Here is a 115,390-nt window from a genome sequence, read left to right on the forward strand (position 1 = left end):
ACAATGGAAGTCACCCAGTATGGAGGAAGGTTTCTGGAGGCTGAGCAGGGGTCTGACATAGTAGAGGAAACCAAAATTCTGAAATACTAATAATAATAATAATAACAATATATTTTTAAAAGATTACCCAAAATAGAAAGACTTCAAGATCAGAGCTCAACAAAAAAGAGCCCATGGCTTATTCTGGTTACCACCACATATGAAGCGTTGGTCATGGCCCAGTGTGTGAGAAAAATCTGTGTGAACTGCAGAAATATCCATCATTTTGTAAGAGGTGGCAAAAAACATTTTGAAAAGAAACACAAGAGCTCTCCAGACTGTGCAAGGTGCTGGGGGTGGCTTGTTATTTTCCAAGATTACCGGAAGGGACCCTTGAACTGGTTACCCCTGATGCGGTTGAAAAGAAATGCCTAACTACTGAAACAACCCCTTCTTGCTGCCCACTTAAACAAGGATTACATTCTGACACTGTTGACATGGGAGAGAGTCCAAGAGAGCACAATAAAGAGGTTTGAGGCAGAAAGCTGTGGTTGGGACTAACAGTACTAAGGCACTGGGGGCCCAAAGAGGCCACCAGTGGAGAAGACGGAAGAGATGTCCAGGTCCTTTTGCATAGATCTTAAGGTCAACAAGACATAGGGCTTAGGGGAAGAGAAAAGGAGATCTTGGATGGCCCCAAATCAGCAAATATTACCTGCACTTGGAGCAGATCATGACTCCAGATCCCACTGGCCAGGATGTGTGGTGAGCTCTCCCTGCTTATCCCTGATGCTGCCGACATCCTATTCCTGGCAGAAGGCCCTGGATTGGTCTTGGGCACCGTGGCCATGTGCCGGGAGCAGGGGTTTTGCTGGCAATCACAATGACAATCTCCTGAGATTAGACAACAGCATTTAACTTTCCATTTAGTGCTGTCCGCTACTAACCCAGTGGGGACAAGCAAACACCAGGGGAAGGATGAGGTTTCCACGGAACTGGGAGAAGTTACCAAAGGCCAGTGACAACTCTAACAGGGGGTCCTTGAACTAGGCAGGCTTGACTTTGTCCCATTGTTTATGGAAACTTACGAGTTTGTATAAGTTATTCTGGGTGGAGCTGGTCCTGAAAAATCACCTTAGTGGACGTCCCCGATGCCCTACGGCGAGGTGCTGGCGAGTGGTGTTAGCCTCACAAATGGACAAATGTTTTCCATTCCCTGTTCCAGGTATTTCAGTAAAGAGGCAAAAGAGATCTCGGATTGTGAGAAAGGAGGTTTGCTTAGTGAGGCATGACTCCATAGAGACAATACAGGCATCTTGCAGCAGTCCGAACCAGAAGGCTTTAATCCTGCCTCATAGCACTCCCTACTCTTCCAGTTTGGGGTCTTTACACAGCTCTGCCAATGCGCTCAATCTTGACTGGTTATTATGGCCCTGGGGTATGAAACACATGCACTGCGCTGCTCCTGAGTCACAGGCCAACCTCCTGGGCCAGCCCTCAGGCCTGACACATACTCAGCTCTTGTGATGCCCCTCAGCTCTGACCTGAAGCTCCCCTGTGCTAGTCTAGAATTCAGTCTCTTCCAGAGAAAGTAGCTGATCAGCACCAACTGTATTCCCATGGCAGATTTCCTTGGAGCTGCAAGAATGGGTGACTGATTTTCAGGACAAAAAGCTGAACGTATAAATTTGTAGAGCCAAAAACCAAATCCTGCATAAGAAACCAGATTGCAACTGGAATCCAGAAAAAAATCTCAGAAGCTTCTGGATGATCCGTAATTGGTCCTTGACAAATCTATTAGAATATGTCAAGCCATGGAGGACATCCAGTCTGGAAGGAAGTTCATGGATTCTGAGCAGTGCTCCGACATGCTAGAGAAACCAAAATACTGCAAGAAAGAAAGAAAAAATATTGAGAGAGAAACACTTCAAGATCAGAATTCAGCAAAAAGAACCCCTGGCATCACCCAGACAGGGAGCTGAAGGGAAGGGGAACCAGGGATAAATCCTTCATTGTGCATTGAAAGTCCCAGGACACAGAAGTTCTTTGTTCCCGGCTGGTCCCAAAGTTGTTCCAGCCCTTACCAGAATGGCCTACTTCTAAAGGTGGGAGAAAAGGAGGAGAATTAGTTTGTATGTCCCATTTTATCTCTGTCTTGTCCATTGAAATAAAGAGGCTTATATATAGATTAATTTTTCTAGCAGGGCCCGAAACTAAATTCCAACCCCTCTTCTTTCATCCGACATGGGGCTACCAAGCATTCATCCCTTGACTTGGGCTTAGACTGGACCTAGAAGTCTAGACATGCAAGGCTCTGTGCACTAATCCCAAAGCTCTTCCGTCATCTGCATTCCCTAGTTGGTGCACAGATTGGACTGAGGCACCATGGGAAGCAAACAGCTCTATCCTGCGTTCCTAAACTTCCCCCACAGCTAGTCCCCTTTGCCGTGATGCTTCTTCAAAGGATCTTTTTTTCAAGGCAGAAACTCCACCATGTGGTTTGGTGCCAGGTTCCTGACTGTTAAGTCCTGGTTAGTGGATGGGGGAATGTGGCTCGTGTGTTCACTTTTCAGGAACCTGGTAGTACTAAATGGAAGGCAAACCAGACAGAGCAGATGCTCACAGTGCATTGGCCTTGTGCACAAGTCAAGTGGATATTCTCCAGTCTAGAAGAGAATGGCCGGGGCGTCAGCACTGAGAAGTGAGGTCTCCTCCCCAGCCAGGCCACCAGAGATGAAACCCATGCTTTTGCTCTGGGCCAGGAAATCGGTCTCCAGTGAGGGCCATCCAGGATTACCTTCTTTGCTCTCCCCCTCAGGTCAAATTCATGGTGACCTTAGGGTGTCCAAGGAGGGCTGAACATCTGCTTCTTGACCTTCACCAGGGGCCTGCGTAGGCAATAAACAGCAATTCAAGGGCGCCCATCACCTGTCCCTGACTTTCAGTAAATAGAGTTGGGCTGCGACAGAATCTTAACTTTAGTCATGGGTATGAATCTCAGCCCTGGGGCACGGGACTAACAGTCAGAGCAATGCTGGTGCCTGACCTACAGGAAATGCTCAGGTCGGCTGCTGCTCCTGTGGTGGGGGCTGACTCCTCCTGCCCAGCCACAGGGGTCTGAGCCAACACCAGTCCAGTCCCTCTTTCAGGCCTGCAAACATTGCTTTGCTGGCCCTGGGGCTCACAGCTGCTCCAGACCTCCCCTGGAAGAAGTCGTGGAATCTATCATTTCTATAACTGAAATGTAGCCTTCCAAATCATCTAGAGGTGTTTGGTTTCATATCCCGGCACATGGCTGCTGAGGGTGCAGATGGGACTGGACAGGATGACCTACTGAGGTCCCTTCTAGCCCTCCACTGCTGTGATTCTATGGCTGTCTTGAAAGTGAGGCTCAAGATGGGGCAGGCGCCAACTGCATTGCGTTAACCTCTCTCCCAGCATGTGGACAGACTGGAACCAAGGACTGAGAAGCGAGTGCCTCTTCATCTCCTTCTACTCCTGTGTGCCTCCTGCCTTGTTCTTTAAAACAAACCACAGGAGTTGCTTTTCAAAGTTTAGCCAGGAAACCTCTCCAACTTTCACCCCCGCCCCTCCGCTCCCACATAACACCCCTGTTTTCAGGTCACAGACAAATGAAGGTGGAAATCTATTAACTTGGAGTGTCTTTCATCATTTTGGTTAAGGACATTTTGGAAGATCTTATCGGACAGGTTTACATTTCTTATCAAGGTTATTAATGTGATATGAAAAGGTGAGAATTCTGCCTTTATAAGGTGCAGCGTCCAGGTATTTCTCTGCATTCAGCATTCATCACCGCTGGCTTGCGTGGCAGAAAATATCATGAAGTGGTTTCTGCTCTTGAGTTTGGTGGCGCTGTCTCAGTGCCGACTGACCAAGTGAGTATTGGGAAAACATGCCTCTTTGGGCTGATCTCTTCACAGCTGTGCGTGATTATCCAGGGGACCCTCTCTTGTTCTCTTCTCTACTTGCCATTCATGACTAGACAGCAGCAGGGAATTGCCTCTTAGCTTTGAGTTGTAGCGGAGGAATGAGGAAGGAAGGTCTTATGGTTAGGGCACAGGAGTGTCATTTGAGCGATCTGAGTTAATTGCTGGCACGACCACAGATTTCCTGTATGACCCTGGACAAGTCACAGTCTCTCTCTCTCTGGTGATCAGGTTTCTTTAAGTGGAAGGGAGGTGACAATATTAGTATTTATTATATGTGTTATCATAGCATCTAGGAACTGTAAGTCATGGTCCAGCACTCCATTGTGCTTGGCATTGGAAGATGGTCTCTTCTCCAAATAGATAACAACCTCAGTCTGAGATCTTCTTAGCTGTCCTGGCTAGCGCAAAAATTCCGTGGCAAGCCTGCTGATCTACTTACCTTTCTAATCCTGCCTCCCGAAAAGAAGGCCTCCGCCATATCCATTTACTCCCATCAAGTTAGGCCTAGATGGACGAGATTTTGGTTTGGACAGAAGGAGACATATCTGAAGAAGGGAGGCCGATCTGTGAGTTATCAGGAAAGAAGTAGAAATTGAACTTCTGTTTGTGGATACGATGACACAAACATAAGGGGGAGAAGAAGAATAGACCGCGACCCAGGGCAGAGCCCTGAAGAACCTCCACAGAAAGTAGGATGATGGATTGTCCGAAGACATCAAAGCAGTAATTACAAATGTGGGTGGAGAAGTGTGAGCGGAAAGAGTTGTGGCAGCAAAGAGAGAATAAAAATCCAAGTACAAAGGCACCATTTACAGAGTCAGGACAGCTGATAATATTTCCTTTTTCATCATGTCTACTGCAACAGTAACATCTACGGAGTGGGAACTGCCTCTTACTGTGCATTAAAACAGTTTCCGTAATGCAAGGTCAGTTTTCTGGTAGCAGAAATGGGCTGGGATTTTTCAAAAGTCCGAGGGCATTATGTACCCAAATCTCATTGACCAGACACCCAACTCTTTTCCATTGCTTTGATTATACGTGGTGTATTAAGAGATCTCAGTGAAGGTTAAAGATGGGCTGCCTGGTAAGCCCTGTCCTGAAAGCTTCTCTATTAGTTATTTGTTATTGATCAGTCTTTCTCCCAACTCTTGCGGATTAGGGTCTCCCTGAGGAAGGGCAAGTCCCTGAGACAGAACCTGAAGCAACATGGCTTGCTGGAGGGTTTCTTGAAGAAACACCCTTACAACCTGGCCAGCAAGTACTTCCCCGGCCTGGCCAACCAGCTTGCCACCGAGACCATGACAAACTACATGGACGTGAGTATGGCAGGAAAGCAGGTCTTGTAGCCTGCCTCTCCTCATCAAAGCTTCCCACTCCTCTGTCAATGGATGGTCTCTCCCTCTTCCCAAAAGGACCCCAACCCACTCCCCCACCAACGTACTTCCAACCAGGCTCCCATCTTAACGTAGGGAAGAGCCAGCTCAGCCCCAGTGCTAGGCCCCAGCCTCCACCTGTGACTGGATGATATTAAGAGCATTGGGAATAGCACTCCCATGGTCTGCTGGCTCCCCTCGTCGAGACGCCCTCTTCCGCACTCTGAGATGCAGGCATCCGTGGTTAGACAAGCATGTGCATCGGACAACCTGTGGCCATCGGATGCCACACTGGAGAACGTGATGGCACAAAAACACCAGCTCAGGTTAATCCTTACATAGGCACTGTAATCGACGCCCTCAGCTGGAGCATCTATGCCAGTTCTCTGCAGGCGACCATCTAACCCTGGGAAGGCAATGGGTCCCTCTTTTCCCACTCTTCTTTGTTCTGCTTTGACAGGTTGAGTACTATGGAACCATCTCCATTGGCACCCCAGCTCAGGATTTCACTGTCATTTTCGACACGGGTTCCTCCAATCTGTGGGTGCCCTCCGTGTACTGCTCCAGCGCAGCCTGCAGTAAGTCCGTTCCCTTGACGTTCCAACCGAGTCGCGTGATTGAACTCAGTCAAATTGAAATCAGCAACAAGGAGCTCTTGGTTGAAATCATTGATGTACTTTTGAAGTACACATGTACTTTTCAGTTCTTTTTTTGAAAGGAAGTTGATTCTCAATGGTTTCTAACCACTAAAACAGGTTGATTTGCAGTTATATAAAGCCACCATAGTTTAGGTTTTACATGAGGAAAAAATTGTTCCTAGTCTGGGTGGTGAAACACTGGAATAAATTGCATAGGGAGGTTGTGGAATGTCCCTCACTGGAGATATTTAAGAGCAGGTTAGAGGGACATCTCTCAGGAATGGTTTAGACAGTGTGTGGGCTGGGCATGAGGATAGGGGACTAGACTCGATGACCTCTCGAGGTCCCTTCCTGTTCTATGATACTCATGTGTTTGCAGGCAACCACAACAAATTCAACCCAGATGACTCCTCCACCTACCGGTCCGCCAACGAAAACCTCTCCATCCAGTATGGCACCGGCAGCATGACTGGAATCCTGGGCTATGACACCGTCCGGGTAAATCGCAAACAAGGAGCAAAAACCGGGAGCAGCTATGCTGAAAGATTAGGAGTCAGACGGACAGGGTGCATGTGGAAATCTGTAGAGGAAATTCACTGAGCATGAACTGCGAGTGGTGGTTATAAATAGGGAAGAGACATGGTGATGAGACCTCTCCCAGGGTGTAGGATGTGACTGATTGTCCCCATCCCTCTCTCAAGGTTGGAGGCATTGTGGACACCGACCAGATCTTTGGTCTGAGTGAGTCCGAGCCCGGCAGCACTTTTACCTATGCCCCCTTTGATGGCATCCTGGGTCTGGCCTTCCCCAGCATCTCCTCTTCCAGCGCCACCCCCGTCTTTGACAACATGATGAATGAGGGTTTGGTGTCCCAGGACCTCTTCTCCGTCTACCTGAGCTCGTAAGTCAGGGCTGAAAACGGCCCATCTGCTGCAGTGAAATTCACATGCCTGGAGCACTTATGAAGCCAACAGGTCCCTGTGATGTTAGCCCTAGAATTTCCTAAATGTAGCTACCTCTTGCCTGCAATGCAGCAGCTGTTCTATGCTGGTGAGACATGATTTGGGGAGAAGAAATGAGCATTAGTTTATCCAGCAGTTAACCTGAATCATCAGGGCTCTTTCAAGGTGTACAGTAACCTGTGATTATTAGACTGACTCCTCAGAGGAAAAGCACCTCTAACACCCAGGGCTCCTTCACTCACTAGCTTCTAAGCAGCCATCTGCTCAGTATATGTCATGGAGGGAAGAGCAGGACCAACTGACCTCCCACACCTCAAATTCCTGGGGCTTTCCAAAGGCATCACCCATCTAGCTTTTGGACAAGTCCAGCACTGCTTAGCTTTTGACATCTACCAAGGCACAGTTATCAGAGTAGAAGGGGAAGTTCCTCACTCAGTCAACTAGCCTGTCCCATCTCTCCTAGTACACAGGGATCTGTCCAGCTCTGGCCTGTCCCAGCACTGCCCAGCTGTAGTCCTTCTCTAGCAGATGGCGTATTTGCTATAGTCACGTTAGCCAACCATTGATGCATCTGCCTTCAATCTCTTCTTTCCCTTTCCCAGTGATGACCAGAGTGGGAGCTTTGTGATGTTCGGCGGCATCGACTCATCTTACTACTCTGGGGATCTCAACTGGATCCCTCTGTCTGCTGAGACTTACTGGGAAATCACCATGGACAGGTATGAACCCCCTTTTCTCCCCTGGCGCTTCCCATTCATAATGTGAGTTTGAGGACACAGGCAATGGGAGATGGTGGAAGTTCAACTTACCCAGTCTAGACCAGGGCTCCACAAACCCACAATGCGGGTGCCAAGAGTGGCAGGTGAGCTGATTTTCATTGGCACGTGAGGCAGGAGCACAGCCCTCTTCCCTGGGCAGCCGGGAGCTTGCTCAAAGCCAGGCTGCCTGTGTATTAAGAAAAAACCAGCTAATGCTGCCAAACAGCCCCTAAACGGCAAAGCACTGCACCTGTATTTATTTATTAATGAAGCTGTTGTAAGTGGGACTGTTAGTGACTTTTAAAAGGATCACCAGCACTCGGACTCTACATAGAGGTCAAAGGGTGAAATTTCGGCTCTCCGCCTCGGAAAGGTTGCTGACCCCCCGTCTAGACAAGGAGAGATGTTGGAGTCTGCTTCATGCCCTCCTTGGGTCCAGCAAGGAGATCAGATCAGTCACTCTTCAGCTCGCCCATACCAGGATCTCTCCCTCATCTCGGCAGGCCTGTAGAGCAGTAAAGGAAAGGGCAGGGTGATCCTCACCCCTTGACATCTCTTTGTGACCCCCTCAGGATAAATCAGTCACAGTTGCAAAAGGCTGTAGGACGTGGAGCCGTGGGCAAGAGACTAGGAAGGGGAGGTTTCGGCTGAAACATCCGGAGGCAGTTCTTGGCAGTCCTAGCGAAAGAGAGATGGGCAGCTTCGTCCTGCAGGCCCCTTGTTGGTGTCTCGTGGGCTGAGTGGGAATGGTATGGGGAGAGTTGCAAGGGCTGTTCCCCTGACTTTCTCTCTCTCCCAGTGTCACCATGAATGGAGAGAGCGTTGCTTGCTCCGGAGGCTGCCAGGCCATCATTGACACTGGCACGTCTCTACTGGCTGGGCCTTCAACTGGCATCTCCAACATCCTGTCCTACATCGGCGCCAGCAATGGCTCGGTAAGGGCAGGGAGCGGGGGCATGTCTGCTACACTCGGAGGTGATGCTCCATCTCTCTCACGGGAGAATCTGACGCCAAAAGCACCCCTGACCATGTGCTGCCTTCCTCCCTGCAGATCAGCTGCAGCGACATAAGCAGCCTCCCTGACATCATCTTCACCATCAATGGCATCGAGTTCCCTGTGCCTGCCAGCGCCTACATCCTCGACGTGAGTGTGCTGCTCAGAAAGCCCCTGGGGTGCCTCTTGAAAAGGGCATGTGCCTCCGGCTGTTGCACTGGGTGTGCCGGCGACTCAGCCCTGCCCAGCTTGCATGAGGCTATGAGAGAATTAGTGAGACACTGTTCAGAGTCTGTCCCCAGTGGGACAGCAGAGAGCTCCTCCTGCCAGGGGAGGCACGTTCCTGGCCCAGGCAGGCCTGCAGTGACAGTGACCCCCAGAAGTGCGGCAAGGTGGCCTGTAGAGCTGGCCATGGCAGGAGATCACCAGGACAGGGGTCTGGGCTCAAGAGACTTAAATGAGCAGCTGCCCCAACGAGGGGCTAAGATGACGCAGGGCACGGGCCTCTGGAGGGTGGCTTCTTTTTTCTGCATGATAACAGAGCGCTCCCCTCTGGGGAGGAACAGACCAGCAGCTTCAACACACACAGCAGTTGGTAGCTGGGGAGAGGCAGGAGGAAGCCCGAATTCCCTGTAACCGCAGCAGGTGGCCAAATGTAACCCCCTTTGGTATCCGGCCAGGAGCCCGGAGACTGCCCAAATTGCCACCCGCCCACCCCCGCTAGGGCTGTGTCATGGACAGATGTGGCCAGCACGCGGCTTTTCTCCCCCTTTGACAGACTGATTCCCTTAGCCTCAGGCTGGGACACGGGGCCTGTTCTGAGGCCCACCTCCACCAAAGGAGCTCCGTGGGGGTTGGAGAACTAAGGAGCACCTTGTCTAGGGGCCCAGCTCACAGCTTCTCCCCAAGGTCAATAGCAATGCTCCCACTGAAGCCCTGGCTCGGCATTAGCAAGGCAGCTCTGGGATCCCAGCCCAAGATTTTCAGGCTCACACATCTCCAGGTGGACCCGAACCTGGGAGCTGTGGAGCTGAGTGCAGCAGCCTGTACAGTTTGAGCTAAAAGCAACCTGCTGCTCAGCTAAAGCTGTAGAGGAGATTCACTCTTTCTCTCTGTAAGTGATCTAGGTGCCACTTACATGGGCTCTTCAGAAGATGACTCATTGAATCTGCAGCCTTATAATTACCATGTCCCTTTTCCCCCAATGCAGGAGTCAGGCTCCTGTACTGCTGGGCTGGAAGGCATAGACGTCTCCACCTCCTCTGGAGAGCTCTGGATTCTTGGTGACGTCTTCATCCGCCAGTATTATGTTGTCTTTGACCGGGCCAACAACAAGGTGGCCCTCGCCCCTGTGGCATGAGCATGGTGCCGTTCACAAGACCCCGCCAGAGAAAGGTGCCCCATTTCTCTGAAGCTCCAAGCCATGTATAGATGTAGTGACCTCCCCTCCACCACCCTACTCTCTCCTGTAATCTTACCAACAGTAGAATAAAGCAATGTCAGAACATTCAAGTGAATTGTTTCTCTTTGCTGCAGGAAACCATTCAGAGCCCACCACCGGGAGCAGGGGGACTCACCAGCCAATCAATGTCCCCCACGCTGACCCCGTTGATTTTTTTATTTCTACAGTAACTTGTGTCATGTTTTCTGGGGTGTGAGCCCTGCAGTCCCTCCCTGGGTCTTGCGGAGGGTGGGTTATTACTTGCTTATCACAGGAGGCCTCGCCCATCCCACATAATGACCTGAGCTCTATCTGCCCCCTCCCGTTTCTTGCTGAGCTCTCTGTGTTTGGGATGCCCAGCCTGGTGGTGCTCATTGGCAGTGTGAGTCACACCCCTGCTCCTAGTCACACTCATTGAGTGACAGAGTAATTACAATCCAAGCCAGTGCCTGGCAAGGACCCCACTGACACCAGCGGGTTCTGGATTAGGCCCGTAGTGCTCCTGGATGACACTTAGTGCTCTTCCGTACACAGGGGCAAGTCCCCGCCTGGCTCAGTCACACGGCTGGGATTGTGGTTAAGTCAGTGACGTCCTTTGTGCTCCTGCCCACCACAAACGAGGAGAGCCAGGGCCAGCAGGCGTGCTGGGTCTGGGGCGGAGGAAGGGTCTGGGTCTCCTATTCTCTGCCCAGATCCAGACTAACACGGCTAACCCTCCGATACGATTCTCTGCCTAGGTGCTGATAGGGCTCCGACACATTTCACTGCACTCTGAACATTATTACGCAGCTGACTCCTTCAGAGCCCGGGCCAGCTGAGTGTTCTGGCTCCAGCACAAGCTGCTTCACAAGAATCCTCAGAATGAAGGATTAGGGAACAGCTATCCAGAGCCTGAACAAGGGACAGTCAGAGCCCCCGTGCCCAGACACTAAGCAAGCGGCAGAGCGCAGTGAATAAGGCACCCAGTGAAAGGCAGCAACCCAGGGGATCTCTCAAGCCACAATGATAAAGGAAACTCACCCAGTCCAAGGGCCCTCCCCCAGCTCTGCACAGGGGAGTTTTCTAAGCACGTGACTTGACAGAGAAGCCAGATTTCGATGGTGCATCTGAAGTGGTTCCACTCACTTGCAGGAAGAGACCTTGGAAACAGCCCTTTGTGCATCTGGCTGAGCAAGTCTGGTTCGCCCTGTTGGCAAGATTCCTAGTCTGGGCTTTCCCAAGACGTACTTCCCTGCATTCAGACACAGCATAGGAGGCTGGAGGGAGAAACCCAGGCAGACGGCTGAGTCTTTAAGCTTTTGACCCAGAGAACGGGATGGGGTTGGTCCGCAGCTGTTCTAACAGGGTCAGGCTCAATTTGTGACACAGGGAATAGTCATGTTCGCCACAAGGGTTAATGCCCTGAATCTGTTAATGAGGCCTCCTCTGTCTAGAGGCAGAACACCAAACTGCAGGGAGGCAGGACAGTCTAACATCTCCCTCCGCTGTGGCCTGTGTGTCCAGATTTCAACTGGTGTTTGGGGCACGTTGGTTGAATTCCTGGTTGTGTCACAAATGCCTTGTGGGATCCTGGGCACGTCACTTTCTCTTGTTGTGCCACAGTGCCTGGGAATCACTCTTGGGAAACTGGCAAAACTGGACTGCTCCCAGTGAGGCTGCAAATCAGTTTGGAGTCAGGAAGTTCAATGCTGGGGGCTCCATTAATGCAAATGTGTTGGGCCACTAAGTACATCCTGCTTAGCAGCACTCTGAGTTGGAAATGAGTGTGAACTAGCACATGCCTTGGCAGGTATGGGAGCTCCTGACTGCAGAGGGTGATAGATGGCACACAGATTCCACTTGTAGCCCTGGACCGTCCCGTGATGGAGTACATCACCAGAAAGGGAGTACTGCTCTGTGGTCTTGCAGGCCCTTGTGGATCACTATGGACGTTTCACTGACATCAGCACAAGGTGGTCAGGGAAGATGCATGACACAGGCCTGCACAGAAAGCTCCAAGCAGGGCACTTCTTTCCAGACCAGAAGATTCCATTGTGTGTGATGTTGAAATACCCACAGTGAGTCTAGCAGAGCCAGTGTGCCCTTTACTCCCTCGGCTCACGAAGACTTACACAGAAAATCCGGAGAGCCACAAGGGGCACTTGAAGAATAGGTTGAGCTGGTGCAGAATGACCACTGGATGTGCCTTTGGCAGGCTAAAAGCATGCTGGTGCTGAGGTAAGCTCTAAATGAGGAAGGGAAGGGCTGCAGCTAGTCCACATGCAACTGTGAGGCCCTGAGGGAGAGCTTCACCCTTGGGGCAACACTAATCCCATCCCCTGGGCCGTCCCGTTGGGGGCATCACCAATATCCGTCCCTGCCATCCCCTTGCAGCCCAGCCCCCACCTGCCTTCCTGCAGACTCAATAAACAGACGGTTGTGTTCAAACGTACCTGAGTGGCTTATTTACAAGCAGGATGGTGGTGGGGGCTTGTGAACTGGGGTCTCTGGAGGCAATCGTGGGGCATAGGAGGATTAGTGGAGGGGGGAAGCGGTAATAGGGCGCCAGCGGGGGTGGGAGGATCGGGGCTCGGGCGGTACACAGTGTTGTTCTCCGTGGGTTATCTCACCGTGTGTGGGGACCTTGAGGTGGGAAGTGGAGCGGTCAGGAGGACTGGAGTGATGGCAGGTGAAGAGGCCAGCGTGCACCATATGAGGGCTTGGGTGGCCTCAGCCAGGGCCTGCCCCTGTGCCAGCTGCACCCAGGAGTGCTCCCAGAAGAGCCGTGGCTTCCCCTTCAACTCTGTGCACCATGAGGTGGCTCAGGGCTCGCAGCTCCACCAGGTGCTGGCACTGTTATTCAGTCATGCCCTGCTGGCACCTGGAGTGACACTGGGAGTGGGGGGTCCAGGTCTGGGGTTGTGCGTCACCATCCCCTGGCCGCAGGTCTGGCTGTAACGAAGAAAGACTGAGGATCAGTCATCCTAGGGGACACAGTGTCTTATGCCCATCCCCCACTCAAGAGCTGAGACCGTCAGTTCTCGGCTCTCCCACAACCATGATGCGGTGAGCCAGGCTCTGTCTGTATGGCTGCTGGTACCTGCTGCCCGAGGCGTGGGGCTGCCACAGGACTGTGGACATGCCCGTCTGTCACATGAGAGATTGCTGGGGGTGTATGTGTTGCACCGTTCCCTGCCCACTTCCCGTGGGGACCCAAGGATGGATTGTGTCTGAACCCAGATTTGGGAGCAAAGCAGGCCTCTCCAGCCACCCTGTACCGCATAGCCCAAGGGGATCCTGTGACAGCCTCCTGCAACCTCAAAATAAGTATTCCCTGTCCATACATCCCCTATTCCCAAAGATCTGTTTCGGAGTAGTTGCTATTCCTTGTGGGAAGAGGTTTACAAAATACAAAACACACTGTCCACTATTTCAAATTAATTTAAAAATAGCGCTTTTGCTGTGTAGATGCTAACAGTTATTTCGGAATGGTGGCCGTTATTCCTGAATAACTTCCTGTGTAGACACACCCAACGTGTCCTCCAGCAGTTGTCCCACAATGCCCCACACCACCTGCTCTTGTCAGTGTCGTGAGCTTCGTCGCCTAAAGTTCAAACAGAACAGAAGCCCTCCCCGCTCCCACAGGCACATTTAAAGCCCTGACCATTTGTCAAATTCCTTTTTCTGATTGTCCAACTTCATGGGTACATTTAGTGGTTCACTTTTGTTGATCGCAACTGCCCAGCTGACCATGCTGCTGCTGGAGGAGAGAGAAGACTCTCATGGGCTTAGAAGCTGTGCATGCACATTTCCAAGCCAGCTATAGAAGCACTGACATCTAGGAGTAAATTGAAGAACACTCCAAGTTTGTAGATTTTCACCTTCACTCAGCTGTGATGTGAAAATGGAGGCGTCCTTCACAAGCAAAAGGTGAGAGTTAGAGAATATTTCCTGAATAAGTTTCAGACAAAATTACTCTGTTTTTTTTTACAGAACCAGAGAGGAAGCACAGATGAATTGGGCCTTGGTCACTTATCATTTGGTCATTGCTTTCTATATGGCCCTGTGTTGTTAGAGCGGTTACCATTATTTGATGACACCTTCTGCACCACAGTTCCCAGGTGGAATACAGCCATGGAGTGGGGGACAGGTTTCGTAATGGGATACGAAGCTTCATACCTCTAGGTCACTGATTAGAGTCAAAGCTCCAGCGTGTTAGTTCACTGGAAATAGGATGCGGGGCATGACTCTGAGTGACTGACTGACTTGAGTAGTGGGCTCCAGAGCCAGTTACTTCTAGGCTACGTCTACACGTGCACGCTACATTGAAATAGCTAATTTCGAAGTAGAGACATCGAAATAGCCTATTTCGATGAATAACGTCTACACGTCCTCCAGGGCCGGCAACGTCGATGTTCAACTTCGACGTTGTTCAGCCCAACATCGAAATAGGCGCTGCGAGGGAACGTCTACACGCCAAAGTAGCACACATCGAAATAAGGGAGCCAGGCACAGCTGCAGACAGGGTCACAGGGCGGACTCAACAGCAAGTCGCTCCCTTAAAGGGCCCCTCCCAGACACACTTTCATTAAACAGTGCAAGATACACAGAGCCAACAACTAGTTGCAGACCCTGTATATGCAGCACGGACCCCCAGCTGCAGCAGCAGCAGCCAGAAGCCCTGGGATAAGGGCTGCTGCACACGGTGACCACAGAGCCCCGCAAGGGCTGGAGAGAGAGTATCTTTCAACCCCCCAGCTGATGGCCGCCATGGAGGACCCCGCTATTTCGATGTTGCGGGACGCGGATCGTCTACATGTCCCTACTTCGATGTTGAACGTCGAAGTAGGGCGCTATTCCCATCCCCTCATGGGGTTAGCGACTTCGACGTCTCGCCGCCTAACGTCGATTTCAACTTCGAAATAGCGCCCAACACGTGTAGTCGCGACGGGCGCTATTTCGAAGTTACTGCCGCTACTTCGAAGTAGCGTGCACGTGTAGACGCAGCTCTAGGGTGTTAGTTCCAGCTGAGCCAGTTCTGTAGTGAAAGACTTTGTCACCTGAGAGCTCTTGGCTGAAATAAGTCAGGGAAACATGCTTGTATTCTCCACTGTTTTCTTGTGTCCGTACCACAGTGGGGAAGGACTGGGTGTCAGCGCTTGTTTAGGGTGTAGGTGAATGTGATATCACTGCCCTCGATACATCTGAGGGTAAATGGAAAGTGCTGGTTGTGAATGACAGGGCTAAGGCATTCGGGAGGTATGGAGGCCACGAGGAGAGAAGGGATGACCTGCTCCCATTGTGTAGTGTGTAAGGTCACCAAGACATACAGTTTAGGGGGAGGGAGAAGGAGCTGTATCTGATGAGATTAAAAATTAGTATTTACCTTTCCATGGAGCACTGTTCCTTCCTAACCCCATGGGGATAAGCAAGCACCATGGGAAGGATAAGATTTCCAAGTGACTGGGAGTGAAGCTGCCTTTACAACTTCCCACGACACCTCTAAAAAGGGGCCAGGGCCTAGGCTGGTCTGACCTTGTCGCATTGTATATGAAAACGTATTGGTTTGTTTGAGTTTATCTGAGCAGAACTGGTCCTGAAAATCACCTTCTCTGAAGTCCCTGACAGCGCGCAGGGAGGTGCTGGCATGCGGTCTTAGCCTTGGAAATCGGCAGGAATTTTCTATTCTTCATCCAGGCCTTTCAGCAAAGAGGCAAAACAGATCTCAGATCCAGAAAAAGGAGGTTTACCTGTGGAGGCTGTTGGCACCATTGGCCACAGGACCTCCTGCTCTTCCAGCCCTCAGGCCTGACCCATACGCAGATCTTCTGATGTTCTTCAGCTCTGACCTGCAGCTCCCTGTGCTAGTCTGTACTTCAGCATCTTCTAGGGAAAGTGGCTGATCATAACCAAGTGTGTATTCCCATGGCAGAATTCCTTAGCGTAGAAAGAATTTGTGACGGATTTTCAGGATGAAGAGCCGAATGTGTAAATTTGTGGAGGCTAAGACCGAGTCCTTCATAAGAGAGCAGATCATGAGTGGGATCCAGAAAAAAAATCTTCTCGAATAACCATAATTGATGCTTAACAAATCTGTTAGAACATGTCACACAATGGAAGTCACCCAGTATGGAGGAAGGTTTCTGGAGGCTGAGCAAGGGTCTGACATAGTAGAGAAACCAAAATTCTGAAATAATAATAATAATAATAACAATATATTTTTTAAAAGATTACCCAAAATAGAAAGACTTCAAGATCAGAGCTCAACAAAAAAGAGCCCATGGCTTATTCTGGTTACCACCACATATGAAGCGTTGGTCATGGCCCAGTGTGTGAGAAAAACCTGTATGAACTGCAGAAATATCCATCATTTTGCAAGAGGTGGCAAAAAACATTTAGAAAAGAAACACAAGAGCTCTCCAGACTGTGCAAGGTGCTGGGGGTGGCTTGTTATTTTCCAAGGTTACTGGAAGGGACCCTTGAACTGGTTACCCCTGACGCTGTTGAAAAGAAATGCCTAAATACTGAACCAACCCCTTCTTGCTGCCCACTTAAATAAGGATTACATTCTGACACTGTTGACATGGGAGAGAGTCCAAAAGAGCACAATAAAGAGGTTTGAGGCAGAAAGCTGTGGTTGGGACTAACAATACTAAGGCACTGGGGGCCCAAGGAGGCCACCAATGGAGAAGAAGACGGAAGAGATGTCCAGGTCCTTTTGCATAGATCTTAAGGTCAACAAGACATAGGGCTTAGGGGAAGAGAAAAGGAGATCCTGGATGGCCCCAAATCAGCAAATATTACCTGCACTTGGAGCAGATCATGACTCCAGATCCCAATGACCATGATGTGTGGTGAGATCTCCCTGCTTATCCCTGATGCTGCCGACATCCTATTCCTGGCAGAAGGCCCTGGATTGGGCTTGGGCACCGTTGCCAAGTGCCGGGAGCAGGGGTTTTGCTGGCAATCACAATGACAATCTCCTGAGATTAGACAACAGCATTTAACTTTCCATTTAGCGCTGTCCGCTACTAACCCAGTGGGGACAAGCAAACACCAGGGGAAGGATGAGGTTTCCATGGAACTGGGAGAAGTTACCAAAGGCCAGTGACAACTCTAACAGGGGGTCCTTGAACTAGGCAGGCTTGACTTTGTCCCATTGTTTATGGAAACTTACGAGTTTGTATAAGTTATTCTGGGTGGAGCTGGTCCTGAAAAATCACCTTAGTGGACGTCCCTGATGCCCTACGGCGAGGTGCTGGCGTGTGGTGTTAGCCTCACAAATGGACAAAGGTTTTCCATTCCCTGTTCCAGGTATTTCAGTAAAGAGGCAAAAGAGATCTCGGATTGTGAGAAAGGAGGTTTGCTTAGTGCGGCGTGACTCCATAGAGACAATACAGGCATCTTGTAGCAGTCCGAACTAGAAGGCTTTAATCCTACCTTATAGCACTCCCTACTCTTCCAGTCTGGGGTCTCCATACAACTCTGCCAGTGCTCTCAATCTTGACTGGTTATTATGGCCCTGGGGTATGAAACACATGCACTGCGCTGCTCCTGAGCCACAGGCCACCGTCCTGTTCAGCCCTCAGGCCTGACACATACTCAGCTCTTATGATGCCCCTCAGCTCTGACCTCAAGCTCCCCTGTGCTAGTCTAGAATTCAGTCTCTTCCAGAGAAAGTAGCTGATCAGCACCAACTGTATTCCCATGGCAGATTTCCTTGGAGCTGCAAGAATGGGTGACTGATTTTCAGGACAAAAAGCTGAACGTATAAATTTGCAGAGCCAAAAACCAAATCCTGCATAAGAAACCAGACTGCAACTGGAATCCAGAAAAAAATCTCAGAAGCTTCTGGATGATCCGTAATTGGTCCTTGACAAATCTATTACAATATGTCAAGCAATGGAGGACATCCAGTCTGGAAGGAAGTTCATGGAGTCTGAGCAGTGCTCCGACATGCTAGAGAAACCAAAATACTGCAAGAAAGAAAGAAAAAAAATCGAGAGAGAAACACTTCAAGATCAGAATTCAGCAAAAAGAACCCCTATCTTGTTCTGGTTTCCACCACGTGTGAAGCTCCAGCCACTGGTAACTGTGTGAGAAAAAACTGTCTGAAATGCAATGGAATCCATCCTTTTGCCTGAGCTGGCGAGAAACATTGGAAAAAGATGCCCAAGAGCTCTCCTGTTCCATACAAATACGGAGTGTGATGGTGGGAGCCATAGTCCAGGAGGAGATCCTGTAGAAAGCAATGTGCAGAGTGGTCTGGACAGCATATCCCTAGTCCCGATTATGGAGTTCTGAGGGAGCTGTCAGTACAAGATGGGATTTTATTGAAAGACACCACGATGACCCTTCAGATGCTGTCACAGGGCAATATGGCATGAAGGAGAAAGGAAGGTCAATTGAAAAAGAGACGTATTAGAGATGTTTTACGCTGATTTCAGATGAACAGTAACTTTATGGAAACATTCAAGGCTTGTCGTAGAGGCCAGAAATACAGGTCCGCTGAAGAAAAGTGCCACTGTTGAAGGCACAGGAGTAAGTGCCCCCTGGAATAAAGGAGACGTAGCTTTGTTTTCATTGGCTGGAAAAATATGTTTTACTTCTCTATTCTTCTCACATTGCTGAGATGAACTTACTGGAAGGTACTCCAGCTAAACAGGTGCTTGGGCATATCTCTTATTCCCAACCATGTTATACCTGGCACTGTAAGCCCAGACAATGGGCAGTGGGTTAGTGCACATGTATTTAGGCCGTTTCCAGGGAAGTTTGGGTTTACACATACAAGTGCGAAATCCGCATTCTCTCCAAACCAGTGCATTGGTGGAAAGTGGTTTTACAAAAACCAAAGAGGCTACTGAAAAGGGCTGTGGAGTCACACTCAGACCCATGCCTTGCACAGTTCAGTTACAAATTGGCACTTCTGAAATGTGGTGTCACTTACAGCTATGTTTTTTTAACAGACTACTGAACACTAACATGACTGCAATGATAGAGGAAAGCAGACATGTGAAGAAGAATGAAGAGAGGCAGAAAAAACAGGAAGAGCCAGAGGATTTTGGAAGCTTGCAGGCTTCCACCATGTGGACAATATGATGCGGTGTGCATCTGTGATGGAAAGCAATGGTCACTAAGCATGGTGGTGGTAAGTGAGAATGCCCTGGAAGCTGTAGGAGGCAGTCACCCCAGATGGACACATGGGGAGGAGGGATAGCTTCTCCAACTTCCAGTAGAAAGGGATGGAGGTGGCTGTGTTGAATACTTGGGCCCAAAATGGTCTCATTTGGGTAAAAGGTCAAGACAACCGAGCCCCAAAACATATCGGCTCTGAAACAAAATGGACCCACTGCCTTCTGACAACAGTAGTGCTGGTCTGGCAGGGAAACCAGCACAGGGCACCCCAGAGATTAACTGGACATTATTAGCAAGGTGAATCAATAGGTTGGCGTGATGCAGTGGTGGGGGCGGGTGTGTGAGACTCAGACTGGACGTGTATGTAAGACAGGCAGAGCAGCTCCCAGAGGCAAAGGATGACCCCCGGGGCTGTAACCTAAGCTGGCAGGTAACCCCTCTGACCTGAACAAAGAGCAGGGAAGAGCCACACTGGGTTTGAATCAGAGGGGCAGTTAGAAGCTGGGGGAAGAGAGAGTTGGAAGGCAGCCAGCCTGGCTGAGGGAGAAGCTACATCCCAGATGGGGCACCCCTTGGGCTCCTCTCCCTGAGATGGACTGAAATGACTCTCTGCCTGCTGTACTGACATCTCTGTGCTGAGCCGTGCCTCTGTCAGCTAATAAACTTCCTGTTCTACCTGCTGAGTGACAGTCACTCCTGCCTGCAGATGGGGTGCAGTGCTTGGGGACCCCTGAACCCCATCACAGCTGGTTACATGCTCTTGGAGGAGCGAGTTATATAAATGCTGGTTGTTAAGTGCCATCGTTATTAGGTTTTGACTGGATTTTGAGAATTGTAACTTCGAGAGTCCTTAGCTTCCCACATTCAGGAAGTAATGGGGTGGGCATTGCAGAAGCCCAGGCCCTGGGAAGCAGAGGCGGGAGAAACTCAGTGACTAAGTATTTCCTGAACAATTCCCTAGGAGAAAGAGCAACCAGAGGCAGAGGCTCTGGAAGCTGCCAGAGCTAGCTGGGCCCAGAACCATCGACAACCAGGCTCATGGCAATTCTTGTGTTCCCAACACTTGTTCCTTGCTGGAGCTTTGACACATGTAAATTCTTGGGATTGAGATATTTTCTGCTGTTTCTGCAGCTAAGCTCATGAATGTTCTTCAAACATTTAGATCAGAGCATGGAGTCATTGGAATAGCATTTCCATGATTTCCAGACTTCCTGCCTTAACAAGACTGTCCGAAGGCATGGATATAGAGCACACGGCATCACCCAGACAGGGAGCTGAAGGAAAGGGGAACCAGGGATAAATCCTTCATTGTGCATTGAAAGTCCCAGGACACAGAAGTTCTTTGTTCCCAGCTGGTCCCAAAGTTGTTCCAGCCCTTACCAGAATGGCCTACTTCTAAAGGTGGGAGAAAAGGACGAGAATTAGTTTGTATGTCCCATTTTATCTCTGTCTTGTCCATTGAAATAAAGAGGCTTATATATAGATTAATTTTTCTAGCAGGGCCCGAAACAAAATTCCAACCCCTCTTCTTTCATCCGACATGGGGCTACCAAGCATTCATCCCTTGACTTGGGCTCAGACTGGACCTAGAAGTCTAGACATGCAAGGCTCTGTGCACTAATCCCAAAGCTCTTCCATCATCTGCATTCCCTAGTTGGTGCACAGATTGGACTGAGGCACCATGGGAAGCAAACAGCTCTATCCTACGTTCCTAAACTTCCCCCACAGCTAGTCCCCTTTGTCGTGATGCTTCTTCAAAGGATCTTTTTTTCAAGGCAGAAACTCCACCATGTGGTTTGGTGCCAGGTTCCTGACTGTTAAGTCCTGGTTAGTGGATGGGGGAATGTGGCTCGTGTGTTCACTTTTCAGGAACCTAGTGGTACTAAATGGAAGGCAAACCAGACGGAGCAGATGCTCACAGTGCATTGGCCTGGTGCACAAGTCAAGTGGATATTCTCCAGCCTAGAAGACAATGGCCGGGGCGTCAGGACTGAGAAGTGAGATCTCCTCCCCAGCCAGGCCACCAGAGATGAAACCCATGCTTTTGCTCTGGGCCAGGAAATAACACTCCCATGCTCCCCTGCTGGCTCCCCTCGTCGAGACGCCCTCTTCCTCACTCTGAGATGCAGGCATCCGTGGTTAGACAAGCATGTGCATCGGACAACCTGTGGCCATCGGATGCCACACTGGAGAACGTGATGGCACAAAAACACCAGCTCAGGTTAATCCTTACATAGGCACTGTAATCGACGCCCTCAGCTGGAGCATCTATGCCAGTTCTCTGCAGGCAACCATCTAACCCTGGGCAGGAAATGGGTCCCTCTTTTCCCACTCTTCTTTGTTCTACTTTGACAGGTTGAGTACTATGGAACCATCTCCATTGGCACCCCAGCTCAGGATTTCACTGTCATTTTCGACACGGGTTCCTCCAATCTGTGGGTGCCCTCCGTGTACTGCTCCAGCGCAGCCTGCAGTAAGTCTGTTCCCTTGATGTTCCAACTGAGTCGCGTGATTGAAATCAGTCAAATTGAAATCAGCAACAAGGAGCTCTTGGTTGAAATCATTGATGTACTTTTGAAGTACACATGTACTTTTCAGTTCTTTTTGTGAAAGGAAGTTGGTTCTCAGTGGTTTCCAACCACTAAAACAGGTTGATTTGCAGTTATATAAAGCCACCATAGTTTAGGTTCGACATGAGGAAAAAATTCTTCCCAGTCTGGGTGTTGAAACACTGGAATAAATTGCATAGGGAGGTTGTGGAATGTCCCTCACTGGAGATATTTAAGAGCAGGTGAGAGGGACATCTCTCAGGGATGGTTTCGTCAGTGTGTGGGCTGGGCATGAGGATAGGGGACTAGACTCGATGACCTCTCGAGGTCCCTTCCTTTTCTATGATTCTCATGTGTTTGCAGGCAACCACAACAAATTCAACCCAGATGACTCCTCCACCTACCGGTCCGCCAGTGAAAACATCTCCATCCAGTATGGCACCGGCAGCATGACTGGAATCCTGGGCTATGACACCGTCCGGGTAAATCGCAAACAATGAGCAAAAACCGGGAGCAGCTATGCTGAAAGATTACGAGTCAGACGGACAGGGTGCATCTGGAAATCTGTAGAGGAAATTCACTGAGCATGAACTGCGAGTGGTGGTTATAAATAGGGAAGAGACATGGTGATGAGTCCTCTCCCAGGGTGTAGGATGTGTCTGATTGTCCCCATCCCTCTCTCAAGGTTGGAGGCATTGTGGACACCGACCAGATCTTTGGTCTGAGTGAGTCCGAGCCCGGCAGCACTTTTACCTATGCCCCCTTTGATGGCATCCTGGGTCTGGCCTTCCCCAGCATCTCCGCTTCCAGCGCCACCCCCGTCTTTGATAACATGATGAATGAGGGTTTGGTGTCCCAGGACCTCTTCTCCGTCTACCTGAGCTCGTAAGTCAGGGCTGAAAACGGCCCATCTGCTGCAGTGAGATTCATGTGCCTGGAGAACTACTGAAGCCAACTGGTCCCTGTGATCTTAGCCCTAGAATTTCCTAAATGTAGCTACCTCTTGCCTGCAATGCAGCAGCTGTTCTATGCTGGTGAGACATGTTTTGGGGAGAAGAAATGAGCATTAGTTTATCCAGCAGTTAAACTGAAATCACCAGGGCTCTTTCAAGATGTACAGTAACCTGTGATTATTAGATTGACTCCTCAGGGGAAAAGCACCTCTAACACCCAGGGCTCCTTCACTCACTAGCTTCTAAGCAGCCATCTGCTCAGTACATGTCACGGAGGGAAGAGCAGGACCTACTGTCCTCCCACACCTCAAATTCTTGGGGCTTTCCAAAGGCATCACCCATCTAGCTTTTGGACAAGTCCAGCGATGCTTAGCTTTTGACATCTAGGCTGCGTCTACACGTGCACGCTACTTTGAAGTAGCGGCACCAACTTCGAAATAGCGCCCGTCACGTCTACACGCGTCGGGCGCTATTTCGAAGTTAACTTCGACGTTAGGCGGCGAGACGTCGAAGTCGCTAACCTCATGAGGAGATAGGAATAGCGCCCTACTTTGACGTTCAACGTCGAAGTAGGGACCGTGTAGACGATCCGCGTCCCGCAACGTCGAAATTGCTGGGTCCTCCATGGCGGCCATCAGCTGGGGGGTTGAGAGATGCTCTCTCTCCAGCCCCTGCGGGGCTCTATGGTCACCGTGGGCAGCAGCCCTTAGCCCAGGGCTTCTGGCTGCTTCTGCGGCAGGTGGGGATCTATGCTGCAGGCACAGGGTCTGCAACCAGTTGTCAGCTCTGTGTATCTTGTGTTGTTTAGTGCAACTGTGTCTGGGAGGGGCCCTTTAAGGGAGCGGCTTGCTATTGAGTCCGGCCTGTGACCCTGTCTGCAGCTGTGCCTGGCATCCCTATTTCGATGTGTGCTACTTTGACGTGTAGACGTTCCCTCGCTGCGCCTATTTCGATGTTGGGCTGAGCAACGTCGAAGTTGAACATTGACGTTGCCGGCCCTGGAGGACGTGTAGACGTTATTCATCGAAATAGACTATTTCGATGTCGCAACATCGAAATAAGCTATTTCGATGTTGGCTGCACGTGTAGACGTAGCCCTACTAAGGTACAGTTATCAAAGCAGAAGGGGAAGTTCCTCACTCAGTCAAGTAGCCTGTCACATCTCTCCTAGTACACAGGGATCTGTCCAGCTCTGGCCTGTCCCAGCACTGCCCAGCTGTAGTCCTTCTCTAGCAGATGGCGTATTTGCTATAGTCACGTTAACCAACCATTCATGCCTCTGCCTTCAATCTCTTCTTTCCCTTTCCCAGAGATGACCAGAGTGGGAGCTTTGTGATGTTCGGTGGCATCGACTCATCTTACTACTCTGGGGATCTCAACTGGATCCCTCTGTCTGCTGAGACTTACTGGGAAATCAGCATGGACAGGTATCAACCCCCTTTTTCTCCCCTGGCGCTTCCCATTCATAATGTGACTTTGAGGACACAGGCAATGGGAGATGGTGGAAGTTCAACTTACCCAGTCTAGACCAGGGCTCCACAAACCCACAATGCAGGTGCCAAGAGTGGCAGGTGAGCTGATTTTCATTGGCATGTGAGGCAGGAGCACAGCCCTCTTCCCTGGGCAGCCGGGAGCTTGCTCAAAGCCAGGCCACCTGTATATTAAGAAAAAACAAGCTAATGCTGCCAAACAGCCCCTAAACGGCAAAGCACTGCATCTGTATTTATTTATTAATGAAGCTGTTGTAAGTGGGACTGTTAGTGACTTTTAAAAGGATCACCAGCACTCGGACTCTACATAGAGGTCAAAGGGTGAAATTTCGGCTCTCCGCCTCGGAAAGGTTGCTGACCCCCCATCTAGACAATGAGAGATGTTGGAGTCTGCTTCATGCCCTCCTTGGGTCCAGCAAGGAGATCAGATCAGTCACTCTTCAGCTCGCCCATACCAGGGTCTCTCCCTCATCTCGGGAGGCCTGTATAGCAGTAAAGGAAAGGGCAGGGTGATCCTCACCCCTTGACATCTCTTTGTGACACCCTCAGGATAAATCAGTCACAGTTGCAAAAGGCTGTAGGACGTGGAGTCGTGGGCAAGAGACTAGGAAGGGGAGGTTTCGGCTGAAACATCCGGGGACAGTTCTTGGCAGTCCTAGCAAAAGAGAGATGGGAAACTTCGCCCTGCAGGCCCCTCGTCGGTGTCTCCTGGGCTGAGTGGGAATGATATGGGGAGAGTTGCAAGGGCTGTTCCCCTGACTTTCTCTCTCTCCCAGTGTCACCATAAATGGAGAGAGCGTTGTTGCTCCGGAGGCTGCCAGGCCATCATTGACACTGGCACGTCTCTACTGGCTGGGCCCCCAACTGGCATCTCCAACATCCTGTCCTACATCGGCGCCAGCAATGGCTCGGTAAGGGCAGGGAGCGGGGGTGTGTCTGCTACACTCGGAGGTGATGCTCCATCTCTCTCACGGGAGAATCTGACGCCAAAAGCACCCCTGACCATGTGCTGCCTTCCTCCCTGCAGATCAGCTGCAGCGACATGAGCAGCCTCCCTGACATCGTCTTCACCATCAATGGCATCGAGTTCCCTGTGCCTGCCAGCGCCTACATCCTCGACGTGAGTGTGCTGCTCAGAAAGCCCCTGGGGTGCCTCTGGAAAAGGGCATGTGCCTCCGGCTGTTGCACTGGGCGTGCCGGCGACTGAGCCCTGCCCAGCCTGCATGAGGCTACGAGAGCATTAGTGAGACACTGTTCAGAGTCTGTCCCTAGTGGGATAGCAGAGAGCTCCTCCTGCCAGCGGAGGCACGTTCGTGGCCAAGGCAGGCCCGCAGTGACAGTGACCCCCACAAGTGCGGCAAGGTGGCCTGTAGAGCTGGCCATGGCAGGAGATCACCAGGACAGGGGTCTGGGCTCAAGAGACTTAAATGAGCAGCTGCCCCAACGAGGAGCTAATATGACTCAGGGCACGGGCCTCTGGAGGGTGGCTTCTTTTTTCTGCATGATAACAGAGCGCTCCCCTCTGGGGAGGAACAGACCAGAAGCTTCAATACACACAGCAGCTGTTAGCTGGGGAGAGGCAGGAGGAAGCCCGATTTCCCTGTAACCCCAAAAGGTGGCCAAATGTAACCCCCTTTGGTATCTGGCCAGGAGCCCAGAGACTGCCCAAATTGCCCACCTCCCCCGCTAGGGCTGTGTCATGGACAGATGTGGCCAGCACGTGGCTTTTCTCCCCCTTTGACAGACTGAATCCCTTAGCCTCAGGCTGGGACACGGGGCCTGTTCTGAGGCCCACCTCCACCAAAGGAGCTCCGTGGGGGTTGGAGAACTAAAGAGCACCTGGTCTAGGGGCCCAGCTCACAGCTTCTCCCCAAGGTCCATAGCAATGCTCCCACTGAAGCCCTGGCTCAGCATTAGCAAGGCAGCTCTGGGATCCCAGCTCAAGATTTTCAGGCTCACACATCTCCAGGTGGACCCGAACCTGGGAGCTGTGGAGCTGAGTGCAGGAGCCTGTACAGTTTGAGCTCAAAGCCACCTGCTGCTCAGCTAAAGCTGTAGAGGAGATTCACTTACATGGGCTCTTCAGAAGATGACACATTGAAGCTGCAGCCTTATAATTACCATGTCCCTTTTCCCCCAATGCAGGAGTCAGGCTCCTGTACTGCTGGGCTGGAAGGCATAGACGTCTCCACCTCCTCTGGAGAGCTCTGGATTCTTGGCGACGTCTTCATCCGCCTGTATTATGTTGTCTTTGACAGGGCCAACAACGAGGTGGCCCTCGCCCCTGTGGTATGAGCATGGTGCCGTTCACAAGACCCCGCCAGAGAAAGGTGCCCCATTTCTCTGGAGCTCCAAGCCCTGTATAGATCTAGTGACATCCCCACCATCACCCCACTCTCTCCTGTAATCTTACCAACAGTAGAATAAAGCAATCTCAGAACATTCAAGTGAATTGTTTCTCTTTGCTGCAGTGAACCATTCAGAGCCCACCACCGGGAGCAGGGGGACTCACCAGCCAATCAATGTCCCCCACGCTGACCCCGTTGATTTTTTTATTTCTACAGTAACTTGTGTCATGTTTTCTGGGGTGTGAGCCCTGCAGTCCCTCCCTGGGTCTTGCGGAGGGTGGGCTTATTACTTGCTTATCACAGGAGGCCTCGCCCATCCCACATAATGACCTGAGCTCTATCTGCCCCCTCCCGTTTCTTGCTGAGCTCTCTGTGTTTGGGATGCCCAGCCTGATGGTGCTCATTGGCAGTGTGAGTCACACCCCTGCTCCTAGTCACACTCATTGAGTGACAGAGTAATTATGATCCAAGCCAGTGCCTGGCAAGGACCCCACTGACACCAGCGGGTTCTGGATTAGGCCCGTAGTGCTCCTGGCTGACACTTAGTGCTCTTCCGTACACAGGGGCAAGTCCCCGCCTGGCTCAGTCACACGGCTGGGATTGTGGTTAAGTCAGTGACGTCCTTTGTGCTCCTGCCCACCACAAACGAGGAGAGCCAGGGCCAGCAGGCGTGCTGGGTCTGGGACGGGGGAGGGTCTGGGTCTCCTATTCTCTGCCCAGATCCAGACTAACACGGCTACCCCTCCGATACGATTCTCGGCCCAGGTGCTGATAGGGCTCCGGCACATTTCACTGCACTCTGAACATTATTACGCAGCTGACTCCTTCAGAGCCCGGGCCAGCTGAGTGTTCTGGCTCCAGCACAAGCTGCTTCATAAGAATCCTCAGAATGAAGGATTAGGGAACAGCTATCCAGAGCCTGAACAAGGGACAGTCAGAGCCCCCGTGCCCAGACACTTAGCAAGCAGCAGAGTGCAGTGAATAAGGCACCCAGTGTAAGGCAGCAACCCAGGGGATCTCTCAAGCCACAATGATAAAGGAAACTCACCTGGTCCAAGGGCCCTCCCCCAGCTCTGCACAGGGGAGTTTTCTAAGCACATGACTTGACAGAGAAGCCAGTTTTCGATGGTGCATCTGAAGTGGTTCCACTCACTTGCAGGAAGAGACCTTGGAAACAGCCCTTTGTGCATCTGGCTGAGCAAGTCTGGTTAGCCCTGTTGGCAAGATTCCTAGTCTGGGCTTTCCCAAGACGAACTTCCCTGCATTCAGACACAGCATAGGAGGCTGGAGGGAGAAACCCAGGCAGACAGCTGAGTCTCTAAGCTTGTGACCCAGAGAATGGGATGGGGTTGGTCCGCAGCTGTTCTAACAGGGTCAGGCTCAATTTGTGACACAGGGAATAGTCATGTTTGCTACAAGGGTTAATGCCCTGAATCTGTTAATGAGGCCTTCTCTGTCTAGAGGCAGAACACCAAACTGCAGGGAGGCAGGACAGTCTAACATCTCCCTCCGCTGTGGCCTGTGTGTCCAGATTTCAACTGGTGTTTGGGGCACGTGGGTTGAATTCCTGGTTGTGTCACAAATGCCTTGTGGGATTCTGGGCAGGTCACTTTCTCTGGTTGTGCCACAGTGCCTGGGAATTACTCTTGGGAAGCTGGCAACACTGGACTGCTCCCAGTGAGGCTGCAAATCAGTTTGGAGTCAGGAAGTTCAATGCTGGGGGCTCCATTAATGCAAATGTGTTGGGCCACTAAGTGCATCCTGCTTAGCAGCACTGTGAGTTGGAAATGAGTGTGAACTAGCACATGCCTTGGCAGCAATGGGAGCTCCTGACTGCAGAGGGTGATAGATGGCACACAGATTCCACATGTAGCCCTGGACCGTCCCGTGATGGAGTACATCACCAGAAAGGGAGTACTGCTCTGTGGTCTTGCAGGCCCTTGTGGATCACTATGGACGTTTCACTGACATCAGCACAAGGTGGTCAGGGAAGATGCATGACACAGGCCTGCACAGAAAGCTCCAAGCAGGGCACTTCTTTCCAGACCAGAAGATTCCATTGTGTGTGATGTTGAAATACCCACAGTGAGCCTGGCAGAGCCAGTGTGCCCCTTACTCCCTCGGCTCACGAAGACTTACACAGAAAATCCGGAGCGCCCCAAGGGGCACTTGAAGAATAGGTTGAGCTGGTGCAGAATGACCACTGGATGTGCCTTTGGCAGGCTAAAAGCGTGCTGGTGCTGAGGTAAGCTCTAAATGAGGAAGGGAAGGGCTGCAGCTAGTCCACATTCAACTGTGAGGCCCTGAAGGAGAGCTTCACCCTTGGGGCAACACTAACCCCATCCCCTGGGCTGTCCCGTTGGGGGCATCACCAATATCCGTCCTTGCCATTCCTCCCAGCCCAGCCCCCACCTGCCTTCCTGCAGACTCAATAAACAGACGGTTGTGTTCAAACGTACCTGAGTGGCTTATTTACAAGCAGGATGGTGGTGGGGGCTTGTGAACTGGGGTCTCTGGAGGCAATCGTGGGGCATAGGAGGATTAGTGGAGGGGGGCAGCGGCAATAGGGCGCCAGCGGGGGTGGGAGGATCGGGGCTCGGGCGGTGCACAGTGTTGTTCTCCGTGGGTTATCTCACCGTGGGTGGGGACGTTGAGCTGGGAAGTGGAGAGGTCAGGAGGACTGGAGTGGTGGCAGGTGAAGAGGCCAGCATGCACCATATGAGGGCTTGGGTGGCTTCAGCCAGGGCCTGCCCCTGTGCCAGCTGCACCCAGGAGTGCTCCCAGAAGAGCTGTGGGTTTCCCTTCAATTCCGTGGACCATGAGGTGGCGCAGGGCTCGCAGCTCCACCAGGTGCTGGCACTGCTATTCAGTCATGCCCTGCTGGCACCTGGAGTGACCCTGGGAGTGGGGGGTCCAGGTCTGGGGTTGTGCATCACCATCCCCTGGCCAGAGTTCTGGCTGTAGCGAAGATAGACTGAGGATCAGTCATCCTAGGGGACACAGTGTCTGATGCCCATCCCCCACTCAAGAGCTGAGACCGTTGGTTCTCGGCTCTCCCACAACCATGGTGCTGTGAGCCAGGCTCTGTCTGTGTGGCTGCTGGTACCTGCTGCCCCAGGCTTGGGGCTACCACAGGACTGTGGACATGCCCGTCTGTCACATGAGAGACTGCTGGGGGTGCATGTGTTGCACCGTTCCCTGCCTCCTTCCCATGGGGACCCAAGGATGGATTGTGTCTGAACCCAGATTTGGGAGCAAAGCAGGCCTCTCCAGCCACCTTGTACCCCATAGCCCAAGGGGATCCTGTGACAGCCTCCTGCAACCTCAAAATAACTCTTCCCTGTCCATACATCCCCTATTCCAAAAGATCTATTTCAGAGTAGTTGCTATTCCTTGTAGAAAGAGGCTTACAAAATACAACACAGGCTGTCCACTATTTCAAATTTATTTAGAAATAGCGCTTTTGCTGTGTAGACGCTAACAGTTATTTCGGAATGGTGGTCGTTATTCCTGAATAACTTCCTGTGTAGACACACCCAACATGTCCTCCAGCAGTTGTCCCACAATGCCCCACACCACCTGCTCTTGACACTGTTGTGAGCTCCGTCGCCTAAAGTTCAAACAGAACAGAAGCCCTCCCCGCTCCCACAGGCACATTTAGCCCCGACCATTTGTCAAATTCCTTTTTCTGATTGTCCAACTTCATGGGTACATTTAGTGGTTCACTTTTGTTGACCGCAACTGCCCAGCTGACCATGCTGCTGCTGGAGGAGACAGAAGACTCTCATGGGCTTATGGGGCTTAGAAGCTGTGCATGCACATTTCCAAGCTAGCTATAGAAGCGCTGACATCTAGGAGTAAATTGAAGAACAGTCCAAGTTTGTAGATTTTTGCCTTCACTCATCTGTGACCTGAAAATGGAGGCGTCCTTCACAAGCAACAGGTGAGAGTTAGAGAATATTTCCTGAATAAGTTTCAGACAAAATTACTCCTTTTTTTTTTAATAGAACCAGAGAGGAAGCACAGATGAATTGGGTCTTGGTCACTTATCATTTGGTCGTTGCTTTCTATATGGCCCTGTGTTGTTAGACAGGTTACCATTATTTGATGACACCTTCCACACCACAGTTCCCAGGTGTAATACAGCCATGGAGTGGGGGACAGGTTTCTCAATGGGATATGAAGCTTCATACCTCTAGGTCACTGATAACAGTCGAAGCTCCAATGTGTTCATTCACTGGAAATAGGATGCGGGGTGTGAATCTGAGTGACTAACTGACTTGAGTAGTGGGCTCCAGAGCCAGTTACTTCTAGGGTGTTGGTTCCAGCTGAGCCAGTTCTGCAGTGAAAGGCTTTGTTACCTGAGAGCTCTTGGCTGAAATAAGTCAGGGAAACATGCTGGTATTCTCCACTGTTTTCTTGTGGTCTGTATCACAGTGGGGAAGGACTGGGTGTGAGCACTTGTTTAGGGTGTAGGTGAATGTGATATCACTGCCCTCAATACATCTGAGGGTAAATGGTAAGTGCTGGTTGTGAATGACAGGGCTAAGGCATTCGGGAGATATGGAGGCCCCCACAGAAGGAGAGGAGATGCCCAGCTCCCACTGTGTAGTGTGTAAGGTCATCAAGACATACAGTTTAGGGGAAGAGAAAAGAATATCCTGGATGGCTCCCAAACTGGCGAGTGACCCCTTGCACTGGGCGCAATTCTAGTCTCAATGGCTGGGAGATGGGGGCGTCTCGCTGTTTAGCCCTGACAATGCCAACATCCTCCTCCTGGCAGGAGGCCATGCATTGCATGTGGGCACTCTGGCCATGTGCTGGGAGCAGCTACTCTGTGTGTGCTCCACTTCTAACCCTGTGGGGACAAACAAACACCAGGAGAAGTATGAGGTTGCTACGGGACTGGCGATAAAGCTGCTTTTACAACTCGCTGTGACAATTCTAACAAGGAGACCAGGAACTGGGCTGGCCTGAGTTTGTCACATTGTTTAAGCAAGCTTATCGCTTTGTATAAGTTTATCTGAGCGGAACTGGTCCTGCATATCACCTTCTCTGACATCTGTGACACCCCACAGTGAGGTGCTGGCATGTGGTCTTAGCCTTGCAAATGGGCAGGAATTTTCTATTTCCTGCTCCAGGTCATTCAGCAAAGAGACAAAACAGACCTCAGATCCAGAAAAAGGAGGTTTACCTGTGGAGGCTGTTGGCACCACTTGCCACAGGCCCTCCTGCTCTTCCAGACCTCAGGCCTGACACATACTCAGCTCTTCTGATGTCCCTCAGCTCTGACCTGCAGCCCCCTGTGCCACTCTATACTTCAGCATCTTCTAGCGAAAGCGGCTGATCATAACCAACTGTGTATTCCCATAGCAGAGTTCCTTGGAGCAGAAAGAATTTGTGACTGATTTTTCAGGATGAAGAGCTGAATGTGTAAATTTGTGGAAGCTAGTCCGTCATAAGAGAGCAGATCGTGACTGGGATCCAGAAAAAATAAAATCTCAGAGGCTTCTGGAATAACCATAGTTAATGCTTGACAAATCTGTCAGAATATGTCAATTAATGGAAGTCACCCAGTCTGGAAGGGTGTTCATGGAGGCTGCTCTGGGCTCTAATATGGTAGAGAAACCAAAATACTGAAGAAGAAGAAGAAGACCCGAAGTAGAAAGACTTCAAGATCAGAGTTCAGCAAAAAGAGCCCATGGCTTATTTTGGTTGCTACCGTGTATGATGCTTCAGCCATTGCCCAGTGTGTGAGAAAAAGCTGTGTGAAATACAAACGAATCCATCACTTTCTAAGAGGTTTCAGAAAACATTTAAAAAGGAAATCCAAGAGCTGTCCTGACTCTGAAAGGTGCCAGGGGGTGGCTTCTTATTTTCCCAGGTTACTGGCAGGGACCCGTGAAATGGTTATCTGTCACACTATTAAAAAGAAATGCCTTGATATTGAACCAACCCCTTCTTGATGCCCACTGAAACAAGGGTTATCCTCTGACACTGTTGACATGGCAAGAATCCAAAATACCACAATAAAGAGACCTGAGGCAGAAGGTCTTCAAGCTCAGATTTCAGCACAAGAAGGCAATAGCTTATATTGGTGGACAGTAGTGTTTAAATAACAAAGCATTTATTGAAAAGGGTTTTGGAGGTGTTCTTTGTCCCATGTTTAGCATAGTTCATTTGGAAGATGGCACCTATGAAACCTAGTGTGTCACCTGCAGATATGTGATTTAACAGAACACGGCATTCTATCCCAGTGATAATAAATGCTGCTGTCCCAGGAACTGGTGATTTGTGGAAGGATAAAGAGAGACAGATAAAGCTAAATAAGAAAAGCCACATGATTTGGGATTGGGGTGGGGGGGTTTCCACCACGTGAAGAACATGATGCAGCTTGAGTCTGGGCTGGAAACCACTGTGCCAGCAATGCCCCTATGCAATATGCATTGCCCAGACCGGACAGTCTCTTTGTAAAGGAATAAATGGACACAGATCAGATATCAGGAATGTTAACATACAAGAACCAGTGGGAGAACACTTCCATCTTCCTGGAAACTCAGTCACAGATTTAAAAGTAGCCAACCTGCAACAAAAAAAACCTTCCAAAACAGACTCCAAAGGGAAACTGCAGAGCTGCAATTCGTTTGCAAATTTGACACCGTCAACCAAGGACTGAACAGAGACTGGGAGTGGCTGGCCAATTACAAAATCAGTTTATCCTCTCTTGATGTTTACATCTCCACATTAGTTGCTGATAATGGGCAGCATCCTCCGTGACTGAATTGACCATGTCAACTCTGGACCTTCTCTTGACTGGGACTCCCTCCTTTTCATAAGCCTATAAATTTAGACCCTCCTCTGGAACCCCCACTCATGCATCTGACAAAATGAGTCTTTGCCCATGAAAGCTGATGCTCCAAAATATCTGTTAGTCTATAAGGTGCCACAGGAATCTTGTTGTTTTTGAAGATACAGACTAACTCAGCTACCCCCCGATACTTAATAACAGTGGCAGTGTCATAGAATGGTACAAGTGTTGGACTGCAAGGGAGCCTGAGAGCTCATCTCATCCAGTACACTGCACTCCTGGTAGGACTAAGTAGTGTTTAGTCACATAAATGTGCTCTGCAGCTGTAGCAGGCTGTCGCCCCCGATGGCCTCATACAGATGAGGGATAGGTGACAGCTTCTCCACTGTCCAGAACCGAGGGATATGGGTGGCTGTGTTGGACATTTGAGCCCAAGATGGTCTCAGGTAACAGGTCAAAACAACAGCGCCCAAGGCATGTCACCTCTGGAACAAAATGGACTCGTTCCTGTCTGACAACAGTAGTGACGAACTGGCAGGGAGACCAGCACAGGGCATCTCAGAGATTAGCGGGACATTATTACCAAGGTTAGGTGGTAGGTTGGGTATAACTGGCTGGAAAAGTGAGTTATACAAACATTGCTTGTTAAGTGCCATATTTATTATGTTTTGCTTGGATGTTGGGAATTGTACTTTAAGACCCTTCAGCTTCCCAGACTCAGGAGGTTGAGGGGAGGGCACCACAAAAGCCCAGGCCTTGTGGCACAGAGACAGGTGGAACTCAGTGACTGAGTGAAGAGGGGCTTTTCCAAGTTCCTTGTGACACAATGTTCCCTGAAGCCCACACAGACTTCACCTACCCAGGAGAAAGCACAACCAGAGGCAGAGGCTTTGGAAGCTAACACAACTGCCTGGTAACTTTTAACAGACCCAGCCAGTGACACGGCAATTCTTATGTTCCTTGTTCCATGCTGGAGCTTTGCCAGTTTCAAATTCTTGTAACTGAGCTATTTCCTGCTGTTTCCGTAGATAAGTTCATGTACATTCATCAAACGTTTATTTAGGCCATGGAGGCATGGGAATAGAATCTCTGTCATATCTTGACCTTCAGCTTTAAAAGGATTGCCAGTAGAAGGTGATACAGAACACATGGCATCATCCAGACAGGGAGCTGAAGGAAAGGGGTGTCAGGGACCGATATCTCTCTGTATGGGGGAAAGGTCCAAGATACACCATACCGGTATCCCCAGGCCCCTCAATCTGCTCCAGCTCTTACCAGGAAGAGGTTCCTTTAAAGGTGGGAGAAATGAAGGAGGATTGGTTTTTATGACCCAATTAGTCTCTGGATCACCTACTGAGATGGAGGGGCCCAATTAGTGCCCCCTCCAATTAATATGTCTGGCAAGGTGTGTTCCTGTCCTCCAGGCTCTGAGACTGGGACCCATCCCCTCCCCGTTCATTTGACGTGGGGCCACTGAACATCTGTCACTTGACTTGGGCTCAGATTGGACCTTGAGGTCTGGACGTGGAAGGATTTGCATGCTAGGCCCAATGCTCCTGAGCCAGCCAGTTCCCCAGTTTGTAGTCAGATTGGAATGGGGCACAATAAGAAGCAAATGGCTCCGTCGTCTGTTTCAAAACTTGCCTGTAACATTGGTTTACATACTCCTTAAAAACAATTTTTATTTCAAGCCAGGAATTTTGCCATACAGTTTCAGGGCAGGTTTATAATTATGAAGCCCTGAGTAGCGTGTGGAGGTATGCAGCTCATAATGTGTTTGCTTGTCAGGAACCAGGTAGTGCTAACCAGAAAGTAAACATTGTCTGAGCAGATTGGATTTGTATTGTTATTTCAGGCAGAGTGCACGCGTGCGGGCACACACACACACACACACACACACAGAGTATGGCATAGCTCCAACTCCTTCCAGAAACAGGTTGGCTGCAGTGTCAGAGCTAAGAAATGAGACCTTCCCATTAATTTAGGACATTTGGACTTGAGCCTATTATCTGTTCCAAGGCCAGTGAATCTGACTGCAGGCTGAGGCCATCCATGATCTTCTCCTTTTCTCTCCCCGTGAGATCTAAATCAAGGGGGGCCTGACAATCTGTGACATCTGCTTCCCTCTGGCCCTTCCATGGAGGCCCCCATAATCCACCAATATTTTGCCCTTTCATTCCGGAGGACAACTAATGATTTGCCCTCACTGAAGGTAGTCATGTCACACTCATCACAGTTTCTCCATCCACTCGTTCCAAGACAAGTAATCACACCCCACCCTTCCAGCTCTCAACTGTCCCTCTCACAGGTGGATAGAGAACACCAACATATTTCACACATGGACTGTCAGGTGACAGAAACTTTTATTTTTGAACTATGAGAGCAACAATCAGCTCCCGAGAGGTGAAAAGCTCCATGTTGTGTTCCCAACTCAAGCAGTCATGTAGACTCCGGAGTGCCTTTTACATCTTATTTCCCAGTCCACTGGCTTCAGTTTTGTGTGCTGATCTGGGCTCAGATTCACACCAAAGTACCTAGCAATGTAAAATGCCATGTCCTAGTTTCCACAAAGAAACCTGTCACTACATGGCTGAAGCATGTTCCAAGACATGAAAGGCTTCAGTCACTTGGGAGGTACCATCTCTCCCAACATGTAGCCAGACTGGAATGAAGAACCTGACAGTGAATATCTCTGTATCCCATTCCAATTCCTTTGTGCCTCCCAGTCCATTCTTTAAAATAACTTACAGGCATTTCTTGTAAAAGCTTTCCAGTTCACAAACAAATGAAGGCGGAAATCTATGTGCTCCAAAAATTCACTTATGGACATTTTGAAAGATCTTACTGGAAGGTTTACGTTTCTTATCAGGGTTATTGAGGCGATAAGAAAAGCTGTGAAATATGTATTTATAAGGCTCAGTACCCAGTTGTTTCTCTACAGTCAAACATCACCACTGGCTTGCGTGTCAGAAAACATCATGAAGTGGCTTCTGCTCCTGAGTGTAGTGGCGCTGCCTCAGTGCCAGCTGACAAAGTGAGTACTGGGGGAACATGCCACTTTCGGCTGCTGAACTCAGCTTTCTACATACTGAGGGGAATGTTGCATTTCTCTTCTTTTTTTTTTCTCTTCTCTCCATTCATGACTAGGCAACAGCTGGGAATTGCCTCTTAAGTTCATGTTGTACCAGAGGAATGAGGGAGGATGCCCTTTTGGTTAAGGCCCTAGCGTGGCCTTTGAGAGAGATGGGTTCATTCCTGACTCTGCCACAGATTTCCTGTGTGATCCTAGACAAGTCACTCTCTCTCTGTCTGGGGATCAGATTTCTGTATGTTACATGGGGATGATAATAATTATATTTCTATTATCACAGGATCTAGGGACCATAAGACGTAGAACAGCACTCCATGGCGCTAGGCATTGGAAGATGGTCCCTTCCCCAAGAGGATAACAACCTCAGTGTGAGATAAGACACAACAGATGGTTATAGACAGGCCGACATGAGGGACAGTGGTTTCTCCACACCAGCAATCAAACTTTTATTAGGGTTGGGGGCAGGGTTTTAAAGGCATCATGAAAGCTGCGAAGGATTGGAAGGATGACAGTGAGGTAACCTGGCAGCTGTTTACAGGGAAGCCCTCCTGACCATAGGGAGCAGATCGGAGAAGGCACAAAGGGACTTGTTTAAAAATTTACCAAGTGGCCTATGGGAGAATGAGAGGCAAGCTTCAATAGCCTGATAGCAAATGAGGGATGAGGTAGGATGGATTTGAGCGTGAAGGGCCATGGAAGTTAACACAAGCAGCTTGTGTCTGAGGAGATACAGAAGGAGTCGGTGGATGGACACACAGAGAAGATAGTCACGGTATTAGAGGATGCTCTCCTCGCCGCTTGATAGTAACTCTTTCAGGCCTCTCCAGGGATTAGGTCTGTGGGGCCAGTATCCATTTCTATAGCTATAGCCCCTCTTTCTGTCGCTCCCTCTTGGTCTGCAGATCCTCTGTCATTCCAGCAATACTGCTGCTGCCTCCTCCATGCCTTGGCCCTCTGTCCCAGTTGCCATGTGACTACTGGCATATCTCAGTAACCTTCTTATGTCCCTTCCCAGGCTTGGGCAGCCCTCCCATTCCCTACACAGCTGGTACCACTTCCCCCATGGCTAGTAAGGAAGCCAGGCCCTCCCTCTAATCTATGTTCCAGTTTAGGGACCTTCTAATCAGCAGCCAAGGTCCTAGCTGCCATTTTCCCTAAGCCATTCTTTCCAGTCTGGCTTCCTCACCTCTCTGGATTTGCCAGACTCCCAGATTCCTCTCCCAGGGAGGCTACCTGCTTCTGTAGTCTCAAAACATGCCTCCTTTCTCCCAGGGAATGACCACAGCCTATTTCACTGCAGCCCTCTTCCGCTATCTGATTTCTGCTCCTGCACAGGTGAGCTGCTTCTAATTAGGGCATTAAAGCCTCCCAGCTTGTCATGGGATGAGTTGATTGGCCCCTCTGGCCTACCCTAATCCCTTTAGGGATGCACCGCATCACACAGGGTCAACGTGACACAGTAGGAAAATGATCTTCGAAGCAGCATTCTGAATGCACATGAATAGGACAAGGCCGTATCATTTGGACACAAGTGTGAGGAGCTAGAGAAAAATCTTATATTGAAAATGACAGTTTATGGCCTGCATACGAGGCAGAGCGGTGTTGCTGCTTACGAGGATCAAGGAAGGAAATGGTGGAGGAAGACTGGACAGGAGGAGAAAGACTAGGACTTCTGTTTTAGTGATGATTATGTGGAGCTGACAGCCAGACATCCTTTAAGAATTATCAGGAAGACAAGCCTATTGGATTTTCTTCTAAGACTCCTTCCCACTTGACTTCAGAAGCAGTCTTTTCGACTCTGCACTTCCCCAGTCAGGTGTCTTTTGTTGGCATACAGTTGGTTATGCTGGGCTGATCAGACTCAACTGCATGCAGTGGATGTAGGTGGACCACACATCCAAATTACACAATAATACTCTGCTCCTTTACATTGTATTTACTCTATGTTGTATCACTCGTTTTAGGATTGATTTTAGTACTGGCTGGGTTACTTTATAAGGACCAGTCCTTGTACAAAATGCTCTACCTACACCATATGCCACTTACTCATCTTTGTAGTTCAAGCTTATCTCGTTCACTGTTACCCTGTCCTTTGTAAATGATTTCCTTGATGTTCCCTGCCTTATTCAGCCATTCTATCTTTTGGCTTACTAACCCACTTAACTTCATAGTTAGCACAGACATTCAGTGCTCAATCAGCTAGTCTATGTACCTTCCTAATCCCATCTCCTAAAAAATGAGGTCTCCCCATGTCCAATTACTCTCATCAAGCCAGGCATACAAGGTCAAGATGTTAGTTTGGACATGAGGAGACAGGTCTAGTAGTGAGTGACAGATTTGTGAGTCATTGGTGTATAGTAGTGGAATTTATGGTTGGGGATAGGATTGTGCAATGACATGGTGTGGGAGGATGGGAGGAGTATAATGCAGACTAAGGGCAGAGCCCTGTCGAACACTCTCTGAAAATTGGATTGTGAAGCTTTTGAAGGCAACAAAGAGTGATTTCAGATATAAGAGGGAGCACCATGGGAATAGTGTCAGGGAATCCAAGGGTGATTAAGATTTCAAGAATGGTGTGGTCAACAAAGTCAAGATGGCCAATTATACTTCCTTTGTTCATCTTGTCTATTTCAACAGTAATCTCTATAGGTAATGGACTATCTCTTACTATGTATTAGTACAGCTGGTAGCATGCTGGGTCATCTCTCTGCTAGCACATGTGGACTTGGATTTTCCATAGGTCCTACTGGAATTATGGGCCCAACCTCCACTGACTTGCTGTGTACTGGGCACCCAACTCTTTTGCACGCTTTTGATAATACAAGGTGTATGGAGAGATTGCAATGCAATGTTAAAGCTGAATGGTTTGCCCACTGTTTGTTATTGATCATTCTCTCTTCCAACTCTTGTTGATTAGGGTCTCCCTGAAGAAAGGGAAATCCCTGAGGCAGAACCTTAAGAAACATGACTTGCTGGAGGATTTCCTAAAGAAAAACCCTTACAACCTGGCTTCCAAGTATTTCCCCGGCATGGCCAGCCAGAACGCTACTGAGCCCCTATCAAACTACATGGACGTGAGTATGGCAAGAGAGCAAGTCTTGTAATCTCCCTCTCCTCATCAAAGCTTCCAACTCCTCTGTCCACAGGTGATTGCTTCCTCTTTCCAAAAGGGCTCGTACCCACTACCCCACCCATGTGCTTCCATCCAACCTTCCATTTTGCCACTGCCTAAAAATATTCCCAATCCCTGTGCTGGGCCACCCAGGTTTGAGCTCTGATTGGATGACATTAAGAAGAGCATTGGGAACAGCACTCCAAGGGCCTGCTGGCTCCCCTCTGCTCAGTGTCTTCTATCACAAACTGAGATTGACAAGGATTGGGGCTAAATGACTGTGCACTAGATGCCAGCAGAAGGTAAGAGCCATGGCAGAAAACATAAGCTCAGGCTGAGCCTTTGGAAAGGACAACATAGCCCAGAGCCTCAGCTGCAGTAAATCAGTTGAGAGAGCTACTCCAGTTTGCTCTAGCAACAGATCTACCCCTTTGGATGGCAATGGGTCCTGCTTTTCACATCATTTTTTGTCCTACTTTGGCAGGTTGAGTACTACGGAACCATCTCTATTGGCACCCCACCCCAGGAGTTCTCTGTCCTCTTTGACACTGGTTCCTCCAACTTGTGGGTGCCCTCCATTTACTGCTCCAGCCCAGCCTGCAGTAAGTCACCTGCAACACTTCTTTCCTTGACATGTCAATTAAATGGGTTGATTTAAATCAGAGAGATATAAATTAGCAAAGAGGAGCCTTAATTGAAATTATTGATTTTAATTTGACTTTGCATTTGTACTTTTTAATTATTTTTCTAAAGAAAGTTGATTCTCACTTGTCTGTGACCACTATACACATGTTGATTTTCAACTATATATAGTCTTTACAACTATTTTCTTTTGCTAATCCAGCTATATGTTATGACAATACACATTTATTTATGCTACTTTATAACTTAATATTCAGATTCATAATTTGTACTTTTTAAATTATGTTATAAAATGGTTAAAGATGAATTTCTTTTTTACCACATAAGGATTACTTTTTGGTATGTGTCAAACTCAAATTGGTTGGAAATTGGAATTCGATTTCAAATGCAAAATACAGGGTTTTTAATGATTAGTTAAATGAAACATTCAATGGACAGTCAAAGGAAGAAAAAAATACCAAAACATGTTTTGCATTTAAAAAAACCTGACTAATGAAGCAAAGGAAGTGCTAGCTGTAGTCAATGAATTGAACTGATTGTTTCTGATCAGCATGTCCTACAAGATTTTAGAACTTGTAGAGCTCATCCTTTCATGCTTAGTTTTATTCAGAGATCAGAGGAGGAAAACAGGTGTTGCTGCTTTTCAGTTCCCAACTGATTTCTTAAGTTGAAATGAACTACTCCAAGAACTTAACTAAAATTAATAAATTGATATAAAGAAAGTATTTTCTCTACATTTCCAGAAGAGCCTATTGCTGTCCAAACATGTTCAGCACTTGAAGAAATTCTGTTTCTGGATTACAAGGTGTTGAAATTCCATCAGTTCCACTTATTTTCTTGAAATGCAGAAAACATGCACGGCTTCACAGTAACTTTTGTATATGATTTAAATTATTGTAATGGATTTTAGTATGTTTAGGTCTTAACAAATGTTTCCCTAACATCAAGGTTAATTTTAAACAGGACGGCTTTCATTTTTAAAAAATGTATTGACTCTTTAGAAAATTAGTTTTTTTTAATTATTGATTTTTATCCAAGCCAGAAGCCAGAGAGCAGCAGGTCTCCCTGCATTGTCCTTCCATGTTCTGCACAGGGTGATAGTGGGAAGAGGCCCTAGTGAAACCAGAAGCTAGATCCACGAGTGTACTTAGGTGTGGCAATGCTGAGTGCCATGATGCTTGACTCTTAGGTAGCCTGTCTCCATTAAGGAATTCACAGTCTTTCTAGGCACCCAGGCTCCCCATACAACACGTACAGAGAATTCAAGTGTTAGTCTGTGACCACCTGACTCTTCTTTACTTTGCAGCAAACCACAACCGCTTCAACCCATCAGACTCTTCCACCTATGAGGCCACCAATGACAGCCTCTCCATCCAGTATGGCAGTGGCAGCATGACTGGAATCCTGGCCTATGACACCGTCCGGGTAAATCATAAGAAGGATCAAAGCCCCCAGAGCAGATGGTGAAAGATTAGGAGTTAGAAGGACAGGATACAGTTGGGAATCTCAATAGGAATTCCACATGGTGTGAACTGGGAGAGAGGAACAAAGAAAGAGCAGAGAAGATGGTAAAGCCAGAGAAAGAGATTGGAGACCCCAAGCAAACTAGAGAGCATCTGCATTTTTGTCTCATTCTCACTTGTTTTACCCACTTACAAGCTGAGTGCATGTGATAGGCTGACTCATCGCGGACAGCATAGGGTGAGCAGCACCAATGCATGAAACAGAGCTGCTCTGCTGTGTGCCATAGGCCCTAGGTTGTCAGTGACTATAGGAGTTTGCTCATTGCGTGGAAGGAAGGCTTTTAGAGCAGAGGATCTCTTTTCCCTCTGCTGTTGGCTTGAAGTGTGGCATGACCGTGGCATCCAGAATTGGAACAACTGCTAAATCTGAGGTGATCCAAAGAGGTTTCATAGATTTGCCAATACATATAATAGCCATTGAACGCATTCTCAATATTGTAGCCTCATTCTGATCTCGCATTGGTCACTCGGCCCAGTTCTTCTGGATGGCTCTAGGAAGAATGAAATCAAAGATGTTCCAAATTGCATCTACTCACTTAATCCAGGCACTCGTAGGCTGTTCTCATATGATTGGGAGAGCAGAGGTCAGGACATGGCAGCTTCTGAGAGTTCCCCACCCACTAAGGCCCCACTGGAAGGATTTAGCAACTTCTCCTCAGGTGTAGCATGTGTCTGAGTGTCCCCATCCCTCCCCCAAGGTTGCAGGCATTGTGGACACCAATCAGACCTTTGGCTTGAGTGAAACTGAGCCTGGAACAGCCTTTGAGTATTCTGAATTTGATGGGATCTTGGGTCTGGCGTTCCCCAGCATCGCCTCTTCTGGAGCTACCCCTGTCTTTGACAACATGATGAATGAGAGTTTGGTATCCCAGGACCTCTTCTCTGTCTACCTGAGCTCGTAAGTCAGGGCCCATAACAGTCATCACTGCCTCTCACACTGTAACCTTTTCATCCAAAGTCCCCAGAAACAGGCACTATCTCATGCCATTTAAGTAAGTTTTGGGGAACAGAAATGAACACTACTATCTCTAATTGTTGCATTAAAGCACGAGGACATTGCCTGGTGCTGCTGTAGGTCATTGGTATTGAACTGACTCCCATGTAACTCAGTACCTGGCTAAACCCTCTGCTCTGTACTGACTCAGAAGAAAGAGCGGCACCTACTGAATCACTGTCACTACTTCCTCAAACAGCTGATCCTTTCCCTGAGAGGTCTCCCATCCAAGTTTCAGACCGATCCAATTATGCTTAGCTTTTAAGATCTAGCAAGAGACAGTCCGTACTCATATGAAAGTAAAGGGAGAAGTACCTCTCTCATCCAAACATCCTGTCCTCGCTCTGCTACTAGACATTGCTATTCCCAGCTCTGACTGTGCCCCAACACTGCCAGCTGTGGTCTATCTCTAACAGACAGAGTGCTTCACAAAACAAAAAAGCAGTCCTGTAGCACTTTACAGACTAACAAATCGCCAATTTTGTTAGTCTTTAAAGTGCTATAGGGCTGCATTTTTGTTTTGTGAAGATAAAGACTAACATGGCCACTATTCTGTGACTGTTCAGACAGAGTGCTTGTTAGCCAGCCATTCATGATTCTACCTTAACTCTCTTCTCTCCATCCCCCAGCAATAACCAGAGCGGGAGCTTCGTGATGTTTGGTGACATTGACTCATCTTACTACTCTGGCAGCCTCAACTGGATCCCTCTGTCTGCTGAGACTTACTGGCAAATCACCATGGACAGGTATCACACACCTCTTCCCCTTCCTCATACAACCTTGAGGAGATGAGCAAAAGAAGATGTGTCTGGGAGACAGGGGAAACTGCATTTTCAGATTAGACAATATGAGAGACACAGGAAGCAGGATCACATCTTCCTTGGACGTGTAGGAAAGCAGCTCACCAGTCTACCTCATCAACACCAGGAACCCTCTCCCATCTGGCCAGGTCTGCTTAACAAAAAAGGAAAGATCAAGGTGGTCACGCCCCCTTGACGTGTCTGTGACCCCTATGTGAACTTGATCACAGTCACAGAAGTTTGAAAGATGGGGAGCAATGGACAGCACCTAAGAAAGGAGAAGTCCAGGCTGAAACATCAGGGAAAAGTCCTTGACACCCGTAGCAAGGGACTGGGCTGAGTGGGAATGAAAATGGGAGTGTTTCTGGGGATATTCCCCTGACTTTACCTCTCTTCCAGCCTGACCATCAATGGAGAGACCATCGCTTGCTCTAATAGCTGCCAGGCCATCATTGACACTGGCACTTCTCTGCTGGCTGGGCCCCCTACTGACATCTTCAACATTGAATCCTACCTTGGCATCAGCGATGGCATGGTAGGGCAGGGAGCGGGGACAGATCCTTCCAGACACGTTTGCTACACTCGGATGAGATGATCCATCTCTCTAGTGCCTCAAGTGCACCTAAACTTTCCTCCACATGTTGCCTTTCTCCCTACAGGTTAACTGCAGTGCCATGAGCAGCTTGCCTGACATTGTCTTCACCATCAATGGCATTGAGTTCCCTGTGCCTGCCAGTGCCTACATCACTGATGTGAGTGTGCTGCTGAGAAAACCACTGTAAGGCCTCTTGGCAAAGGCTTTTGCCTGAAGCCAATTGCACTGGGTATGCTGGCAACTGATCCCTTCCCAGCCTGCATGAGGCTGAAGGAGCATCACTGAGATGCTGCTCAGAGTCTGTCCCTGAGCATGACACCAGGGTGGCAGAGAGATCTTTCTCCACAGGGATCCAGGGGAGGAAGGTTCAAGGTCAAGGCAGGCTTGCAGTGAAAGTGACACCCTGGATGAGCAAGGAGGCAGCCTGCAGAGCTGACCATGGCAAGAAATCACCGGGGCAAGGCCTTACAGAGATAGGAGAAGGTTACTTAGCAGCCACCCAGGCTATGAACTTAGATAAAAAGAGATCACTGCCTTGTGCTGCAGGGCATGGGTATCTGGGCATCAGGAAGATGCTTTCCCTCTACATGGTAAGAGTTTGTTCCCCTCTGTGGAGGAACAGGCATGCTGCTTTAACAGCACCCAGCAATACCAGCTTGTAGGTGGGACAGGCAGTAGGGAAGCCCAGCTCTGTTTGTAATCACAGTAGGATTTCTGGCAGCACAAGGTAACTGCACCCTTTGGAATCTGGCCAGGATGCTGGCGAGAGCGTGCTTTGCCTCCCCACGCAATGTGTCACCAGCAAGGCCTGTGATGGGGTGTGGTCACAGAACACCCCTTGGGATGTTCTCCCATGGGCTGATCATGCCACTGGCACCTGTCTTCTTGCTCTCTGGGGCTTCCCACCACCCTTTCCTGTTTGACCAGATCCTCTGGTCTGCTCCAGCCAAGGCAGAGAGCTGAGGTTATCGCCCTCCTGCAGAGCAGTGCAGACGCTGATTTACTTCAGCTCTGGGAGAATGCAGTTCTAGGGCACAGCACCCAGGGAATCAGCCCCCCAGAGGGATCAACCCTCTATATAAATCTATTTCTCTCTCTCTTTAAAATGTTGTTAAGCTGATCATCCAGTTGTTAAGGATCACCCAGTCGTTAGGGTTGAGGCAGCAGTGATGGCCCATATTAGCACATTTAAAACTATACTCAGACACACACACCACATTTCTAATGTCACATACTAGAATAAACAGGATTTTACACATCTGATCAATTAGTTAACTGATCAATCACGAAGTTAACCAGTTAACTAATTCAATGTGGGAGTAGCCGGGGACTGCTGTGGATTAGGGGTGCTCTGGCAGAGCTGGAGCAACCCCTGCCCATGGTGGATGGGGGGCTGTTCCCGGCCCCACCAGTTAACCATAAAGGGTAAGCCTCATCCATTCAGGGGGAGGCTTACCAGTTAACTGTTAACAGCCCTAAGAATAGTTACACAAAAATAGGCTATACCGATTCAGCAGATTATAACATTAAAATGATAGATTACAAGCGGTATTTTGTCCAGAGCATCTCTAAGTTATGCATATTTATATTCATAACCGATTTCCATAAAGCATGTGGGGAGATGCATCACAGGCTATGTCTACGCAGCAGCGTTATTCCTGAATAAATTATTCCAGAAGAGGTATTCTGGAATAGTTTATTCTGAAATAGCGCAGCTGCACACAAAATGCATTTCAAAATAGTCTACACACAAAACAGCCTATTTCAAAATAGAGCCATTAGTCGTACACACAAAATAGGCTCTGTCTATACAGCCCCTATTTCAAAATACCTATTTTTTTGAAATAGGCTCTATTCCTCATACAATGAGGCTACGTCTACACTAACAAGGTCTTTCGAAAGAAGTCCTTCTGGAAGAGCTCTTCTGAAAGAACTTCTTTCAAAAGAGTGCGTCCACGCACAGAAAAGCAGATCAAAAGAGGGAGCTGCTCTTTTGAAAGAGAGCATCCACTCAGCCCCTGCTTTTTTGAAAGAATGGGCCAGGGATCGAAAAATCAGGCGCCCTGAGGTCTGCTCTTTTGAAAAAAAGGGCCCGTGGAGCATCTACACACGTTTGCTTTCAAAAAGAGGCACTCTTCCTGAAATGGGAAAGGAAGAGTGATTTTGAAAGGAGTGCCACATTCTTTCGATTTGCTTTCGAAAGAATACTTTTTTTGTGTCGACACTCCGCAGGATCTTTCAAAAGAGCCCCCTTATTTGGAGAAATTTTTCAAAAGAACTTGCTAGTGTAGATGCAGCCCCTGGTTTACCACTTTCAAAATAGCGGTTGTGTTGTGTAGATGCTCACAGTTATTTCAAAATAGCAGCTGCCATTTAAAAATAACTTTGCTGTGTAAACATACTCACAGGGTATGTAAATATACTCGCTGACCACATCAGTTCATCCTCCTATTTCAAAGGCTGAAGCTGTTCCAAGGCCCAGATCCACAAAGATAGCTCACTTGGGGTTAGGTGTCTAAATAGCTCCAAGCATTGGGGACCAACTCACCAGTGCAAGTTTTGGCAGCCCGTAGAAGTCTCTCATTGAAACCCTGACCCAGCCTCATGCTTCTCAGCATGGAAGCTCTGAATGCGCACCTGAAGATGGTACAGGCACTTGCAAACACTACAGGATAATAAACTTAAGAGATCATTGAAGTTCCATCCAGTAATTACCATGTCCTGTTTTTCCTTGGTGCAGGAATCAGGTTCTTGCTCCTCTGGCTTTGAAACCATTGACATTCCCACCTCCTCTGGAGAGCTCTGGATCCTTGGAGATGTCTTCATCAGCCAGTACTATGTTGTCTTTGACAGGGCCAATAACCAGGTGGCCCTGGCCCCTGCAGTATGAACACAGCACCTTACCTGGGACACTGCTGTGGAACAGTGATCCCAGAGAGCCGCTATTTTGCGAGCGCTTTTTGGGCGTGAGCTGTGCAATCAAATCCTGATCCATTAAGGAGGGCGAGTCAGTTAATTGTTTATCACAGCAGGCCCCATATAGCCCCAGCTGGGTCTGGAGGGTGGGGAGGTCTGGCTCTGCAGCTTCTTATCCTAAATGCCCCAATGTTGCCTATTGATCTGTCAGTACCCACTTGCTTCTGTCCTGTAATCTGACACACAGTAGAATAAACAAATATAGAAACATTCAAGTGAATTGTTCTCTTTAATGGGATGGATGACATAGAGACTGGGAAGAGGGAGATATATTTTCTATCATTTCTGACCTTGTCCCTCCACAGTTACTTTACACATTCATTCACAATTTTTTTGTTAAACTACACATTCATTCATGCTTATGGCCAATTGTTTACTTCAAAGTTACTGGCTGCAGAGATATACCATGTGATCTGCAGTTTTGTATCTTATTCACTCTGCCAATACTTCTCATTCCCAACCTGGCTGATCTGCAAAACAAAGCGAGCAGTCCTGTAGCACCTTAAAGACTAACAATATTATTTATTAGGTACTGAGCTTTTGTGGGTAAGACTGGCTTCTTCAGATTCTGGAGCAGATTCTGGCTACCTCTCTGAGACTGTTTGATTTGGTTACTTCCAACAGTAACTTGTGAAATAGCCTTCTGGGTGTGAGCTGTGCAGTCAAATCCTGATGCCTTAAAGAGGGCAGGACAGATGCCTTATCACAGCAGGCCCCATCTAGCCCCAGCTGGGTCTGGAGGGAGGTGAGGTCTAGCTCTGTACCTCCCTATTCCACAGGCCCAGAGGAGGCTCCATGGCTCTAATGATTCACATTCACACCTTGGATGTGCCTGCCCTGCTGTCTAGCACCTTGGAGCTGGCTAGGACTTGTTCTGTTGCCCAGTGCCTGGTGCTGTGCAGCCCCTGTTATCCCAAAACTGGATTTGGGGCACTCCTAGAATAGCATGACTATACCCCACTACCCCCTTAATCTGTTCTTCCGGAGGTCAAGGTATCTGGACTGATCAAAGAATAACTAAAAGGACACTGAAATAATCTTTTGCTAAAATGAGTAACACACAGCTATCAAAACAAAAAGCAGTAAAGTAGCACTTTAAAGACTAACAAAATAATTTATTAGGTGAGCTTTCGTGGGACAGACCCACTCCTTCAAACCACAGCCAGACCAGAACAGACTCAATAGTTAAGGGATAGAGAACCAAAAATAGTAATCAAAGTTGACAAATCAGAAAAAAAATTATCAAGGTGAGCAAATGAGAGAGTAGGGGGCGGGGGAGGGGGGAAGTCAAGAATTAGATTAAGCCAAGTTTGCAAAAGAGCCCCTATAATGACCGAGAAAATTCACATCCCAGTTCAAACCACGTGTTAATGTGTCGAATTTGAATATAAAAGAGAGTTCAGCAGCCTCTCTTTCCAAAGTAGAGTGAAAATCTGTTACTAATCAACACACAGCTAGCATACTTTCCCAAAATCAAGTGACTGTTTTTATTAATGCAATCCCTATTACAATATAACCTAAGATGAAAAATCAGCTACAGATGTTCTATTGCAAGATAAAGAGCATTTAAACCACAACACCAGACAGTTAAAATGATTCAGAGCAATGCTTTCTGTTTCAGATGGCAAGTCTTAGAACATATATTAAATTTTCCATATATAGACCACAATTAACATACTCATACAACCAAACAAAATGGAGACGAAGAATACAAAATGTTGTTGGAGTACAGACTAACAAGGCTACTTCTCTGTTACAATACAAAATGAAATCTAGGAAATTCCTCTGGTATCGTCTGCTCTGATTTATGGTCTCTGCATGATGGAGCAATTAATGTTCGAACCACCACCCAGGAAAGACTCTCATTGACTTGAGCGGGCTTTGATCAGGCTGTTCTTTGCAAACACCTTTTCTTGCAATTATATTCATCCTATGTGGTTACTGGCTATGCCAAAGATAAGTCAGTCTCCAATCAATCCATCTAGTACTTGTCCAAATACAAATGATGTATTGTTATATAGTCAATGGCCTCAGATGGCAACTTGTTCCTTACAGAGAAAACGTGCCTTTCTCAGTTGACATATTTGCATGAATCATAGTATTCCCACAATGCCTGAATAACTTAGTCAACAATTTAAAATCTTCTTAGTGTTCTCATTTTGGAGAAGTTCAGTGTCACTGGGCCTACCGCACAGATCTCACCCTTCCTAGTCAACACCTCTTGCTTCCATGAGAGTTTGGGACCATTTTCATTCCCATTGCCCATTTTCTCTTGCAGACAACAGAGCCAGAGGGCTTCATTCACTCCCCTTTCCCAGGGAGTTAGCCTGGAATTAACAGGGCTCTAACAGAGCAGTTGTGGGAAGACACTGATTGTTGCTTGCTCATCATATGATCTGAGTTAAGCTAGATTATAAGTGCCATCATCATATAGCAGAGGTTATTTAACACCTGCAGTGGCTACTGTTACAATTTATTTGTATTGCAACAGCATCTCGAAGGTCAGGATGCCAATTTTCTCAGCACTACATACCCATCCTCCATTGCCTCTCTAGCTAATTCCACACCCCTAGTTCCATGCCTTCTATACCTTTACATTTCACCTGCATCTCATTGCTCTGTGTGCTTCTTTTGCCCTATGTCAGTCTACTTTGCTGTTCACTTTTTTTACTGACAGAACTGGATCAGGCAAGAATGTGTCTGATAGGATTTAGCTTTACTGAGCACAGAGGCACAGAACAAAGATGTAATATGTGTACTCGGTAATCTTTCTTCGAACAGGGACTCCTTGTTCTGTATTGGAAGAGAATACTGGCTCCAGGATGTGAGAGGTCATCCAGCTTTGAAGAGACACTGAAGACAGGAGCCTTGCCTACACTGGAGTTTTGCCTCAATTTCAACCATCAGTGTAGCCGTGGCAGTGCAAAACCCTAGTGTAGACAAACAAAACTGCTATTTGTACTGATGGAGCTGTACCTGGCTTTGAGCAGCTATAGGAGTGACTGGGCCTGACAGTTGTACAGAGTGCAAATCCCCACACAGACACCGCTGCAAAGCAGGGGAGTGAAGAAGTGGCAGGAAAGAAGTGACTCTTCCAATTGTGCAATGAGTCAGTTAACTAACGACAAAATTAGGTGGTGAATCAGTTACGATCTGCAATGAAGATCAAGTAGTTAGCGCCAGAGTCCATTAAGGAAAGATTCAATTGTACACTAAATCAATTGCACAGAGGCCAGTACAGGGAAAGGGGGCAACAGCGAGCCACTTGGGAGCAGACAGTACTGGGTCTAGATGATCAGGGATTGACTGAGATCAACAAGCCAGACAAACTTGTAAAGACATGATTACCAGTCTGGTGCTGGTTGGGTGCCCAGTTCCTCCAGCCCAGCAGCAAGCAGGAGAACAGCATTGCTGGAGGAAGTGGTAGCAAGGCCTTCAGGCCTCTTGTCAGCAACAGCTCCATGATCAAGAGCAAGGGCAGAGGTTGGGGAAGATCTGGCTAAATCCACCAACCCCAAACCTCTCCCTAGAACAAAGAAACCCCTAGGAGAACAGTGAATGAGATCTAAATCTCAGCATCCCTATTTCCTGAGTTTCTAACCAGATATCCTAAAATCCAGATGAGGCAGTGGTGTTGGAAGCAGAGATACTGTTCCCAAATCCCTTTGCTTCTGCTGAGTGACCAGGAAAGGCCTGGGGCCCAGGGCCACCACTTCTTAGCATGCCTGACCAGCTCACAGCACCTCAGCTGGTACCAAGCATTTCGCAAACAGCTCCTGTAGGCATAAGCCATGAGCAGAAACTGCCTGGGCAGTGATAGCGTCCAGCAGGGCTCCTGGTGGAGGCTTGGCATGGCCTATGCTGGGGCTAGCTCAGCACCACAGTGCTTCCTGCAGGTCACTGACTCCTGCCTGCACCAGGCTGGGGGAGGTGGAAAGCTAATTCACTCTTCCTGGGCCAAGGCTATGGCATGCCCAGGAGTTCACAAAGCAGGGTGCCAGCTGGGGGGCTGTGAAACGGACAGGAGCCATAGGCTGTAGCCAGACAGAAGCTCCCTGCTTTTGCTCTACTCCATGTTGCCTTCCCTAGGTGCTTCAGAGCACGAAAGGCTTAAAAAGGAATAACCCAGCCCTGGAATGCCCAAGAGTGCAGATGGGCTTATTTTAGCCACGGTCTTTGAAGCTCCGGAGCAAAGCTAAGAACAATGGGCTAATTAACAGTCGGGCCTCCGACTGCCCTTGGCTAATTACCATCAGTTGATTTGCCCACACCGTCCCACACACGAGGAAAATCTCCGGTCCATTAAGAAACAAATGCCCTCAATTGTCTACCTCACAGGTGTGAGCTATGCCCTTGAACTCCCTGTGAGAACCAGCATCAGCTGTTTAACTCAATTAAACAAGGAAGAAGCCTACATGACCCAATGGGTATAAAAGAGGGGTCTGGCAGACCCCCTATTTGAGCTCCAATCATCTTTCCTGCTGGACAGGAGGGTGGGGGTATCCCCAGGTCCCTGGGAATGCGTGACTCCTGGAGAAAAAGGAACAAAGGACTTCTTCCCAAGGGATTGAGAGAGAAACTGGCCAAGCCACATTGGTAATGCAGGGGTGAAAATAAGACCTACTAGGTATTTTATCTTTTTCTTTTGTGGGCATTTAACAAGTATAGATCTATGAATTAGAGTGTATGCTAGCCAGGGGGCTGGACTCGATGGCCTCTCGAGGTCCCTGCCAGTCCTACTCTTCTATGATAATTGTAGCCACAAGAGCTTAACTTGATAGGTAAACAAACATTGCAACAGTAAGAGATTCTATTTTTAGAGAAATAAACAAAGTAATTGATTAAGTGGTAACCTGACTCCTCCTGTTACTGTGCAAACAGAACACAACAGAGAACCCAGATGCTTTCAGCCTGGTCACTGGTGGGCTCTGCCATAGACAAGGGCATAAGTGGCATCTCACCTGGCCATTAGCTAACAGAGCTGCTTGCAGGCAGCTCCCCACAAATATGCCAGACCACTCTAAACTAGGGGCACTGCAGCTGGCTCAATCTCATACAACTGGGAAGGAACTTCAGAGGTCATCAGGTCCAGTCCCCTGCCCTCACAGCAGGACCTATCACCATCCCTGACAGATTTCTTTTTTAAACCTATTTGCCCCAGATCCCTAAATGGCCCTCAAGGACTAAACACACAATCTGAGGTTTAGCAGGGAAAGTACTGAACTATCCCTCCCCGTGAGGCATTTGGCCTTTTGTGTCCACTGGGGGTATATTAGGCTTAGCGATGGGTCACGGCTAGGATCTGCCCCTTCTCCAGTGTAGGGGTGGGCAAACATTTTACTGCAGGCCCTAGTTTTCATCCCTGCAATTAGCAGGGTCCCCCCCACGTCCCCTCTAATGTAATCCAAACTGAAGAAAACTTTGGTTCTGTTCATATGAAGAACGAACCTGCTTTCATCATGGGTAAGGAAAAGAGTCTTTCTCCTCCTTGGCTGCTCCTCAGCAGCAGGCAGAGAACATACACAGATGTCTGCAGGGTGTAAAAACATGACTAGCCAGTGTGTAAGTGTGAACGCACACCCATAAACAGAAGTCCTGTGGCACCTTAGAGACAAAGAGATATTTTGGAACAAAAAAGCAGTCATGTAGCGCATTAAAGACTAACAAAGTAATTTATTAGGTGATGAGCTTTTGTGGGACAGACCCACTTCTTCAGATCATAGCCACACCAGAACAGACTCAATATATAAAGCACAGAAGTCCAAAAATTGTTATCGCGGTTGACAAACTAACCCTGATAACAATTCTTCTGATTTGCCAACCCTGATAACAATTTTTGGACCTTTGTGCTTTATATATTGAGGCAGTTCTGGTAAGCCTGTGATCTGAAGAAGTGGATCTACCCCACAAAACTCATCACCTAATAAGTTATTTTGTTAGTCTTTAAAGTGCTGCATGACTGCTGTTTTGTTTTGATAGAATAAAGACGTCCACAGCTGCTTCCACGTCACTTGATATTTTGGAGCATCAGCTTTTGTGGTCAAACACCTGCTTTTCCACAATAGCTGATGCTCCAAAATATCGGTTAGTCTCTAAGGTGCCACAGCACTTCTGGTTTTTGTGCCTACAGCCTGACACGGCTACTCCTCGCATACACACAAACCACTAGCCTAGTTCGACTCATCCAATGAGGTGCAGGACCCTGAGACGTAGCAGCTCATCATACTGCGCCCCCTCATGAAATTTCACTTGGCCTCCCCACCACTTCGCACACCCCTGCGCCAGGGCCCAGGTTAGCCTGAGCCCCGAGCCCCGACCCCCGCTGCCGGACAACGCTCAGCAGCGTACCAGCGCCTCACCGCAGCCTCGCTTTGGAACAAAGATGGCGCGCCACTGAAAGGGCTCTATCCCAGGCCGGCTATCTTCGGAGCGTACCATCCTCCCCACCCGCACCCGCACCCGCACCTTCTTCCCTGCGCCCCCCCCATCTTCACAGCAATGGAGAGGCTCACTTCCGGAGGCATACCGGAACCCGGAAGTGTATGGCACTGGGGTGCTTCCTGGCGGCTCACAGGTGAGTAGCTTGTTGTTGACTATCGGCTCTTTATCGCTTAACCCCTTCCCGGGCCAGCTCTCGCGAGAGCAGTGGGGATGGGGTGTCTCCTCTCCCTTCCCTCCGCTGGCGACAGGAGACTTGACGGACTCTGCGCAGCGACGTTCTGTGCGTCTCGGTCCCCCGCCGCCTTCACGCGCTGCTCTCTGCCCCCCCCCCCCCCCGCGGTAATGTGGCACGTGCATCAGCCCCAACCGCCCAGTCCGGCACGTGCCCTTCCCGCCCTGCGACGGCGGGAGGGGGCGGATTGGGAGCTACCGAGGCCGCCTCAGGCCGCTCTCGTCCCTCACACGCGGAGCCGTGGGAGACTGGCGCCTATGTGCTCGCGCTGGCGTGTGTGTGGAGGAGCGGCACCCACGTGCCGGCCCTTTGGGGGAGGTGGTGGCAGTGGCAGGCACCGGTGCGCTGTCCCTCGCGGGGCATGACTGGTCCCGGGGTGACTGATGCTGATGCACCGGCCCTCGTGTGTGTTTGGATGGTGGCTGGCCCCAGTGGGCTGGCCTCATGGGGGCTGGGGCGGGCTGACACCCGTGTGCCAGCCTTTGTGAGACTGGCTGGCAGCACTGCCCAGTGCCACCCCCTGTGTGGATGAATTATGTCAACACAACCGCCTGCTCCCCATGTTCATGACTCACCCCATGCTTTGCCCTCCTGTGAGTGGGTTGTACCCAGGCACCTAACCCTAGCTGTAAGGGAATGACTCATGCCAGCCCACCTCTTGGTGCAGCCAGGTGAGTCACTTGTGCCATGCACGTGATTTACACCAACTCTCCCGCACCTGGCTTGTGCAGAGGACTCATGCCAATACACTGTGTATTTGACCCCCTGGTCAGACCCATAAACCACTTGTTTTCTGCTACTAATGAATGACTCTCATCAGCTGAGAAATAACTTTGCTACTCCACAAAGGGCTTACTAAGTACACCCCCCTCACACTGACTTTCCAGGCTTCTGGTTCTAGGGCCTTTTCTGCAAGCGTTAGTTCTAGCTACCAGATTGAAGGTTATCCCTTATTGAAATTATTCTGATATACATGTGGCCATGCCATTAGAATTGCTTTTGGTCTCTGCCCCGTGTATTTCCTCTTGTGAGTATAGCTCCTGGGACAAATAAGAACCCTGGGTTTGCTTCAGAGTCTGTAGTGTGATGGCAGAATTTGCTGATGTGCCTATGCCTTCTGGTTTCACAATATGGTTATTAGATGGGTTTGGCTGTGTCCTAGCTGGAGCGGCTTTGGAGATCTGAATGTTGATTTGAGATAACACCACATTATTTGCAGAGGCTGATGAAAACATCTCCGGAGCCAAAATCTGTGAGATGGTTCACTTGAACCAGAGGTAGCCGGAATGCTCTAACTATTTATCAGATTAAAATCTGCGATAGTAGTCTCATTGATGTGTCCTTTTTGCCACGCTGCAGGACTGTACCTCTTTTTTTTTCCTGATTAGTTTTTATTTTATTCACAGTTACCGAGTATAACATTTTTCTGACAAAGTGTAATCCTAATGCATGGCAAAGCTAATTAGCACACGACAGCCAGAACATATATAAAGGAAGGAAAAGAATGCTGCAAAAACCTTATTCCATGGACTTCAGTGGAATTAATCCTGATTTACAAAAGTGTGCGAGTTGAGTCAAGGCCATTGTATGGAAAATATGAAAGTACTTATTAATAACTAGAAGATGTACCTGGTATTGCTGTCAAGTATCAGAGGGGTAGCCGTGTTAGTCTGGATCTACAAAAGCAACGAGGGGTCCTGTGGCACCTTATAGACTAACAGAACTGTATGAGCATAAGCATTCGAGGGGAAAGACCCACTTCGGCAGATGCAGGTCCTGCATCTGACGAAGTGGGTCTTTGCCCACGAAAGCTTATGCTCATACATTTCTGCTAGTCTATAAGGTGCCACAGGACCCCTCGTTGCTTCTGGTATTGCTGATGTCTGTAACTCAATTTTTGTCTTTATTACATCATTGCTCTGAGATGGGGCAGGAGATGAAGGGTTCAGCATGCAGACAAACACAATCCTCTCTTACTGCAGCAGCTTGGTGCCAAGTAAAAAATCTTTCTCCATGGCTGCTGCAGCTCTGGTGGGCACAGACGGGAGGAGTGCATGTCCCCTGGCACGGAAAGGTCTGGGTTCATCTGCCCCGAGTGCTCCTCAGCCAGAGCGAGGAATGCAGCACACTGTGCACTTTCCCCTCACCCCCTGACAAAGGTGAACAGTCAGCAATGTTCCTGTATGAATCAGGGACCGAGGGGTGGGGTGAAAGTAAGCTAGTGTGCCATGGTGTACTGCTTCTGCAAGAAGGAGCCAGCTGGGGCCCTTGGCTGCAAGAGGAGATGTGGCCACTACCAGTTGTTTCCTGCTGGCTGCTGTGCTAAGGTGAAGGGGGTTGGCGGGGTGTGTCCCTACATGGATCTGGGACTTTCCCAGCCCCAAGCTCTCCCCCACCCTCTAGCCACCATTTCAGGCGGGAGGTGGAGGGAGCTTTACAGCTGTATATATCTGGACTCTGCTACTCTTCTTCCCTGGACTGTCAGGGACTGAGGGGAAAGTGCATGGTTTGCATATATTCCTCTCACTCCCAGCTACTGAAGAGAGGATCAGAGGATTACTTCATGCAAACTCTGCACTTTCCCCTTGCTCCTTTATCATCAGAGGAAGGGGAAGAAGAGCAGCAGCATCCCGGTATGTGAAGCTGCAGCCCCCTGTCCTTGCCCTCAGTATTCACCGTTATACACACCTCGGCCCCTCCACCTTTAGCCCTTATCCTGTCTTCTGTACCCCCACATCCTGCTGCCCTCAGCCCCCTGCCCTGAACCCTCCAAACCCCCCAACTCTGGCTCCTGCACCACCTCCAGCCCCAATCTTCTACCCTGAGCCCCTTCTCACACTCTCCACCCCTGATCCTCCACTCCATCACACCTCCAGTCCCATGCCCTGACTCCTGCACCATTCCTCATGCCCCCTCAACCCTGATTCCTGTATCCCCTCACATGCCCAGCCCTCAACTCCAGCTCCTTCGTGCCCCCAGCCAACTGCCCTGAGCCCTCCATACTCCACCCCACACTTGAATTTCTTACAGGTACTGTTGTATCACAACTCCACGTTACCCTGCCCTGCGTTCTCCCTGGGGGGTGTGATACAACAGTACAGCTGCATCTACACTACAGTGATCTTTCTAAAGATGATCTTCTTTCAAAAGAGCACATCCACACACAAAAAAGCAGATCGAAAGATTGATCTGCTCTTTCGATAGAGGGTGTCCGCGCAGCCTCCACTCTTTCGAAAGAATGGGCCAGGGATCGAAAGCTCTGGTGCCATGAGTACTGCTTTTTCAAAGACAGGGCCCATGGAGCATCTACACATGCTGCCTTTTTTTCTTTCCCTGCCAAAAGAAGCTTTCAAAAGGCTGCACTCTTACTGATCTGGGAGCGGAAGAGGACTTCCAAAAGAAGAGCCACGTTCTTTTGATTTTGGATCAACAGAGTGCGTTTTGTGTTGTCTTTTGAAAAAGGGCCTGATTTTCTGAAAGAACTTGCTAGTGTAGGTGTGGCCTACCTGTAAGAAACTTAAGTAACTTTCACTCCTGGGAGGGAGCTTTATTCCTCCCTTCCTGCCCTCCTTAAGGGGCTCCTGGGGAGTGGGCAACTTGGGGCTGGGGTAGTCCTGGACAAGAGGAGGCACACCCCCAGGTGTTCCCTTTCACCTGCCTGCTGATTCTTTTCTGTATGGTTTTATAAGAAGCAATCCTATTCCAGGCACCTCTCATTTTCTTGGAGCAACCAAACCCTTACCAGGCTTTAAGTTAGAAGAGGAAGCTGTAGACCAAATTTGGTGGTCCTAGCTCTTACCATTTAGGAGTTCTTGAGCAGACAGATGAACTCTCTCATATACAGTAAACGCTTTCATATCCAGCATTATATGATCTGGAACTCTCAGATAACTGTCATTTTAAGCATAACTAAATTTTAGTAACATTTTACATAAGCACAGTGTAGTGAAAGTAAAACCAAATAAATACAGTGTGAGTTTACAATGTGCAATACAGTAGGGTCTCAAAATTCACCTATGGTTCGCAAATTCAAGTGTTCATGAGCAGCCGCTTCTCTGGGGCTCTGAGGGCACAGAGCACCAACAGCCACCGCTTTCCAGTGGTCTGGGGCGGAGAGCACAGGCGGCCGCCACTTCCCAGTGCTCCGGTGCTTGGCAGGAGTGGCATTTGCAAAATTCAACTTTCACAAGGGTTCTCCAGGTAGAACCCCAAATGCTGAGACCTAACTGTACTACTGTTGTTGGTAAATAAAGTACTCTGTATACATTTTTGTTTGTTTCTTAATAGTTAATCTTGTTTTTCTTTAGCATTCTGCATTGCTAGGTATACCTTTCTATTATCCAGAATCCTTGACTATCCAGCAACCTCCCGGTCCCCAGGCTGCCAGATATGAAAGAGTTTAGTAAAAGGGAGAAGAAAGGAAAGAGAAATTCAAGTGTGACACAAGCAAGAATCAAAAAACTTACTGCCAGACATGATTTGAAGAGTTGGAGAATTAAGGTAGAGAGATACAGGAAGGCTGTTCTAGGTGGCAGGAGTGTCAGAGTGGAAGACATTTATACCAGTTGATGTGTGGAGGACTAGCATGAGATGAACATGGAAGAAGGTACAGAGATAGACAGTTGGTTTTAAAAGGAAAGGAGGATTGGATTGAACAGAATCTTGAAATAAATGATCAACTAGTGAAGTTGTTTGAGAACTGGGTTGATATAGCCACGCTGAAAAGGCATTTTCTTCCACTTTTAAATGCACAGAGGATGAATCATCTCTCTCTACAGTCTCTGAAATGGAAATGCACTGTTGTAACTGTTTTGTAACTGCTTTTGTTCCAGGATATTAGAGGAGCAAGGTAGGTGGATAAAGTATTCTATTGAACCAACTTCTGTTGGTAAGAGCAATAAGCCTTCAAGCTTCCTGTTCTTGCCAACAGAAGTTGGCCCAATAAAAGATGTCTGTCACCTTGTCTCTCTGAAATGGAAAGACACTTGCAAAATCAAAATGGTTAGATCTGCTCTGTTGTCTTTTTCTCTCTGTCCTCAGACTCTCCATTGTCTGTAGTGTGACCAAATATCCCTAGCAGAGTTGATTCATATCATTTAGCAAAACCTCTTGTTAAGTCTATCATGAAATTAATATTTATTGTCAATGTGCTATTGGTTTTGTGAAGTCTAGTTATTATCCATTTACACTCCTCATTCTTAGGAATTCATGTTCCCTAATAAAGATGGAGACATTAAGGAACCTGTCTGTGAAGGAGCTCCAGGAACTCCAAGAGAATTCAGAGGAGATAGAACGTCTGGCACTGGAATCAACAGAGGTACACATTAACAAGCATGTGGATGGTGTGTGGATGCAGCTAGGATGTGCTGCTTCTCATTGTCTGTGGTTTTGGGTCTCCTCAGGTCCAGGAACTACAGCTGGAAAGGGAGATGGCCTTGGCCACAAACCGGAGCCTAGCAGAGCAGAACCTGGAGTTCCAGATGCCTCTGGAAACTGGGCGCACAAACCTGTCCGACAGATATCAGAAGCTGCAGAAGCTGGCTGAACAGTGCCAGGAACAAAAGGCAAAACTGGGTACATGTCTCCCAAAACACCCATCCTACGCATGCAGTCAGGTGGTCTGTAACCAGGGCTTCTTTCCATCTCCCCACTCCTGCCCCAGTAGACTGAGGAGCTCCCTTTCTGTACAGGGGTCTGCATTCTGAATCAGTCTTCTCCTGCTTTCTGTTCAGACTGACCTGGTCAGAACAGAGGCAATGCCTAGTCAAAAGAGACTGTACTACAATGGTGGCCTCTTGGTTTTTCTCCCTATAAAACTTCCTGAGACAGTAAAGGTTCCCATTGTGAAGATTAGAGGTTTAACAGAGTCTTGGTAGCATAGGGGCAGGAAGGTAATGTAGTTTCTATTTATTTATTTATTCTGGGATCATGAGCTGAAGCAAAGCACCTTGGGATAGGTGTCTGGTATTGTTACTGAGAGAGCTGGAGACATGATAATTCTGCCTAGTCTTTTGTATGTCACATTTTGGTCATCGCATTTTTCCTCCCCAGAGAAATTCTCTGCAACGATGCAGCCTGAGACCCTGTTAAATCTTCTACAGGTGGAGGGCCAGAGGATCGAAGAGGAATCAGAGGTGATTCTAAGATTTAAGTATTAAATGAAAATAAAACTGACTAAAGGCAATCTCACTGAAAACTTGAAATTACCCTCCCCAACCAAAACCCTACAATGAGGATTATTTCCCATAGATGAAAGTCATTGTCCCAAACATTGGGAGTGTCACAGCTATATGCTGGAATGATTTAATGGTTTCTCCTGTGATTTAGGCCCTGTCTGAGAATACGGTCTGAAATGGAGCCGGGGGGAGAACACTGGATGGGGTAGCATTGATATAAGTGGTGTCTTGTGTTCCAGACTATGGCTGAGAAGTTCCTGGAGGGTGAAGTACCACTGGAGATATTTCTTGAGCAATTTTCCTCCATGAGGAAGCTGTCCCACCTGCGACGTGTCAGAGTGGAAAAGCTCCAAGAGGTATTGAGGAAGTCCAAAGCTACACAGGAACCAGCCAGTGACTCTCATTTTAAACCCCAGCATCCTGGTCCTGCAGATGAGCAGCAGCCACAGCCCTTTCCATCAGGAACACCATCCTTCCCTTTGCCATATAGTCCAGCCCCATGCATGCCTGTAGGCCCTACGGCCCAAGGAGCTCTCCAACCTGCTCCTTTCTCTGGAGCACCAGCTGTAGTGGGACCCCTAATTTCCTCTCAGCCAAGCACCCCACCCACATTTCCCTATAAACCGCCTCCTGCTCCCGCATACCCACATGCCCCACCTGGAGGTTCAACACCAGCATACTCTCAGACAGGAGGCTCATCTTCAGCACTGGAGTACCCTTGGTCTCAATGCAGAGGTCCACCAGCTGTCTCAGGTTACCCTCAACCCCAGCCCAGAGCTCCAGCTGGACCAGGATACCCACAGCCTCCATATTTCCCACCAGGAGGAGGAAGACCACAGTGTCCCTACCCAACCCAGCCACCACTACCTAGTTTCCCAGTTCAGTCCCAACCTCCGTATCCTTCAGCTTCACATTCTCCATTTGGATACCCACCACCTCCCCCACCTCAAGGGCCTGCTTGGCGTGGATACTAGTCACTGGTTCTGGAGAGCTTGCATCATCAGCCTCTCTTATGTCTCAATCTGAGAAATCAAACCTTGCTGAGATGTAGGCAAAAGAAGGAAGAGCTGGGAGTGTTGCCCATGGACCAATACATGTACAAGCATTATGTAAGCCGAGAGGTGTGGGGCTAGTGTCATACGCACTAGCTCCGCGAGATGCCAGACGAAGTGATACTATAACAAAACATCTGTGGGTTGCATTGTTGTAGGTTGTGGTTAATGAACAGTACCATGTAATGGCTGCTCATGTTCTTCAGTGGCCACTTGTACTGATTGGTCATTTAAAATCATGTTAGAATACACAAGTGGGCCAGTTTCTCAGCTACTATAAATGAGCAAAACATGCACTGATTTACACCAGGACCTGTGTGTATAGTTTTCTACATATATAAGCATATTGAAGGAATTCAAAACAGAGGTATGTGAGAGACAAAATGAGAATCTCTGACAGTATTTGACCTGAAATGCTCATATTGCTTTTCAGTGAACTCACTTGGAAACTAGACTAGTAGAATCAGCCAGATTCAGAATCAAAGCATTATTTATCTTGTCAGTGAGAAGTGGCTAGCTAGCATGTGGGATAAATTGGCTTTTGATACACCCCATGTCACTGTAGCATAACTCCAAAACTGACTCTAATCATGCTATTCCCAACATATTGCAGGGCCAAGGTTCCTTACCCCTGCCTCTGTCTGTCTAACCATACTGACATTGCAATTTCACTGCAAAGCAAAGATCTGTCCAGTGCTGCTACTGTCTGTCCACTTCAGTGTTTCCAGCATACTCATGGGCAAAAGCATTTTTGGCACTGGCCCCTTTTACCTATGAGGCATGCCAGGCCCTCCTTTGCAGGATATGGATTATCACAGAAAAGGCATCAGGGTCATGAAATGTCTCTGGGATTTGATATGTGGAATATCAGTTCTGCCATGGAGGTAAAATGTGTTGGCATGAGGCTTTTGGACTGCTAATAATAATGAGGTGAGGCAGCATCTGCTGTGATCTGTAGAACTCTGGGTAACTGCCTTTTTTTTTGCTAGTTGATGGTGGAAAGCAGCACTACCATCCAAACATTGGTAAATGGTTTAATGAAACACTGAGGCATTTAAAGTCTCATTCAACATCTCTTCCTCCTCTCTAGTGACCTACAGTTGGGGAGAAGGTACATCCATTGCACCCCCATGCCTATTCCTCCTCTGTTGACCTTAGAAAACAATGGAACCAACGGAGAAAATGGGTTCTTAAGATAAATGGGATTTTTGCTTTGCTCTGCACTTTACCTACCAAATTCTGTTTGCTTGTCCATAAGTTATTTATAAAGAAAGGTTAATAATGCACTAGACTGGGTTGAATGCTTTTGGCATTTGATAGAAACAGTTCCTGATCTGTGATTAATTAGAATAATAAAACTTGATGAATCGCACACAGGGTTGCAGCTGTGATTGTTTTGAAAAATGAAGTGGCATCTGGTTGAGATTTTGTATTGATTTGGGGTTTTTTTGGCCAACTCAGCATCCTTCCATTGAGCTCCCTGTGATTATGTCCACATGTTTCCTCTTCCATCTTTCACTGCCAAATTCTCTGTGCATCATCTTTCCTGCTTTTCAGTCTGCAGCTTATCCTAGGTGCCCATTTGTGCAAACCACATCTCCAGGGGCTAATTAATTTCATGCTTCAGCATCATTCCTCCTTTACTTTCCTCTTCTCTGCACTGTAGTTTCTATTTTTCCTTCTCCCTTCCCCCCACTCCCCCTCTGTGCCTGATTTCCTATTCTGCATCTCATTTATTTGATGAAGATATTGCCCTGTCAGAGTATGGGAGTGTCTAAGTGGAGCGCTTATTTCGAAGCTGCCCCCATGTACACTGTCAATCTGCAATTCGAATCCTGCACTTTGAAACTCATGTGGCCGCCATTGTGCTAATGAGGTGCTGAATATGCACGTTAGTGCCTCATTAGCGTGCTTCGAATGCCTCATTTCCACCACAGCACTTCATTAGTAATCTCCCACCACCCTACTTACCATGCTCCCTTTGAAGTTGGGAACTAGTGTGGACACAGCCTGGGTCTGGCGTCATCCGCGCACTTGTCAGCTAAGTTCCAGGTCCTGAATCTTTATTGTCAAAAGTTTTGCATTCTGGTAAGATCCTAGCTTAACTGTCAGTTATCAGGTAGAGCTTATGGCATTTAGTAGAAGTATTATTATCCCCATTTTACAAATGGGGAACTGAGAGATTAAGTGGCTTGCCCATAGTTAACAAGAGTTTGTGTCAGAGCCGTGATTTGAAGCCATGTCTCCTGAACTCCAGCCTAATGCCATAACTACTCTGTGCCGCCCCCAAGCTGTCCTGTGCAATGAGCTTTCTCTGTTGTATTGAAAAAAGAAGCATAACTACTAGAAAAAAAGTTTTATTGCAACTGTTATTGCTTATTAAATATCTCAGTCATGTTTGTGTTAAACATTCTCACTCTCATGACACACCCACCTGGCCTCGATCTGACATGCCTTTTCTACACAAACCTAGCCACGCACACACACACACACACACCAGTTCCATTCACATACACATTACCACAGGATACTGTACTCCTGGGGTAGTTCAGCCATCCAGCCACTTGCTGAACCCACATACATCATCACAGCTGCCTATGTGACAAAAGATGACAGTTTATTCATAATCTTTCCCATAGTGCTTATTACCCTGGTATCTGAGCATCTCACAGACATTAACGAAGTTAGCTGTACAGTGTCCTTGGAAGATAGTGAAGTATTAGACCATTATAGCAAGAGCAGCCATGGAGACTCTTTAATCTGCTCCTCCAGGGACAAAGGCCTGGCATAAATTTAAAAATTAGATCCCCCATCCACATCACTCAGGGCAGTGAAATTGTTTGCATCCTAAACACTCTGGTTAGATTGACCAAAGCCTCCTCTGTATATACAGCTGGGTCAATAGAAGACTTCTCATTTAGCTACTCACTCTTGGAGAGGTGGATTAACTTCATCAATGAAAAAAGTCAGAAGCATCTATACTACATCTTGTTATGTAAACATGTTGTAAGTTTACAAACATTGCTATTTTGTAGCCCAAATATAAACCACAATTCTTTCACCTGTCTGCCCTTAACAGACAACACTGTAACAACTTAAAACATGCACATTTCCTGCCGGGTAGATGCATGGAGAAAGAGTGATGAATGCTAGATGAAATTATTATAGGAAGAGGCTCAGATACCATAATGATAGGCATAATACAAAAACCTGAACAGAATGGAATACAGAGGTTAATGACCAATGTGAAAATAAAGCCTGGTTTCAGATGCTCTTCATAAAAAACATAGCCTTGGTTTTCAGAAGTGTTGAGCATCTGCAGCTCCAATGGAGTTGTGTGCACTCAATACTGCAGAAAATTAGGCCTGGGGTTCTGAAGTTGTGCATCAAAAAATAGTGATGTGCCCAATTAAGTGTACTTTATTTAAACTCTTGGGCCTGGGTGACCTACCGTAGGTCACTGGGGGTCAGCGGCCGGGGGGAGGAAGGAGGCAGACGTCCTGGTTTTCCTTGCCCCATGCATGGAAGAGGATGCATAATTTGGGGCCACACTGACTCTATTCCCAAACTCATGTCTTTGGCAGTGTGGGCAAAGCCTTTACATCTGTATGTAGTAACATGGAAATTATTCCAGTGCAGGATTGTCTAAGATATTTTTTCTTGTCAGTTTTTCCATTCACCAGAGTCCGATGTCTGTCTGTAGGGCAAGAAAAGAAACAATGTAGAAAACCATTGAACATCTGCCAGAGTTTGAGAACTGCACATACAGTGATTGCCTGATCGAGTGATCCTGTACCTCTCCTCCCCTTCTTGGGTTTGGTGGTGACGTGATTATGGAATGGCTCAGCCTGGTGAAAACGTGCCAAGCTTAGGGACTGGCTTACCTGGGGAAAGCGGCTAAACTCGTCGAGCAGAATGAAAGTCGTAGTCACTGTCAGAGGAGTTGTCAGGAGGGTTGGAAGACCTGATCGCCCCTTCCAGAGCTGTGAAAGGAACAAAATGGCACTCTCTTCCCTATGCAACCAGAGGGCAAGGTGCTAATGACCTCTGTGAGGAGTGAATATCAGGTTGCCAGTACATCTATGTGATAAGAAGTAAGAATTACATCTTATGGGCTACGTCTACACGTGAAGCCTACATCGAAGTAGCCTATTTCGATGTGGCGACATCGAAATAGACTATTTCGATGAATAACGTCTACACGTCCTCCAGGGCTGGCAACGTCGATGTTCAACATCGACGTTGCGCAGCACCACATCGAAATAGGCGCTGCGAGGGAACGTCTACACGCCACAGTAGCACACATCGAAATAAGGGTGCCAGGCACAGCTGCAGACAGGGTCACAGGGCGGACTCAACAGCCAGCCGCTCCCTTAAAGGGCCCCTCCCAGACACACTTGCACTAAACAGCACAAGATACACAGAGCCGACAACGAGTTGCAGACCCTGTGCATGCAGCATGAATCCCCCGCTGCAGCAGCAGCAGCCAGAAGCCCTGGGCTAAAGGCTGCTGCACACGGTGACCATAGAGCCCCGCATGGGCTGGAGAGACAGCGTCTCTCAACCCCCCAGCTGATGGCTGCCATGGAGGACCCCACAATTTCGACGTTGCAGGACGCGGATCGTCTACACGGTCCCTACTTCGACGTTGAACGTCGAAGTAGGGCGCTATTCCGATCCCCTCATGAGGTTAGCGACTTCGACGTCTCGCTGCCTAACGTCGAAGTTAACTTCGAAATAGCGCCCGACGCGTGTAGCCGCGACGGGTGCTATTTCGAAGTTAGTGCCGCTACTTCGAAGTAGCGTGCACGTGTAGACACAGCCATGGAGACACACACAGCTCATAGAGCTAGAAGGGACCTTGGAAGGTCATGGAATCCAGTCCCCTGCACTCTTGGCAGGACCAAGCACCATCCCTCTTGTTTTGTTTTTCAATCTATTTGCTCCAGAGCCCTAAAAGGCCCCTTCAAGGACTGAAAGGTTTAGCAGGCCAATGCCCCTTGCCTTCATATAAGTGCCTTTTTCAGCTAGCTATTACAAATATGGGTATTCCCCCTCACTTACAGATGGGAACACTGAGGCACAGAGCAATTAAGGGGTCTGCCTGAAGCTACAGAACAAAACAGCTGGAAGAACCCTATATAGTGATTCCCACTTTCTTAGAGGGAGACATTCTAATCCACCCCTGCAATGCAGGCAAGACAGTCATCTCCCTTCCCTGCGTCTTAGAGTTTTTGCCGCTTGCCCCTTTGATTTTGCTAGACCCAATCACTGTCGGCTGTGTCTTACCTGGGTAAGCTGAAAGGTAAGAGTTCTTCTGAGGCGTCTGAGAATAGTCGTTGTCTTCACCCTGAACGCCTGGACCTTCCAGACGGGGCCTGAGAGTGACAGTGCTGTTGCGATGAAATGAAACTAGATGGCAGCAGAAAAGAGAATTGTTAGTCACCACATCTTTAAGGTCAACTCAACAATGTTAGAATCTACTCCAGTCTCCCCGTGCAGAGGCAGGATTAAATGTACCTACGCTGCCTAGGTGACTCATGATAGCACTCAGCAGGGTGAAGGGTCTGCACTGCCCTTCCATGCCCCCCCCCCAGATTTTAATTGCTAAATGGGGTTCCCCATACCGCCACTCTGCCCCTCTGAGTGGCCCTTGTGTCCCTTCCCCCTCCAGGCATCCATCACCCGTGCTAGACCATCCTTGCTCGTCTCCTTTTGAGCTGCAGAATTGCCTTATCGTTCAACCAAAACATTCAGTCTTTTTTCAATATTTCCACACCAAGCTGTGGTTGAAACTCCTCACCCTCGTACGCCAAACGCCGGTCGCACCGCCCAAACACAAACAGGCCAGTGCTTGTGAGTCAGCGGAGCTGAGTGAGAACCGCACCTGTGCGGGGACGTGGCGGAAGAGTGCACTGTGCCACTGGAATTGGTGTTTGTGACTCAACTTTCCCATCCGAGTCACTAATGAACCACTGAGTCAGCATGAGCCCAATGGGGATGCTGCACTGCACAAAGTGATAGTGGTGAGTCAGGATGCTAAGAATTATGGTTCTTCAGGAAGTGATCAGTAGAGGGCATTTTTCCTTCTGAGCAAGTCTGAAACCTGGCCATGGAGCTGGGGAGAGGGGGTGTTGTGTTGCTGGAGGCGCTGCTTTTCCGTTGAAGTTTAAAGCCCCCGTTCTGATCACTTGTGGTCGTTACAAATCACATGTCATTTAAACTGGGTAATGACATCCTCACTTCCTAAAGCTCTCAGCAGGTTCAATGGAAGAGATTATCCTTCAAGCTGTCTAGACTGTAGCTCCTGTCAGCAGACCAGAGGTCTCCCACCGGAAGTCTGCTGCCTCCAAACAAGGTGTCCGCTTTTCCGAGAACACTCTCAGAAAAGCGGCTGCATTCTGCCGACATCCCTTGTCTACCTTGTGCCATGAGGCAGAAGGGCTGTCCCAACAGAGGGCCTTTTCCTGACATATGGCCCCTGGTGGATGGGTCAAATGTCGGAAAAGTCACCCGCCGACAGAACTGTTGGCAAAAGATATGCACGTTGCTCAGCACAATTTGCTTATCTTTTCCCAACAGTTCCCTGCAGTTTAGACACAGCTTCACTGTGCCTCCTTAAATCTTACACTGTGGCTGTGTTCCACCCCAGAGATGGGTGCATTTAAAAGGTGAGTGTATGATTCTTCTCTGGACAGTGTTCCGGGATAATGGTAACATTTCAAGAGCTTGGCTAGGACCTGTTGTCCCAGAGCCATAATGTCTTTGCCTTATTTTCTGCTTCAGACACAACTTGTACCTGGACCTTTTTCTGGCCCTGCAATCAGGCAGCCTGAATGAAGTTGGTGAAATTGTGGGACCAGAGGGTGGGGTGGTTGCTGGCTGTAAACCACTTAACCCTCAGTACCTGGGGTGGTTGTTGGCTGCAAACCACTTAAACCTCAGGCTGAACAATAGCCACTCTGTTTCTGAACTGCAAAGCCCAGGGGCCCTGCATGCCTGAGATCAAACTGACCGCAGCAGCAGCACATCAGATGTTTCAGAGGAAGCTGCAGAGATGAGAGTATTGGGGGTGACCTGTGGAGACCTGGCTCTGTTGCCTTACCATTTTGCTGTAATCCTGTTGGGCCTATCCATTGGCGCTGCTTTTTCTTGGTGTCTGGAAGGAGAGAGAAAAGAAGGTGGGGTGGAGAGGGGGAGGGGGAAGTTAGATGGGCGTAGACCTGTCTCTCATTTTATATGACTTACAGAACCACAGACGGTAAGGGATGGAGAGCCCCATTAGAACCATAAAATACTAGAACTGGAAGGGACCTCAAGAGGTGCTTGAGTCCAGTCCCCTGCCCTTGCAGCAGGACCAAGCACCACCTGTATCATCCCTGAAAACAAACAAGCAGCCCAGTAGCGCTTTAAAGACCAACAGAATAATTGATTAGGTGATGAGCTTTCGTGGGACAGACCCACTTCTTCAGATCATAGCCACACCAGAACAGACTCCAAATCAGAGCATTTGCTTCCCTTGATGATAATTTTTCTGATTTGTCCTCCTTGATTACTATTTTTGGCTCTCTGTGCCTTAAATATTGAGTCTGTTCTGGTGTGGCTGTGGTCTGAAGAAGTGGGTCTGTCCCACAAAAGCTCACCACCTAACACATTATTTTGTTGGTCTTTAAAGTGCTACTGGCCTGCTTTTTTGTTTTCATAGTATATAGACTCGCACAGCTCCCTCTCTGTTACTACATCATCCCTGTTAGATATTTATCTAATCAGTTCTTAAATATCTACAGTGATGGAAATTCTACAACCACCTCAGGCAATTTATTCCAGTAATTAACCACCCTGACAGGAAAATTTGTCCTAAGGTCCAATCTATACCTTCCTTGCTGCAATTTATGTCCCATTTAAGCCCATTAAACCAGGCTGTTCCTACTGCATTGTCTGTTTGGACTTCACACAGCTCCAGCAATGGGGACTCACTTGGACACTATTCCCCATCCTGATGTTCTGCCTTAATTTCTCTTTTTTTTTCCTAATTGGATAAGCCACATCACACAATCCCCCTGCTTCCGGGCCAGACACCTGAAGTTCTAGAAATCGTTTAGGTAACACAGGGTCTGGCTGTTTCTTTTGTCATGCCTATGTTTAAGCCTCTCAGCAGCATGTGAAATATACAGCACTGGAGCTGTGTCTACACTAGCTCTCTCCGTTCAGAAGGGGTATGGTAATGAGCGAGGTTGGAAGATGCTAATGAGGCGCTTCCATGAATATGCAGCACCTCATTAGCATAATGGCAGCCATGGCGATTCAAAAGTGCTGCTTTCGAGTCACGCACTGCCCTTGTAGATGGGGGCCTTTCGAAAAGACCCCCCTCCCAGTCTTCGAAAGCCCCTTCTTCCTATCAGGTGTTAGGAAGAAGGGGCTTTCAAAGACTGAGGGGTCCTTTCAAAAGGCCCCCTTCTACACAGGCAGCACACAATTTGAAAGCAGCCGCTTCCGAAGGGAAAGGGCTAGTGTAGACACAGCTTGGATGATTCAATGGGTTTTTCCTTTCTTTCTGATTTTGCCTGCAACATGCAGGCTAGACAATCACAGATCATGAGAGAGGCACTTGTGGTGTGTTTCAAAGAGTGGGAAAGGGACTCGCCTTCCAAGAACTACTGCACAAGATCAGCAGGAGAAATGTACATGTCTCCTAAAATCCTCCAAGGGGACAACATATAGAGTTCCTTTCCAGAGATGCTCCTTTTGTTTAAGAGCAGTGCATCAGCCAAGATAGCTCTGTAGGATGCCTTTGCTCAAGAGGTGATGGAGTGGGGAAAAGGCTGAGAGGAGAAGACATGGGAAGACAGCAGCAGAGCAAGAGGAAGAGAGAGAGAGAAGAAGATGAAAAAGAGACATAGGTAGAGGCACAGTGGCTCCCAGCTGTGTGTATGAGATGAGAACTTGCCCCAGACTCCTAGGAGTAAGGCTGAGGCAGTCAGGTATGCTATGGTACGAGATCTACAAATCTGTGCTCTCACTTCTACCACAGGAGTTTGTCACATACATTTCTTTTGCAGTTTTCTGTAGGCAGGGGGTCCACAGATAACGATGAGGACTCCGAGGAGTATCAGAGCCAGGAGAATGCTCATAATGGTTCCTGCTCCCAACACGGCTGAGTGGGGCTGGCCTGGGAAGAGGAGCTGCAATTAATGATTAAGTCCCACATCTCCAAAGAAATGCCAGTGCTTAGGACAGGTATCCACAGAAGATCAGAGTGCACCTTAAGCCCAAATCCCCACCCCACTTCACCACAAAGACTCAGTTACAACCCAGTGTCCCCGTGCCAAGCCCCCCCTAAACTTCCACACTGTATTGTAAACCTCACTTAACTCACATCTTCCATCCACACACACCACCTTCCACCCAATTTCCAGCCCCAGCAATTTTGAAAGGTTGAGCATAGCTCCCCGTTTCCTTAGGACATAATCCACGCGCGGTCATGCCCCATTTGAGTGGCTGGTCCATGTGAGACTTATACGTCTGCTACTGCCGCCAGGTTAATGACATTAGTTCCTTAGCTAAAGAGTAGCAGATCACGTGAGCTCCAGATACTCTGTGTTCCATCCTCACAGATGACCTAGCCAAGGTTTCGTGTTGTAAAGTGGTCACATCCTGTAAGGGATAAGCACTGCTCTAAAACAGAAAAAAACATGTTGGCTTACATGTGAATCTGGTTTTGGAGCACCACATTTTCTGGAAAGGGAGACAATCCTGGAGGTCCTCTTTGTTGCAGGACACTCCCCGGGTCTGAGTATCCTTGACTTGGATGCTAGAGAGGCTCCCACATCTCAGCGCTTGGCACATCTTCTCTCCTCTAGATTTCCTCCATGAACTGGAATCACATAGGACGTCCCAGCTCCCATTATGGAACACCTCCATGATCCCTTCACAAGGGCTCTGGCTGTTCACGAGCCTTTGCATCACCCTTGGCTGGGAATCTGTGGAGGAGACAAGCAGGGATTGGTGAGAGACCCCCATGGTGAGCAGATGCGTGAATGACCTGGCTGCCTATGGGCTATGTGGCCTCATGGGTAGAAGACCAACCTGCTACTCTGGAGACCTGGATTCCATTCCCTTCCCTGTCACTGACCTGAGGGATGATCATGGACAAATGTTCCCTCCCACCTTTTGCCTTGTGCAGTGAGAGTGGAAGGTATTGAGGGTGAGAGCTGTCTCTCAGGATGTGGCTATACAGTGCCTACCACCCTGGGACCCTCAGCTCAGACGTGGCCATCAGGTGTTGCTGTTACACAAACAAGAAAAAGGGCCAGCTTGATGGGGCTCCAGTTCATTTGATGCCTAGTGCTGGTAGTTCCTAATGTTTTGTGTGGTGTATGTAGCCATGAAAACTGCCTCTTTCGCTACAGCATTTCACAGCCCATGATCCAAACTGATTTTATACTAAGCTACGCTTCTCTCCATTCCAGTGATGTTGGTTTGATCCCAGACTGGGGTAACAGGTGCTTTGAGTTCCAGTCCTGCCGTACTGTGTGAGCAGGGGCAAGTCTATGGCTTTGTCTGCCATAAATGGGGACAATAATCACGATTAATAGGGAGTTCATAAGGGTTAATGATTCATACCTGAGCAGTGCTTGGAAATCCTCATCTACAAGCTGCTAGAGAACAGAGTATTAGTAAAGCCGGTATCACGCTGCACTGTAGGGGATATTAATTGCACTGTAACATATCTGACAGATTTACATCACAATGGGTGCTATCTATGGTACTGTGTTTCAACAGCATTGCATCATGTGGCATTGCATGGCCATACACTGTGCTGCAGAACATGTATCTTACGTTTGCCTTGCCTTGCATTTGAACTTATAGCATTGCATTTGGACAATGCTGCGTTGCACCAGCTTGCCCTGTTTTCAGTCCAAGAGTCTGAAAATTCTTCGCATCAGAAGTAGTTACTACTAGAAATAAACTCAGTAGTAATTTTGCTGACAGTTGACCTGTCTGAGCCTTGTGCAGAGGATGCTGTTGTGTGGAAAAGAGATGCCAATTTTACCCCTGGCATTTTTAGAATTGCAGACTAAGCAATGGGGGAGGAAAAGAGGAGCTGAGAGTCAAAACTGCTGGTAGTTACAGGATACCAAGGCTAACCAAGGACATGAGAGGGGAATGCTTTTAAAAGGTTTCCTCACTATTCTAGAAATGTTCTACCACACTCTGACACTAGGTTCAGGGCCATGAGGCTGCCAGTGGAATGAGTCCCTTCTGCCTACCTCAGACCATAATGGGGCGACTGGGAATAGATTGAACTCTTTAGTGTGCACAGGACTGGAGTAAAGGTGAAATGTGGCAGGTAAGAAAAGCAAAAAGGAGCTTGACTTGGCTGTCCTAAGAGGGACTCACTCACTGGAGCAGATGACAGAGGCTGGGGGTTTGTTGTGAGAGTTCCTGGTTCTGTTGAAGCAGTCTTGGATAGAGTCACTGGTACATAACTCCAGCATCTCCCAGCGGACAGGAAGATGCTGCCTCTCATCTTTCATGAAGGAAGCCCAATTTTCCTCGTCTAAAGCATCACCGCAGCCCACATTCCGGCAAACCCATCTAGCCAGCTCTTGCTTGTTTTCTGGATGTGACTGGACCGTTCCCCATTGGCCTTCCATGTAGAGCTCCACAGTCCCCGAGCAGCTGAACCGCCCATCTACCAGCCGCAGCCTAGGAGGGCCTGAGAGTAGGACAAAAAGAAAGGGATTGTTACACCACCTCTACATAATGGCATATAACATACCAAAATCGCCTGCAATAAAGGTGCTGGATGACTTTCTGCTGCTATTTTTGGTTACATTGACCAGTTTTGTTTTGGGTTTTTTTTTTAATCCATGGTGATTTGATAGGCACAGCCGAGTAGACTTCAGCTGTGGTGAGCTGTGGGAGGTTGTTAGAAGACAGCCCAGGCCTAGTGGATAAGTGAAATCCCACAGGGGCATTCATCTGTGTTGATAACATATCCCTTCCCATCACTTTTGTATTCCAGCTTCTCAGTTATACCTGAAACAACAGGAATAGCTGTTGGGGATATTTTCCAGCCAGCATCTATTGGGTCCTGGACTCTGGGGGGTATCTCAGTTCCTGAGCAGAGTTTTCACCAATCATTGAAATTAAATCATCCAAGCACCCGTTAAATTGAAAATACTATCTGTCTGTCTGTCTCTCCAATAAACAGAGTAACATAGGATTTGCCTTACTAGATCTACTGACTGCTCCATACCCTGCTTTACCATGATAGACCATTGGCCTATTTTGTCTCATATCTCACCCTCTGCCAATGCTATAATAAGTAACACCATTGATCCAGGGAGTTCAATACACTGCCTCCTGCTGCAGCAATTCAGATAGCTGCCATCTAGTCCATTATCATGTTTCCACTAGCAGCTTGTACCTGATGCTTTAGAGCAAGGTGACCCACCGCCGCTGCCCTGCTTGCCCATAATCCAGCTTGCCCAGTGTGCAGTTTTTTTCCTGGGGTGGGGAAGGAGAATTATATCCCAGCCCCAAGGGGGATCTGGTTATGCCCCTGAACCATGAAATACAATTGCTGTGTTTCAGATGTCCTCCCTGCAAATGTTGTTATCCCTCATAAGATCAACTGTCTGTCTTAAAAACCCATGCAGAGATGGCCTCCTGCAGCAATGAGTTCCATGGGTACATGTCGCACAGCACAAAGAAGGACTTCCTTGGGTTTGCTTGATGTTAATTTTATTGCAGGACTTTTTGATTTCATGCATCTTCTCTCCTAATAATCACCTTTAACTGTGGTAGCTTGCAACCATTACTATTGGGAGAGTGAATGTGGATCTGAATGAATTTGATGAACGTGGATGAGTGGACTTGCCTTACCTGTAGGTTCAGGTGTAGTTGGTGATGGAGTTGGTGGGACAGTGCTTATTCTCAGGTCTGAAATGATAAAGATATCCAAAACGTTTTATCAGGGAGCAGACCCATACACAGGCAAAAATGCTAAGGAGGGTGGGCACTCAGGAAGAGAGTGATGTTCACTGAACTGACACAGAAATGAAATAAAAAACATAAAATCCTTTGATGAAAGGTTGCATTGTAATTCTACTTTATTTCTTGAAATTTGGAAGACTAGCACAGAAGAACTCAAACCCACAAAGAGAGAAAACTGGCTGCTCCCTTAGGCTGAGAGACACAACTCACCCACCTTGCTTTAGGCTGGCTCTTTCTTGCCTGACTTTGACTGCAAGCAGGACCATCTCTTCTTGTGCTTTTCGTGGTGGACTGTTGTTCTGATACAGTCTTCAATACACCACATTGGGGGTTGGGGGCGGGGTGTGGAGGATGAGACCTACCTTTGCAAATCACAATCACATCCTTAGTGCAGTTGGATTTCTCCCAGAAGCAGGAACTTGAGTCAGTCTCATTTCCCTGGCAGACCATCTTCATCCCTTCCATGTGCCTCTCCACTGAGTCTTGTTTGAGAACCTCACCACCGAAAGAATCACAGCCCAGGTGTTTACAGATCATTGCTGTGTCTTCCTGGTTCCAGGGATCACCACAGACTCTCTTCCAGCCATTGGTATAAACCTTCAGCAAGCCCAAACATTTGCGGTCAGATCCTACGACTTTTATATTCATCACTGCTGAAAAAGTAAAACAGCACCTTACAGAGAGGAACAGTATTAGGAATTCTCTTCCCACCCCCCGCCCCCCGGTGTCTGCTTCCCTCTCTTTAGTTTTGTCATCTCTGCCACAAAAAAGCATGTGTTTTATGGCATAGTAACTAATACTCATTACCTCACCTGCTGTACAATACTACCGTAGTCAAGGCACTGCAGTTTTTAAATATATGGGATTGACTACAGCAGGGGGACACATTGCCGGCCAAGTCTGAGCAAACAGTTGATTTTTTCAGTTTAGAGGCTGAACTGAAAAATTCAGGAGAATAATCAGTTTGATTTTAACTGAAACCAATTCTTTTTTTTTTCTTCCTGGAACAAAACTATAACAGATCTTTTTAGTAAACCAGCAGTCATGTAGCACTTTAAAGACTAACAAAATAATTTATTAGACCTTAAAGTGCTACCTGACTGTTGGTTTGTTTTGTTAGAATACAGAATAACATGGCCACCTCTCTGTTACAAATCTTTGTAGGTCAGTTGAAACATTTTGTTTCACCCACCCTCCCACCATGACATTTGTTTTAAAGCTTTTGTTTCGTTTTGGATTGAACACGTTTCCTTCAGTCTCCAATTAATTTTTTGAAATTTTCCTTTTTGAGTGCTTTTCACCCTGGAGAGCAGCAGTCTCTCCATCTTGTGGGGGTGAGAGAGGCCAGCTTTTGCACTTACACAGGGTTTCAGACTTGAACAAGGGTGCTGGGTGAATTGGATGGCGTCTCTTTCTGAAACATAAATCAATCCAGTAATAGCTTTTCCCTTCCCCACCTTGTCTCTCTAATGGCCTGGGCCCAACTTAGCTCTAACACCACCACAAACAATTTGAAACAAAACATTTTAAAGGGCTAAAATGGGCTGTTTTGACATTTTAAAAATCCCATTTTTTCGATTTTTGATTAATTTGATCCAATTTTGTGACGCGTTCTGGTGCCCCAAAATACACTTTTCTGCAAATTTACTTTAAAAAACCACCACGTTCCAGTACTGACCTCAGCCTTGTAAAAGCAACCAGTCCCTTGTCTCCACGGGATTTTATAATGCGCTAACTGAACACATGTTAATTATCTCCATGTAAAACCTTCACCTTTTCTGCAGTGAATCAGCATCCAAACCACTCTTGTCTCCCGTTAGTTCCTTTTACTCCAGTGCTCTCTGAATTATTAGCTGGATGGCCGACAGAGGCGGGGGAAATGCATTGGGGGCTCAGTGGATTTAAGGGAGTCTGGGGCTGCTGCCCAGGACCCTTTTTAGATAGCACTGTCATAGCAGTGTGGTAGTAACTAAGGGCAGTCCCACAGCTGGGATCCCTGGAACTGCAGGGTGGGGGATGACCCGGCAGACCGTAACCATGAAAGTGAGTAAGGAGGGGAGAGTCGGATTGGGAAGAGAAGGAGGAAGCAGAGCTATGGGGTAAAACTGGGCATGGGACTGTGGGGAGCGCAGGCTGATCAGGGTGGGAACCAGGCTGGGAAGGGAACAGGATGAAAGGGTGGGGCAGGGGTAGGCAGCAGGGATGGCTGGGAGAAAGAAGCCAAGGGGGGCACAGTACTGCTGGGGGAGGCAAAAGTGGTCAGGAGGGCAAAGAGGGGAAGGATCTGGGCACAGGACCGCTTGGGGGAGAGCTGTGCAGGGGTGAGTGGTGTGGCAGGGGCACCTTCACACAAGTGGGAGATGGGGTTGTGGCTGAGCAGCAGAACCTCTAATTGAGAGGCGGTGCTTGGGTTATCTGTGGGCTGGGAGTGGCTCTGCCCAAGGGAGGGGACAAGAGGCCCATGGATTGTCCTGCCCTGGGGGCCTTGGAATGTCAGCAGTTGTGTGAAGCAGAGCAGAAAGGAAATGGTGCTTATCTGTTTGTGCGGCTCTCCAGATGTGTAGTAGTGTGTGTGCAGCTCTGTGTGTGTAGACCCACAACTAAACGCGTGGAGACACCCGGGCTGTCCAGCTACTCTGTACTAGAGCATTGCTGCAGGTGCTGTTTCAGCATTGTGATGTTCACAACACTGGGATAAATGGGCTGCCAGCTGCTGCAAGGAGTTTAAGCCCCGGGGTGGGGGACTAATCAGCATTAGAAGACATGATGCTGAAAGTCCTGTGGCTGTTAGCAACAAGTCTGCAACAGGGCTCTCAACAGCGCTAACCTCAGAGAAACTTTGCAACAGTAGTGAATTTGCAAAACTTCCCTCTATAGCTGGGGCCTCAGTGCACTGGAGGTGTTGAGGATGCATAGTCTGGGCTGTTTGACCCAGCCCTCTTGCAAAGATCTGAGGAGTCCCATGGCTACCGTTGGAGAACTGAGCATGGCTGGCTAACCCATGTTGCGATGACATCCTAAAGACAAGTACACATTTAGACTAGCAATCCTGCATAGGTCTCTCCCAGGAGACCACAGAACACTAAGCTGGTTACACGTGTCGCTCATAAGTAACTGTGGGCCGCCTGAGTGGATTTTATTTTATATCCGAGATCAACATGACTTGAAAATGGCTTCCATAAATGCACTGACCTGCCGGATTCTTGCCTTTCCCACCGTGGCAGGAGGTCACTGCAAAGAGAAGAGATGTCAGGCGATGTAGGCAAAATGTCAGTTCAAACCGACTTCTCGGTAGTAGCCAACCAGCCAATGCTGCATCATTCCCCTTGGCCAGGGCAGCTCCGCGCCTTCCTTCTAAACTGAACTCCCACTGAAGGGTACTTTCTGCTAAGAGCCTTGTCTGCAACTTCTGCCTTTCTTCCCTGCAATGCTTTTAGAGTAGATTTAGCTATCCTTTGTAGAGTTGTGCTGCGATGGTTTTGTCACTCTCCCAACTGAGCTAAGCACAGACTCTCAGGCCTCAGGAATGGAAACGATTTCTCAGGGCCCAATGAGGCCAGTACAGAATTATTCCCTATACCATGCCTTTTTTTAAATATCTTAAATGACGGAGCTGCTGCTACTTCCATGTCGGAGCACTTTCCTGAGCCACTGCTCGATTATTATTTGTATCACTAATCACCTTGAGCTCTAGTACAGACTGTGCGCCTGTGGTGCATGGTACAATACAAGCTTTGTTATCCAGCATGCATGGGGAATGAAGGTTCCTGGTTAATTAAATGTGCCAATTACTCCATGCAACCAATGCAACACTGTTCAAGAAATGAAATAACCTTACTTAACACTCTAAAGACTAGCAAAATCATTAGGTGATGAGTTTTTGTGGGGCAGACCCACTTCCTCAGATCTGGAGACCTGAAGTGGGTCTGACCTACGAAAGCTCAGCACCTTATAAATTATTTTGTTAGTCTTTGAAGTGCTACCTGACTGCTGGTTTGTTTCTTTAGAATACAGACTAACACAGCTACCTCCCTGTTACTTAACATTACATCTTTTAACACTATTACTGTATACAGTACTCTCAGAGAGGTAGCCGTGTTAATCTGTAGCTTCAAAAATAACATGCTATCCTGTAGTGTCTATGTCACAGGCTATGGGCTTGTCTAGATTGTTTTGTTTTGTTTTGTTTTGTGAAAAACCCCCTTTTTCCAGGAAAAAAAAATCCTTGTGTCCACACTGCAGGGTTTTTCTAACATCAAAATAAGTTAATTCTGAAAAGAGCGTTCATGCTGAAAGCATTTCAAAATAGAGCATTCACACGAGTGAGCCCAACTTCGAAATAAGAGCAATGATGGGATGCCTCCCTGAAGGCCAATTAAGCCGTAATTACCTCTGCTTAAAAGCGGGTAGGGTTGGTGAAAGTCATTTGTTTTGGTGGAGTTACTATTTTGTGTTAAACACCCTGTTATTCCAGTGTGGATGCAAAGTTGTTCTCTCCCTCTTACCCTCACTTAAAAAAGGCTTTTTTTGGTGTGCAGGGGAAGGGACAGTGCAGACAGTCCTTAAAGACTAACATTCTTTTTAGCTTTTGTGGGTAAGACCCACATTTTCAGATGATTGGATTATGCATTACAAGGGCAATTTCCCCACCTTTGATATTCACAGAAATGAGACACATCCTATTTAATTTGTTTCACCAACTGGTCCTACTAGTGACAGGTGACCCTTTTTATTTCTTCCCTGCCCCGCTATATAAACCCTAGATTCTATTTGTCTACTCCAGTCATCTGAAGAAGTGGGTTTCACCCACAAAAGCGCATGACCTGGTAAATGTGCTAGCTCTAAGGTGCTATAGGTCTGTTTGTTATTTGTATATAGTACCGTAATTCATTCCCCTTCTCCTGCCCCAGGGCCATCCAATATATGTGACTTCTGCAAAATGGTTAATTGAAGGGGGAATTATATTGACATCTATAGCAGAGGCCACTTGACTGAGTTTTTTGGATATTAAAGTGCCAGATAACAAATCTTGTACAGTACAAACACATAATGACAGACAGTCTCTGCCTCCAAAGAGCTTCTAGTCTACAGAGAGAAGACAGGCAAAAAGCAAGAGTGGGGAATGGAAGCATGAGAGGGAAGAGTATTTGCCCAAGGTGATGCAGCCTGTTAGAGCTGGGGACAGAAGCCATGTGTGAGGCAGCGACCTCTTGACTCCGGCTGGCAGAGGGCACAGGCGTGCATAAGGATTCCAAAATACCCTTCGTCTGGTCGCTACATAATAGTTCATCAAAGGTCACCATGCTGATCAGCATCACCACAGTGAAATGTACTTGCAGGCACTGTGTATGTATCCTGAAAATTATGCTCTTTGGGTCTGTGATTGGGGAAAGACACAGAGAGGTGACACACAACCCGCTTTCCAGCAGGAGATGCTTATCTACCTGCAATTTGCAATCTGCAAACTGGGGAGTGTTTGCTTTACAATGAATGGCTATTTATGTGCTGAGCCAAATGCTAATCAAGAGCTAGCAAAATCTCCAGGAGGAGTTCTAGACAAGAAATAACAAGCAGCAGGAGGTACCTATCCTGTTTACACACAAAGGCCTGGATTGTTGGAACTCTAACTGGGGGTAGAGCGTCCACTCCCATTCTTATCCATCACCTAGGGGACAAGCTGTCAGAATTCTTGTCTTATGAATGGAGTGTCACAGCTAGCCTGCTTCTTAAGTGCTGGGAGAAAGACTCTTCTGACATCCTGTGTCAAAAAAGTACTTTGCCAGTGAAGTCTAGGCCTGGACTGTGTGGGGTGTTTTATTTGACAAGTAGCCAATTATTTCCAATATCTCTAATTACTTACCAGTACGCAAGCCTCCGTTCTTTGTTAAATACACTCAGCCTTGATTTCCCTATTGATGTGCTATTAGCTAAGTGGAGAGGTGGTCTGAGGTGTAACTGGTAGGCTAGGTGGTACCTTTCCTTTGGGAACAGAGATTGTGTGAATTCTGTGAGCATCGAGTGGACTGAGGGCTGAGCACTCCCTGGAGATGCTCACTGTGTTTTTGGGGAGTGGATTGTGCCTATCACTAACCTGCAGAGGGACAGTGGGGTTGTATAGCCAGTGAAGTCAGGATGCTGGCCCCCTGCACACTCAGATGAGGCTGCTTCACGCTAAGGGCAGTGGGTGGAGAGGTCCCTCACTAGAGGTGCCTAGAAACCCCTAGGGAGTATCACTTGAGAGCTCCTGAATCCTCACATGGGGCTCTAGCCATGAATCCACTCTTCCTCTCCCTGTGTGTGACATGTCGCCTACCAACGGCTGCCCTACGCCCTGCTTCTAGGGGCAGCATTCACTCCTGCAGCCTGTCTCCCTCCTGCTGAAAACCCGGGGTGCAAACGCTGCTGCCATCTCAGTGGAATTGCATTTATGTGTGTAAATCCCATTTGAAAGGAGATTTGCCCCCCAGCGTGCTTGAAAGCGTTCAGAGTGAGATGGTAGCAACTCCAGCAGCTCCAGCCATCACCAAAGGAAGGTGGGGAGCTGAAAGATGGCCGAGCTCCAGCAAAGCGAAATGCATTCTCTGCCTCACGGTGCGCTACTGTTTGGAAGCTGTGTAGCGCAGAGGTTCCCAACTTTTCACCCGTGTGGCCCCCCCATCTCCCTCCCAAACAGTTCGCAGACCCCCAGCAAAGCCAATTCTAGGGGCTTGTGTCACACTTCAGTAAATGAAAAAGGAAACCACTACACAGATATTCAGATAGCAATTAATAACATTATTGAAAGATAGTTAAAAATAATAATTGTTACTTTGCAATTTACTTAAAACTTATTTTCTCTTTTCATTTGTCCTTTTTTTTTCACAGTCCTCCTGCAACACTCTCACAGACCCCAGGTTGAGAACCACTGGTGTGGTGCAGGCTGATTCCTACTTTAAGCGATCTTTCTGGGAAATCACCAGGAAGCCCTTACCTGCCAGGATCTGGTGTAGAGATTGGGCAGCCGAGTAAGGACCTCTGCAGAGGACACAAGCTTTGCTGGGTGAGTACAGCCAGTGGTGGTGTGCTAGGAGTTCGTGGAATCAAGGGAGGCATTCAGTCTGGGAACAGGGGATGTAATCTAAGACAATGAATGCTGGAAAGAGTGGTTGGCATGTCTCACTTACACAGATGGGCTCCGGTCTCATGGGCTACTTATGTGACCAGGACACAAGGCCAGAGAAAAGTTGTTGAATAAGAACATGTTAGTCTGCTCCTGAGAGCAGTAGCAAGATCTACACTAGCTGAGGAGCTGGTGCATTGACTCATACTGAGCTATGGATGATTTACACCAGCTGGGGTCCTGGCCCACCAGCTTCAGTAGAGTTGTGCTGATTTACATCAGGTAGGGATATAGCCCATTATATCTCCATGGTCACTTTTCAGACCAAAACGGTGCTTTTAAACCTTTATTGAAAACCATCTCTGTATTCTGCAGCGAAGGCCTGATACTGCTGCTGCAGCCAAAGGTAAGCCCATCGTAGCGTCATGAATTTTTATAAGCAAATATCCCCAAGCTCCTGGCTCTTGGGTAATTTTTGCGTGTGTGATTTGTAATCCTTCTGTACAGTCTAGCATTGTAACAAGATGCCATCCATGGACAGACAAACAGGTGGTGCAATAGAGGAGAAGGTATCAGGAAAAGATGGATCATGGCTGTTCGTACCTGATCCTTAGCTGGTGTAAATTCCCATTCGTATTTAGGACTGATTGCTGTGACGGACTGAATTCAAAGCTAATTTCTGTTTGGCCCTACATTAAACATTCACTACCAGACCTCACGCCTAACAGCTGTGGGCTAGTCTGTTAGCATTGCAGATTTCTGCTTTGATCCCTTGTGCATCCTAGCCTGCCTTCTCCCTTGACAGCAGATCAAGATTTTTGCTAGTGACATACAGAATCTGGGCCAGCATTTTAGATGATGTAAATCAGTGCGGTGCTACTTGATGTTAATGCAGCTCCATCAATTTAGACCTGCTGAGCATCTGACCTTCAGTTTAATTAAATGTGTAACATGCTTTGCAAGGGGAATGCTTTGCAACTTTCCCTGTTGGCACATCAATTATTCACTTCCCTTTCCCTATGGGTGATGCTGAGTTAAAGTCCTGGTGGAAGACATTGCTGCTGGTGTTTAAATTGTGGTTCTAGTCAGTCTGCTCCAATGATATCATGGGGCTACCCACTGAGTCCCATCCATGAGTCTAGATACACAAATTCACAGCAGCTTTTTCTAACAACCACCAGTGCCACAAGCTCCCTGTGGGATCTGGAAATTCTGCTTAACCTTTCCTGCCTCCTGCACCACTGTCATTGCCCGAGTCCAGAGCAGACAAGCCTGATGATGATGCTGAAGGCAGAAGAGATGACCCCTCCCCCACTTCTCACTCTCCCACAGCCGTGCAACGTCCAGAGGAATGGTGCAAGGACAATCTGTGGTGATTCAAAGAGGCCATGAGGAAAGGACCACAGTTCTGTGAATTTTTGGATATATTTAAATACTTGGCACCAGATCCCCAGGTGGAGCAAATCAGCATTGCTCCATGACAGTCAACAGGGCTACATCAGTTCACGTCAGTGAAGATCTGGCCTATAATATCCTTATGCAGAATGTGAATAAGGCAGTGGTTCCCAACCTAGGGTCTAGGGATCCTGAGGGTCTGCAAAGGTTTTGCAGAGGGTTCGTGAAAGAAATAAAAGATAAATAAAAATGATCATAGAAAATAAGTTTTAAATAAATTGCAAAGTTGCTATCAATTATTATTTTTAAATTAAATATCTTCCAATAATGTTGTCAATTTCTGTCCGAAAATCTGTGTTGTGGTTTCCTTCGCCATTTAATGAAGTGTACACAGCAACTAGAAGTGGCTTTGATGGGGTCTGTGAATGGTTTGGGGGTGTGATTGGGGGTCTGCAAACAGTTTGGGGGGTAACTGGGGGTCCACACTGATGAAAAGGTTGGGAACCTCTGGAATAGCACATACAGGCTTGGGCCGGCCCCCTGTGCTAGCATGACTTTATAGAGTCACAGATTCCAGGGCCAGAAGGAACTGTTGTGATTATCTATACATCTGATGAAGTGGGTCTTTGCCCACAAAAGCTGATGCGCCAATAAATCTGTTATAAAGATGCCACGGAACTTCTCATCGTTTTTGTGGATGCAGACTAACACAGCTACCCCTCTGACACTTGTGATTACCTAGTCTGGCCTCCAGTACAACAGGCCTTAGAACTGCCCCCAAATAATTCCTAGAATAGATGTGCCAGGAAAACATCCAATCTTGATTTAAAAACTGTCAGTGATGGAGAATCCAACACAGCCCTCCCGAGGTTGTTCTGCTGGCTAACTACCCCCCCCCCCATTAAGCAAAGGCCTTTCGTTTTCAGTCTGAATTTGTTTAGCTTCAACTTTCAGCTGTTGAATTACATTCTACCTGTCTCTGCAGACTGAAGAGCCCATTGTGGTGCTGGCAGCGGAAGTGCCAGTGCATACCAAAGACCGACACTTACAGATGCAGAGCTGAAAACCAGGCTGACTCACTTGGGTGACAGAGTAGATCAAAGCAATCGTTAAATGTACAAGAATGGACTTGGTGTTTGAACTTCATGAAAGTGAATGGGGTGCTGCATAGATTATCACTTATCTGTATCCTGTTTTAGTGTAATGGCAAACGTTTACATTGTGTGCGCCCCTTTAACTACATAACTGAGCCAACCAGAAAGAAGCCTTGTGGAATGCAAATAAAGAACTGTAACAGAAAAGTGCTCATTTCAAAGCAGATGGCCACTGTGTTTCATGATCAGAGATACTGCGTTCCTCATTCTGTGTCCTCATAGAAGAGTCCATGTGTCAGCTTGGTTTCTATGAGACACTGTAAATATGTAGACAAGGGAAAAATTCTTCAGCTGCAGACATACTTTTAGGAAACAGACAGACTATTATTTCTCTGCTACTATCTGGAATTGTAGACTCTGTGTGTGTGTGTGTGTGTGTGTGTATGTGTGTGTGTGTGTGTGTGTGACTATATAGACTGTCAAAAGAAATGAGAGCTATTAAGAGGTTAAAGCAGGTGAAAATATGTATATGTATATTTACATGTATATGTATATGTATATTCACCTGCTTTAACCTCTTAATAGCTCTCATTTCTTTTTACAGTGTATACAGTCCCTCTCTCTACACACAGTCTATAATAGCTCAATAGCTCTCATTTCTTTTTCTCAGTTAATACATCTTTGATTAGTTTACGATAGAATTGGCTACCAGCACTGTCTTTGACATGAGATCTAGCACTAAATGGATCTGGGGGAGTGATTGGTCTCTTGGGACTGGGTGTGACCTGAATACTTTGTGATTTGGGAAGGAGGAAGGGTGCATGCTATATTTGTCACATACTCCAGCTTGCCTGGGTGGCAATATAGACTGGAGGGTCTTAGGCAGAGGTCTGCAACTGGTGGTGTGGAGCTGCATCAGCTCTTTAAGGACTTCTTTGTGGCTCCTGACACCATGATTGCAAGGTAAAAAAATATCCCCTCCTGATTATTTTTGATAAATGCCCATTTTCATCTAAAAGCCAAGCAATGAACAACTCATATCTCAATAGCAAATGATATGTGATTTTGAAATGTTGGATAACTCCCCCTTTAATATGTGCAGTGTACTGTGGGATGTGGTACTGTATCAGTGGTTTGATCGTGTTGCTAATAGAGTCTTATGCATTGCGGCTCTTGAATTATTGAGGGTTTTTTTACCAAATTCAAAAATTGGCTCTTCTTGCTATTTTGTTTGCTGACCCCTGGTCTGAGGGGACGGTCTGTGACTGCCTTATAAGCCGATTGTAGTTCTCTGGGCATTCCCATTTGGTACTGGGTTGTTGAAATCTAATTATAGAATGCACAGCCAGTTTGCCATGTTTTCCTGCTTTGGACAGCCTGCCCTGAACTAGGCACTCCCAGTCATGAGCCACTCCAGACAATGCAACACCCATGATTAAATATTTGCTCCAGATGTAGCACCAGTGATGTGGAGCGGGAGGAATAATGGCAGCTGACTCCCCCCCCAATACTGTGAGTGAGAGGGGCAAGGGGCCAGAGCTTCTGGGCGGCCCAGGGAGCTAGCCGCAGCACATGTTAACCCTACCCTGTGCTCACCAGCAGCCGCTGGTGAAAGTGGAGCAATGTGAGTCCACTCTCCCTGCCCCCAGGCACTCAGGGAAGCAGTCACCAATGTCCATTTGGTGACGGTTCTATGTTTGCAGTTACATTTTTAGCTCTAGCATTTGCCAGCTTTTAATCTATTCAATGTGTTGTATGTTTATAGATTTTAATCCAAATGTCATGTGGTACCATCTTAAGTGCCCTACAGAAGTCTATTACGTCAACTTTGTTAACTTTATCAGCTAAACTTGCATCCTCATAAAAAAATCATATTATTTTGACAAGATCTCTCGTCTGTTTGATTGATATTAATCATATTCATCATCATCATCATCATCATCAACAACAACCATGTGCTCAGTGCCCGTTGGTGTCTGAAGCCTCCCTCAGTAGTTCCTTCCATCTTTGCCTGTCCAGTGCGGAGTGGCTTAGTTTCTGTAGACTAGCTCTGCACCAATCTACTATATCATCTACCCATTCTCTGTGGGGCCTGCCTCTCCTATTCGAACCATCCATTATGCTGAATACCAGGGTCTTGATTTTTCATTCATCCTTCATTCTGCCAATATGCCCAAATAGTTGTAGCTTCTGTTTTATAACCTTCTGCAGCAGGTTCTCTTTCAGCTGTATCTTCCTATATAATTTGTCATTGGTGACCTTCTTCATCCATCCTATTCTCAGGATCTTTCTATAACAGCTCCTCTCAAATGCAAACATATTGCCTCCCTTTAATTCTTTACTGAGTCCTGTATCAGCCTCTCCATTTTATCTTGCTTGGGATCAATGTCATACTGACAGACCTATAATTATCTGGGACATCCTATTTACTCTTTTTAAGTATGGGCATAACGTTAACTTTCTTCCAGTCTGCTGGAACTTTCTCTGAACTCCAAGACCTACTATCAATCATCATTAACCTTCCTAAGAGTGCCTCAGCCAGCCCTTTCAAAACTCCTGAATCCAAGTTATCTGGACCTGCTGATTTAAAAATGTCTAACTTTAGCAGCTTTAACCTGAAGAGATTTGTGAATGGGACTAAGGTTGAATCTCTCTAATCTGGCACCCTCAAGACCTGACTGGTGCCAGATGAGAGAATTTGCCAGACCATGGGAAGTCAAAATTGTCTAGCAGCATTACTGACCCTTCCACTGCTTACTGGGCTCTTAGAAGATGTTGTCTATGTCTACACTAGCCCCAAACTTCGAAATGGCCATTTACAAATGGCCATTTCGAAGTTTACTAATGAAGCGCTGAAATACACATTCAGCACCTCATTAGCATGCGGGTGACTGCGGCACTTCGAAATTGACGCGGCTCGCCGCCGCGCGGCTCGTCCAGACGGGGCTCCTCTTTGAAAGGACCCCCTCCTACTTCGAAGTCCCCTTATTCCCATCTGCTCATAGGAATAAGGGGACTTCGAAGTAGGCGGGGTCCTTTCGAAAAGGAGCCCATCTGGACGAGCCACGCGGCAGTGAGCCACGTCAATTTCAAAGTGCTGCGGCCGCCCGCATGCTAATGAGGCGCTGAATGTGTATTTCAGTGCTTCATTAGTAAACTTTGAAATGGCCATTTGCATGGCCATTTCGAAGTTTGGGGCTAGTGTAGACATGGCCATTTAGGGGTAAATTACAGCTAAATAAACAGCACAGAACAATGACAACCAGGACTGGTGGCTGGAAACAAACTTTATGGGATCACAGGAAACTTGGCCACACCCATGATAAATGATCATCCAGCTAACTAAAATCATGCCAGATTATGGATGTTCCCAGAGGAGAGAGCTACGGATTAGAGCGCTTCCACCTGTATTTCTGTGAAAGGTGGCTCTTAAATGATTTACTGGTTTAGACTTGCTGGCCAAGATTTTCAGGAGTGGCTGGTGATTTTGAGTCGCAATATGAGGTGCCCTAAAGGAGCCTGATTTTTGGAAGAGGCTCAGCACCAAGGTTCCCTAAAAGCTGTGCACTTGTGCAGTCATTCAGGAGAGATTCAGCTGGACAACATGTGACTAGCAGAATGCCCATAGTGTGGTTTTGTTTCTACTGGTGGTGCACATTTGTGCCTGCTTGGTGCACAGAACAAATTTTATTCTGCACGTGGATAAAAAAATAGAGGGAACATTGCTGAACACTCACCCTCTTGCGACTGGATTCCTTTTTGGGTGTCTCAAGTTGGTCAGTCAAAAATCAAAGCAGCCAAAAATCACTTTGCAAATTTTGTCCAACAAGTTGAATTCCTCTCGGGGAAACTCTTTAAGTCGACATGGTCTCCCTTCTCCCTGGGTTGAATTGGTTCTGGTGTCTCACACCAATATAACACTGGTTGGATTTTATGATCCCTCACTTAACACTTTGCTGGTGTTGAGACAAATAATGGACTCAGAGCTTAAGTAAAGGAGGCACAGAGAGGAAAACAAAGCATGTTTCAGTGACACAGTATTGCAGCCGTCTGGTGAGCAGCGTCCAGCTTTGGCTGCCTCTTTGTACAAAAGACAAAACTGAGATAGGAAGATTCCAGAGAAGGTATAAAAGGTGAACTAGTCCATGCAGCCCTTTGGACGTGCAGAATGCTCTGGAAGTGCTAAGTGAACGCAGCAGTCCCTAGCTCAGCTCTAGTGCTCTTTAAACCTTGATTACTATTTTTGGTTCTCTGTGGCTTAAATATTGAGTCTGTTCTGGTATGGCTACGGTCTGAAGAAGTGGGGCTGTCCCATGAAAGCTCGTCACCTAATAAATTATTTTGTTGGTCTTTAAAGTGCTACTGGACTGCTTGTTTGTTTTCATAGGTCTTGTAGTGCTTCCAAAAGAGATCAGTATAATTATCCCTATATTACAGACGGGTAAACTGAAGCACAGAGCAATTGTGTGCCCTGTGTCAAGCAGCAGACCAGTGGTAGAACTGGGACTAGACCCTAGATATTTTAAGTGCAGCATTATTTAATTCTATTGATTTATTCCATCATCATCATGAATTTTAAGCATCCAAGCGGGCCATTATAACCATCCAGTATAACACAGACCATGGAATTCACCCAGCATCAAGCCCATATCTTGTGGATGAGCTATAGAGTAGTTTTACAAAACGCATCCAGTCTTGACTTGTTATTTTTAGGGTGGCACAAAAGCAGCCATTGCCCCTGAGTGCTCACAGTCTAGGATTTCGACAGTACTTAGCCTTATCTACACTAGAAAGTTGAACTGCTTTAACAACATCAATGTAGTTAAAAGGGACACAACCCCTCTAGCTTGGCCATAGTTATGCTGGCATAACAGTGCTTTTACCAGCCTAGCTTACTCCCTTATGAGAAGGGGAATAAGCTATACTGGTATAAGGTAACTTGATACTACTATAGCTCTGTCCACACTGGGGGTTGTGCTGATATAAAAGAAAAAGAACTCACGCCTCCCCACGAGACAGACCAGTACAAAACTGCCTGCAAGCCAGGCCTTTGGGCTGAGCCAATGTGTTCGTATGCACATCTGTACAATGCCTGGCACAATGGGGCCTTGACCTGTGGTGCACGGCTGAAGCATGATTAGACAAGGGGTGGGGAGGACAAATTGGCTGCCAAGGCCCAGGATTTTATTAAAGCCTCCTGACAGCTTTCAACTCTCCAAGCGCCAGCGAGCGTGTTTTCTATTTTGTTTTTCTTAGGGGTGAGGCCAAGCACCAGCTGGAGTTTTCTTTCTCATCACTCAGGGCTGTGCACAGGTTTCTGGGCTAGCCCATGTGTCTGACAGCTTTTGCAAAGCTGCCTTAGCTACATGATGGGGTTTGTGTCGTTCACACACTCAGATCTCCGCTGACCCCCTTTGGGCGCCTCCCAAGGATCCTTCTCGCCCTTCGGTTCCCTGCTTCTACAATTCCTCCTTGATGCTCGTGCCTGAGTAGATTTGATCCCAGTTTCCAGCACAGCCCTCCTGAGCTACGTCGAGTCATTGAGATCTTGTGTTTGGTGTCTAGACACCAGGGTGATTGGCACACAGATTTCTCTATAGTAGATACCCACTTGCCACCCTCACAAGCATTGGTCTTGGCTGCACACTGGCTGGGCTGAGGAACTGGTTCAGTACAGCGGTATAATTTATCCAGTCCTGTGTTTCCCCCTCCCTTGCTCTTCCAAAGTCACCCCTCTGCTTCTTTGGCTGGTGTCTGGGGTGGGGGAAGGGCAAGCTTAGTATAGTCCTGAAATGCTTATTCAGGCCAAACGCCCTGTGAAGTTGAGGGGCTACATCCTGATTGGTACCGTGCTAGCTCAGCAAAACTTTAGTCCAAACAGGGACTAACTAAAGCCCTAGAGGTTGTCCCAGAGACAGAAAAGATGGAAAGTCCTAGACATTTACCTCATTTCCAGTCACCCCTGGGTCCCCCAGCCTGGGCAGGGCAGGTTTAGTGCCTGAGGGGTTGTTATCAATGAGAAGGTTCATTCTACATTTGTTAAACACCAACAAGCACAGCAGACCCCATGAGATGCCTCCAGGCTCTGCTCCGTGCCCTATGGTGCATATGACCTTAGTTAGGCTGACCGTGCAATTTGAACACAATGGCAGGCTGTCTGAGGAGAGGAAGGGCTGGTTTCCCAGAGGGGCTGCAGTAAATATGGCACCGCCTGTAGCAAGTATCTATTGGCCTGGTTAGTGGGAGGGGGGTTTCTGCCAGAATATTTCGGTCTGAGTGTTTCTTGCTTGGGTCAAGCAGGAAGGAGGAGGTGGCTTGCGATGGTCACCTATCACTTGTCGCTTAAGGGTCGTTATGGGATAATGCAGAGCAATTAGCTCCAGCGGCTCTCACTGTACCCCCTTTGATCATTCAGGACTGGTTTAGCCAGGAGGGGCCCAAACCCACCAACCGTTACCCCGGACTAAACCTGCTGAGGATCAAAAAGCCTTGGCTGGGTTTAACAAGGGATGTTGGGGAACCAGAATGAGAGACAGCAGTTGGGAGGGAAGGGTGAGAAAACTGGACCTGCTTTGGTCACCGTGGTGGGATGTCAAGGCTTAGGGGAGGGGCTTGTCCACAAGTGGGAGTTATTCGGGATCAATAATGTAGAAGGGGAATTCCTGAATGGCTCCTTGTAAGCCCTGAGATGGACACACATGAAGGCTGGTTGTTGATTCAAAATCCCTTTTTCTCACGTGCTTTGCTCCGGCTGCTAAATAAAAAATAAAAAAGGCGGCTGTGGGCTGCTAGGCCAGGTCCCACCAACCAAGAGGGGACCTGCAGGATGGTAGGCGGTTTCTGTCTGGTCTAAGAGTGGTAGAATTGCGAGATCCCACACTGAGGTATAAGCAAGAGGCCCAAACCTTGCTGTTGGTGCACTCACAGAGCGCAGCCAGTGAGACAAAGAAGCTACCAGCCACCACGTCATGTGTTAGGGACACATGCAGCAGTACATTCTCAACTGAGCTGGGCGGGAAATGGTTTTCCTTTCCTACAGGAGGGTTTGAGATTTCAAAAAAGGCTCTTGTGATGCACTGGGATGAAACCGAGACCTTTGCAAATAATAATGATGATGATTATAAAAAAGCAGAGAGAGAAGGAGACTTCAGAATAAGCGAGTGCTTATGGTATTCACCCAGGGCTTGGAAGGTGCCAGTTTAAATTAACAGGAATGTGGTGAGCAAGAAGGAAGTAATTCTTCCACTCTACTCTGCACTGTTTAGGCCTCAATTGGAGTATTGTGTCCAGGTCTGGGCAATACATTTCAAGAAAGATATGCTAAAACTAGAGAAGGTCCAGAGAAGAGCAACAAGAATGCTTAAAATCAGAGAGGCAGCTGTTTTAGTCTGCATCTTCAAAAACAAGAAGAAATCCTGTGGCACCTTATAGACTAACAGATATTTTGGAGCGTGAGCTTTCGTGGGCAAAGACCGGCTTCATCAGATGCATGGGGCGGGCGGTTTCAGAGGAGGATTTCAAGAGGGGGGTCTCAGTGAAAGAGGAGGGCCAGCACTGACAAGTCTATTCAGTCAGGGTGAAAATCGCCCATTATCAGTAGTATACATCAAGAGAGAAAAAGATAACTCAGGTCATTTAGGGGGATGTGGCCCATTGTCAGATTCCAAAGTGGAATCTGACATTAGAATCTGACAATGGGCCACATCCCCCTGACTGATCTGACTTGTTTTCTCCTCTCTTGATGTATACTACTGATAATGGGCCATTTCCACCCTAACTGAATAGACCTTGTCAGCGCTGGCCCTCCCCTTTCCCTAAGAACCCCTTCTTTAAATCCTCCTCTGAACCTCCCACCCCAACTCATGCATCTCACGAAGCCGGTCTTTGCCCACGAAAGCTGATGCTCCAAAATATCTGTGAGTCTCTAAGGCACCACAGGACTTCTTGTTGTTTTTGAAGAATGATTAAAGGTGCATAACATATGACTTATGAGGGAAGACTGAAAGACCTGAGCTTGTTTAATTTAGAAAAGAGAAGGTTGAGATGGGACATGACAGCGGTTTTCCAGTAGCTAAAAGAGTGCTACAAGAAGAGAGAAGAAAAATAGTTCCTCTTCAGTCTCTGAGAATAGGACAAGGAGCAATGGGCTTAAACTGCAGCAAAGGAGGTTTATGTTGGACATTAGGAAAAACTTCCTAACTGACAGGGTGATGAAACACTGCAACAAATTGCCTAGGGAGGTTGTGGAATCTCCATCACTGCAGATATTCAAGAGTAAGTTAGACAGACACCTAGCAGGGATGGTCTAAAGACTCTAGATGGTGCTTCCTCCTGCCGTGAGGGCAGGGACTGGACTTCATGAGCTCTCCAGGTCTCTTCCATTTCTAGTGTTCTATGATTCTAAATCCCTGCTCTGCCCAGTTCAGATAAGGGAGTCAAAACCATCATGCATTGCAGGGAAGGGCCCAAACTATTGACTATGTCCTGGTGGGGCTCTATCTTTTTTCTTTTTTACTCGAAATTCCAACCTGGACCTGACCAACCATCCCGAGGAACATTTCCTTTCCTTTATAAATATTCGGTTTTGATTAACTGGCATTTTCCATTGAAAAGCTACTTTGCCAAAAATCTCCTGATCCACTGGAGCTTGGTCCATCCAGTTTGAAATGACTCAAGAGAAACTGATGTCCTTTCCCTTATTTTGAGTTTTCGCTCACACCCTTTTTCCAGGGCTCACAGAATTACCATTTGTCATGTTAAAAAGTCTCAGAGGTGTTGCTGTTACTCTGTATCTGCAAAAAACAATGTGGAGTTATGTAGCACCTTAGAGATTCACAGATTTATCTGGGCATAAGATGTTGTGGGTAAAACCCATTTCGTCAGATGAGTTGGAGTGGAAATTACAGAGGCAGGGGTATATGTAACAGAAAAACAAAAGAAATACTTGTCAAGTGTGGACTTGTGTTAATGTGACTATCAACAGAGGTGAAATTGCCTTTGTAGTGTCACATCTCCACAACAAATGCTGCTAGTGAGACACATCTACACTGACTTGATTAGACGACTCATTAACATGGGTCATATGCTTGACAGGTATTTCTTTTGTTGTTCTATTATATACACCCCACCTATGTAATTTCCACTCCAAATCTTCTGATGAAGTGGGTTTTACCCATGAAAGCTTATGCCCTAATACATTTGTTCGGCTCTAAGGTGCCCCATGACTCCTCCTTCATTTCGCACGTTGTTATGGCTCTTATTTATATTACAGAAGTGGCTACAGGACCCAGTCAGTGATCAGTACCTCTTGTATTCTGTGCGGAACAAACAAGGAGAGAGTTCCTGCCCCAGAAAGCTCCCAGTCTAGGATTACAACACGAGGCAGTTGGTGGACAGATGGACAGAAAGGACGGAGGACAAGGTATCAGCACAAAATGGATCCATAGCACAACTGCTTTTTGACCAGCTCCTCGGGTGACGTAACATTGCATATCTCCATTGCAGTAAATGGGGCCAGCTCCCCAGCGAGGAGTGGGGACACTTCTGACACCAATGCCCATTTACACCAGCTGAGGCTCATACCTCTTCTTGAGCCTCGCTTTATTTCACAAGGAGCCGTGCTAACCAGCCGGCTGATTTCATTCACAGGGTCCTGCTCATTTTATTGTCTGATGCTTTGACCCTCTCTGTTTGTGTTTTAGTCCTTCAATCAGCATCTGTTTGAGGGTAAATTACCAAAAACACTGCGGCGCTATATAAATACAGCATATCGCTGTTACGTTAAACCACCACTTGCAATGCTTGGCTAAGGCAGCAAATATGAAGACACAGCAGCTATTGTTTGGAAATTCCTTGTCTAGTGTAAATCAAGTCCACAGGAATGAGATAGAATGACCTCCACGGGGGATATGGCCCATTGATGTCAATGGAGTAAAGGTAATTTGCACTGGTTGGGGATCTGGCCCTTTGATACCAGTTTACCTCAGTTGGGGCTCTAGCCCCTTGTTTTAAGTTCCTGGAAACCAAAGCTAGGACAGGGGGAAATCTACCACTCCCAGACAGGAATTTCTGCACCAGTTCAGGAGGACCTTATCTACCCTGCCCTGTTTCCTCCTGGCTTGACACCTGGTGCAGCAGTCTAGCAGCCGCATGCCCCGGTTGCAGAAGGAAAGGTGCCCCACATACTGGGACTCTGCTCTAGAGCAGGGCAGCTGCACCCAGTCCCCTAATGGAAGAGGCTAGTTCAAGTACTCACCCCACATCCCCACCAAGATCAACAGGATGAGCGCCGGTGGCTGGACTCCCATCGGGCCAGGTCGCTCCCTCCTCCTCCCTGTCTGAAGCCGTGAGCTCAGGGCAGAGCAAGCGGGCGTTTGCGCCCCAGCCGGCTGTGCTGCGTGGCATGGGAAAGGGGGGGGTGGGGGGAGCTGGGAGGAAGAGGCTGCTTTTCCTCCCTCTGTGGTTCTCTGCGTCACGGCTCACTCAGTAGAGGCTCAGCCTGCCAGTTTCCTTGACAGAGCCTGTTGAGCACAAGAGGCTGAGAGGCCATGCAGGGAGGTTCTGGCTCCTGCCTCCTCACAGCCGGCAACTCCAGGCCTGAGCGCATGAATTCCCATGGCCGGGAAAGAGTGGGGGCATAGTGTGTGTCACTAGCACAGGCAGGTGTCTGTGGAGGTCACAGTCCCCTTGGAGCATCACAGGAGGAGCTCATGGTGGGAGGGGATCAGAGCACAGTACAGCCTGGGATGAATAAACCTAGGGGCACAAGTCACCGCTTACCCTAAGGGACGGGGGCTCCCTGCCAGGTCAGGCCTGGGGTGCCACAGCGGTGATCAGTGTAGGAGCCCTGAACCCCCAAGGCTGAGTCACTATGGAGCCTGAATCCCTTTCAGAACTGAGAGGCAGCAGTGGGATCTCACCCAGCAGGGAAAGCAGGAGCTGACCCTGACATGGGGGTGAGGAAAGGGCTGTGTGTACCAGGGGAGATGAAAAATGTAAAGTGCCAGATGCCTAACTGGTGTCTATCATTGGCGTCATAGGGCCAGATCCCCAGCAGGTGTAAACTACTATCACTTGACTGGAGTCTGTTGGCCTGCTTCCCATTCAGCTGGTGTAAATCAGCATTTCACGATCAGAGTCAAAGGGGCCAGCTCGCGTGAATTAGTGTCACCCTATTGGAGCCAATGGTCCAGATCCTCAGAAGGTGTAAACTGGCAGCACCCCAGCTAAGGAGCTGGCCCTTGTCAGTGGAAGAGCCAGTGCTGAGGAGATACTCTTGTGGATGTTACGTAATGCCCATCCCTGACAGAAATAGCCTGAACCCTTTTAATAATAACCTCCCCTTCCCGCTGAGCTGTGGTGTTTTTTCTCCCTGCTATATTTACTCACTTATCACCGCCTGTGGTTGCTGTTTGAGGTGAGAAAGTTTTGTGCTCAGCGGCAGGAAATTTGCAGCCAAACGCGCTGTGCAGCACCAGCCCCAGAGCGGGGAGGGGATGGCTCGGCGCTGGGCGGCTCGCTATTCTCTGCACAGCGGAGACCCACGGCAGGGACAGACCCTGCCGGCTCAACACACAAAAACCAGCACTGTTATCTGCACAGGGCACAGCAGTAACCGACGCACGGCGGCGCTTAGCTTCAGCATACCGATCGCGTGCCCGTCCCCTCCCCGTGCTCTGGCAAAGGGTGCTGGGGCATTGCTCACCGGCGCCGCCTCGGCTGGCACCGGAAAGTGGCAGTTACTGAGAAATGGGCACAACGGACTGTCTCGTTCCTTAAAGGAGAAGGTGACCCCTCCCCACACACACACACTCCCAGCCAGGCTGTTCCTGGAGACGCTGGGGTCACACGTGGAATCAGGAGGGTATGCCCACGATTTCTATGACCTAGGGCTAAGCACAGGGCCAGAATATCCGCATTAACACAGATTAAGCAGTGTTGGTTTACGCCAGCTGAGGATCTGACCCATGGACTCCTGTGGTGCTATGGCTGATTTACAGGAGCTAAGGTAAGGGGTCTGGCCTGCTGACCTCAAAAAAGCTCTGGTTGATTTACTCCAGTTGTGGATCTGGCCCTTTGATTTCAAAGGAGAGGTGTTAATTTAGCCCCGGGATCTGGCCCATTGGGCTGAGACAGGAGCCGTCTCCATGGCCTGCTCAGCCTTTGGCTTCTCTGAGGAGGTTGTCACTAAGTGGCCCAGTTGGGAGTCTGGCCCTGCCTGCCCACCATGGGGCTGCACAGGCATCCCCCGGTCACTCGGCGATCCCAGGGCAACTGCTCTGATCTGAGCATGACATGAGCAGCTCCATTCTCCTGGCCAGCCCAGCGCTCAGATCTCCCCGCATTCCCAGAACGGCCCATGCAGCGATTTCCTCGGAGGGGAGGAGGGCGATCAATAACCCCTTAATTAACGGTCTGGACTTCAGTTCAAGCACACTAAAAAAACAGGTCATTGACCATCGACTGGCCAACGCTCCTGCTGCTGGGAGACTTTCTCATCCACTCCTGGGTGCCAAGGCCCCTGGGGAGCGACTGGCCTGGGCATGGCTCCCTGCCTGGAGACAGCCCAATTTAACTCCAGCTGTCGCATTTCCCTTCTCCCTTTGTCTTCTCTCTGGGCCCTGAGTCTCTCTGCCCTGAACCTGCTGTCACTGGAGTCAGCAGGAACCTGGCCACTGGTGTCAGTTCCCCCCCACATGTACATACTCCCTGCCACCCCAGGAGACAGGGCTGTGGCCTGCTGAGCTGGCCTGAAATCAATGCCATTACCTCAGGGAGGGAGTGGACCCTATTCGGGCCTCACAGGTACAGCTAGGGCCTGATTCCAATCACACAGCCCCTTTCCACATGTGCGGGGGGCCTGGGTCTTTCGTTGCTCAATATGGCATTAAGAACCAAGCCTATGGGACCAGATCCTGAGTGGGTATAAATGGGCATAACTACATCCTCCCCTCTCCCCCAGCTTCAAAAGAGTGACACTGATTTACACCAGCTGCAGATCTGGCCCCTGGAGTGGCACAGGCGGGTACCCATTGCCCCCCACCCCTGTGACTTGCTGGTGGCAGTGCCCTGCGTTCACCTCATGCTCCATCCCTGTCAGGCATTTCCCCTGCAGTCACAACTATTGACAGGCTAAAGATTTTCCATGACACAAAAGGAAGTTTGCTTGCATGGGCTGTGGCTGCGGTACATGCCTGTCAGCGGCAAGGTCACGAGCTGGGGATGCGGGGGACTTGGTGTGGAGCAGCAGGAGGCACAGCCCGGCTCAGTGCTTTGGGCTCCTGAGGGCCAGGCAGATGGGAAGTGCAGCTTGGCGAGGGTCCAACAAGGTAAATAACATTTTGAGCTTATGCCTCTCTGCTCCTTTCGCTTCTTTCCCCCAGCCAGATCCCCCCAGCAAAGCAAAGCCAGGCCCTGCTGCCCAGCCCCCAGGCAAAGCCCTGCTGGGATGGTGCAGCTGGGCAGCTGCCTAGGCCCAGCAGCACCCTGCCCCAGGGAGTGCTGGTCTGCAGCGCGACCTGGGCTCTTCCTCGCAGGTGTCAGAGGTGCCATGGGGAAACCCCTCACGGCTTGACTCTTGGGCCATCTCCACAGAGGGCTGCGAGACCAGCGCCAAGGGACTGCCCCCATCTAGCATCCTCCCGCCCCCTTCCCCCCCCCCCCCGCCCCAAACCCTGGTCCCAAGTAGAATGGCTGCAGAGCATCTAAGCCGGATGTTGCTAACTGCATCTGATGCTTCACCTGTTCCGGTCCCTGCACCCCCTCATGGAGGGTGTGTGTGTGTGTGTGTGTGTGTGTGCGCGTGTCCAAGTTGCAGCTGTGCTCAGGATGCTCCAGCTCAGTAATGGCCCTTGGGGCTGTGAGCAGCTGAGGGTACATTAGATCAGGTTACCATAGTTGAACTTTTTAAAACGAGGGCACCCCTGAGAGGGAATGTAGCTGTATCAGTGTCTATCAACTCACAGTGTATTAATGGGTTATAGTATATACAGGACATTAACATGTGGTGCCCTCTTTGTTGAACGTTCAAATATGGTGACCCTAACATTACAGCAGTCACCCCGAGGGGCCGGTTGGTGGGCACAGAGGCTGCCAGAGGCTGACCTATAAAACCCAAGGGAGTAATTTCCCATGGTGGGAGATGACAGAGAAGGGCCAGTGGCCTTCATGCCTAGCACTAGGTGGAAGGTATCTACACAGGTTGACGTGGAAGCTCTGAGGTTAGTTTGGGAGCATTAACGTGTGTTACCACTACAGACATTGGAAGTGACTTCCTTTGACCACGGACCTTCAGCCCCAGTTTCAAGGAGCAGCTCACAGAGCAGAATGGGTACAGAAAGTGGCAGGGTTCTTGGCTGAAAACAACAAGAAGTCCTGAGGCATCTTATCGACTAATAGATTTTTTTGGAGCATAAGCGGTCGTGGGCAATAACCCGCTTCATCAGACGTAGTCTGACAAAGCGGATCTTTGCCCACGACCGCTTATGCTCCAAAAATCTGTTAGTCTATAAGGTGCCACGGGAGTTCTCGCTGTTTTTGAGGACGCAGACTAACACAGATACCCCTCTGGTTCTCGGGTGCTCACTGGTGGGAGACCAAGTTTGAAAGCACCAGCTGCCCACCCAGCACCTTGGCACAGCCTCTGCTGCTGGAGCTAGAGGATGTAGGCCAGATTTTGAAAGCCACAGAGGTCCCTAAGGATACACCTGGGCAGCAGCAGGATTGTCACAAGCTCCAGAGCAATGTAGGCATCTAAGCCCCATGGAAACCCATTGTGGGTTTCACCTGTCGTACGCTTTACATCCAACTCCCCCATCTCCCGAAGGCAGCTGCGCCAGAGCAGAGATTCTGCCCGTATTCCATTCTACAGCAGCCCCAGGCAGGAGCTCCTGGGAGCAATCCCGTTCGCTTTCTGACCCTCCATCAGCCTGCCCGTCCTGCGTGTGCATGGCTCGTTCTGCACAGGCCTGTGAAGCCTGGGCCTCCGGCTCTGCTCCAGCTGGGAGCTGAGTGGAAAAGCCTGTGCTCAATGCACTGTGTGGAAGCAGCATGGAGAAAGAAAGAGGTAGTTATGAGGGAGGTGTGATCCCAGGGGGAGCTAGGGGTAGGACAGATCTACCTGCGTGGCCCTGGCGATGAGCTGTCCAGGCAGAGGTTAAAGCAGACTGTAATGGGAGGGAGGGGGAAGCCCAGGGTTAGGACAGGGAACTGTGCTCCTCTTCCTTGCCTGGATTTAAGGTCCTAAATAAATGGTCACATGGCCAGAGCTGCTGGGGCTCCAACCGTCCGTAAAAGCCCAGGGCCACGTGCATGGGGGTGATGCAGCCCCCTGAATGTCACGTCTCCCCTCAGACCTGGCTGAGCTCATGTGTAAGGGTGCAGAGCTTCTGAGGACACAAAGCACACCTGCACACAGGGAGGGGGCTGCTGGACCTCGCCCCTCCCACGAGCGGCTTTCCCTGGCCTTCCCTCTCGCCTAGCTCCTGGGCCCAGGCAAGCCCTTGGATGGGGGAAGCAGGTTGCTTGGGGGCTCTGTGCCAGAGGGGCCAATTCTGAGAGGGACAGGACCACACCCAGCTCTTCGGCAATGTCAGTGGAGTTCCTGATGCTGAGGGGGAGCCTACTAACATGATTAGTGATTATGGTTATTTACCACAGAGCCCCATGAGAAACTGGGGGCCAGTTGTGCCAGGCACTGCACCCGTACGGGGAGATGGGCTCTGCCCTGCAGAGTCACACTCAATGGCCAAGGGAGCATTGTCCCCCTCTGGGAAAGGGAGGCTGGAGAGACAGTGGTTCCCCTGTGGTCTCACACACAGGGTCTCAGGCAGAGCCAGGAATCGAACCCCCACACCTAAGCGGAAGGTGTGGGTGTCAACTGCTCTTGAACCCTTTGGCTGGCTTGAGACGCTTCAAACTCCTCTCTGCCTTCAGCCTTGCGCCTCTATTTCAACTTATGCTGCAGTGGGACAGATCCTGCTCTCGCTGCCTTGTGAATGCAGCATAAATACGGATTAACTCCACTGCCAACAACGGGGCTACTCCTGGCTTACAGCAGCGCAGCCAAGAATTTGACCCACTATCTCCCACTTCACATCTCTCTGCCTGCAGCTGAGGGCTGTGTTTGAAGTTAAGGAAAAGTCTCTGAATGCCTTGAACTCCGTTAAGTTTACGTCTACACTACAAGCGTTAGAGGCACAGCTCAACATGTAAACACTCGCTTCAGCAATGGAAGCGGGGAAGGTGCTAGGTTGCCGTGGCAATGCAGGGACTTAGGTCAGCTTATCTACCTCGCTGGTAGCCGTGGTGACCCTTGGGGTCAATGGGGTGAAGCTCCCTGGAAGCCACTGTGATGGGCTGTGAAGGCCCATCTCCTCTCTGGCTCCTCAGAATAGGGCAGTGTTGCCTCTAATTTTTTGCCACCCCTGAGTGGAGTGAACTTTGTTATGTGCGCCACGGTGGAGGGGACGTATGAGACATCGCCTCCATGGTGGTGCACATAACGAAACGCCCGTGGCGGAAGTGGGGCAGAGGGGTTTGGAGTGTGGGAGGGGGCTCAGGCCTGGGGCAGCGGGTTGGGGGGCAGGAGTGTGAGGGCTCTGGCTGCGGGGGGAGGGCTGGAGAGGAGATGTTTGGGTGCATGGGGGCTCCAGGTTTGAGGAGGGGCTCAGAACAGAGACGGGGTTGGGGTGCAGGCTCTGGGCTGGAGGCGTTGTCTTTGGGGTGGGACTGGCGACAAGGGCTTTCAAGCACAGTAGGATGGGCAGGGCTTGTGGGTCAGGGGGTTGGGGGCTGGAGCTTCACTGGGGCTCCACTTACCTGGGGGATTCCTTGCTGGGGATGGCAAAGAGGGGCCTCCTTTCCTCTGGACACAGCAGCTCAGTGCTGAGGCCAGCAGAGAGACGACCCCTCCTACTCTTGTCCCCTTCCCCTTCCTGGACGGCCATGGCAGCTGCACAGTTTGGGGAGAGCTATCTGTCCCGACTGCGCAGGGCCTAATGAGAAGCTGCACAGCCAAAGGGGCTCTGAGGCTGTGACCCATGCAATGCCTCACTCCCCAGAGGGCCTGCCTGCCTGTCTCCCATCATCTATACCATTATTCCTGGTAATGTCCCCAACGTGCGGCCCAGGCATGTCTGATGCAGGCCCTGCCCTTCACGGTTTATACCCTACATAGCCAGCAACAGGGGAGAGGTGTGAGCAAGGAGATACGATGTTGAAGCAAGGCGATGGTGGTCGGGTGAAATCAAGCTGTGTTTGTACCTAGGCCTGTCCATCCCAATCAGTGCTACGTGGCAGCCATCATAATCCTCAGTCTTTCTTTACTCCCTGCTAAGAGACATGGAAGAATGGTAGAAAAAAGGCGCAGCACCATGGGCCAAACTCAGATCTGGTAGAAGTGCTGCCCACGGGTTGCATGCAAACACCGAGGGGCAGATATTGAATTAAATCAGCGCTTTTCTATCGGCTCCAGCCAATTTCAATCAACTGGGGAATCCATCCCCGACCCCAGTGGAGCTATGCTGGAGTGACACCAGCTGGGGATCTGGCCACTGACCCCAGTGGAGCTATGGCCAATTTAAACCAGCTGGGAAGCCAACTAGTGTAAAATTAGCACCAACGTTCCTGATCTTTTCATAGTGGGATGCAGCATTAGCTCCCCAGAGGGAAGGCAGAGGCTGTTTTCTGCTCTGATGTTCTCCCTGCCTTGCCCCTATTTCTGGCTGATCTGTGTCTGAATTGCTGTTTGTTATGAACTAGAAAACAGCCACGGATCAAACCCTCTGACCTCTGCTGTGCTTGGAGCACCTTAGCCTGCCTGCTCTGTCAGTCTCGTCCTTCAAAAAGAACAAGCAGTCCTGTAGCCCCTTAAAGAAAAACATGTATTTATTTATTAGCAATTATTTCTTCTTCTTATTAGTTACCTAATAGATAAATGTATTCGTCTTTAAGGGCTACAGGACTGCTTTTTATTGTGAGGCTGCAGGCTAACGTGGCCACTCCTCTGTGTCTCATCCATCTCATCCAGCCCTTTCTCTAATAAATGAAATAGTTAACAACAGCCACAGAAACCTCTGAACCTCCAAACAGCTTTCAATCCCGCTTCCTTGGCTGGGTCTAAATTTAGCAGCAGCTGCAGCCGCTCTAATGAAATCCAGTGGGGTTGCTGGGGTGATGGCTGCTCATAAATCATCTTAACGACACATCAAATCCGCAAAAATTCAAGATAATGTAATATAAGGCTCCATCCCGCAGCCCAAAGACCCAGCGACTTCAGTGCAAAAGGCTGCAGGACAGGGACCCTTCAGCCACCTCCTCTGAAGCTGGGATCTGGCAGTTTCTACACAGCTCCAGATTTGGCCCTTAGGCCTTTGCCTGGCTGGAAGGAGAGGAGAACGCAGTTAAAAAGACGTGCTAGTCCCACAGGACACACAATGCGCTGTTTATTGTAATTGGGTCCCTTGACGAGGTGGAAATGGCCTCAGGCTGGGGTTTAGCCTCAGTAAATGGGGTGGAAGGGAAAGTTCTAGCTCTGGGGAATATTAGTGAGTAAATTATTCCACATCTATTAGTCCCTGATGCTAAAAGCTGATCCCCAGCCGACACAGAGGAGATGCCTTATTCACTGTGTCTGTTGGCTTGTTTTTCATGTGATCCACAGAGATGGATTTCTGGGGCTGATCCCCCACCGGTGTAAATCAACAAGTCAAGGATTTGCACCCCATCCTGACCCGTGGAAAGCAAAATGAGAGAAAAACTCCCATCTTCATCGCAGGAACTTGTAGGTAAGTTAGGGCCCAATTCTGAGAGAATCAGGGTTTCGGTGACTTTCAAGGCAGTTGCCAGTGCCCAACATGTGTCAGGATCAGGCCCTCTGAGCATTAACCAGAGGGATGTCATTAGCGTCCTCCTCTAGCTGCACGGTGAGGCCCCAATGGCTGGCAGGCACTAGTCATGCCACTGACCCCAAATGCTTCTGCAGCATCATGGTGCATCAGGGATGCTGCCGGTTTTGCAAGCCGGGGAGGGGGGTGGGAGTGTGGGTATTGATTCTTTGCAGCACGAACGGCTTTGCCGCAGGAAGTGGCTCATGACAAACCCAATCTGCAAAAGGCTTTTAGCAATGCAAAGCCTGCAGAATTGGGGCGAGGTTTCCCCCCACCCACGCTCGCTCCCCCCTTCCCTCCGCTCTGTCTTCAAGCAATGCTGAGTGACAGATCGACGGAGATGGGGAACAGAGCCTAGTGGGTGAGTCTGTCTGTCCCTCAGAGCCAATGGGTTTATTCCCACAGGGACAGTGCTTTGGCGGGTCTCGAGGGAAACTCTCGGAAGGGGAAAGTGTTTGTTGGAAAAAGACGAGTGTCACAGACCTACCTACAGCACGGCCAGTTCAATACTGTGCTACTCCAGTTTCACACCAGGTAACGCCACCAAAATCAGTGGTGCTAGGCCAATTTGTGCCCACCAGGGATCTGGCCCCCTAACTCCAATGGGCCTGTGACAGTCTGTACCAGCCCTAAATCTAACAGGGCTTTTCTAAGAAGGCTGTTTCCAAGAACGCTGACACTGTCTAAGTGCTCCTCAGAGCCTGATCCAGTAACAAACCAGTCACCTAATCACAATGGACCTGATTCTCCTCTTGCCTACTGTGGTGTAAAATGGTAGTAACTGATGTAAATCTGGAGGAAACTGCAGCAATGAGAAGCTGGCACAAGTGAGTGACTGTCTGGGGCTTGATCCTGTCCATGTTCCACCCCTTTTACACTGGGTAATGGCACAGGATCCAGTGTGAAACTGGATCCAGTCTCACAAGGTATCGAGCTGCTCTTGGGATGCTCACCTGGCAGCTCTGACTCAAGGGCACAGTCCTAGTAAGCAGGTCTGAGCTCAGTCAGTGTAAAGCTGGATTACTATGATGGGATCATCTCCGCAGCTGGGATAAATTGGTAGAGCCCCAACAGTGCTACAGTGACATACACCACCTGGGGATCTGGCCTGGTGTTGCTAACAGCCTTACTCTAGCTTTATAGCAGCATAAGTGAGCTCACACGGGCTCAGGGGGTTGCACAGGTGTAAAACTAGTGTGAATGAAGGTAAACTGAGCCCACTGAGTGCAACTGGACTGAGTTCAGAAAGAGGCTTAGTCTTGTTTTGACAGATTGCCCACTCCTCACATGATTTTTCAGGTGCACTGGTGTTGAGCTGCTACCGGTCTGCATGGGATGCTGGTTCACAAATGCTGCTTTGTGACTTCTTACTAGGTTTAGTAAAAATGTGACCATGATTCTGGGACCCTCTGCTATTTGTATGTGAGAGTTTGCCTGTCTGCCTGTCTGCCTGCCTGTTGAAGAATTCCTTCTAAGCCATAAGAGCTAGGACAACCAAATTGTTAACCAGCTTTCTCTTCTCATCACTTCAAGCGAGGTAAAGGGTTTGACTGTGCCAGGGCAATGGGATGTGTCTGGAATGGGACTGCTTCTCATAAAGCCGTACAGGGAAGAGACAATCACCAGGCGGGGAAAGGGGGCTGCACGGGGGCTCATCCCCCCCATTTGGGACTGCCTCAGCCCCCAGCCCCTCACTCACATAGGTGCCCTTTCGGGAGGGTGGGGTGGAGAGGCTGAAGCTCTCCCTGTCTCCTAATTCATTAGGGGACACTGTTGGCTGTTCCCCTTTACCCATTTGCAAAACAGGAGAGTGAGGGGTGATTTGTTAGCAGCCTTCATCTTGCTGAAGTGGGGCTCAAAAGAGGCTGGAAAGAGGCTGTTTTCAGTAGTGACAGATGGCAGAACAAGGAGTAATGGTCTCAAGTAACGGACGGGGAGGTGTAGATTGGGTATTAAGAGGAACTAATTCACCAGGAGGGCGGTGAAGCACTGGAATGTGTTTCCGAGAGAGGTGGTGGAATCTCCATCCCTGGAGGTTTTTACTTCCCAGCTTCACAAAGACATGGCTGGGATGATTTAGTCAGGGCTGATCCTGCTTGAGGAAGGGGGCCGGACTCGATGACCTCCTGAAGTCCCTTCCAGCCCTAGGATTGTATGATCAGGGAGCAATGGGAAAGTGCAAAATTTTGTGCATTCCTCACTCTGGCTGGGGATCGCAGGGGCAGACAAACCTGGACCTGCCCCATGCTTCCGTCCCCCAGCTGTGCCCACTGGAGCTGCAGCGGCCATGGAGAGGTACTTCCCACCTTTCTCCAAGCTGTTGCAGTGAGTGAGGTCTCGGGTGGTCCTCTCTCCATGGGGCAGGTTGCGTTCTGAACCCTCATTTCCAGCTCCACTCCAGAGCAATGATTAAAAGGAAGCATGTGCAATTTCACCTGATTTTCCAAAAAATAAAAATTAATTGTGTTATGAACCCGAGCAATGCTGGGTAAATCTAGTAAATTTTGTAATTTTGCTGAACTGGGTTTAGGGCTCATGATAAACCACTCACCCAGCTTGGTCCTTCCACTATGGAGGTATTAACTCTCCACCTCACCTAGAGTGGTCTCTTCCAAGATGTATTACCTCCTTCTGCTGAACAATTGGTCTCACCCAGTATGCAGCTGTGACATGCTGAGCACTGTTCCCAGCCTGGAGGAAGAACAGTTCAACATTATCTCAAATTGTGTCTTTTTTCCACCAGTAAGATACGTGAGTTTACCCACCTTATTTCTGTGCTAGGTTGAGCTCAGTTGCTCATCTTAGGCCATGTCTACATAGGCGCTTTGATCACTAAAACTTATTGCTCGGAGATATGAAAAAACACTCTCCTGAAGGACAAACGTTTTCACACTGAAACATATCAGTGTGCAGAGTGCCTTTGTTGGAGGTGGTTGTAATTTGTAGCTGGAAAAGCTCCATAATGAAGATGAAGAGCAGCCACACAAGATGCCTTAAATGGCGCGGCTGCACCATTTTAAGGGCGGCTGTGTAGACACGGCCGTAATCTGGCTGAGCTGTTACAGTCAGAATTTTGTACTGAGTTTGAGTACCAGCCCATCAAAAGCCAGTGGGAGTTTTGAGTTAAGGACTGCACAGCTACATCTTTCAAATTCCTTTGCTTATTTATGCATCAAGACTGTTGGGCCAGATAAGAGCTGGGTGAATAATTTGTAACAAGTTCTTTAACGATTTTTTGCCTATTTTCCTGTTAATAAAATGTTTCTGCAGACAGATGCTGAAATTCTCAGATGCGCTTGTTAGCTGGAGTCCCCTTCACAAGTGTCTTCAGCAAACAAGTGTCAGTCGGCAGAATGCAGATGAAATGTGCTTGGCAAAGATTCAAAGGGAGTACAATTTGCCTCCCTAACGTATAGGCATCACCGTAAAAGGGACAATAAACCCTTTATCACTAGGTTTATAGATAGCCAATGTCCCACTTCCACCGTGAATTTCACAAATTCTGTACTTACATAAAGACGTAATAAAATTATTTCCTCTCCACCAGAAAATATAGTTGTATTGAAATTGACATCTTCCATGGGAAGATGTCAATTCTGATGTGAATTTTTTCTTTTAATTTTTTGTTTTCTGATGGAGGGGGAAAATCAAAATGAAAGCGTTCATTTTGATTCATCCTTTCAAGATGAAATTATTTTTTTTCATTTTAACATGTTGATTCAAACTGAAAAAAATCATTTTGAATTGTTAATTTAACCCCAATGTAGCTGCAGCTTAATATGTAGTTTTGCTTCAGTATTTGGCAATAATTTTTTGAGACAGTTTGTTATTTTCAATGTGGGGGTTTTCAGTTATTTACCCCCGGCTCCCGTGTTTCTCTTTTTAATTGCAACCTCCCAGTCTTCCTTCCCACCCTTCCCCTGTAAAAAGAGGTAAAGGGTAAGAATGTGTTGCAGATAGGGAAAAGTTAAATTTTCATACTTCTTAATTACTTCCCACCTGGAAAAAACTGGAAAATATGGAGAAAGTAGGTTTCCCCTTACTCCTCATGTTCTTACTGCTTTAAATTTTTACAGTGGGATAAAAGGGTGAAAAAAGAAAAAGGTGGAAGTATATACCCCCCAAATCCTCAAATTTGAAATGGAAATCAAACTCCTTCTCTTTCCATAAGCAGTCATTTGAGTCAAATGGAAATTTTTATTTTGATTCTAAATATAAATTTCCATGGAAAACCCAAAATGTTTTCATTTGAAATAAGTTTTTCCTCAAGAGTTTGCCATCAGGGATTGTTTAGTTTTCTACTTACATAGTTAAACCATGTTGATGTTTTCTGATCCCTTATTGGTTTGCTCAGCGTACACTATTAATGACAAAATGCTCGTTGCACATTGAAGTAATTCGCAATTTGCTCTGTTATTGTATAGTTATATAAACCCGAGATGCATATTGAGAATTCAAGTGAAACAATTGTTTTGTAACTAATTGAGCTAACCAGGTTCTAATATTTTAATGTTTGATCATACTTTATAGTAAGGGGACATTCATAAATAGTTGATAAGGAGTGAAATAATTAATAGGCCCTATAAGCACATTACAGATACGAGTAGCATGGGTTAGACATGGCCGTTAAGTCCATCAGCCACTCTTTATAGTAAGACTATAAGCACCTTATTGAGCTAGAGTGAGCAAATGTTTGCATGAAAAGGTCAAATCGAAATGTCCTGTCAAAGTCATTAATAATTTTCTGTGCTTCTCACGTGGAGCATGCCTAGACCAAAAGAATTGCTTGCTTCCTTTCATGTGTTCCAGTCTGCGCTAGTAACTGCTGACTTATCTGTTTGCCCTAATTGTTAACTAGAAATGTTGGAAACATGAATTTATGTATTTATTTTGTATTCATGCTCTGTAGCTATGGCATCTCCTTTTATGGACAGGCTGAGAGCTGGATCAGCTACAGTTTTCAAGTCAACGCTGAAAAGATTTGTGCTCCGTTGTACAGTTCAAGACCAAAATTCAACTTTGGTTCAAAATAAAAAGTGTTTTGCAAATGCCTGTATTAATAGCAATGTTCTCACGAGAGACAAAGAACCCCAAGCAAACCACTTCAGTGAAAACAGGATATTTTTGCCCAAACTTTCCCCAGCAATGTGACAACCAACCCCAACAGCGTGGTGCTAGCTCTGCCAAATGCACAAGTGAAATGGATGTAAAACTGATGAACTCTTGTCCTTGTACAAAAGAGTGAAAAGCAAAAATTAAACTGACCTACTAAAAGGTGAATAATGTACTGAATATTTAAAATTTCTGTAGGGGGAATAATATACAATCCCAGTTAGAAAAAGGGTCAGATTTTCAGATGGTATAATGCAGTCCAGTTCCAGTTCTACTGATTTCCACAGAGACATGCCAGTTTACATCATCTGGGGGTCTGGCCCTGGACCTATTTAAACATCTAATTCTGTATATGTCTGAGGGAACCTCTGAAACATTGAATATGTGGAGTTCAAGGCACAGATCCATAAATCGCTGGAAGTTAGGAGTTTAAATACCTTTGTGGACATGAGCCAGATGAATAAAACTCACTTTTGACATGAATTTCAGTCTGCGAGTTAACACAAACATTAGGTGATCTGAAATCCAGTTAAGCAGGGCTTGGCTCAGGGTTTACCTTATCTGGGTTTGGACATTAGTGTCCCATTCAATTGGGTTTGCAAAGCAGATCATCTTAGGTTTTTATTCCTTGAGCTGAATGGCATATTTATGTGTTATGTACTCTTTTCATTGATCCAGATTCTAACTTACACTAAAGGCATCTTACACTGGGCTTGCCCCATAAAGAGGCCTTAAAGTGAGCCAAGAGCAATTGCAGTGTAAAGAGGAATGAGGCCCGTTCGTTGTCATTACTACAATTCTTCTATTGCCTGGAAGCAGCTGTAAAATAGACATTTGGTCTTGATGTCTGTCTTTCAGAACCTGAAACTGACATGGGTTCAGAGAGCTTCACAGGCTGAGAGCAGGGGAGTCCATTCCAGTCACGCTGCAATAAGGATTCTCTCTGCAAACCAGACTGGGTCCCCAGCCAGTGTAAACAGCGCAGCTCTGATAGACTCAATGGAGATATATGGGTTTAGCCCAGATTGGTACCTGGACCAATATTTAGGTTAGATGATGTTTTCAGTGCTTCTCTGAAATGAGGGCTTAATAGATGTTGGCACTAACAGCAGCACATGAAGTTTTTGTGCTGGCAAGGATTTGATTTTTATTGGTAAATGTCAATAAACATTGATTTCGCCACACGCACAGCGAAAGACTGATGAGAGAGATGGATGAGAAAAATATTTTCATTGATGATGACTGAAAAGGGCAGACAGGCAAAGAAGGAAAACGCTGCTTTGTTTCAGAGAGGAAGACAAGTTAGTCTGTTTCAGCAAAAATAAGGGGGAGTCCTGTGGCACCTAATAGACTGACAAATTGATTTGTGCGTAAGCTCTCATAGTCTGGTGCTCACTTACTCAGATGTGTGAAATACTGCTTGAAAACTTACTAAGGGTTTATTTCATTTGCATCTTCTGACAGAGAGTTAAGCTGGGTGAGGAGATATTTTTATTGAACCAACTTCTGTTGGGGAAAGATGAATATTTGCACTGTAAAAAAAATCACCTTGTGCAATCTCTGTTATGAAAGTGCAACTTAGAAATGCAGAATTATTTTTTGTTACATAACTGCACCCAGAAACAAAGCAATGTAAATCTTCAGAGTGTTCTCGTCCACTCTGTCCTACTTTCTGTTCAGCCAAGCACCACGACAGCAAGTTTGTTTCCACTGATAGCAGATAATGCTGCCTGCTTCTTATTTACAACATCACCTGGAAATGAGAACAGGGTTTTTCCTGGAACTGTTGTGATATAAATTCAGCACTTTACCCTTGGCTTTCTGTGTTGTAATGGAAATTGACATATTTGAAAATGTAGAAAAACAGCCAAAATATTCCTAATAAATTTAAATAGGCATTCTATTATTGTGTAACAGAGTGATTCATTGTGATTTTTTTAAATCTAATTGGTTTTGCGTTAAGTGCTTAACTGTAATTTAATTGACAACCCTATGACACACCTTTAGCTTTTTGAATATCAACATCTCCTGCCATTAATTATTGCACAACCCTTCCATAATTTCCTGCAAGTGGGATAAGTTAAATAGATACGTCAGAGAAAAGACATCGACTCATCAATCTTACCTGTCGAAATTATAAACAAAAAACCGAAATGCATCCCTGCTATTCACCCCATCCTCCACCCTGCCATCCATCTTCCTTTCTCTCTTTCTTCTTTTCTTTCTTGCTTTCTTTCTTTCTTTGTTTCTTTCTTTCTACATTACTGGTTGCTTAGGCTTTGTTGCTATTTTGGTGCTTCCTCTAGCTTTGCGGTGTAGGTCAAAACCTCCTTTGTTCTGGGGCTGCCAGACCCTCTCCGACTTGGTAAACAGCTGAAGGATGTGGCAGAGAGTGAATTTTCCACTGAGGCTGGTTTGAACTAGTCCCATCAAGGTAGGTCTCCCTCACCCACCCCACTGCCCCCACCCCTAGGCTGCAGAACAGCCCCAGTGAGTGTCAGTGCTTCAAAACAGCTTGATGGGGAGTAGGGTCTACGCAAGAGGAAACGAACTCTTCTCCTAGTGCACACATCAGGGGATGGTACCATGGGGGAGGGAAATGGAAACCCACAGATGGAGCTGATAAAAGAGCAGAGGGCATGGAGAGGGGAGATGCATATCAGGGCTTAGGTTTCCAATGGAAACTACTCCCCTGACCTACTTCATTGCCATATGTTCTGCTGGGTGGTGTAAAGTCAAGAGCTCAGGTACCTCAGTGATGGGGCTGAAGAAGAATCCTGGACAGAGAATGAGCTGGTCCTTGATGCTAATGCATAGCTGGTGCTTGGCTGTGTTACCCTTGGCTGCAGTGTATTGCCGTAGCATGCACCGCCTTGAGGTAAATGCAGCATTGTGTGGAACACTGCAAGCCATAGTTAAGGGCTGCACCACAGCTCCTGTTCTAACCCTTAATCAATCCTGACTACTCATGTGCAATAGATGTCATCCCTGAAGGCCTCACCGGTGCCAAGGGGCGCTAACTTCTACTCTTATAAAGGGAACAGCAAGTGATGCCTGTTTGTCTAAACAGAAGAGGAGCAGAGAAAGTCCTGACAGGAGCCAATGGCTGCAAGCTGAAGCTAGACAAATGCAGAGATGTTTAAGGAAGACATTTTTAAGTGGGAGCTATTAGCCACTGGAGCAATTCACCAAGGGTCAAGGTGGGTTCTCCATCACTTCCAATTTTTAAATCAAAACGGGATGTTTGTTTAAACGCTCTGCATGACAGATTATTTTGGGGAAAGCCTGTGTCATACGTGTGGTCAAACCAGATGATCACAATGGTGCCTTCCAGCCTTGGATCCTGTGTAATGCCACAGCTCCCTGATGTCAGCTTGCAGGGAACTTTTTGGTGGAAGAAGCACAAGTTGCAGGAGGGAAGAATTTGGAGACACAAGGAAGTTGGTCTGTGTGCACATGGCTGGAAGGTTAGCCACACTTCTGGAAGTGGGTCTCTTAACAGAGAATCTCTTTAGTTTAGAGACAATAAATCCTTTCCTGCTATTGTGCAGCACACACTACATGAAACACCTGGGACAGCTTTGCTCAGGATCCTTCTTTGTTTTTCATCATCAGACCAAGGGCAGGGGTTCTCAGGATTGGGACCACCCCACATAATCCGAGAAATAGTCTGTGATCCTGGAAATACAGACCCTACGCTAGTGTGGGAGATGCACAGAGAGGGCAGAGTTAAGGTTACACACGCAACCTTAATGTTGGTGTAGCTTCGCCATGTAACCTTAGCCCTGGGCAAATGCAATTGTGTGTACTGGAGTCTGTATTACTGGGCAGAGTCTTGCAGTTCAATGTGTTTGATTGGGGGTATGGGAAAGCCGGCCCTGGGCTACAACACTAGAAGGTAGTGCAAGAGAACAGTGTTCTGTGCTACATATCCTTTTGATGCATGGGCATAGCCAGAGACAACTGGTGCAGAGATTCTGGGTGTGGGGGCACCCGCCATGTGTCCCAGCCCCACCTCCTCCCCATCTATGCCCCTCCCTCTTCTGCCGCTGCTCTGCCCATACCTCACCCTTTCCCTTGCTCCTCCCCCTCCTGTCCCTGCTCTGCCCATGCCACACCCTCCCTCTGGCCCTGCTCTGCTCCTGCTCTGCCTCTTCCTGGGGGAGCATTGCACTGCTTTTGGGCCATGCCACGCCAGGGAAGGCCTCTGTACTCATCAGAAGTGTCGCAGAGTTGATGGTAAATGCCAGGGGGCTGATGCGGGGAGGTGCATGTTGCACCCCATGAATCGCCTATGTCATAGCCCTATTACAGTGCTTTTGATATAATGCAGTGCACTGGGTGGAGGAGTTAAGCCTTACTTTGGCAGGAGGCAGTGCTCTGCAGTATACAAATTGAACCTCTCTAGTCTGGCACCCTGGGGACCTGACTGGTGCCAAACCAGAGAATTTGCCAGACCACGGGAGGTCCAGATTGTTTAGCACATCACCAACACTGCCGCTGCTTACTGGGCTCTTAGAAGACATTTAGGGGTAAATTACAGCTAAATAACAGCACAGAACATTGAGAGCCAGGACTGGTGGCTGGAAACAAACTTTATGGGACCATGGGAAAGTTGGCTGCACCCCTGATAAGTGGTCTCCTGGTGACTAAAATCATTGTGGGTTACAGATATTGCCAGACCAGGCAGGTTCAGCCTGTGCTGCTCTTTCGCTTTCTTCCCCTGCTAATAAAGGCGGGAAAGGAATGAGAGTAGATGGCTGGGTGGAGTTGACACAGCGTAGCTATCAGCATAGGACTGAGGTTGCACTGGCATGTTTCTCACAGCTTCTAGTACCAGTTCCACCCCTTTGCCAAAAAGAATGTGGCCAGCTGCTGGCCTTGCCCCACCATCTCCTTCAACCCTGCTTGGGGCAGGAGACACCACAGGGTAAAGCCCCAGCAGTGTGGGAGGGGCAGCAGCACTCACACACCAAGCAGGCTGCTGTGATGGGAGGCGAAGGTTATAATGCCAGCCCAGGTGCAGCTTGTGTGTGAAAGAATGAGGGGGCTGTTTTGCCTCAGCTTGGCCTGAAGATGGCAGGACCAGCCGAGGGAACTTCTGACTCGTATGCATCTTCTGAGCTGGGCAGTGCCAATGGAGTGGGAGAGGGTTAATCCTTCGAAGAGGTGAGTGCCTCAGTTTCCATGGATCCCAGGGAGAAACGAGAGGGCACAATTGCCCATGTGCCTTGCCAGAGGGTACCCTGGAGGAGCTATGTTAACCTTTCCGCTGGTCAGTGTAAGAATCCGGCCTCCTTATTCCCCTAGTAGGACAGAGAATCCATTGAGCTGTGCCTGGCATGTGGTGAATAGTCTCAGGGAGGAAGTCGTGTTAGTCTGTGTCTTCACCAAATAAAAAAGCCGTCCTGTAGCACCTTAAAAATTAACAACATATGTTATTAGGTGATGAGCTTTCGTGGGGCAGACCCACTTCTTCAGATCTGGAAAATTCTCATACCTGAAAACTGAGGTGAAGCGAATCTAGCAGAAGGATAGAAAAAAACTTAATAGATACTTGCAGAAACTACTTTTCTTCACTCCCCTCCCTTCTGCCCTATCTTGCTGATTTGTCAGCTTTTATTTCATTTTTTTCTATCCTTCTGTTAAATTCTCTTCATCTCAGTTATCATTGATCAGCATTTTCCAGATGTGAAGAAGTGGGTCTGTCCCACGAACGCTCATCACCTCATAAGTTATACAATCAGGCTGTAAGGTGCTACAGGACGGCTTTTTTGGTTTGCAAGGCACCGTGCAGTAATTACATATGCTAGCCGCCTGCCAGGGAGATGCAGGGCAACAAAGAAAGGGGAAACCGCATCCTGTGACAGTTGCAGAAAGACTGGGGAGCGGGGGACTTTGTGTGTCTGTGTGGAGGGGGACAAAGATAAGGTAAAAACCAGCAGTGAGCGGTTCATCGTCTCCAGTGCAACACTGCTAAAGGTGACTCTACTGTCTGCTAGCCTCTGCTTTCCCCTGGGATACAGCACCTACGCTTGGCAGTGAATAAAGGGAAGGGCTACAAATGGATCTCTTTGTTGCTCCTTGTCGGTTGAATCAGGACCTGGCTGGTTCCTCGATATTTAAAGCTCATTTTCGTATTTGTTTCTAAGGGGTGAGGGGATGGAATTTGAGGAAAAAGGAAAGCAGGGGTAAAAGAACAGGAGCCGAAAGCAGTGCTATATGCATGGGACAAGCTGACTGCTGTTCCAACAATTAGCAACAGCCCACCCTCAACTGAGTCTTCTTGTTCTTAACCTCCGTATCGCTAACTTCGGTAACCTTTGCTGTGCACATCTTAGACTAGTTCTTGTGTGATGGCTGAGCTACTGGCAGCACTGCTGGGGGCAGGGGTGAGAAAAGGTAGATCTGAGACATCTTTCTGCTTCAGTGATCCTGGGACCAGTTGCTGGTTGTGGGGGCTGTTTAAGCCATGCCTGTTATTTAGAGCAGCCTGAATGCTGCTCTAAATGACACCAGTAAGAAAGGTACTCTGCAGATGCTACTGGCCCCACTCCCTCCGATTCCCATCAAGATCCCTTTGTATTTATGATATGGGTAGCAAGAGGGGAAGAGCTGGCATGGCTGATGCTTCTCCATCTGGGATTTCCTGTGCAGTCCATGAATTTCCCAGCTTCTCCTTTAAAGCAGGTTTTGGGCTCCTTCACCTTGACCAAGCAGAACAAAGGGATATGGCTCACAGGATTCCAAACGGGTTTAGGTTAATGGTGCCACCATGCATCAATAATCTCCAGTAGGAGTAGAGAGGGTACCCTCTGTATTTGGCACAGGGCGCCTTCTGCTGGAATAATGGGTCCAGTTCTGGAGCTCACCACTCAACATGGATATTGATAATTTGGAGAGGCTGCAGAGACAAGCCATGAGGCAGATTAAAGAATTAGAAAACATGCCTAGTAATGACTGAGCTCCTTGAGTCAAGCTAATTAGCTTTACAAAGAGTTAAGGAGTGACTTGATCACAGTCTGCAATTATCTACGCTGCAAACCAATATTTAATAATGGCCTCTTCAGTCTAGCAGAGAAACATATAGTATGATTTTATGGCTGGAAGCTGAAGAAATTCATACGGTACTGGAAATAAGATATAGAGGTTTAACAAGGAATAAGCCACAGTTGGAACAATTTAGCACAGGCCATGGGGTGGAGTTTCCATCCCTGATAACTTTTAAATCCGGGTGGGCTGTTTTTCTAAGAGAGCTACTCTAGAAATCTTTAGGTGGAAGCTCTAGAGCCTATGTTCTTCAGGTGATCACAATGATCTTCCTTGGCCTTGGGATCTATGAAAAGAAAATGTTCCAAGCACACTCAGAACTTTAAAGCTTCTGAGTTCCTTCTAACCTGTATTGTTTTCCTTTCTCCACTGAGACCTCAAAAGCAAGACAAATCACAGAATCATAGAACACTAGAACTGGAAGGGACCTTGACAGGTTATCAAGTCCAGTCCTCTGACTTCAAGGCAGGACCATATAGCATCTAGACCATCCTTGATAGATGCCTATCTAACCTGCCTTTAACAATCTCCAGTGATGGAGATTTCACAACCTCCAAGTTTGAAACTGGACTAAATAATTTTTATTTTTACAGTAGGAGAGTCTGGAAGCAGTGAATTCCTCCCTCCCGCCCTACCAAATAATTTAATGACTGCACACCAAGTTTTCTAGAAATAATCTCTGGCCTGAGTCCAAGCAAAGAAAATGCCAGCGTCAAAGAACTCCGAGTGAACTTTTGCAAGAACTCTCTGCATCCTTTCT

At 48.1% G+C, this 115,390-nt stretch overlaps 5 protein-coding genes and 1 long non-coding RNA gene across 8 annotated transcripts; 5 read left to right on the forward strand and 1 right to left on the reverse strand.

The window, feature by feature from the left end:
• The first annotated feature begins 3,819 nt into the window (after positions 1–3,819).
• On the forward strand, positions 3,820–10,155 carry LOC142014014 (pepsin A-like). Its single transcript, XM_074996011.1, has 9 exons — positions 3,820–3,875; positions 5,089–5,245; positions 5,763–5,880; positions 6,320–6,438; positions 6,642–6,841; positions 7,505–7,621; positions 8,460–8,622; positions 8,712–8,804; positions 9,865–10,155. The coding sequence occupies exons 1-9, from the start codon at positions 3,820–3,822 to the stop codon at positions 10,012–10,014; spliced, it is 1,173 nt and encodes a 390-aa protein (XP_074852112.1). The 3' UTR covers positions 10,015–10,155.
• A 7,821-nt stretch (positions 10,156–17,976) lies between these two features.
• Positions 17,977–26,496, forward strand: LOC142015139 (pepsin A-like). Its single transcript, XM_074998558.1, is given in 9 exon segments — positions 17,977–18,162; positions 21,565–21,682; positions 22,122–22,240; positions 22,444–22,643; positions 24,022–24,138; positions 24,978–25,000; positions 25,003–25,112; positions 25,229–25,321; positions 26,347–26,496. Coding segments are annotated over 9 exon segments (1,116 nt in total).
• A 9,839-nt stretch (positions 26,497–36,335) lies between these two features.
• On the forward strand, positions 36,336–47,004 carry LOC142014822 (pepsin A-like). The gene is made up of 9 exons (XM_074997991.1): positions 36,336–36,391; positions 39,366–39,522; positions 40,045–40,162; positions 41,509–41,627; positions 42,424–42,623; positions 43,349–43,465; positions 43,919–44,066; positions 44,179–44,271; positions 46,855–47,004. The coding sequence occupies exons 1-9, from the start codon at positions 36,336–36,338 to the stop codon at positions 47,002–47,004; spliced, it is 1,158 nt and encodes a 385-aa protein (XP_074854092.1).
• A 6,538-nt stretch (positions 47,005–53,542) lies between these two features.
• Positions 53,543–63,289, forward strand: VPS37C (VPS37C subunit of ESCRT-I). Of its 3 annotated transcripts, XM_074997995.1 has the most exons (6): positions 53,543–53,664; positions 58,966–59,080; positions 59,166–59,337; positions 59,815–59,897; positions 60,179–60,295; positions 62,082–63,289. In XM_074997995.1, the coding sequence occupies exons 1-6, from the start codon at positions 53,633–53,635 to the stop codon at positions 62,082–62,084; spliced, it is 522 nt and encodes a 173-aa protein (XP_074854096.1). In that variant the 5' UTR covers positions 53,543–53,632; the 3' UTR covers positions 62,085–63,289. The 3 variants fall into 3 exon arrangements, with proteins under 3 accessions (XP_074854096.1, XP_074854094.1, XP_074854095.1); XM_074997993.1 differs by having other exon boundaries at positions 60,179–62,640; XM_074997994.1 differs by having other exon boundaries at positions 53,630–53,664; positions 58,988–59,080; positions 60,179–62,641.
• A 1,125-nt stretch (positions 63,290–64,414) lies between these two features.
• Positions 64,415–93,888, reverse strand: CD5 (CD5 molecule). Its single transcript, XM_074997992.1, has 11 exons — positions 93,837–93,888; positions 77,186–77,224; positions 74,356–74,646; positions 73,883–73,939; positions 72,396–72,710; positions 70,696–70,971; positions 70,038–70,160; positions 68,097–68,150; positions 66,281–66,403; positions 64,876–64,974; positions 64,415–64,688 (listed from the first exon to the last, which is right to left on the reverse strand). The coding sequence occupies exons 1-10, from the start codon at positions 93,886–93,888 to the stop codon at positions 64,889–64,891; spliced, it is 1,416 nt and encodes a 471-aa protein (XP_074854093.1). The 3' UTR covers positions 64,415–64,688; positions 64,876–64,888.
• Positions 93,889–96,804: 2,916 nt separating this feature from the next.
• Positions 96,805–109,441, forward strand: LOC142014015 (uncharacterized). The gene is made up of 4 exons (XR_012645858.1): positions 96,805–96,909; positions 102,243–102,366; positions 103,843–104,005; positions 107,378–109,441. It is a non-coding gene; the product is annotated as an uncharacterized LOC142014015 (long non-coding RNA).
• The last annotated feature ends 5,949 nt before the right edge of the window (positions 109,442–115,390 follow it).

The sequence above is a fragment of the Carettochelys insculpta genome, chromosome 6, assembly GCF_033958435.1.
Source record: "Carettochelys insculpta isolate YL-2023 chromosome 6, ASM3395843v1, whole genome shotgun sequence".
Lineage (NCBI taxonomy): Eukaryota > Metazoa > Chordata > Testudines > Carettochelyidae > Carettochelys > Carettochelys insculpta.

Bases quoted from the DNA above. Each gene is read 5' to 3' on its own strand.
- LOC142014014 (XM_074996011.1), top strand. From the start codon at position 3,820: ATGAAGTGGTTTCTGCTCTTGAGTTTGGTGGCGCTGTCTCAGTGCCGA. The intron at 5,246-5,762 runs GTGAGTATGGCA...CTGCTTTGACAG, and splicing joins CCATGACAAACTACATGGAC to GTTGAGTACTATGGAACCAT. The intron at 8,623-8,711 runs GCTACACTCGGA...TCCTCCCTGCAG, and splicing joins CAGGGAGCGGGGGCATGTCT to ATCAGCTGCAGCGACATAAG.
- LOC142014822 (XM_074997991.1), top strand. From the start codon at position 36,336: ATGAAGTGGCTTCTGCTCCTGAGTGTAGTGGCGCTGCCTCAGTGCCAG. The intron at 39,523-40,044 runs GTGAGTATGGCA...CTACTTTGGCAG, and splicing joins CCCTATCAAACTACATGGAC to GTTGAGTACTACGGAACCAT. The intron at 44,067-44,178 runs GCGGGGACAGAT...TTCTCCCTACAG, and splicing joins ATGGCATGGTAGGGCAGGGA to GTTAACTGCAGTGCCATGAG.
- VPS37C (XM_074997993.1), top strand. From the start codon at position 53,633: ATGGCACTGGGGTGCTTCCTGGCGGCTCACAG. The intron at 59,081-59,165 runs GTACACATTAAC...GGGTCTCCTCAG, and splicing joins TGGCACTGGAATCAACAGAG to GTCCAGGAACTACAGCTGGA. The intron at 59,338-59,814 runs GTACATGTCTCC...TTTCCTCCCCAG, and splicing joins GGAACAAAAGGCAAAACTGG to AGAAATTCTCTGCAACGATG.
- CD5 (XM_074997992.1), bottom strand. From the start codon at position 93,888: ATGGGAGTCCAGCCACCGGCGCTCATCCTGTTGATCTTGGTGGGGATG. The intron at 70,161-70,695 runs GTAAGCCAACAT...TCCTCTTCCCAG, and splicing joins CTCCAAAACCAGATTCACAT to GCCAGCCCCACTCAGCCGTG. The intron at 64,975-66,280 runs GTAAGACACAGC...TTCCTTTCACAG, and splicing joins TTACCTTTCAGCTTACCCAG to CTCTGGAAGGGGCGATCAGG.